Source organism: Erithacus rubecula (genome assembly GCF_903797595.1).
Source record: "Erithacus rubecula genome assembly, chromosome: 2".
Classification (NCBI taxonomy): Eukaryota; Metazoa; Chordata; class Aves; order Passeriformes; family Muscicapidae; genus Erithacus; species Erithacus rubecula.
The window spans coordinates 68,169,661-68,313,839 of record NC_136685.1 but is presented as its reverse complement, the minus strand read 5'-3'; the positions used below and the strand labels follow the sequence as shown (position 1 = coordinate 68,313,839).

Genomic DNA, 144,179 nt, shown 5'->3' with positions numbered 1-144,179 from the left:
AGCACATTCCAGATGCATCACATCTCCGTGTCTGATGGCTGCCAGATGGCTGCTCAGGACAGGGCAGAAAAAGGCACCATTTTAACATGTTTTTGTCTAACCTGACCCCTTGATCCTCAAGAGAAGGCAGACACAGGGTGTACAAGAGATGGTGTTCCTGGAGAGGCTAGATTAAATACAGAACCTCAGGAACACCTTGTTTGACTCATACCATCTTTCTTTCTATGTTCTGTCCTAAATAATGAGGGCTGGTTTCCTGCATACCCAAAGGCAGAAAAGCAGGAGGAAGAGGGAAGCCATGTTGTTCCCATCCTGACAGGAGCTGTCTTTGGACACACAGATCACAGCAAAACACTTCACAGAAATCACGGTGAGAATGGCTTCTGGGGCAGATGCATCCCTCAGGAGCTACATCTCTCCTTGGTAAAGGGATGTTCAGTGCTGGGACAAAGGTGCTGCCAGCTTGTCAGGGTCCTGCCATGCATCAGGGGCATGGCCCAGCTACAGCTTCAGACTCGCCTGAAGGGTCTTAGTCACTGCAGTTCAGGTTTTCTCATAGCATCCCTCTGTCTATAGGAAATATAATTCATATCAATTTCAGAGAGCAGGAAAATACTAGGAAAATGTCAGCTGATATGAGCAATTATCATATTTAACAATTGCTGTTCGATTTCACATGACACCTTCTGTTCTGAGAGACTGCCCCTCCTAAACTTACTAAAATCTACATTAAAAAAAATCTGGAAGAAAATTATTTGATTTCTATTCAGACTGAGATCTAGTGGTGATATTGTCAGCTAACAATGCCAATAACGAAAAGCAGTTTGTCTTTCTGCACAAACCTCACTAACAGCAACTTGGGTGAAGAGACCGAACCAATTTGTTCCAGTAGAGACACCATGAGTTAACAAGGTTAACATCCTGTGGCAAAACTTTCTGTGCTAAGCTTTCTTCTGTGCCAAGTACACACAGAAATATTTAGTGTTCAATGAACAGCCTGGTTTGATAGAATAACAAAGAGCTGAAAGGTGCCTGCTAATAGCAGAAAGCCCTACTCTATGGAGGCAAGCACATAGCTGTTCCCACCAAACCTTCCAGAAGGGTGGTCCACTCTAACCTATCTCTTTGTGCTGGGGGAGGAGAGGGCTCTCACCTCCTTTTTGCCTCCACACCCAGACTGCTGGAAAATATTCCAGGATAGCTCGCTGCAGGGTCAGAATTTGTTCCCTCTAACATGAACTCTCAGGACTAGAGCACCTTGAATTATTTACTGTTACTAATCTATACAGTGAATGCAACTTTTTGTTCCCATTCATGAAGTTTGCACAAAGAGGAAGTGACTTTTCAAGTGTGTGCCTTCTTACAAGAGCTTGCTTTAGTTCAGGGTTTGTTTTAGAGTTAATGGCTCTGAGCATTAGAAATTTTTGCTGTGAAAGTTGCCATCCAAGTTCTTTGACTGGGACAAACAAGGAATTGCAACTAGAACTTGCATTGCCTCCTACTTTGAATTGTTGAGTATATGTACCATGATTTTTAGAGGATTTTTTAAAAATAGACACAGGAGTGTTATGTGTTATGTGTTACAGCTTTTTTTGACTGCTGGTATTTATGATGCTTAGTTTCTACAGTAATTCTGCAAGTCAGAACCCATTCATGCCTGTAAAAGGTAATAAAAGGGACTAGAGGCACCAGCCATGTGAGTCAGCAGCTTTTATTTTTACAGGCATTTTTGAATACTCATTGGTTGTATTAACTGAAGGGTCTCTCTTGCCAACTAAACAAAATGTGGTATGTTGTGTATTAGAGGAAATACTGTCAAAGAGGCTCTGAGCAAAACCAGTCCAAGCAGAGGGCCAGGTTAGGTGTGTACTCAAAATCTTTTGTGGTAGCTTGAGATAGCATTGCAAAGTGAGTGTCCCTCCTTTTTCTATCTGCTACCTGAGGAATTAATGGGTCAGCAGAGGGGATCCAAATTTGCTGATGGCTGGCCACACTGCCCCACAGCTGCACACAGATGTGGAGGAGGCACTTGTACACTGCTTCACCAGTCCTTCTGGCAGAACTGACAGGATTCATACAATCCACACTTCCTACTTCTCCCAGCAGCACAAGTGATGTCAGTGACTCCTATAGTGTCCTGACTGGACACTGTAAAATCTCCAGTGAAGTCTCATTGAGTACTCTGGAAGCTGGATCAATTCAGACTTCTCCTTGCTATCAACAGCCTTTCACAGTTCTGAAATGCATCCCTGAAGGCTTGATTTCAGGTGCTGGTGTTCAAGCCAAAAACAAAGAAACTGCAGATTGAGTGCGTCTGCAGTAACACGTAAAATATTCAGCTCTTCCTTGCAGTAGGAGGCAGCTGATTCATGCTTCATTAACCTGAATAAAATTTGTAATCTCCCCTCTATCCCTAAGCAATAATTAACAGCTGAGTGCTGTAATGACTTCATGTTTTACTAAGACTTCATTTTTTACTAAATATAAACCAGCACATTTTCTGGCACATTGAAGAGTATTACCATTAATAATTAAAAACTGAACTACAACTGTCCAAATAAATGAAAAGAGTATGTTTTATAATGCATGATTTTTGCTCCTATATTGCATTTAGTCACTTCCTAATTTGCAGCATCTACTGGTTAACTGCAAATTAACGCTATTCTGATGCACATATGTTTTAGCAATGAATTTTTAACATCTGTACTTATAAATGATATTTTGCTTTGCAGGATTTCTGAAATCCTTCACCTTGTGGAAAATTACAGCAACTTCCTTAGGATGAGACCTGATTTTGTCCAATTATTTGGAGAGCAATACACAGATTAATATGTGGACTTGAGAGAAAAAAAAAGAGATAGGAAAGAAGATTGATAATCATAATTAAAGGTCTATGAGAGCTCATATTTGATGTTTTGTTACTGAGGTAGGTTGTATTGTCTCGGTGCCAGTGGAACTTAACAGCAAGTCATTAGGCATCAAATCACTAATACTGATTTTAAATCAAATAATGCTTCCTTGAGATTTATCTGTAAGAGCTTGGGTGTCTGAAAAATAATGTGGTACTTAATCATTTGACCAATTAAGAGCTGCAGGTTAAATATGCTAGGTAAAAGAGAGTCAGTGTTTTCTGCAAGACAAAAAACTCTCATTTCATTTGCCAAGAGAACCTCTGCTAAGTTAAATAATTTAAGTCAGGTCTATGAGATCAGAATTGGATTCAGCCTTTTTTATCTTTTTTTCACAAAGAGATTAATAACAAGACCTCATTACATGTGATGAACTTCTGAGTGTGAGAAAGAGAGAAAAACAAAGTGGATTGAATAAAAGCATGCATCTTTCTTTTTTTAGCTTCTAGTATAATTTGCACACACTCACCCTCCTGTTTACATTGTAAAAATAGCCAAAGCCAATGAAAATAAAATCCCTTCCTAGCTAGAACTTTAAAAGAAAGCTTGAGCCTGGAGGAAATTTCACAGCTGAGCTGCAGGCTCATGGGGAAAACAAGGCTTATAACACCACTGCTGCTGACACAACCTTCAGTGCAGAGATGCTGGCAGTTCTTACCATGTGTGCAAGGTCTTTTAGTTTAAGAAGTGATAAAAAATTGAGTGCAGCTTGATTTCAAAGGCATCACTTTAGGTCTTACTGTGGGTAGGTTGCAGTTAGAGGGAAACACCGTTGCAATTCATGATCTCTCTCTGACTATACCCTCTTTAAACACTTTTTTCCCAGACAGAATTTTTTTTGCAGGGAGTGAGAAATTCTGAACACAGTATTATAACATATAGGTGCAGCAAAGCCCACATTGCTCAATATAATGGGGAGGACCATAAAAGCTGCAAACACCTGTGTTAAGGAGAAGAGAGAAGTCACAGATAAAACTGCCCCTCTGCTTCCAGCATGTATGTTGTATGACAACAGGATGGTTTTTCTAGGAGACACTGGGGTTCTCTTTCTTTTGTCAGTGTGGAAAAAAAAAAAAAAAACAAACCGAAAAACTTAAGTATTTTATCCCAAAGGGCAATCCCAGGAAGAAAGGAGTGGATGAGGATGTGGATTCATAGATTTTCCTACTGTGACTGCCTGTACTTTCTTACAGGGCAGTTCAGGTGAGCACAAATAAGGCACCTTTTGGCACCTCCATAGAAATTGAAACAGCAATGATTGGCACTTCTCATGCTCCTTTCTTGGGGGTAGCTCTGAGCTGTTTAATGTCACCTCCCTGAAAATCCACAGCAGTTTCCTTTCTGGATGCATTTGGCTAACCTTTTACAGCCCTCCAGGCAGAAAGAGAGGCAGGAAATCGAGAGGGGTGGCAGGGGCACAGGAGCAACCTTACATGATTTTACAGTGAGATCTTTGGAGGATGCAATTGGGTCTCTATGACAAAGAGTTGCACTGCTATAATGTGTGCCAGAGTACCAGTAATGATGCTTCCCACACCACTGCCCTGCAGCTCCAATGACAAACTACAACACCAGCCACACAGGGATTCCTGTTGCCCCTGGGCTTATTGGTTTAGTACTTCAGCATGAATCATCATGATTATTTCTCACTGGCACCTGCTTGTTTGTAGCATGTCCTCATGAGAAGCGTAATGAAGGAAATGCACCCAACCCACAGCAGTGTGCAGCACATGGTATTAAACACATTCCCTTTAATGACACCCAAGGGACTGTCATCAGAATACCTTGCAATAATCAGCCAGGGACATTATCCCAGGCCTTATTCTTGTTGGAATTCTTTGAGTCTGAATAGAGAACTGAGATTTCTGAAATTATAAGTACCCACTTCCAAACCCACACTAATTTTCATGATCTGAGTTGTGGCCATATTTCTAGATTATATGTTTGCAATCTACAAAGTAGAAATCAAACATCCTCCTAAGCAGAAATCAAACATCCTCTTTACCTGTCATTTAGCCTCCAGTTTCTAAAACACTGCCTTTTGTTCTCTGCACTGTTAACTGCTTCCTTACAATTTATCTGTTGCAGGATTTTTGCTGTGGGAAAACATTCCTCTTTTTCAGCAGCATTTCACAGAAACCAAGGCTGAGCCTTGAAGGCATGTCTGGGACACAGGCAGTGTCTGCCGTGTCACTTGGTTTCACTTCTCTGGGAAGTCATGGAGCGGTGAAAGCCTGACATGGAAATGCCCTTTCCCTGCCTGGGGGTTGTGACCCTGTCTGCTGCCCAGGCCACTGACCTTCAGCTCCACACCACGAATCCCCAGCTCTGCTGGAGCTCCTGCCTCAAGGACCTGACTGCAGATGGTCTGTAGGAGCCATCCTGCTTCTTCCCCCTCTTGACTCCATCCCTTCAGGGAGGAAACGCAGACCTCGAGCTGCAAGAAGAGTCAAGGACATGGCTCATCCCTACCTTAACTGGAAAATGCTGCAGTGACACAGCCAGCCATCTGGCTTCTCCATCAGGTTGTTAGCACTGCTTCACAGAGGAGTCTCTAAAGTCAGGAAACAACCCTGGACCACTGTTGAGGAAAGGAAGGGGCTGCTGGCCAAGCATTTCTGATTGCAGCTCCTTGTGACCCCAAGAATACCATAGATCTTTGCCGAGGGTTAGAGATCAGCCTATCAGAGAGAAAACTTTTATTCAAAGTTACTTTAAATATCTGGATTTTGGAAAGCATTTCTGTCCATCCACAAGAAGACCAGGAGTTAGTAAATCTGTCAGAGCTGTTTTAATAACTCTCAGCTAAAGCCTAATTCACCAAATCTGCAAATACAGAAAAGCCTTATTGCTGTGGAAAAGTAGATCACTCAGTGCAAGCATGTATTTTACGAAATGTGGGAGGATTATGGACATGGATAAACTCCTACTTTTGCTGCTGGTTTATATTGTTTATTAACTGTCCTGATATTCCAGAAGTCTCACTTCCCATTTGCCAAGACTTTGTAGTGTATGTGTAATTACAGGGAGACACAGAGTTGCATATAAATGTGAACCTTCATGTACAGTTTCCTACTTTGCTGAAAGTGCTGCCCAGGCATCTCAATGAAAAACAAAAAAAAAAAATTATTACTTGCTGAAATCTTTCTCAACTGTTAAACTTTCTGGCTGAATTGTGGCAGATCTGAACAAGTTTTTATACCTCTCTTCTTAGTTCTGTGGCTGAAAATTGGGAAAACAGACCTACATATACAGCCCTTTAAGGTACCTCAGGTGCTGGAAGGAGGATGGAGACTCCCAGGATAAAAATAGAGGACATGTTCAAGGCCACACAGAAGTTCCTGCTGACTGATGCAGGCATTTAATCAGGCTCTGCAAGAGACACCAGGCTATGCATTTTCTGATGAGGCTAGAAACAAAACCAGAACAGGTACACTGTTCATTGCACAGCTGCTCAGTGTCTGCCCTTCCAAGGGAAGAGGTAAAGGTTCTGACAAAACAATTATGTGAGAGTGAAAATCTGTGTTTGTATTGGGTACCTGCACATGCACACACAGGGTCACTGGTGTAAAAACTCCAAGGGCAGCTTTGTCAGTCATTTCCCTGCAGCTGGCTTTGCAGCCTTGAAAACCTGAATGTTCTTCTAATATTGGACTTTTGGTCTGGTGTTTTATGACTTCATTTGTCATATAGTTTTTTTCTTAGGTACTGCCTTTATTTTTGCTTTAAACTGGAGGATATGTAGAGAAAGGTTGATAACTTGCCTATAATAGGGGGCAGGAAGAACAATTTCTCTGCTTATTTTTGCACAAAACAGAGGCAAAATATTCAGTGTAAGAGAGTTTTGATGATACCATATCTTTCAAGTCTTTCTCATATTTTCCAGTAATGGTGCTATTATGTATCTTTGATTCTTTTTATGATTACAGCCTGTGACATCCTAGTGCAGTGCAGGAATTTATCTGTTTGCAATGATATGGAAGCTTTCATTTCCACTTCACTGCTTCCCTTATCTACCAGCTGCCCATCACTCTCTGTCTCTTTGGCACCTTCTCTTTTTCCTCACTCCTTACCCTCCTTCCCCCAAAAAGAATAAATTAATTTTCAGTTGAAAAATAATCTTGGTGTGATAACTTTCTGACCCTGGGTGGAAATCCCTGTTATAAATGAGACCTGCTTGCCCCACATTCCTGAAAGGGGAGATGAGCCAGGCAGCACCTGAGATGAAGAGTGTGCAGAAGTCCAACAGATGTGCAGCAGGAGTACTCCATGCAGGAGTGGGAAGGCTGGGAAAAGTCTGTCCCTTTGCTCATGTGGTTTTTGCTTTAAATACACAGTAGGCCAAAACAGTGATGACTTCTTTAAAGCCTGGTAAGGGCGACAGGGGGCCTGGGAAAAAACTAATTTTTGGTGATCCACAGGAATAACAATGACTGATGGATCAGGTTCTCTCATGTTTACCTGCCTAAATCTAGATCCCAAACCCCCAAAGAGTGCTCGCATGCTGGGGAAGGGAAGGGAAAGGAAGGAAGGGGAAGGGAAAGGGAAGGGAAGGGAAGGGAAGGGAAGGGAAAGGGAAGGGAAGGGAAGGGAAGGGAAGGGAAGGGAAGGGAAAGGGAAGGGAAGGGAAGGGAAGGGAAGGGAAGGGAAGGGAAGGGAAGGGAAGGAAAGGGAAGGGAAGGGAAGGGAAAGGGAGGAGGGAAGGGAAGGGAAGGGAAGGGAAGGGAAGGGAATGGCAAGGGAAGGAAGGGAAGGGAAAGGACGGGAAGGGAATGGAGGGAAGGAAAGGGAAGGGAAGGGAAGGGAAGGGAAGGAAGGGAAGGGAAGGGAAGGGAAGGGAAGGGAAGGGAAGGGAAGGGAAGGGAAGGGAAGGGAAGGGAAGGGAAGGGAAGGGAAGGGAAGGGAAGGGAAGGGAAGGTGCCATCAATTTGGCCTGTGGACACAGTACAGAGCTGGGAGCTGACCTGCCTCAGGATACTCACACACTCTAGCTGCAGGGAGATAGTGAGAGGGATTTGGGTCTCTATTTTGAGGAAATCCTCTCACCTCTCTGACCATAGACAGAGCGTAGAGTTAGGTCTCTAGCCTTGGCAAATAAATTAAAACAGTGTGAGCATTTAGTCTTCCAAATCTCATTCTTCTTTCCCACAATCCTGAACTGCTTTTTAGAGAAATGGTTTATTTTCATGATATGGGATTTTTTGTTTGCTTGGAGGGGTTTTGTTTGTTTTGGTTTTTGTTTGAGGTTTTTATTGTTTTTAAAATAACACAGATAAAAAAGACTGAGGTGAGAGTTAGGCACTTCTGACTTTATGCAATTAAAGCCACTGAGAAATTTAACTCCCTGTAGGGATGTCTGCAGGCCTGAACCTCAGCCCTATAATCCGCCGGCCCTGAGCTGCAGAAAACTGCCAGTGGTGGCTGGGCTTGATGCCACTGCTCCCCATGGTCACCTTGGCCAAGTCCCTGGAATGCTCCCAGTGCCTCTCCTTACTGCTGTTTCACTGGACCACATCTGCTCCCAGGAAAAGGGAGGATGGTGCAAGCCACAGAGGACAGAGTGGCCATCACATTTCTCACCCAGGGAGGTGCCAAAGTAAAAGCAACCAAGATACCCTGGCAGTGGAGCTCCTCTGGTTCTCCTCTCTCAAAGCTTTATGATTCACTCAGCAGCCTCAGACCACAGCCTCTCCTGATGTAAAAGTCTGGCTTTATTGATTCCAGTGAGCACTTCAATCCTCTCCACAGATAATTTAACCACAGGTGTGTTTTATCTCCTTATGCCTTCCTGTGGTTACACATGGCCTTTCCAGAAGCAAATTTGGCTCATTGGGTTTTATCCTTTGATATATCCCCTTATGCAAAATGTAGCTTAGAAAATGTGTTGTCAATAAAAGTAAAGAGAAAAAGACACAGTTTCTTCAGGGAAAAAAAAAAAAAAAAGCTGCTCAGTCTTCAAAATTTCCTGGATGAAAATTAAATAATCAGCTTAAGTTCTATTTCCTATTCCCTTCCCCAGAATAATATTAGTTTCTGCTTTCACAAAGCACACAGATCATCCTCAGCAGGAATCCAAGTAGAGTACATTAAAGGAGAAATGATATAGTGGAATGGGGTTTATGAAGAGAAGAGCAGTGCCTGGTGGTCTAACCATGAAACACTGTCTGACTGAGGTAGGCTTAATCTTCTGCTACACAGACACCTTCTAAGCAACTTATCTTCTTATGGGATATTTTTAATAGCTTTTTGGAAGCAATGAATAAGGTCTTTCTCAGTGTCATGCAGTGATTCAGTATACTGCAAATCATTCTAGCTACTAAAGGTGCACAGACCTCAGGAATTGCACATTTAAAACAAATATTTGCTCAGTGAGTCTTGCTTAGAGCTAGACATGAAGGAAGGTACTACCCCAAACCAGAATTTTGTTACTGCAAGTCCAATTTATATACATCAAAAAAAAAAAAAAAAAAAAAAATATATATATATATAAAATTTAGATTCCTGTCCAGATCAAAAGCAGACTAAATTTAAGCATCATTTGATTTGAAGGCCTTTATAAAAACATACAGTAATAATATATTATAGCTCAAATACAATTTCAAATAGATGTTGGCCAACAAGAGATGCTTATGTCTAATTCAGGCACAGCATTGAGATTGGCCATGTTTTTGATGAAATGTGTATCTATGTTCTAGTAAAAACTGGGGTGGTGGGGAAGAAGAAAACAATAACTCGTATAGAACAAGCAAACTGAAGAGGTTGTCAATTAGGAAATGTGACCCTGGGCTCCAACACAGACCTGAGGACTTTACTCAAAGAAGAAACCTGGGATACCAACCCCTTTAATATCATGTCTCAGAAGATGATGAAGGTGGTGGGTGGGTCTTGTACTTCTACACCTTTGAAACAAACCATTGGTGACAGGCTACTGCTTTTATTGCCACCTTCAAAATGGGAAAATAGTGTTGCCTGTCTCCATCTCCCAAAGGATTTGCAAACTTAATTCATCCACTCCTCTGCTCACTCCTCTTGTAAATGGCTTTGAGATTCCTGAATAACAGGAAATTAGCAGCTATATGTAAGGTCATTTTTGCTCACCCACCCTTTGTTATGATGTGGCTTTGTGTGATCAAGTTTTAGAGGAAATATTATGCTCAAACCAGTGCTAAACTCAGCATGAGTGAAAATCTTGCACTGCCTAGAAAGTAATGTTTCTCTTTTGGCATACTCTAATGTACTCATTCCTCATAAGTGTCATGTTGTCACTTCTGCTTGCTTTGAGATCTCAGCCGTAAGTAAAATCATTGCTAGAAAAAAAACACCCAAGAGAGCTTTCTGGGCTGATCTGATCTATCATTTGCATTTTTAGTGTTGCAGTCTGCGTGTGTTGAGATGTAGAGGTTTTCCCTGGAAGCTGAATTGTTCTGAGGAGTGTCCTTTTCCCTGCTCTGTCTTCATCTTTAGGACTTGCTGTGCTCTCCCACTGCCCAGGGACTGCCCGAGTGCCGGCAGCACCTCAGCAATGTTTTTGTTCTGACAGCCTCTGAGGGCCTGGTGCTCTCAGCAGCTTGGACATCTCCAGCTATGCCCCAGAGAAAGTGTTATTGTCAGAGAGCATTTTCACAGGTTTCTCTTTTGGCTGTGGTAGGGACACTGGCACCCTGGCAGCTGGGGAAGCCAGGCAAAGCACCTGTTCAATCATTCCAGCTCATGTACGTTTCTCTGCCTTCCAGTCCAGGTGTTTTCCAACGTGGGAAATAGGGCTTGAGCAGCCACACAGGAAGATGTGGGGTGCCAGTGGTTGCCTGCATTCCAAGAGACCCTGCAGCTGCCAGCTGTGACCTGCCAAATCCAAACTCAAGCCTGAGTTGAGCATGAGAACAGCGTGTGCTTTATGCAAACTGTCCTGGTCCCCAGCTTCCCAAGGGAGGGTGACTGATGCTTTGCCCCAGCACAAACCCTTCACAGAGTTTCCTTGGGTCTTGGTGAATGCTGGAGTTTCTTCCTCCTTCCCAGCATTTAAAAAGAAGGAAAATAACAGCATCATGTTTTTAACTGAGGCAATTCTATTTTGGTTTCACTGTCATCCCTGTTGTTAGCCACTGAGCTGGATCCTTCACTGCAAACACACACCCAACACTGCCTTTGCTGGAGCTCTGGCTGGTGCCCTGGGTATGGGTGCTTCCAGAAACACAGCAAGGATGCAGCCACAAACTTTTACTCTTGTACCTCCAAGATAAGAAAAGTTTAAAGGAACTATCTGAAAACTAAATATAAACATCATTCTACTTCTGAGGGCTTTGCTAGTAATTTCTTCCAGCAGGTCCTACATAATGTAGTTAAACCAATATCAGGGAAACAAGGAAGCACATATAGGGTCACAAAAAATGGCCAGGCTCATACAGACTATGCTTCTCTTGGCTGCCCCTGTATGTGTGTGACAGTGCTGGTCTGAGAGCACTCACTTCTCTGTGAGAGCAGATATGTACTACTTGGGCACAACTTGCCTTTTGTAGGAGTGGGCTCTGGTCCTTGGCAAAGCTCCTAGAGTTTGGCTTGCTTCTGCACAGCAAGCTCGGGGAACACTGCTAGTGCACTGAGTACTTACCAGGGAAAAAAATCTTCTCATCTGAAATTACCACTAGGAAACTTCTGCTGCCAGCCTATATAGGTTTATATGTACACACATTTAAGGCGCCACGGAAAGCAAAACCACTGCCACGAGAAAAGTGTCCAAGTAAATTACAGTGCACAGCCACAACGATCCAATTCATTAATGGAAGTGGCAGGGGCAGGAAAGGTTTGATGCAGGACCATCTGCTGGAGCTGTGGCAGCTCTGCAGCGTGGGGCGAGCCGGAGCACGGGAGCCGTGAGTAACAAGGGCCCCCCGCCGCACTCTGACGCAGGTGGCTCTGGAGCTGGGAAGGAGGGCTTTGAAGGACATGGGAGTTTGCTAATTAAATAGATAAATCTCCTGAATTGCACTCCTATAATTGCATTGTCATTACAGCAAACGCAGTGAAATTAACTTAGAAGAGCGCGGCGTTTGCCTCGCCCCATTATGTTTATGTACAAATCCCTTCTTGTAGCAGCCCCTTGACTGCTTTGCTGGCTTGTTTAGTACCATATGTTTCATCCTGTACACTCCAATGGGCAAATACAGTCATCTTAATAATCCAAATAACTACATCACAAAATCCAGAGCTTTAGTTTTGGTCATATGGTGCTGAGCCTCCACAATGACAGGAGAGTCTGAATCACTGCCTGAGTTCAGATCACTTGTCAGAACTCATCTTTTCTCCTTAAATCATTGCATTTGGTATTCTTCTGCCACAGCAACACACTCAGACCTTTACTTCCTGCAGAGATCAGCCATGATTCCGCACAACTCACCATTGCGCCTTGGTTTGGCTGTGCAAGGTGACTGTGATTCAAGTGAGGCTGATTTGCACTGTGGGAGGCAATGCAAGTTTGTGTTGAAGCTGGGGAGGGAGGGAAATGTTCATACCAGGAGTGGAGAAAAGGAACAGTAATACTGAAGTCCCAGGCTTTTATATGAGAAACACAACAGTGGTTAATATTTTCCTCTTGTCCATTTGGGTGATGTTGTTGGGTCACTGCTGTCAGACTGTGAACTGGCAGGAGGGAATAAGGGATGTGCTGCAAGGAGCACCATGTGGAACAGAGAAAGGCAAGCCTTGTAAATGTGTTTAATATCTAATGCTAGGGAATAAATGCATCTGACATCCACTGAAAGATACACATGAGAGAAATAACAGTACATTTCTGGCCCTCCTCCCGCTAAAGAGAACTTTGAAAAGCTTGATGGACTTAAATAAATTGCTTAGCACCACAAAAAAAGGAACTAATATTGGCCCAGGATGGTCCTGTAAAGCAAGGTTCTATTGGAGGATGCCAAACCCATGTAACCTCTGTAAAAGCTGGGTCAGCTGTGGGCTGCCAGCTCATTTAGCAACCCACACAGGCTGAGTAGGGTAGCACTCCCTGCCCCAGTTCACCAGGGAGCCCACAATGGATGAAGCCTCTACTGATGCCCAGCATGGTCCAGCTGCACCCTCTGAGCCAAGAGCAGAGAGCTTCCAGCATTTGTGGAGTCCCTGTGAGGGCACAAACAAGCTCCCCAGAGGGTCTTTCACCACCAAGCACAGTTTCAAGGGCACTGATGGATGTGCTGGTCAGAGCTGGGCTGGGAGACTGGCAAGAGCAGAGCTGAGCACTACACCCCTGGCAGCCTGAGGGCATGGCCACAGCTCCCTGCCACTGCTCTTGGCAGCAAAGATGAGACCTGGGACTGAGTCCTGCCTCCCCATCTCCCAGCAGCAGCCTTCTGATGGACTGGAGAGGGCAGCCACTATTTAAAAGCTTCATTAAACTGTCCAGGATCACAGAATGTAACAACATGAGGGATTACGAGTCACATAAATTTCTATTCCCAAGGTTTTTAAAAACCTGGCACTAGGGATGAGGTCTTCATTTTGTGTCACTTCCTGGAATAAATGTCAGTGCAATAACAGCTCCAGGTTCTTTGTGTGCCTTTGGAAATCTTTCTTCTCTGGAATGAAGCAGAACAACAGGAGTATAACATTTATTGTTGGGCTGGCTCAACATCCACCTCCATGTCAGAAATATCAGCCAAGTCACACTCGTACAGGGGAGACACCCTCACTGCCTGTGCTCTTTTATAGGCACAGGAGCTTGGTTCTAAGAAGCAGGATTTTATGCCTTGCATAACATGTTGTTAATAATTAACAAGGTCAAATGTTCCACTAGGACAGGGCTGTGGATTAATCACAGCCTTTGGTAGCCAGGTTTCAAGAGGAGTGACACTGCCCTCCATCCCTTCTGCTGCCCTGCAGGAAGTGTGAGTAGATGGAGAGGGGAGACAGCAGGAAGGAGGACAAGGAAAGCACCAAGGGGTCATAGCTCATAAAGGATCTGAACCTGCCACACCTTTTCCAGCATCTGGCCTGCTCAGAAATGCAGTTTGATAGTGTCATTCAATAATGCAGGCTTCAGAGGATCTGAAGCTGAGAGCCAGCCTGGGAACTTCCTTTGGATGATTTTATTCCTCACTGCAAGATGAGAAACATAAGCTGAGTGGCTTCACCACTGGTGGCTACAATGACTATTTTTTTTGGGTGACTTTGTCTGGCCCACTGTCTTCGAGAGCTTCCCTTTGTGTTCAGTGTTCAACAGCAAATCATTTCTTCTTCCATGCAGTATTTCCCTACGGGACTCAGAGAACAGGATCATCATAAAGAAGAACAGGGAGGTCACCACCTTTCCTTTTAACTTGTGGAAAAGTCTAAACATTGCACACTTCATTGCCCTTCAGTGTCCATGATGAAAGTAAATATATGAAGCTTTGCAGCACTGGAGGTGCACAGGTACCATAAACTAGATACTCAAAAGCTCCTCTGTTTCCAGGAACTACACACAGAAATCAGACAAATGATAGCTGTGCCAGCACCTGGTTTCATATTTCTCCTCCATAAGTGCATCCAAACAGGTTAATAACACAGCCCAGCACAAGCTTTTCAGCACTACCTGTAAATAACCTGGAATCACCAAATTGTCCTGATGTACTCATTCTTCACTTGGCAAAGCAGAGACCTTTGCAGTTCCTCACGCTGCCACTATGATACATTATTGTATCTCTGCATTGCCCATCAGCTCTCCCCATGAATCCCACATTGCTAGCCCCATATGGACATAAAACAAAAAAATGATCTGGCATACAGATGGAAATAAAAGAGGCAATCCCAGGTGAAAAGTCTGCTGCATGGATAAAATAGAAATAGGATGCTGGGCTGAAAGCAGTCACTGATGGCACTGTTCTTGTCCATTCTTTCTTCCTGCTGTAAGGCACAGGCATCACTTCTGATTCCCCCTGGGGCAATAAGGTGCTACTCTGAATGAGTAAGTGCCTCAGGGCACAGTCTACTCCCCAGTTATCCCTAATCCCTGGAGGACCCACTCTGCAGCTGTCCTTGGCCAGGTGCTGAGGCTTTCTCCTCTGCTCAGCCCTGCTGCCAAGCTCAGCACTGCTGACTGCTGTAGGCACTGTCAACACATTACACAAGATTCCTCCACCCACTTCTCCCCTGGCCCACCTGTGTGGCAGGCTCAGGAGCCAGGAATCAGAAAGGCAGGCATGCTCAGCACAGTCACCCTCCAGAACATTTTCCTGCTGGTAAAGGCTCCTGCCCCTGTCCCATCACCATGTGATGGAGCTGCAGAAGTAATCCTGGTGCCTGCCAGTTCGTAAGGTGGCTGAAACCAGGTTCACACCCATTGTAGGTTAGGGCAAGGGACCCATTTCCTAAGGGAAGTGTCCATGTGCTGAGGTATGTGTATGCTTCTATAAATGCTCAGACAATGTAGTCATTGTCAGCCACAAACACTGAAAAGAAAAAGAAAAAAGAAACAAAGAAAAGGGTGGGGAGAAGAAAAGCCAAGCATTTCCATGCCCATCACCATCCAGTGAAACAAGTCATGCATTCAAATATGGCTGCAGGCCTGGGTATTCTCAAAACAGTTTTTCACTTTCAGCACTGCTCCATTCTTATTCTGTATTTTAGTGCAGTAACCCTGGCAATGGAAGGAGAGCCAAGTCCATGTTCCTATCATGCTACCTTGAGCTGCTTCAGAAACATCCCGGAGAAAACACTTTGCTGTAAACCTTTCCTCTTTAGCATATTTTACTTCTGGTTTCTTTTCTTTAACCCCCGAAATGTATTTATGGGTTACTCCTGAAGAGTGCATCTGCATTGCTGTCATGCAACAGATGTCCTTGTGGTCTGATCTGACCAGCATCGAGCACTGTGCTGCTGTATCTACACAATTACCACTGCTATAAGCTGCTTAAACCACTAGCTCAGGAATTGCACACTAAACTGTGCTGCCTGCCCCAGCCAGGAGTGCAGGAGTGCATTGGGAGCAGCATGCCCACATCAGACCCCTGATACCAAAGGTGAGAGCAGGGTTATCTCTAGTAGATGTGGCCATGGTGGCCACCTTTCCCCTCCCTGAGGGAAGGACCAGCTCAGTCAAGTGGAAGAGGCACCCCATAATGCAGATTTTCATCCCTCCATGCTCCAGCACATCCCTGAGCAGTCCCTTGTGTGGAGACCCAACAGCACTGCCAGAGCTCTTCAGCACACTCTGGGGACCCTTGAAAAGCCCCAGGAAAGGGTTTCAAGTATGCACACAGCCCTGCCAGGAGCATTGTCTGTAGTCACTGTTTGCCAAAGCACACAAAGGCTCTGCCTTTCCTCAGACCTATTCAGCTCCAGTTTTCAGCCCATATGGTCACAGCTCATGAGCATCTTGATAAACTGTGGTGTCCCTCCTCATTAAGGTTTTTTAAAGACAAAATGCAAAATATAGAATATGTACAGACCTGTGCACTTGGAAAGTAAAAGGTTAGTGACAGAACTGGTAAAGTTTCACTGTCTGGAGTTTTTAAAGGCAAAACCACACTGTCATGCCTTCATTTCTTAGTGAGCAGCAGCAGGCTGGAAAATTATTTTTAAATGTATTTGCAGCCAATGTGCAGAGCTCAATAATTAAGAACAACACCATACTCAAGACACATGCAGCAAACCTTCATTATTATAGATGTTTCTCCTCAATTTAAATTCAGTTGAATCTATATTTAACAGGTTTTGTGCTATTGCTATTGTCATACAAACGTTCTTGGCGGCTGTAGGGACCATGGAGAGCTGGCTGATTGAAAAGCAAGAGTTGAGCTTTTCTTACACATCCTCTCCTGCTAACTCTTGCCTCCTCTGCTGCCAGAAGCCCACACACTTCTCTGAGAGGTAAAGTACCTTAGTACTGTAGCAACTGAATCTAGCAGGGTATATGAGGCCTTAAAAATATATTTTAGATGTATTTTAAGCTGAAGGGCTAGAATTATTTATTGTTGAGACCACTTATGCTTCATGGTATAAACCCTTTCTGTCTGTTGCTTAAAAATTTGATAAATGCTTTAGGTCATGAATTTTTCCATGCTCTAGTGTCCTTGCCACAGTGAGGGAGAGATTCAGCAAAAAAGTCTTCTCTGTTTTTCAAAAAAACCTTCCAAAATCAAAAAGAGCATAGCCAAGCAAATACCTTCCTCTAAAAAATTACCTATTTGGGGTTTGGTTTAAAGAACCCACAGGATCCTAGTTCAAAGTCAAAGTCTGAAACCTGCAGCAGGAGTTGCCTTTTGAGAGGGACAATTTTCATTGTATCATTCCCATCCAAAGCTGCCTCAATTTGACCATAATGTCAGTTTGATGATGCTCATTAAAGACTGCTGGGTCTTGGTGAGCTGTGGGAGAGCCTGGCCCAGGGAGAGACATTCCCACAGTGGCTGCTCTGTGCTCCAGCAGCTGTGGCTGCAGCAGAGCCCTGCCCTCCCCAGAACATCTGGCTGCCTCAGGGCTGTGCCCCATGTGAGTCCCCTGCCCCTGGAACTTCAGTGGTGCCACTGCTGAGTGTTGGCAACGTGAGGGTGCTGCCCAGCTCCAGGAAAAATGGGCAAGGAGAGTTCCTTGGGAGAAGCAGAAAAGGCAGGAGAATGAGAAAGGTTGAACAATTCACCACAGATGTTCCTCACCATACACCCACATTCACCCCTCAGTGCAGAAAAGAGGATTCAGAACACAAATTCCAGGTACTCAGAGACTAGAAGATGCCTGTATGAACCCAGTTTTTTGGTTTTGTGTGCTCATTAATGGCATACAATCTTTAGAGCCATTGATTCAGCCCCTGTAGCACACAGTGGATGGACATCCTGTGGATGCCCTCACAGCCAGATAGAGAGGGAGTCTCCTGTGGTGAAGAAGTTGTGTGGTGAATGGGTGGGGGAAGGCACTGCAAGAGGAGAAGGAGCAATTTCATGGTGGTTAGCTGCTCTGAATGTTGCCTAGGAACAACAGATGTTAGCACTGCTTTTGCCACAAGGTTCCCACACAAAGCAAAGGTCATGGTACCTTCTCGTTTTCAACAAGCCTAACTTGAAATTTGGGCCCTGTTTGCAGCAGAGATGAGCCTTCAGAGCCACAAAGATTTCATTTTGTTTCCTGTTTCTCAGTCTCACAGAGCTGTTCTGGAAAGAATTTAATTGATGCCTGAAGTCCTCCCATGTCATAGTGATGAGTCCCATGGAAAAGGCTGGAGGAAGCAAATAGCTCCCATTTGACAACACTGCTTACACAGCAAACTGCAAATAAGCACTGGGCCATGTACTGCACAAAATAGCAGTCTTCCTTCTGAGACCACTCCTGTCTTTTCTGTGCACTCAAGCAGGCAGGGGTGTGTAAAAGCAATTTAAAATTTCTCTTCCTTGCAATGCCTGCAGGAAATTTGACAATGATAAGGAGACTGGTTCTTTAGGATCCTGCCTTGCTTGCCAAGCTTTCCTCTTCTTCCTCTCCCTCTCATATTCAGATCCATCATTTGCCTTGTCTACCACTTTGGGGCAGGGATGAGGCAGGGGATGCCTCTGAGCCTAATGGGGGCCCCAGCTAATAAAAGTTTCAAAGACTATTTCTGGCATGATCCATGGGTCTGTCCTGTGTAGGGCCAGAAATTAGACTTTAGTGGTCCTTGTGGGTTCCTTCCCACAAGATTCAGAATAGTCTATGATTCTATGACTCTATGATTCTATGCATATCTCAAATGACTGGGATAATTTAAGCATGTACACAAACCTTGTGCCACTCCTCTCCCTCCTTTTGTAGTTTCCTCTTTGCCTCCTGTTTTCTCCCTTTGTTTCAGTGAACCTATAGTCCTGCGATGTCATAACTTGGATCACCTTGTCTCTCTGGTTTGCAGCCAGGCAGGGAAAGAGTTGTGATGGGAGAGATGGCAGGGCAGGAGGCTGCAGCAGGGCAGGGTGGGCATGGGAATAGGGGCTGCTTACAAGCAGCATGCAGGAAACCCCTGGAGTGAGATTTGAGTCTGATATCTTGAGAAAGATTAAATGAGAGCCTCAGATCTTGGCCTGATAAAACTTAACATCACTTTTTATCTTTAAAACACTTCATAAGCATCAACCATTACACCATCATAATACTACCCTGAGCAGGGTGAGGAAGTTAAAGGCACAGTAAGGACAGAGATGAAGGAGCTGGGTGCTTGTAATTGATTGCTAGGGTTTCTAAATACTTTAGTTCCTCTGAAGTGCTTCTCCGAGAGTCAGATGTTGAGACTGGCATTGAATGCAGCTGCAGACCTGCAGCAGGGATTCAGCAGTGCCTCCTTCCCTCTGCTGGAAGACACTTCTGGGGGGATTATTTGTCTCCAGGTCAGATTTGCACAGGAGGCAGCACTGCCACCTCCCACAGGGACAGCTCATCCCTTCTCAGGGACAGCTCCTAATGCTTTTTTTTCCCCCTGCAGTCTTCCCTGGTTTTCAAACTGGGAACCCTCCTGGCTCCCCCCACACTGAGGGGCACTGACCCTTCTGCCAAGCACTGCCCTGTGCTCAGCTTTATTATGTGGGTGCTGACCGACCCCAGAAAGGCCTCACAGCATGAAAAACGTGCCCTCTGGCTCACCCTGCCCTTGACATGGAGGCATTTCCTCTCCACCACTCTCAAGCTGCTGCAGCAGCAAAGCAGAGCCTCATTGTCTGCCCTGGCTTCCTGCAGCCTGTCTGCCCTCTTTGCAGAGCTCAGGCAGCTCCCTCCCCTTGTTCAGCCCACAAAACTCCAAAAACAGGAGCAGAATTGTGCCTGAAAGATCCAAGCCAGCACAAGTGCTTTGCAACCCCTCTTCAACTTGTGGAGAGGGTGAGTCCAGGATTTTGGCACTGGGAAGGATAATATTAGCTAAATAATTTTCCATTTTGTGGAGTACACCTTGAGGGTGCAGCCCAGCTCAGGGCTCCTCATGTAACATCTGAGGCCATTATTTTCTTCCATTCTCATTCCAAGAGCCTCTCCAAAGTCCCAGAGAAACAGCTAGGGAGGCTTTCCATGAGCCTGAGCATGCATTAAAGTGGAAACCACATTTTATTTGCGGCTCCCAGAGGTTCAGTGTGTGAGAACTATCACACTGAAGAGAAGAGCAAGCTGGGACACACAAAGGGCTGCTGGCCCTTCCCACAAAAAATAGAAAGGAAATATACCACGAGGAGCTACACCTTAGCAGGACAACACCTTAGCAGGTGGAATGGGATTTGGGAATACTGCAACACAGGCAAGGGTACTTAAGCAGAAGGGGAGAGAGCCTGCCAAGCATCACATCTTCAGTAACAAGGATCCAGCAGTGAGAGAGACTCCCATATTTTTGGGTTGCATGCAGTGACATATTGCAAATCTGGGAGGAATGAAATTGTCAGGCAGAGAGACCAGGAGCACAGCAGTGGGAGGCAGGGCTCTCCCTCCCCTTGCAGGGATCTCAATGCTCTCAAGCAACCACCTACAGACAGCTGTGCTTGCTCTGCTAAGGCACCAGCTTAATTGGTGACATGGCTGTTTATCTTTAAAAATATACAGTGGCTCTTCCCATGCAGCCTGATGTCAAGGAACACAACAGCTCTGACCTGACCCAGAGATTATCCACAAAAAGCCCTTCCCTTGCAGTTCCTCACTCTCTGCCTGCCTTGGTGTGGTGTTTTGTCCTGGCAAGTCAAAGCACAGTCAGCTGTGCAGCTCCACAGGGGAAAAAATTTGCTGGCATTCATCCCAGTGCTGCACCCAGGCATCACCAAGAACTCTGTCAATGCCTTACATAAATGGTGCTGCTTTCACCTGGCTCATGGCTTAAGGATGGATTTTCAGAAATACTTAAATATTGCAATTTACAGATAAGGAGTACAGGTTTTCTTCAAAATCCACTAGGCACCTAACTGCTCTAAACCCTGAAGTTTCTAAATGCTTTTGGAAATATTGGCCCAGAGATATTTAAAAAACATCCTCAACACCCCCCTCCCCCCACTACCCTAACTAGCTTCCACACATTTCTCAAACTGACCTTGGCAGCTCCCAAATGGACTGAAATGCATTGCCTGGACTGAGATTTTTAAGGAAACAAAACAGCAGCTGAGAACAGCAGTCACAACAAAGTCTGTTTTGGCAACATAGGGAAACTCTGGGTTAGGTCATGTGCAAATGCCACATGTGTGATTGCTCTTTTAGCCACAGACTGAAATTTATGTGTTTCATACAAAAACGACATCACTTCCCCCTTTTGCCCAACTCAGCACTATACGAGTTTTTAAGTTAAAACAGCAGAAGGGGAGCTGATGTGAGGGGGTTTTCATCATATAATTAAGTGGTGGTCTTCTCATGTGTCACATGTCTCATATGAGAGGGTGGTGAGAAGGATTACATGGCAATAAAAGTCTCAAGAGGAGACCACATCCTCAAACACAGCCAGGCAAATGTGTATATTTGCCTGTGCATAAAACACTGGCAGGATCCAGCTGTGCTTGCTGATCCTCCAAGAGGCACTAGTAGAGCTAGGATTTTAACCACAAACTACATGCCTTTAAGCCAACAGAGGGTCAGACAGACATGGAAATTAGGCAGGGCAAGTGGGATCCTTTAACACCACAGTGAAGGGAGAAAAGGGTGTTTTGCTTTCCTCTGTCTTTGGAGGAAGATTGACCTTGCACAGTGCAATGTAATGAGATTCTGCACCTCTTCTCCTTTTCAGTTTTGCTAGAGAAATGGCAGGATCCAGACAGCACTGTGCTTACAGGAACAGCCATTACAGAGAACCTCAAGGAACCAGGATGTGCAGTGATACCTGTAAAACCATTGTAGCAAATATGAACCAAATACACACCATGAATCTGCATCACAAGGCTACTCCTAGCAAGTGTCTCTCTCATTAAAGGTTCCATCAGTGCTCCTGCAGTGTCTTGCTGCTACTCAGGAAGGGACCCTGTCTCATCCCAGATGCACAGCTTAGTACAGGATCATGGGAAGTGTTGAGAGGCAGGGAGGGAGCAGAGAAACAGGGTGTGTTCCCGATCCCCATGGCAGCCACTGCATGGAAAACACATCTCTTCCAGTCCTGGCATGTAAAGGACAAAGGAATTGAACTACTACATAGCAAAGTGTAAAAGAAAAAAAAATTACTAATAAAATCACTGCTGTCAGGACGCCTTCTTAGGATAAGATTTTGGTTTCATTTTCTTTATTTTTCACTAACCACGTTTTTTTTTTGTTGTTGTTGTTGTTGTTGGAGTTTTTTTGGGTTGTTTTTGGTTTTTTTTTTTTTTTTTTTTTTATTTTTTACACCTGCTATGTGGCTCCAGCAGTGCCTTCCTGTTGCAGTGATGAGACTTCCAACACCCACAATGAGCCTCTGTGGCCCCACACCTGCACAGGGCTCCTGGGACACACAGCTGGCCACTGAGCATCCCTTGGGACCACCAAGTTTCTTGCTGGGGGTGTGGGAACTGAGTCAAGCTGTGGCTCAGGACAAGCCCAAGGCCAAGGATTTAATAAGCAAAATAGTGGCTCAGCAAGTATCTGATGTGCATAATTCAATAAACAGGCTGTAAACCCACTGTTTGGATAATGATACTCTTCCTTGTGTCTCAGACAAAACACCACTGACATCTCACAGAATCAAATTACTGTCTAGTTTTTCTAGTGTCCAGCTACAAAAAAAATCCAAGATTGCTGGAAGGATTCAGTACTGCAGCCTATGGCTCCTTTAATTAGCAGTTATTTAGGACTTTTGCCATGTGATTCCTGACAGGAAAGCAGGTCTCTTGGGCTGAAAGGTGTCCAAGCATCCAGATTCTAAGCTACAGCTCCCCTGAGGTTACATATTCAGTAGTACAGCAAAGGAAGGAGTGGCAGGGTCACCAAATGGTGACAAAAGGGTTAGAGGGGGGGCAAACTTCAGAACCTCACCAGATCTGCCTGGTTCTGTATTTGCCCAAATGCCTTGGTGGTAGCACAGCCACCTCTCCTTGGGCCAGGAGTAACATTCTGGTTTCAGCACTTGAGGTTGGAATTTACTTCTATCCTTTTAGGGGTTTAAGGTTCAGTCTGCATGGGTGCCCTTCACAACTGTGGGAGAACAACAATGACCTGTAAAAGTCAATATATGTCACCTATTTTGGCAACCTATTTTATGAAGATGACCCTGGGTGGGCTGGTGAGAGAACAAGCTTCAGAAAATAGATCCAAGAAGCTAAAGGACCAAGAAGATCAAAAACAAGCTATGTCTTTCAGACCTTCAGTTTGTCACTGGTCACCGGCAGTATCATGGGAATGTGAATAAAATGAGCTCTCTGTAACTGACTGTCTTCTTCACCTCCTCTATACTTCCTCGGAAGAACAGCTAAATGACTGAAAAAATCAAATAAATATTAAGGAAAAGAGAAGAGGTTTCCATTTGCTCTTCTTTCTAGAAATCTCAGGGATGCCTATTGCATTAGTGACAGAGCAGAATGTTCTCTATTTGTCTTGGGAAAATGGCATCGCACAGCAGGCAAACTTATAAGAGCAACATGTGGGAACTTAGCATTGCCTCTGCAGTGACACTGGCATGCACAGGAGAAGAAATTCATCAGTAATTCTACTAAAGGGGAGAAAGGCAAAATCCAGGCCAATTCTCTTCTGAGGTAGCTCAGAAAACCTGGCATGTGCACAAGGAAAGCAAAGAAATCAAGAGAAACACCAGACTGTGAGGGATTAGCCATGAGAAACACAAGCCAGGTTCTCAATCCTTCTCTAAATAATAATTTTGGAACAGAGTTAATCTCTGTGATACTGATCTAGTGTAATACTCTTGCTGTTCCTGAGCCTGCAGCCAGAGATGGCTCTGCATGGAACTGGAAATGGCTGGAGTGAGCCCACAGCTGTGAGAAGGCAGAGCCTGGAGCACTCCTGGTCTGGAAACCACCAAGGTGCTCCTGAGAAGAGCTGGCTCCAGAATCTGAGATGAGAAAGTCAAGACTTTGAGTTCACTGATTAAGTGAATTCTTGTCACCTGGAAGGTGGCAAGGCAGAAAAAGATTCTCCCTAACATTCCTCTCTGACTTTGAACTCCTAATACTCTTTTTACAGCACAGTTCTGTTATACCAAGTTTTTCTCTCACTGGACCATCACTGAGTGTAAACATCTCCACAAAAAGGCCACTGCTTTTCCTGTGGTGACATGGCCTTCTGCTCTGCTCCCACTGGGAGTTTCCCTCTTCTGCACCCTCCTTAGGGTGAGTGGTGTAGGACATTTGGACTTTTTCTCCAAGGGAGGAGGGAGTGCTGTGCCTTGACATCCTTGGTGCAGCTGTGCCCAGGGCACTTCCCATGTCCTAGGCACTTCTCCTTGGAAGTGCAGCACAGTTACAGGGTGATTATCTGTCCTTTTGACTAGAATAGATAGGTTGAAAAAAGGAAAAACAAGGAAGGAACAGCTGATGGTGGTGAAAAACACTGAAATGAGATGAGCAAGGGACGTTTATGCCACAGACAGAAGCTGCCTGACTTGTGCACCCTTGATCCCCTGCTGCCAAGACAGAAGCAATACCCTGGCACAAGTTACAGCCACCTGAAGGCTGCTGTCACTTAGTGTGGGCTGCCACTGTCCCCATAAAGCACCTACAGCAGAAATTGCTGCAAAGAAAAGGAGACTCTGTGAGTGATGTCTTCACTGTCAAGCAGAAAGAGCAGGGAGAGACCTGTCCTTGCTCTGTGGCATTATGGAAGCCACCGTGACATTTCTCCATCTCTGCAATGCTAATCATAGAACAGTTAGCTTTGAAAGGGACATTTAGAGGTCATCTATTCCAGTCCCACTGCAAAGGGCAGGGACATCTTCAGCTAGATTATGTGACTCAGAGCCTCATCCAGCCTCGCCTTGAGTGTTTCCAGGGATGGGGCATCCACAACTTCTCTGAACAACCTATTCCAGTGTTTTACCACCCTCGTTATAAAAAACTTCATCTTTAAATCAAATTCAATCAACCTTCCTTCAGATTAAAACCCCTATCCCTTTCCTATCACAACAGACCCTGGAAAAGTTTGTCTCCATTTTTCTTTGTGAAAGGCTGCAGTAAGTTCTCCCCAGAGCCTTCCCTAATGATGAGCTGTTGTCTGCATCTCAGTCTTAAAGATACTGGATATCTTCAGCTCCTGGGCTGTTATATCAATTTTATGGGTCTCACACTTGTGGGATGCTGGCTGCAGCATCCAGCCAAATTCAGGTACCACACACCACTTACCTCTGCATGTCAGAACAGGTGCTGCAAGCAGATATGACTCAGGCTGAAATTGAGGTGTTTACCTTAGGGAAAACTGCAAGGAAAAAAAAACCCATCCAGATTTAGAAAGCTTTTAACACCATAAATGAAAGGTGAGCTCACCACAACAGAGCTTGGGTAAGTGCTGGCTGTGGGAATGTCCCTGGAGGGGAGGACAGCAGGGCAGGGAGAGAATTCCAGAGGACAGGTGCAGTGTTTGCCCACTCACCCCATGCAGGAAGGTGCAGGCAGGCTGCAGCTGTGAGCAAACAACCTCTGACTCCCAAAAGAACTTCCTTGGCCCTGGGATGAGTAGGAAAACTGAGTAAACAGCTTTTTGGGTGGAGCAGTCTGTTAAAGATTATTTCAAAGAAAGGAACTGGGGAAAGCTTTACCCTGTTTTGGCTGCTTCCAGGACACCCATGACCACAGAGCCAGAGCCTGGTGGTGTTAGCCCTGCCCAATGATAGTTAACTCTGCCTGTAGCTCCAGCTCTGGATGATGGCAGCTCCCTCAAATGTTTCAAGGGTTCCCTGAAGAGTCCTTGAAACTGCTCACCCACTCCTTGCCCCGGTGCAGGGTTAAAGCATAGAGCCTGCCCTGTCCCCAGACTGCTGAATTAGCACTCTGCCTCATCCCTTTCCCGAGGACAATCTTTGCTGCATTTAGAAATGCTGTTTCCCTATGAGCACAAACAGCTGCTGTTCTTTACAGGGGAGAGCAACAAGCTGTGCCTGAAAGCTCTCAGGGGACAAGAGTCTTGTTTCACAGGGGAGAGGCAGACAAGAAAGCAAAGCTGTGAGTGACAGCCCAGCCATCAGGCCTGAGGAGGGAGGTCCCTCTGGGTCTCTCTTCAAAGAAATAGCTGAGAAAAGACCAAGCAGAGAGCAGAAGCACTGACCCAGAAGGTGCCTGGCACCTCTGAGGGGGCTGGATTGGTGGGAAGGAGAAAGAAGAAGAGCTTGGGAAGAGCTTGGGGAAAGCAGACATTTTCTCACACTGTATTTAAATGGTGTTTGGCGCCCCTGTATCACTGCATTTGAAATATTGAGGTCTCTATTAATGTTAATATCTATGTCCTCTGTTAATGAGCTTCGTGCTCTTGGTTATTGCAGCCCTCCCCTAGAGCAGAACAAGCACCTTTACCACTGGCTGTGTGCACTCCTGAGGACACTGGGGAGTGAAGCTGGGTTGGCTTCTGGGGTGGGCTGGGCTGGAGGAAATGGCAGCACCCTGACCCTCCAACACTGATACCTCTCCTTTTTTCAGGAGAGACTCAAAGCTTGTTCTGTGGAGGCCTGGAATATACTTCATGCTGCTCTAAGTGTCACTGCTTTCTTCTCCCAGAACCCAGCAGTTTTGTGGCACAGCTGAGGGTCAAGGCTTGCCAGCAGCTGAAGTAGCCAGGAGATAATATTCCCCTCTTTGGGCATGCTTTTATATGTATATTTATGTGTATCTTCCTCCCATAGTGGATATCACTGAGATGCATTTGGCAACCAAGAGAGGGTGAGGGTTTATGCAGATGCTGGGAGAGAAGAAAGAACTGTTAGACTGAAGAAAGATAGGCAATAGCAATTTTGAAGAAAAACAATAACAATTTCAACAGTAGCTGACATTCTGTTTGGAAAGACAGCAGGAATATTTGTTATCTTTTCTGCCAGAGTGGCCCAGTCCTGATTCATTGATATTATCTTGAAGGTGACAGAAAACCATATTAATCTACTTGAAGTGAAAACCTGGGCTTTGAGAACAGCCCTTGACACTTTCTGAGGGGCAAAGTGATGGAAATCAATTCCATTTTATAACTCACAGAAGTTTCTGTGAGTAATTCAAAGATCCAGCTGCCCCACTAGTACCAGGTTTCCATCAATGGCTGCAATCCAGCTGTCAGAAACAGCTTCTCAATTCAAGTTATCCTTGCAGTAATAGTGGCAAATGGACAGAACCATATGACCTCTCCACACAAATGTCTGGCCAGATATGCAGCATTGTGAAGATGCAGATCTGATTGAAGGCCAAACAGAATCTTTCATCCCAAGGCCAAGGCATACAAGAAGGCAGTCCTGGCAAATAAGGGGCATGCCAGAGGAAGGAGAAAAGACAGAGTTATACAGGCTGCAAGTGGAATGGGAAGTGACAGTCCAAATAACGTAGTCATGGAGAAATTTTTTTGTGGAAGGAGCCTCTGGAGTTCACCCACCTCTCAAAAAGGCCCAGCTTCAAAGTAAGAGTAGGGTGCTTAGATCCTTGAGAAGCTGAGCTCTGAACATCCCAGTTCAACATGCAGCCAGCTCTGGGGTCTGCAGCACAAAAAAGAACATGGACCTGTGGGAGGGGGTTCAGAGGAGGGCCATAAAGATGATCACAAAGGTCTCTTCCAACACAAACCATTCTATCAATTCCTCCAGAGAAGGAGGTCCAGCCACCTCAAAAATACTGTCACTGCAATTTTTTTCATCACACTTAACCCAAACCTCCCTTGTTGCATCTTGTGATGGTTGGATCTTGTCCTTTCTGTACAAAAGTCTGGCTCTTCCTTCTCTATAACCCCCATGGGGCCCTGTAGTTATTTCTCCATCTTAACTGCTCTTATCAAGGCTGCACAAGCCCATCACCCATCTCTTTTAACCTTTCCTCACTTGTTATGTTCTCCAGCCCCTTAATTGTCTTCATAATCATCTTCTGGCCTTATCCCACTCTGTCCAAAGCTGTACACTGCTTTATGTCACCTGGAAAGTGCCAGACAGAAAGGCATAATGTTCGAGCTGTGCAATGCTCTTGCCCAGAGTGTGGTTGCCTCCCATCTCTGCTGGGATCTGCTGGCTGCTGGGCAGCCTGAGCTCAGGGGGTCCCCAGTCCTTTTTCACAGAGAAGACCCTGAGGCAGTGGGTTCCCAGCCTGTTGTATGAGCTTGCTGTATTCTGTTCTTCATTTCTGTGTTGGTCTTCATAAGCCTTTTTCAGTCCGTTTTCTTTGTTAGTTGAAGTCCCCCTGAATGACAGTCCTAAAGTCCAAGCAGATGATCTCTCCCCACCACCATAATTTGCTGTCATTCACATCCCTTCCAATTTCTATCTTCCTCCATGAGTAATCTTTTACTTGGTTAGTATTGCATGTGAAGCTGAACAAAATGACTGACAAAATGTGCAAAGGTATCCCAGCATCACACATTTTTCCTGCAAAATAGTATCTCCATTTGTATGTCTGGCAGCACTGCCTGTGCAATTCCCTTCTGATTTATTAACACTAACAGCAGGAGACATCAAAAATTCCTAAGAAACACAAAAACCAAGACAGTTGTCTCAGCAGGTACCAACCTCCCATGCAATGCACATACTCTCCTCTAATGCTAAAGCCAAAAAGTGGCTGATTATTAGTTCTTATCAACTTATTTGCATACAGATGCACAGACATCCCACTCTAGAGACTGAAAGAATAACATTTTTGTTTATCATGGGACAAGGGCAGCAGAAAACCACCTTCAGCATTGCCTCAGCTGCAAAACCCAGGGACTCTCTAAAGCATCCAGCTCCACATGACATAGGGTCCCACACTTCCACTGGGGCCATAAATCAGTGCTTCACTATCATGGTGGCAGTGAAAGATGAAAAGTGCCAATTAGTGCTGGGTGGGGTACAAGCTCCTGCCCACCACTACAGGGACTAGGGCTCCATTCCTGCTTGCCTGTTTAAAAATTTGACTCATTTTACCAGTTCACACAACACGTTTTGCAGGGTGCACTGATGGGGCTGACAGCAATTTGAGCTGTCAGATGTACAGCCACAGCCTGAGCTGATGGATCTGGTACTGAACCCCTGACCCCTTCTGTCAGCAAAAAGGGACAAGGACAGCATCATGGTAAATCCAGAAGGTTAACAGAGAGATAAAACACCATTTGTGTATGGCAGCTCTTTACTGTGTACACTTAGAATGTTTTTGCTTGTGAAGTGCAAAGCACACAGGTATCAAGCACAAACATCTTGTTATTTCCATAATCTTCTTCTTATAAGAAATACTCCTGATTTATATTGGTCTGAAATCAGAGACTTCAAGGAATTAAATTTAAGTCCACACTGGGCTCTGAATCAGTTTTGATTGAGCAGAGGCTCTTATGCCAGGCCCTTACCCTGGGTATGCAAGGAGGAATGCAGGAGTATGGGAATGAAAGCCTCCCCATGCCTGGGGTGGTGCACTTTCTGCAGCCAGTGGGGTCAAGCATAACCATCTCATCAATGGTGCCCCCTTGGTTGGCTTTGAGGCAGCACAATAGAATATCAAAGTGCTTGGATCAGGAGAGGGTACGTGCAGGGATGTGAGGAAAGTAATGAAAGTGTCAGCATGCTGCTGCAGCTGCCACAGTGCAAACCTCAGCCAGCTCAAATGGACATGTCAGCCTGCATACTTAGCCTGAGAGCTCTTCTGAGTGAGAGACATGTAATTAATTAATTAGTCAATAAAAATATTCACTTAGTTATTGTCTTTTGGTCACCAGTCATCCTGTGAAGATATATTTACCCAATACCACTAGAAGGATACACCCAAAAGCCTTGATCCCACCCTGCTGACTGCTGACCTCAGCAGAGATCACGTTTAGGGACTGCTGCATACCTGTGTGACCAGCTGCTCTGCCCTTTGGGAATGGTTGAACCCATCCAAACCTTTGCTTTGGTGATACTTGGTCTAGACATGGTCTGTTTTTCTTATGCAAGCTGGATACCATTTTCCCTCTGGAAAAGTTGGGCCCAGCCTTTTATTTCTCATTATGTTGGCAAAGGGATGCCAGAACTTCTTTGTTTTCCATCAGCAGAAGTTTGGCAAAGTGAAGTTGATCTGCCAAGTGCTCCCTTTCCCACCTGCACAGGAGTGTCAGCTCCACAGCTGATGACCCTAGGAACTTTCCAGAAGATAGAAAAAACTGGTTACTTTTGTGTCCTGGTGCCTCACAACCAAGGCTGCAGTAACTAAACATTTTAATACTTCCCATTATCTTTCCCTTGAAGAATGTTCTAATATTCCATAATCTGTTTTAATTTGGAAAGGAACAACATGCTCCTGGAATGCAATGCTTCTCAAGTGCAATATTCAGGGAACTGAGTAATAGCAGCAATGTGTAACCCTAATACAAACTACGTAGTGGAAGGGTAATCTAATTGTGTTTGTGAACACGTTCTTCACTAAATTCAGGTAGGACCAAAAAGAAACCCTTGCTTTGCTGCAAAATAGCCAGCCCAGAACATGTCCTTATGAGTTTTGAGTTCCTTTTATCAATACCCTGAGTGAACAGGAGTTTGTTGGTCTTTCCAGAGCAGCAATGGTTATCATCAGTGTTCTGTGTTTTCCAATGAATTTATTACACCCAAGGTAGCATTTCTAATATATGACTCAATAATTTTTCCATTAATTTGTTTCTGTCTCATCAAATGGACTTGATCATGTTATTTATGGCTCAAATCCAGACAGTTTTCAGTGTGCATTACACAGACTTGGTACACAAGTACCAAGTAATTAAGTAATTGCTGTGGATGGAGCATGCCTTCAAGTGTCATGATTGGAGCACTTCTGCCCACTTTGCAAGCTTCATCGTATATCAGCCTGCTTTGTCCTACCACAATCAGAAATTGAAGATGTGTGTACAAATTTTGAAAAGACATGGCCACATCATCTCAGCTTGTATGAACAGCAGAGGCTTAAACTGACCACAGCTCACTGGAACCAAGGCAGGAGAAAATCTTTGGCCTTGTTTGACACTAGAGGTCGAATGTGGCAGCTGTTGGGCTCCATTTGAGTCTCACCATGTATGAATCAGCTCTCTCCCTGAGGAGAACCAGGCCTGGTCAGCCTGCAAAGGAAGAGCAACACAAGTGACTCATAAGAGATGATTCACTGCTGCTGAGAATACAGATGTGCTGATGGAGATGCTGCAAGTGTTGTACTGTGGAAAGTCTTTAGTTCACCAGAGGTTGTTGTCTGGATGCTCCTAAAGAGAAAAGCCAGACCTTACAGTGCATCTGTATCTACAGTGTTTTCAGTCTCTGTAACCCAGGGTAGGATTGAATCAGAACCAAAGCACAGCTGGTCTTGTACCTGTTTATGTTGTATTCAACACTTCCCTCCTGAAAATAAAGCAAGGATCTCTTAGCCAGGCACACTTTTTCTCACATGCCAAATTTTGTATGTCCATTACCAGGTGGCAAAACAGCATGGCCACCAGCACCCTGAAAACATTCTCTTGTTTTTTATTTTGGGGTGTTTCAAGTTCCAAGATGGTGTTTTTAACTTAGTCTGAATCTTAATACTTTATAACACCCACTTGGACCTCTGTTTCAAACACCAGCCCAAATCCTACACTGTGCCCTTCCCTCTTTTACAAAGGGACAATTGAGAAGATCCTGTACAAGCTAAAATTTATTTAGTTTCCTGGTGAGGCATTCCTGGTACAGCAAAAGACCTAGCCCCTGGATTCTGGCCAATCTGAGAAGAAGCACAGGGTGAGAAGGTGAATAACTCCCCATAAACAAACAAACAAAAATGTTCTAAATCAGTAAAAGAATGAAAATAAGCCCTTTAAATTTATTAAGGTGCATGATAAATTGTACCTGTAAGGTATTCACATTGATTATTGTTATTATCTCACTGGTATCCCTTTAGGTATTGAATAGGAAGTTGCTTGAGACATGATTATTTCTAAAGTTATCCTGCTAATTTCATCCACTTTACCATACTCCATGCTGTCTAGTCACCTTGAAGACAGTTGTTTGTGTTTTACCACAAAGTAATTTGAAAATCAAACAAAAATACAGAGCCTGTCCTTAGCTACATAATTTCTGCACTTTTATCTGGCCAGCCTCTGTACTCCTGGTCCTGGGACAAAACCATGTGTGACTAGACTGCAATGTACCCCCATCTTCAACAGGGCAGAACCAACATTTTCCAGCAGAAGAGTGTTCAAACAATTTTTTCCACCAGACAGCAGTGAGCCCAAGTGCCTCTGTGGGGCTGGGCTCCAGTGATCAGGGGCAGTGGTGCTCTCCAGAGCAGCCCAGGGACAGCAGTGTCCCTCTGCAGCAAGGGCTGCTGCCTCTGGAAGGCAGCCCAGATGCCCAAACCACAGCCCAGCTGCCTGGAAGGTTTGAGAGGTGTGGGCAGGGTTTAGCTCTCTCCATCATTCACCACCCCAGCACCTGCAGGTGCTGAAACCTGCACCTAGCAATGGCCACATTCCCTTGTTATTTTGGGATGCTGCCAACTTTGGAGTAGGTTAATGAAGGAAAATAACATCTGTAGCAGTTTATGAGTGAGCTAATTCTGGAACAGACTGTTGTGGGTGAAGACAGGGTATATCTGTAGATCAACATCTCTCCAGATGCCAAATGCTAACCATCTGCTATGGGCAATTACAGAAAAAGAAATCCTTAAAATAATATAATCTCTTTCATAGGAAAACTGCAGCAGCCTAACTATATAGTTAGGTATCAGCAATCCCCAAGCTGTACTATTTATAGAAAATTTAGGGGAATCAAGAGGAAAGCACCACACAGAACTCTTGCTTTACTTGAGTTCCTGTGTTTGCAGTACCAGTAGAAAAATGATATGAAAACCTGTGAGTAAGAAGTTACTAGGACATTTACTTTTAAAGAAATGCAAGTCAAGCTGGTGAAGGTGTTGTCTTTGCTGGCATATAGACATTATTCCAGGACATTGCCATGTAGATTTGGATCTTTCTTACTGCAGCCCACTGGCTTTTCTCAATAAACCCTTTTTGAGTTACTTGTATGCCTGTGCATTAACTGCTGGGTAGCAATCCACACCAACCCTATACAGGCAGCACTCCTATGTAGGTGCTGGCAAAAACCTCAGCTGTTCTACAGGGCTTTCACTGCTGCAGAGATGTCTGAGGCCAGAAACCACAGTGCTGAACTAGAAAACTCAAGAAGAGCTCTTCAGGCTGGCAGTGAAGAAGGCCAAAAAACAGAGAAAAGAGAAGCAAAACAAAGCGAAAAAAAAGGAAAATATTATTGTGAACTCTACATCACTGAGCACTTAACAGTGTTTTGAGTAAGGGCTCCTATGACATTTGGGACAAATACATCTTTCTTCATTTTCCCCACAACACATACAAACACACACTTTAAGACACTGGGCAGTATTTTTCTTTTGTTAGATCGCACTGAAGATTAAAACAACCATCTTTACTAATATATTATTACTGCCATTATTCAAGCAATTCCCTCTTTAGAAGTTATGAAACATGGATAATAAATAGAATCTGAATAAGCACATATTTTCTTTGTTATGTTAATGGCCTGGCTGAGGTCCATCAGAACTGTCTTATGTGTGCAGCTGATTCTTTGTTCCAAACCTCTGGATACTTTATACAAAGGGGCTCAAAAAAGGGCACTTTGCTCAGACTTGTTCATTTGGTGCTACCTCAGCCAGGAGAAGAGTCCATTCTGAAAACTGCTTTTTAACCAAGACATTCTTACACTAATGAAAATAAATTCATAACTGGCACTTGTTAAAAAAAAATTCCTGGCAATAGGCAACAGGATAATTGTCTTTGGGCTTCTCTTATAAAATAGCATATTACTTATGTTTATCAAAGCCCAATCCATGGACAAGAGATGATCCATATGGATGAGCCAGTTACTCTAATAAGTCCTAGTTTCTGGGATATGAAAACTTGACCAGACAATGAAAACACAGTTAAAGCACAAGCTAAAGCAATGGATGTAATTCCTAGAGGTTACTAGGAATTTGGCCACTAAATTCCTTCAGGGTATGCCGACCACCTTGGTTTAGAAAAAGTGCTGTAACTAAAGTTTCCTCCAAAATTCAAAGCATTTTTTGGCTGATTAGAATAATACAACAGTAAGAATATTCTCAGTTTCTCTGCCTCCCATTTTTGTGCCCTTCAATTTTAGCCTCTCCCCTGATCAGCATTCAGATCTATGACCATGTTTTCTCAGACCTCAAGTTTTTAAAAACCTGGCAAAAGACCAAGAAGGAGCTGGACAGGCATAGAGCTGAGTCTTGTGTGATGTTCAAATACCTGGAACTAGAGGAGATGTAAATGGCCAAAAAATAAAACTGCTCTCCAGTCTTTGAAAATTTCCAGGAGGAAGTGAGATCATTTCCTGAAGTGTTTAAATGGCAAGGTCTTTTAATCCACAAAGTAATCCTGTGAACCCTGGCAATTTGCTTTGGAATTTGCTTTACTTTCATGAGCTGATAGCATCCATCAGGATTAGTAAGTGAAGCTACCCCAGATAATCTCTGCTGCCATATGTGATGTTCACCTCTCCACATGCACTTGCAATGAACTAGTATGAACATCTTATCAGAGGCTCCAGTTCCCACTGCTATGTGAATTCAGGCTGGTAAACTCACCAGCACCTTCACTTCTGTGTTGTTTTACTGACATGGACCCACAGCTTGTGAGAGCCTGCCCAGTGCCTGCCCTGGCACAGCAGCACTGCACACAGTCACACAGGACATGTGGAGCTACAGCAGAGTAGGAATTCCCTCACCCTGTGCAGTGATCACATTCCATGTCTGAGCTGGACAAGAACATTTGGGTTGTGTCCTGTCTGTAAGTCAGCTTTTAGCCTCTCTTTCAGGACTGACAGCATAAGTGCTCACTAGCATCACCTGTGAAATTGATATGTGGTAGAGGCATTTCTAAGTACCCAGCTGGAGCATGAAAACATATTGCCTCCCCATCCTAGGCCACCAAAACCTCTGCTGGTTTCTTTGCTCCCTGCAGCTCAGGGAGGAGTGCAGCAGTGGGGCAGGGAGGAGGAGGCAGGGCTGCTGCTCTAAGAACATAAGGCACAACCAAACTCCTTGAAATCCTCCTTTTTCCCTGTCCTTTACTTTATTCTCAAGCCAGGAGCAGTTACTGTCTTTCTGAGCACAATATTAAGTCATCAAAGGTGTTGTGCCTGCCAAACTGTTCACTGAATAGGGAGTTCCTTTGGGTGATGCTCCTCTGAAGCTCTTGTCTCCTCAAAGCACAATGCTGACACCACACCAAGTAACCAAATAAGAGAACTAGTTCCCAAGGATTTGCAAGTTGTGAAATCTGACTCTGCTTTTGCATCCCTGTGTAAATCAACAATAATGTTTGTGTGACCTTAGATCCCAGCTCCCAAGTGGAGACATTTCACCTTAGCTCCTAAGAAGAACAGGCACAAACCCTTAGGCTATAAAAGTGCAAACCATTTGATGAATTTCCCCATACAAGAGTTTCCGAAGACATAAATACAGACCTGTAGTTTCCCTTTGGGGCTGGACAGATCCCATGTGTCCAAGGGAGGCACCTGGAAGCAATAGGAGAGAAGGGTGAGCCATCTTAGACTTTTCACCCAAAGCAAATGCTGTCTGCTGTGCCAAAATTGCTGTTTCACCTGCCACATCCTGCCTGCCCTTTTCTTCTTTCAAGATCCCAGGTTGAAGCTGGCAGAGACAAGTGAAACTCTCTGTCTGAGCCATCCTTTGGGTAAGAAGCTTACTTCAAGGAAGTTACCCTGCTCAGGGAATCTGGCAGTCCATAAATCACAAGACTAATGTTCATTGTAAATTAATGCAGAATCAGCCAAGCAGAAAACTCCAGTGGCTAAAACATTTCATGCAATATAAATGGGAGTAGTTGCTTTGTACAACATGAAATAACCAAGAAACAATAGGACATCTCTTACTTTGTGGCTGCAAAGACTCCTCCATGCAACTGAAGAAAATAATAGCATCATTTATTTCATGATCAATGTTTAGACTCCAAAGGCAAAAATCAGCTTCTTCTTTTTCTTCTTCTTGGCTGTTCTCAGGTGAAATTGAGTTTGTTGGTCACCTCCTGCACTAGAGAGGGAAAAAAGCTTTATGCACTGTTCATCTTTTATCATCATGGAAAAAACAAAAAACCAAAAAAAGCAAACCAAACAGCTTTCCATTTAACTTTTCCCCGGCTCCAATTCATATCAAAATGCCACTGAACCTGTTAACACTGGCAGACCAATGGAGCCATCTAAATCTGACCCAGGGTTTCTCCAGGGTCAAGAGAGAGACCTAAAGCTCGGGCTTGGAGCAGGCTGTGAACAGAATATATGATGGGGATGGCAGTGGCTCTGGCCTGCACAATGGTCTCCCCACATCCTGCTCAGTTTAATGCAATTTCATCCCCCCAGGGCTCTGGCACAGGCAGAGAAAACACTGAGACAACACTCATTTAAAGACCTTCACTACCCCAGCTGTCTGCAGCTTCAAGCACCAGAAATCAGCTGCTGAGGAAACAGGTATGGCTCTGGGAACAAGCTGGATGTTTGGTATTAGTGAGTCATGTCACTGCTTTTTCATTCTTAAAACCAAAATTGGGATGCCTTTATGCACAGTGATGGGGCTTGTATCACATCTGTATAAGGCAATCTGCATTTTGGGTGCTCCTGGGAGGTGCCATAGCCTGCTCCACCTGGGAGGGAAAACCACACAGAACCCCTGACAGGGAGGTTGTTGTGTAAAAACACACCAGGCCAGAGCTCCAGGAGGAAAAACTGAGAAGACCCTGTCACTCTCATGCTTGGGAGTGTAGCTCTACCTGCATTCACCTAGCCTTTACCTTCTATTTTTAGAGAAGTTCTAGACATTCACAGTCAACTGCCTTTGAAGCTTCCCATGTGTGCACAACTCTTGCTAGTGCCTTAAACAATGAAGTCAACATCAGCTCAGTAAAAAAGCAGATTAACACCCCACAAAGAGGCGAAATGGAGGCAGAGTGGTTCCACTGCAGAACACCCAGAGAACAGATAACCTTGACTCTGTGCTGAGGAACCTGCTTTCAGTGCCCATCAGTGGCTCTGTGGGTTTTACATCAGCTGCCAGCTCCACCCCCTGTCCGAGAGCTGATGTTATTTATGCAGGACCTCAAAGTCACAGCAAAGAGGGAGGTACCATGTTTGAGCACAGAGCTGAAATGCTCTTGCTGTATTAGGTGTAATGAAGCTTCAAGCCCTCCTCTGGATCAGCACAGGGCTTCTCAGACCTGTTAGCTGACAAAAGTGAAGGAGTTACTTGTCTGGGGCCACTTGGACTGTGTGGCTTCAAATGTGTGCTGGGACTGCATGGGACCCTGCACCCTCCCACAGGATAGAAACTGAAGAGGTGGAGATGGCACCTCAGTAATTCTGATAATTTACAGATTCACAGAGCACAGTTAGGTTTTTTCCCTCTTACTTGCACTCTCCTTTATCTTTGAGTGTCATGTTTCCCTCAGCAGTGGTGCAGCTTACTCCTAGACTGTCAATGAGCTCTTCTTAAGGCCTCAGGAGATGAAGCCACTCTGTGAAATCATACACTCTCTAAATCTAAAGGACATTTGATATATTGCTAGGAATTATTATAAAATATGAATATCTAGCCTTGGAAAACTCTTGTATTCCTTCCCTAATAGACTGGAACCTGATATAGACTAGAGGTCAGGCACACTGTGGCTCCCCATTCTCAAAACAGGTCTCCTCTACCATGAGACTTGCAGTGTGTTTTTGTACTTAACAACAAATTGGGTGGGGGAGGACAGTGAATGTTTCTGCACTAGAAACACAAAATATCACATTCAGACTTCAGCTGGTTTGGTTTTCTCCATCAGCAGTGCCCAAAACAGCTTTCTGAGAATGGGAAATGGACGTTTTCTCATCATAATCAAAGAAACTCATGATTTCACAGAGACACTGTGACTGTGACTGTCATCTGTGTGCAATGAGGCAAGCAAGAGAAACAACACATCTTTTGCTACTTATGCCTTCAGTATGTCAACACATTCACCCATCTGTACCTTACATCATCCTGTGTATATTGGCTCAAACACAATTATTTAGAAAATCTCTGGAAAAACGGTGTGACCGAAGAGCTGAGATGTGGTATAATCCTAATAACTCTTGGGTAACAGCACAGAGCTCTTATCACAATCTCTCCATGCATTTGATTTTGTCACTAAATCCCTCATGCTCTCTCAGGCTAGTTATCCTTACAGACTGGAGGTCAGCTTGCATCCAGAATGGAAGATTCTTCTCTGATAGCATGTCCAATATGAGGGAGATTCCCTGCCTTCAGCAAGTCTTTTAAATGAGATTATTGATTTCATTTTGCAAGTAAATCAAAGTAGATCACCTGACCAAGAGTGCTGGGATTTCATTTGAGGGATAAGGACAAAAGGTGAAAGTTTTTCCATGAAGTGGTGAGCAAAATGAGCAAAGAAAGGTTCCTCCAGTTTTGGAACTCTCAGCTCTGCTCTGGACATTTTTGGAGAAAACCAAGTGCAACAGAATTCCTGGTTCTTTTAGCATCTCATTGAGTTGCAGTTATTAAAATGATGTAAGTTTTCCCTTAAGACATTCACCTAACACTAGATTACCTTCCCTACATTGGTTATCAGATCTAGGCACTGAGATATGTAAGTTCAAAAGGGCCTTCACCTCTGCAATGGTGGAGAACATCAGAGGAAGGTGAAACAATGTGAAATACAGGATAGTGCCAAAAGGAGATTCTCCTGTGAGGTTTGACACATAAATTGATGCAGCCCCTCATAAACCTGGCTCTGCTACTGGAGAAACACTCATAAAAGAAGAAATACTATATAGGCCAAAAGTAGTCTTGCAAAAAGATACTCATTTTGGAGAAACAAATATGGTCTCTTCACAGGGGATTTCATACACATAATTCCCATAATGGCTGTTGGATTATGGATCATTTATGCCTGGCACCAGTACATTCACCTGTGGGGCAATGGGCTCTATCAGCAAAAAAAGATGCTCTGCCCTCTGTTTTCTGGAGGGGGTGACAGAACTCAGGCTCCACAGAGCTGGGCAAGATTTCCTGCCACAGCACCAGTTTACATCAAAGGCATGGTGGTGTTTCCTGCCAGGTTGAAGGCAGTGCTTTTTGATGCCTGTTTCTATTTAGGGAATGCATGCAGTGCTCTGATGGAAGGAGACTAAACTGCAGCCTGGCCTGCCCCAAGCACAGCCCCATTTCAGTCAGTTACAACAATACAATCCCAGCCAAAAGCTTCCATTGGTAGAAATGGGAGGGAGGGAGGGTGAGCTTTAACCTCTGGACAAGTTGGTGGGTGAGTCACCCCAGCCTGCTGGGATTCCAACCCATGGCACATATCCCAGGCTGCAGCAAGGAAGACCAGGGCATGCAGAGGGGGAGGCAAGCAGACCTGTTGCTCTTTCAGCTGCTCTGGCTCTTGTGATCCTGGCTCTGTTCCCCAACAATTTCCATTGCCTTGAAGAATGATCCAAACAACTTCAGCAACATGATCAACCGAGTATGAAAGAGATGCAGAGGTGATGCAGGATGTTGGTGCTATGCAGGCACAAATGTAATCAAAAAGTATACAAAAAATCAAAATCAAAAAGGATGCAAAAATTATCTCAGTAGTGTCCCTTCTCTCCACAGAGGGACTCTGAGCAACAGCCTGCCTTGCAGTAACAAAGACAGCACAACTGCCCCTAACATGTTTTCTACAAGTGCTGTATTTGGCTGCTGATTGGCTCCCTTTGGAGAGGGCAAACCCAGAAATGCTCCATTGTTTCACATTGCTGTGCTTTAGAAATAACCAGAGGATTTAATTTCAACTCAATGCAGAGTTGTTGAGTTTTGTATACTTTTGCTCTTTGGAAAGTTTTATCTGTGGAGTGTAAAACAAAGACATAGGTTAGAAATCCCTGTTATTGCCTGTTTTTTGTTTCCTGGTGCTTTCTGCTTTGCACTTTGCTTTTGCACTGTTATTTATAAGCTGGTCACAACAATTAATTAATTTACTGTTTACTTGAATCATGTAGCATATTGAGTTTCATTACAAGTATCCAGAAAACATTTTTTCCTCAGATAATCCTTTATGCTTTTAATGTTTGAGGATCAGTTTGTCTCACAAGATGAAACTCAGGTCAGAAATTCAATGCAGTGTGGCAACACTCTGCTATTCCACTTATTATTATGGCAACATCCTCTGGTACCACAAGTGTTAAGACTTGCATAAACATTCCAATTTGAAATCTTATTTTGTGAGATCTGCAGCTCAGTCATAGAGATTTGCTGTAGGCAGAACTTGTCATACAAATATTCAGCCTAGAACTAATTTTCTTTAACATGTTTTAACATCTTCCAAAACAAACAAAGACCTCAGCACTTTTAAAAATACAGTTCTCTGTATCTTGATCAAAACACAGGACTTGATCAACAGTGAGTAGCTGTAGTTTGAAGCTAGTTTGAAGTTAATATGAAGTATAGTAAGGTTAAGTGAAGTGAGTTACTCTAGAGGTAAACTAGAATAACACACTAGTAGATCAGGCTCAAAGTCACTTTGTTTATTAGATACTCTGTTAGTGCCTCCACTAAATTTTACTTTAATATCAGCTTGAATCCAGCTGAACTCTGTTCCTCAGAACAACATGTCCAAAAAGGATAGAAAATGTGGCTTGTAAAAGTCTGTTTTCAGATGATCATATATCATTTACTGAGGTATCCAACAATGCTTCAAACTTGTTTCAGCTAAGATAAATTGGGTGAGTGCATCACACATCTCCTGTTTTCATTTATTCAAAGTGAAAAATCACCTTCAAGGGATAATACCTTGTGTCAAACACAAAACAGGACTGACTTAAATAATCCAAACACTGATCTAGCTTGTAGCTAAAGAAGGCCAGGGTGTTTTGCATTTTGCTCAAGATCTTCATAACATTCATTTAAACATCAAAGGCAACAAAAACAATGAGCAATTAAAAACTCCAGAAAACATACTACAGTGCTGAACTCCACACCTGTGCTCCTTTTCTGGTGCTCCTCTTGTCCTGAAGGGAGAGAAAGGAGCTGTCAGTGGGTGACTCCCTTCAGAGGAGCTCTGGGATATGGTCCAGCTGAAGCACCCTCTGCAAACCCTTGTTTTCCTTCTCCAGCTATTAAGAAAATGTGCAAGGTGAGTTCAGACATAGGAGACTTCATCCAGACAGATCTTCTTTGAGAATCTGTAGCAGAAACACAAGTGAGAGGATTGCTACCAAGCATCCCTCTTGGATTTGGAACAAATAGCAACAGCATGTTTGGAAACAACCTTGAACTACAGAAGTTTGTTTTCCTTTCAGTAACCACACTCCTCTGGGGAGTTCCAGCAAAGGTGCATCTCACAGAAGGTGTACATATGTGGTTTTTACTTCAACTTCTGCCCAACACCAACTGACTGTGCATCAGGAGTATGTGTGCCTCTGCAGAGGTGACCCTGTGGCCACTTCCCCAGATGACACCAATAGCAAAGCATCAAAGCACCTCCTTTCCCCAAACCATAGCCAGACAAAATCTCAGATGTAACAAAAGGAAAAAAAAACCAAACAACTCGCTTGTCCAGATAGAATTGAGGTTGGTGGAAAAGAGAAAGAACAGGACAGAAACTACAGCTGTGCTGCATGTCCCTGGAAAATTGGGGTAAATAATTGTCTGCTAAAGCTTCAACTGGAATATTGTGTTCAGTTTTGGACTCCCAGTATGAGATGGATGATAATAATCTGGAGAGAGAGTATCAGAGAACTGCTAAAATGGTCAGGAGCCTTAAGGCAAAAAGTGGCAGTTGAGAGAATTGAATTGTTTAATCTTGTTTAATCTGATAAAGAAGACTAAGGGATAATTTAATAATAGTCTACAACTATTTTTGGGATATCTACACAAATAAAACAAATCAAAATTTTAGTATTGCCAGTTGATACAAGGGGAAACATCCACAGGTTGTGGCTGGGATTAATGTTAGAAAAAACTTCCAGCTTTAGTGAGGGATGATACAAACTACTCAGGGAGGTTGTGGAACCTCTGTCCTTGGAGGTTTGTAAGACTTGCTACACAAAGCCTCACCTGGTAAAATGGCAGTGCTGCTTCAGGAAGTTGGACGTGATGACTTCCAGACATTCCTTCCAGCCAAAATTGCTGTCACAAATTGTGAGTCCTGTTAATTGACAGCAAGTGAAACAGCTTCAAAAGGAAATGTGGTTCCTCACAGGGGAGGAAAAAATATATACCTATATGAAAAAAGGACTCTCAACCTTCTGAATCCATACAGACCAAATGATGTAAGTGCACTTAGAGATGAAAGAGAGCATTTACTTTTCTGGAAATGTTGTCTTAATAAGTTTAAGTTCATCAGACTACTGTAAGAGAACAAAAAGGAGCTTCATTAAAAAACAGAATTCTCCATACTTCCTTCTCAGAGTTGGAACACAAAGACCCAATCATAAAAGTTTCATACTGAAGGGCATTTTCAGACAGTACAACACCTAATACATATTGGGAGTTAAATATACTTTCAAAGGGATAGCTGTTCAGCTGTACAGGCCACTGTTTTGGACATTAGAAAAGATACTTCATGCACTTTAAATATAGATATACCTCCTACGGTTATTTCCAAAATAACCTAGGAACCCTGAATTATTTGTCTGCCACTAGACAAAGTTCTACAATAAAGTTTGAATCATCTCATGGCTTCTGTGAAAGCTTGTTTAAAACTAAAATCATATATAAAAAGGAAAAAAAAATCATTCTTAGACAGCTAAGATCATGTAGCCAAGAAATAAGCCTTTCCTCAAAGCATGCAAAGTTTCTTGTGCCACTTTTCCCTTTAGTTGATTTTAATGAGACAAAGCCGTTTATATTTTTTCAAACCCACTTGATTTCCTGCATTTCCAGCTGTGATCCACAGTTTGTGCTCAGTACTGGTAAAACCAGATTGTCCAGAGTTACCACTTTATGACCACAAGCAAGTGTTTCTAAAACACTTAGATAAGTGGGAAGGACATAATCTCTTGTATTTCACAGAACACCAGGCTGGAAGTGACCTCAAGCACCATCTGGTCTAACCTTTCCTGGCAAAAGCAAGGTCTGGATGTGGCACCCAGTGTCTGAGTGGACAGTTTGAGCAAGTGAGCAGCTGCAGCACGTGGGGCAGATGCAGCCACTGGAGGAAGGGGAGCAGAAGAGAGCAGGGAGCCTGCAGGCCAGCTGGGCACTCTTAACAGGAATGGGAGACTTGTCTGTAGCAAAAGGACTCATAAAATAATCTGCAAGATGTTAGGGAAAATTACACTTTCCTCAGGTGCCAGAGGGGTCCACACAATTTAGGAAGCTGCTCAAAGCTCCACAACTGGAGCAAGAGGGAAAACCAGCCCTCACGGGTGGGGAGGAAAGACTTGGTTATGAACACTGGGTAAAAACAACCTGTCTCCATCAGAAAACCAGAGTATCTCTGTCAGCAATTACCTTGCTCTCATCTGTATTCTGATCAAATAAAGCATTAGACACTAGACAGCCTTTTGATATTTCTGGCATGTTCCCTCCAAGGAGAAAGTGCAGGTGTATCTGCAACTCTGATGCCTCTGAGCATCTGCATTTAGTGTCAGCACAGCTTAGAATGAGCTTAGAATACTCACTCTCATTCACAACACCAACTAATGGATTCACACCAACAACAGTAACTGAGTATTTCCATATCACTCTAAATGTAGCTTGGGTATTTCTGAGAACTTTCCTAGAGATGAGAAATAGCAATTTTTATGGAGGAAATTTGTACCATTTATTGTAAAATACGGACAAATCATTATTACCACATTGTATCCACCCACTGCAATGGGGTTTGCTGTAACACGTGGTGTGGCAGAGAAACTGTGGTGCATTCAGGAATTCCAAACTGGCCTGTTACATATGCAAGCCTAGTCATTTTTCTCTTCTTCACTCTAAGAGGATTATGAAAGCATCTCTATGGCATTATAAAAACATTTTAAAAGGATGTTCCTCTGTATTAGTCCGCAGATTGATTTCACTCTCTCTCCTTAGGTTTCTCTCAGACTCTCTTCTAGTTCATGTTTGATTTATTTAAAAAAAAAGAACAAACCAAACCGACTAAAAATAATCAGCAGCTGAGCAACACTGGGATGCTCAGCAATAACAAACTAGGACAGACTGTAAGGGAAGGTACGGACACGCAGTCATAGCAAAAATACACACTTAAAAAATCCAAGAGGATTTTATGCCTGAGCCTTAATAAGGCTATTTACAGATGATGAAACTCTCCTGTCAGCATCCCTTGAAAGTTTCACTGTATAAACACCAACAATCCTGCTGGACAATTGGCGAGACGTTAGGAGGCTTATGGCATGCTGTGCTGTAAAGCCATCTAGTTTTAAAGAGCAAATGACTCATTTAATAGATATGGTTCTGTTGAAAGAACATTCTTCAGAGCTTAGTAAGAAGTTGAAACCACATTAACATTAGAAATCAATAAGCTAAACCACCATGGACTACTGAGGTCACGGTTAATAAAGAACGACTTCAATTTTATTTTCATATCCTGTTTTTGGTCTAATAATTTGACCTCCTTTTAAAATATGGTCTGGATGTAATTCACCATTCCATACAAAGAGACTGATTCTTTTCCCAATTTTACTCTCTTCAGTAATTTCTATTATATTAAGTCTGATTTACATGAGAGGAACTGAATATATTTTCTGATATTTTTAAAGGAAATCAGCTATCCAGTTTACAAAGCACAGCTCAATTTAATGGGAAATTTGGTGACATGATGTACAGCTTCTGTTGGCTATGTGAAATAAAAATGTGTAGGAATGAGCCCATTGTTTGCTTTCCCTTTTGAGTGGTAGATAACTCATTCCTCATTGTCCAAGCTGTGTAGACAGCAGCTGATGGAATGGCATTTCCCCCACTGGAAGCAAGGTTGTATCTGGTCTGCATACAGGCTGAAATTGAACATATTTGTATATTAATTAGAGCTTATGTTGAAGATCCCCTACTCACACACAAATATTCAGTATTTCAAACAGGCTTTGAGTTGTTGAAGTATTGAGCCACCCTGAAGTTCCTTGCCAAGCTGATGGGAAAACACACCGAAAGAAACATCAAAGGATGTTTGCACCTTTACAAAACCCCATGTATTTCCTAAAAAAATGAAGAAATTGCAAGTCTGAGGGAGCTTTTTGTTTTGCACTGTTTTTTACCCCCTACTGAGAACTCAGTTCTCAGCAAACCTAAGGAGGACCAAGAATCCAGAAGCTGTGTGGCAGGAGAGTCATCATTGAGCACAAACAGCTCAAGGTTGCACTAGTGCTAGAATATACTTCCTGGAGCTCTGGTCTTACACACAGGAGAGACACTGCTCATTGGAAAGAGACACTGTGTCTTGGATTTGGGCAAGGAATATCCATCATCTTGAACAGAATGTCTATGCAGAGGCAGAAACACTGCACTGACAAGAATGCAGATACCTCAGGTTATCATAAAAACAAATCCTTCAGAAAAGATCATCTATCAAAGTTATGCCTGAGCTGAAAGTAAGACTGCAATTTAGTAGTAGCAACAATCTCAAATGACCAGACTACTACTATCTGCTACTTGACAGCCCTGGGGTCATTTATTTATTCTATTAACAGCTCTTGTCACTCAAATAATCATACATTTTCATACGTTTCAAAATAGGAATTAAAAAAAAAAAAAAAAAAAAAAGAATGTGTTTCTAACACTTTAAATCTGTGTTCAGTATAACCAAGCCCCACAGCTTAAATTCAGTCATAACTATCTGAGTTTGCAGACCTTCTCCCAGGTCAGGGCTAATACGTGGGTTTTGTCAAGGCAAGTTCATTACTGTTTTCTGGATTCCAAACAATGGATTTACTAAACATAAAACAGGTTGTGAAAATTTCCTGTTTTTTTAAAGTTCTAGTCTTTGAACATAGAGTCATCTGTCAACAGATTGCCCATGATTACCACTGCTGTACTTCATGTATCCCATTATTTGATACGGCATGGCTTTGTCTCCTTACTTTCCCATAATGACTCCTCAGAATTATTTTAAACACCTCCAGCTGATGTCTAGACACATGGGCACCTGAATTGGTATCAACAGCATATTCAGTAATGTTAAATTTTTAAAAAATTTTTAATGACTTTGGTCAGAAAATGCTCATCTGCTGTTTTTTGGCAGCAGCTCAAGCTGTGTCTGTGTTAGTGCACTGTGAATAAATGGCTTCAGTGAACGAGACATTGGGACTCTGCCATGGGAAAGGTGGGCTTGAACAGGTGAGGAAACCTGGTGTGTGAGGGGGATGTGTGGGAGCCAGGTGAGGCACCTGTCAGCATCCTGGAGCCACCCTTTTGATGGGGCTTCAGTCCCAGCAGTGAAAGTCTCTGGCCTTGGGGGTGTGACTGCCAGGGAATCTCATCAATGGGCAGACTGGGATGTTTCCTTAACAATGACCACAACTAGAGTAATTCTGTGATACTGTATAGCAAAGAAGCCTTCAAACAGCCATGATTAGAGGAGGACAATAAAATATGAAATGAAGGACATAATACAATCTCCCTTGAGAAGTCAATAAAAGAAATAGCATTCCAACATTAATAGATTTGAAGCCTTCCAATCATTTTTAAACTAGAAGGATATGAGCAATTTGGTCTCTTCCATTCCCTGGTCCTGCTATGACCTTTTAAGACAGTGCAACAGCCAGAGATGTTGATTGTCTGTCTGAAAGGAGAATCAAAATATAACCTAAAAAATATTCCTCTGTATTCCTCCCCCTGCCTTTTATTTTTAATTGCTTCCCTGGTGAATGTTTTGGAAATCTGCTAGATACAGTTATTATGGAAATACATGGATTGGTTGTTTTATCCATGAGTCAAAACTGTCTCCAGAAAGCCAGTACTGTGTAGTACAGCCATTGACTTTAGAGTCTGCAAAACAGCAAAGATTTACCTTGGCAAGACTGGATGAATTCGTACCAGCCTTGCTTTCTGTTCTGTAGTAGTGTTCTGTGGAAATAACACAGCAAAATGCTTTGGCCCTGCCACTCTGTGGCTGGCTAGACCAGACACCTACCACAGAACTTCTTCTGCCATTGGATTCTCCATGAGATAAAGGCAAAATGGTGAAAGAGAGAAGAAATAAAGGAAGTGCAAGGAATCAAAGGAAAGATAGCTGTGTGCATGGAGAAGAGAGCTGGGATCAAGATTTGCTTGTTTTTGAGTTGAAAGATGTTACACTCTGCTGTGGAAGAAAGAAGATGGGATGGAGAATAACTTGTTCTGGAAATAATTAATTGTTCTGATGGCTTCAAATAGTACAACACAAATTCCTAAGTTTTACTGACTTTCTTATATATTAGAACCAATCAGCACAGAGCTCAAGAAGTACTTCAATGACAATGCACATAGCAATTCCCTTTTTTTCCATACTGAAAATTATTCTCCTAAACAACTGCTCTACAATTAACTAGTTTACATTACAAATATTCTAAACATTTTCCCCACATAACTAGATTTTAGGCACAAAAAAAGATTAACTACTTTGAGAATTTATATTGAATAACACACAGAGGTCTTAAATAGCTTCTGTATAAAGCTATCACATGCCTAAACCCAATAGATTACCCTCTCAGAAACAGAAAATAAAATTGAAATTATCCCTTATGTTTGTAATAGTGGCCTCAGAAAAAAAACCTGTACATAATAAAATACAGTCCACATTGTGATAAATGTCTCAGCAAGGATCCCTTCAATAAAGATATGCATATAAATCTTGAAATGTCCCTTCTAGGGCAGATGAAGAACATTTTGTAATGTCTGATTGGTGTTTCTCCCTCTTACAGAAGTAAACATCTGCATCAGCTTGTATTTGATTTTGGCACCTCGGTACCACACAGCATGGCTTGCTGTGCTGGAAGGACTTTGTTGATGTTATAAACATTTCCATGTTACTCTTTTAATTCAGATCACAAACACATCTTTGAAGTCAATTTCCCAATCACCTCCACTTAGCTTCAGATGGAATGGTCTCAAGAGCACAGAGACCTCAGATAGATTTCAGTAACTAAAAGGCATCCAGTCATGGAACTGGACAAGAAAGAGCCTGAAAGATCTCCAAAACCTGGGATAGCAACACCCTGCATTTTCCTACTGCTCACAGTTGTTGCTCATATAAACATAGTTTTTGTCTTCATGTGTCTAAACCAGGCATTTTTTGTGAGCACAATGCTTCCAAGAGGATTATTCTTAAAAAACACAGTTAATTAAAATGTCCAATTAAACATCCTCTACCTATGCCAAAACCATATTATGGTCTCTGATAAATATTGTATTCCCATGTCATTAAAACACTAACAGCCAGACTAAAAACTTTTCCCCATGCTGAAGGTTAATTAAGGAAGAACCATGTGCCCCCAACACAACTGCTTTTGTAAGCAAAATAAATAGCAGATCTATAGACAAAGCTTTCTGCCACTTTTGGAAATCAAATGCTTTCAGCTGGATGGGAAAAATGGCAAAAAAAAACCCCAACAAAACTGAAAGTCCTCTTTGTGCACATAGTTATAACTGTTGGTTTTCACTGAGATAAAGAACTAAAATGAATATTGGATATAAACTACTATACAAACCAAATAGAGCCAGCTTACCCTCAAGTGCATTTCAGTTAACACAGCTTTTCAAAGGAAACAGACCAATCCTCACAGAAATGTGTTCACAGACAAATTGCCCAAGTTGTTCAGCACTGTTATTTGGCAAGGTCTCCAGCCAGATGGGTTTGCTAATGACTTCAGTAAGGTGCTTAAATCAGGAGCCACTGTAGCACATGACTGCCATGTTTAATTACCGTGTTAATACAGCTTAGTGGATATTGTTTGGTTTGTAAAAGTCAGTGTTTTTAATGAAAAACACAACACAAAAAGGACTTTTAAATTTCAATGTAAGGATGTCAAAGGCTTGACTATCTGCCCATATACAACCTTTCCTAAGAAGAGTCTCTCAGAATAATTGTTACAGCAGTGACAGACATTTGTTCAATTTATAAAACGTTTCTCAGCCAATGTGCACTAACAATGGACATGGAATTTTAGTTGCATGAGTTGAATGTACTTTTTAATTATTCAACAATTTTCCACAGGTTTGCCTGACTGCATTCAGTAGCCAAGAGGAAACTAGGATAAAACTGTGATCTTGAACTTCTTTTTCCCTTCCTCAGGCTAACTCAAATGTGCTTATTAGGTTCATCTCATTTTGCAAAGGTGTCCTTTTTTGGTGTGGACTTTAACCTCAGTACTGTACACAAAACATCTCACATAGGAATACCAACACTGTAATCAACTTCTCAATCACTGGCACACAAAGATGGCAAGTTGTTTCCTGCTACAACTAACACATAAGGCAATATGAAGAAACTAAATCTCTTTTCAACATTTTCTCAAGGATGTATTTGACAGTAAAGTAGGATTTTTTTTCTTCCTAGGCCACTAATCAATGCCTATGAACAACCCAAACAGCTTTTGTTTGGACTGGGGAAGCCACCTCTGGGGTTCCAGGACAGGATGCACCAAAGAAATTAACTGTAACAAGGGATCAACAAGGGATCCTGACAGCTCTCAGGGGTCCAACTGTCTCAGGATGGAGAGCCCAGGGACTGAGCTGAACAGAAACTTCAGTTACTGCTGGTAACAATGATTACAGATAATACAAGATAAAAAAAATCAGGTTTAGATTTTTAACATTTATTAAAAAAGCAGGATGTATGTTCATTTCAAATTAAACAGTTAAAAATGTTAAAGCATACAAACAAATCAATTGTGTACTAGCAGCATCCAATTGTTAGAATTTTCTAGAACTCCTCAGTACAGTCTTGGCAAGCTCAAAATATTACAACTTGCAACCAACTGACCTCACCATAGTGCAGATAAAACAAACTTTATAAAAACAACAATTTAAGGTTAAATAAGCTTAAATAAAGGTGTTAAATACAAGACACTTGATCAAAGCTTCTGTACAAAGATAAACAAATTTGGCATTGTACAACTGATTGGCTGGCTCACACCATACATGATTTCAATAGTTAAGCAGTGTAACTGTTTAGCTGAACATCAACTATACAAAAGTAACTGAAGTTGGGAGTGGGCTAACCCCAGTGAGCCATTTACAAGGCATGTGTATTTTAGAAAATCAGAACACTGTTTATATTCAGGCACCATTTGTTCCTGCAAATAAATAATCTCTAATGTATCTGCATCCAAACTAGTGTTAAACACGTCAGTGCTAACATTTTATAAACACAGCTCTGTGACTATTCACTATACCTCCATTCTTATTGCTATGACAATGTGGACTGTGGAAATAAAACTACTGTACATACAAAAAAATAGAGCACCTTTTAAACATTAAAGTATATGTCTGGTTATTCTTTTTATCTTACAATACTGAAGCCCAAGCTAATTTAAATTGCTTTAACATCTTCACCAGCACACCTGAAATGCAGGAACTAAAACCCCAAATATTCCTCTTCAGGCAAGCCCCAGCCAGAGCAACTTCTAAAAATGTCTAAAATGACACTAAGGATTTTTTACATTCATCTGCACACAAACAAGTATCTGCTATTCTCTGCTTTCTTTATATGAATTTAAAGACGGGTTGCCACAGTCCTCTCTCCTTTTCAGATGAATAAAGCTGGACAGAAAATGCAGCAGAAACACCTAAAATGGATTGTGAACACAGTGAAATTATTACCCTGCTAATTCAAAAGATACAGCTGTTATGTTGTTCAAATAAGTATTGTGCAGGGCCCCAGCCATTAGGATTTTTTGTCTATCGTATTAAAAAACCATTCTGTAAATTTCCTCAGTTGAGCAGCTGCTGTTTGAGACTCTTCCTGAAGTCTCATGTTATCTTGTCTCAGGTGCTGTACCTCTGCTTGGAGAACTGCCTTGTCCTGTTTTTCCTGGTTAACAAAGATACAAGTTGAGCAAAGTGATTAGTTGTGATGACAGTATTTATTTTTGTTGTTAATATTTCTGTGCAAGTCATAACAGCTTGATTTTGTTGAGCTTCCTGATTCATTCTGGCAACTGTTAACTTTATTTCCCCAAATACGCTTCAACTACCTCATTCATTTCAAGAAAATACTGCAAGCTAGAAAGAAAGCTAGATGTCAAAACTAGATGTTACTTTAATAGAAAAATTAAAGAAGTTTACAGCATTTAACAACAACAAAATCAAGCATTAAAAGCATAAGAAGCTTTTAGGTATAATAAATCATATGTAAGAGTCCAAGCAGTAATTGATTTCAAGCAGTTGTTTGAGGAAGAAAAACACCTAATTTCAAAATTTTTCCTTACATGATTATTTTCTTATCAAAAGCAGCCTCATTTTAATTATCCTAGCATTATCTCCAGTTCAGAATTTTGACAGCAAATGAGGCACAAATCAAGTCATTGCTACATGATCAAGGTAGCACAAGGCAACAAGGATGACAAAACCAGTGGTAACTACTTAGTAATGGTGCCCTGTCCATATCCCTATCCTTTGTTAAATCCAAAGTACCATAAATGAAGTGTTCCCTTTTTCCCAGGGTATGACTATTTGTAGGACAGTTGTTCTGGAGTAAACTACTCAGCCTTGGGCTAATTTCCTCTCATTACCCTTCCCACAGGACCTTCTGCATCTCAGTGTTCTGAGCAACCACTGAGCTCCACTGTCTCTAACTGATGTACTTCTTTCAAGCCCTTGGTGATGTCTGTAAAAATACAATTACTGAAGTGGAGCAGCTGTGGTGCTCATGGTCCCTTACCTTTCTCAGGTCAGTCTGTAGCTGCCGGAGGATGACTTCCAGCTGGTTTACTTTGCCAGTCAGAGTACTTGGAGCATGTTCCCTGAAAAGTAAACCACTACCTTCACTGTGAGTTAGTGAAAAACATTTTCTTTCCAGCTTTAGCAGAGTTACACTTCTAGGAACAGCAAAGGAAACCAAGCAGTTTAGGCATAGTTAGGAAAATAGAGACAAAACCAGCATAAAAGATTATTACTAGAATATAAATTTAGTTCTGCAATATCTGAAATATGACCCTGCTTCCCATGCAAATCAGGCAGAAGTAACAATGATTTTAAGAAGGAATGTTTTAGGAATGACTTGCAGATACCCTCACAGCACAAGTCACACTCACTGCTCCATGGTGTGCAGGCACATTGGTTAACAAGCTGCTTTCTGATAAGGACTGTACTAATCTCAAGCAAGAGGCAGCAGCAATTACTGCAAACCAAAAGAGCTGTAAAGAGTTATTTTGTCTGCTATGCAATAGTGTCATTTTCAGTACAGAATAAACCTATGGCTTAATGGAGACAAATATTTTGTTTAAAGGTCAAAACACACAAAATATTGCCACAGGTTAATCAAATGCATGACTGAAGGAAAATATTAGAATAGCTTCTGTTTTCTGAATGACAATGAGCACTGTGGGATATAGTTTCATGTACATTAGAGATGTAATTAGCCATCATGTGAGTAATTGTGTCTAAAAGAGAGCAGGTGAAGAGAGAGGCTTTACATACAGAGCTGAATCAGCCGCTTCATGCAATTGCACAAATCTGACAGGTTTGCCATGGCTAAAAGGGGAACATCTTTAACAGTCTTTTGCAATCCTTACTGATCATTAGCCTGAGGAAAGATATGGACTTAAAAGTCATTACAATAAATGTGCTTTACCATGTAAGCAAGCTAATTTGTGTAAAATTGCTTCAAATTAAAATGTGATACTCTAACAAGCAAGAAAACTTTTCCCTCTGTTTCCCACTCTTCCATTCATACAACTGAAGAGCAAAACTAATCAAAGATGTGTTTTTCTTTTAAAGTGTGGTGGTGGACAGATTATACTGCTGAATCTGTATAACAAGAATAACCTTTAAATTAACAAGTATACTCCTTGAAGCAGGATAGGTGGAGAGGTGAGGGGAAAACCAAGGAATCATTTCTCCCAGAGCACTGGGAAGAATTTGAAGAAATGGGTAATTTGGCACAAATTTTGCAGTCTTCTGTTACAGATTCTCTTGATTACTTTACCTCGGTATAAAAGAAAAATTACACATAATTGCAAAGACAGGATAGACCCAGTTCCAAGGTTTGAGAAATTTGCTACCAATCAGGTTACTGCATTCTACAGAGTTGAGCTCCTGTTATTAGTTCTACTAAAATTAAAACAGAAATAAATGTAACAAAAAATATTATTTTAAAGGAGGAATACAGTGAAAAATTTGATTATCTGAAGCTCTGCATCTAATCTTAATCTGTGTTACAGACCTATTGCAGTGAGAGAGAAGTTGATTTGAAGAAACAATATTTTTCAAAATTAAAGAAATTATAAGACAAGGCAACAAACAGCCATGGAACATGCATATAGGCAATTGGACATGCAATATTAAGAAAAAACTTCCCTTAAAATATTTTTGTAAGAAATATACTTTAATTCTGACATACCCAGCATCCTCAAGAAAATCTTTTCCATCTGGGGGACTCTCATCCAAAGGTAACTCTTGTGTTACTTCCAAGCCCTGAGCTTGCTGCATATCACTCAAGGTGCAAAAAGACGCTACCCTCTGATCTGTAAAAAATTAACATAAGGATATCTCTAAAACTGGACAAAAAAAAAAGTCTATATCACAGCCATTATCCTGGTTCAGTAGCAAAATGGATGCAGGCTTCTACATCTCAGCTTTGAAGATAATCAGCAGATGTATGTACCAACTAGTTGGCTTCCCCACACCTGCATCCAAAGGCAACCCCAAAGAAATTTTTTTTACAACTATCAGCAGTATGACAGTTTTTCTGGACTACTCAATGCTGATATGAACAGTAAATTCATCTTGATGAAATATGCAGAAAACCATTACAGAATTCAGGGCCACAATCATTGACAATAATAATTCAGCAAAAAGAGTTGCATATTTTCCGTGGACTTAAAGCCCTCAGATTCCTCAGAAATCTTCACTGTTCATTTTGTACTGCTTTACTGTCTCAAGCATTTGCAGAAGCTGATGGCAATCTGCATACTTGAAAACCAATAAATTCACACTATTTTTATCAATTGAGTTTTTATTGTAGGCATTACTAAGGCACTCTATTATCCACATTGAATTTCACTAGAACATAATCTAAGAGGCACAGATGCAATTACCTATGGATATACAGTGTGGTTGCCAAAGTACATCAGTCACCACATAATAGAAGTATGCCATGCAGATCATCATTGCACAGAACAGGAGTAAATGATGCATTCATTAGGATTTAATTTGTCTTCTTTAAAAAAAAAAAAAAAAAAAAAAAAAAAAAAAAGACTAAAATCCACATTCTGTGGAGATTGATTTAGCTTATTTAGCTTATTTCTGCCAAACAAAATCCATGTCTGTAGGCTTGCATGAATTCTGGTGACAACATGCCTGCCTTGCCTTTTCTCCCCTTGCTCTACCACCCCACCAGGCCCAAAGCTTGCATTATCATGCAAACGTGCAAACATAGGAGGTATCAAAAAAAGTTTACAAAGTCATCAATCCCAGACCATCACCTAGAAACGGCATCTGATGACAGAACGGCCCAAATTCTTCATCTGAGTCAAAACCTGGAATAAGATTTAGAATGTTCCTATAAACAAGACAGTCCATCTCCACTGGAGCAGCTGTGGCCCTTGCAGCAGCACACACAGTGGGATGTTCCCCCAAACCCTGCTGGCTGTCACTCCCAGCCCTGCCAGGCCATTTCTACAGCACCAACACTGCAGTGAGCACGAGCTGTCACACCCCACTGTCCAATGGCAGCAGCCAGCACTGAGACACAGCATGGAAACTCAGCAGGATACAGAGGAGACCAACCCTTCAGACTCTTAAGGGCACAAACAGTGAGTACAGGCCAGGTCTCTTCACATAGGAACGACAAGTTCTACCAAACCAAAATAAGAAATCACTAAAAAGCTCTTTGTCAGTTTAAAAAAAATCCCTTCGCCAATTCATTCTATAATACAATGAAACAAAAGTTGCATGTCTGATTTTGTCCAGTTTCAAAGAATGCAGCACACTTCCCACACTTTTAGCCTTATTTCTGACTACTGATGGACCTCAGCAAATATGAACATGACTATACCATATGTGCTTTCATAAGGTAAGAATGTAATTTTGAACACATAATCAATTACAGTTTTCAGATTTGAAACCTAAGATAAATAGATTTACTTTGTGAAGATAAATTAAAATTTGTTTTCCAGATCAAACACAATATGTAGACCAGAAACAAGACAGTGTAAACAAGCAGTTTGAAGTACATAGATAATTATTGATTTCACCTTCATACCATTAACATTTTCACTACAGCAACTAGTTTTTATAAAGAAAAACTAAGTATATTTCTGGGTATGATGATGTAGACCTACATCCTGCTTCCTCCAAATTACAGGGACCCCTCCCATTCATTGAAGCAAAATGTATATAGTAAACAGAAGAAAATACATGTAAATCTCAGAGCTCTTATTTTTAACCGAGATGTCCCTGCCAAACTCCAAAGAGAGTCCATCCACAGAAATACATTTGCAAAAAATATATTGGTTTTATATCAAAAGTTTAAACAACAAACTTCGTAAAACTAAAGATGAGACAAAAATTCATGCTTAAATTTACAGTAAAAGAGTCATACAGCTGTAACCACTAAGAGTTTGAATCTGAATTTTCATTGTTCCAGAATAGTAACAGAGGCCAGAAAAAACTCCGGGCAATTTTTATGTACTGGAAGCAGAAAAGGCTAAAATGAGTAGAGTGCATGAAGCCACTTTCTCATTGTTAAGGTAAAGTCTACCCACAAACATACACTGACATATGCATTGAAGCAAAAAGAGTTACACATGCATGCCCTAGAAATCACCAAATGTTAACTAAATATTGTCATTTTTTCTTTCTCTGGCAGTTTAACACACTACTTTGGTTAAAATAATTATCTGTCATGCTAAATTATTCACTTCTTTCTCATTATATTATGTGTGGCATTACATTTAGCTATGAAGATTTTAAATAAAAATATTAAAATAACATTAATTATAATAGCACAGATGTTTCTGCAAAGATAAATTTGCATTAAAGAACACTGCATTTTGATTTGCACCAGCAGACATTCATAAAAATCACCTGAAAAAAAATCAGGAGTTGAAAACACCAATTTTAATGAACAGGGACATCAGAAGGACTGTCTTAGGCTTTTAATGCTCATGACTTATCAAACACTAAACATCTTTTTTAAAGCATCATAAACTCGGTTTGAAGTAGAACAAATAGTACAAAGTTCTATTAATAACAATATTCAATGTTTTTATTTGTGTCAGTTGTATTTTATAATTACAGTAGCAGGTATGGAAATCAAAAAATGCTCATCTTTTTTGTCCCCAAAACATGGAAAAATATAAAAACATCTACAAAGTAATCAGCAACATAACACACATGTTGAAGGCCAGTCCTTCTTCCCTAACTCGAAGATCTATTGGAAGGATAATACAAAAAGAGAGCTAAAAAATTAATTCTCTTATTTTCCCTTAGTCTTTTCTGGGATTTCTCCTTTTTCAAATTTGGCTTTCCAATTTATTCTAGAAATCCCCATATCTTTATCTTTACCCAGTCGAGCATGCTTGTTTTCTTTTCAGTTCTTTAACTTCTTTTTCACCCCAGCTGCCCTCCCTCTCTGCTGTACAGTCACATACAGTCCTATCTATTTTTTATTGCTTGCTGCAGGTATGGATACAGAAACATCACAGCAGAGTATTCCCATCATGTGAACTGCTCCCTGGTTGTGTCTCTGCATTTCCCAACGAAATCAGAGAAGGGAACTGGAAGTAGCCTATCCATATATGACAGAAATGGAAGAATTCCCCTTGCTACTGGCTGGACTGACATTAGCATGCATGCAAAATATCATCTCTGGAGAAATATCAGAATCCAAACTATGTTCTGCAAAGGAAGGCAGTGCAGAGTGTTAAAATAAAGCTCCACTGTGCTCCAGCTCATGGGCACTGTCCTTCTGCAGAAGCAGCTCAAGCAAAATCCCTTCCCTGATGCAGCTTCTGGAGCTTGTGGAGTTAATGCATGCACAGCTCTCCATTACACCGTGAATTCCTGTCTTAGGAATAACAGAAGATTTTCAGAAAAAGTCTGAATTAAGTATTCAGCTTCCCACAAAGGTTCTTGTCAAGCAAATGCAGTGAAAACTAAATCCCGACAAAGTGAAAAGAATTATTGCCATACTGCCAATTAAAACCAAACCAAGAGTAATAGCTTCTTCCACCCTCATGGACCCCAGTTTAAAAACTGCTGTTCTACACAGGAGCAAGGCTTCAGCTGAATAAAAGCTAATACTAACAAACAACCTTGTCCACTCTTCATGAGAGGAGAGGAGAGGAAGAAAGTGAAAAATGAGACTACTGCTCTTGTTACACCCATAAGTAAATTCTGAGTATGGATGATGGTAGCAAAACTCTTGCTAACTAAATTTACTTCTTAATCCAGTTGATGGTAACAATATAAGCACCTAAAAAGTCAATATCTAAAGTTAATCAAGGTACAATTGCTTCTTAAGACAGAAATGAAAGATCATGAGGCCCATATTAGGGATGTTGAACTGATCAAATCATATAAATTGTGAACACATAATCAGAGAAAAACTCTGACCTTGGAATCAGATTGGTAATCCTGATAAACTGATAGTTTAGAAAAGTTTAGTTAGTTAAGAAAAGACATTGCAAAAAGAAAAAAATTAAAATTAAGTCCAGTATCTAGAAGAGAACACAGTTTCGAAATATCAGGCTGCCAAAGCCAAACTACAGAAAACCTCTAATTTTAAGTATTAAAAATTATTATCTTTTTAGTGATCCTTTCCATTGAAAGTGGGAAGGCAGGTGTTGGTTTATTTTTTGGGGATTTTTTAATATGGTTCTATATGAAATGTGATCCCATTTTCATTCAGTTTGAAAAAAAAAGACCAAAGCAGTTTAATATACAGAAGTGGACGAACTTTAGAATCATCCACTCTCTTTTTCACATTGATGGAATACAGAACAGTAGTTCCAAGCTATTTTTAAATACAAAGTTGAAGCAGCTTTTAGGTCAATAACATTAAAATACATATGGAAACTGCACTGTTAATTCATATGCAACACATTCCTTTCCAGTGATCTTTTATGACATGACTATCAGTTATTCTTATTTAAATGATTTTCAAATTGCAAGACATAGGATGAAGTTGAGCAAGGGTTTAAAAATTCCATTCCTTGCAAAAATTGCTAGTTGCACACTATGAATTTAGTCAAAACACGTAAATCATCTAGCATATACACAGATGTCTCTACTGTAGTCCTAAACAGAAAAAAATTATGTTCCTTCATGTAAAAAAATAGATTATTATTTATTATTCAAACCCTTATAATAATTCAAAAAACATCTAATAAATAGCTTCTATCTGACAACTCAGACCACCAGTTCTTCAGCACTATCTGCAGATATATCTAAGTTACTTGCAGCTAAAACCCATCAAGTGAATACTCTTCCTCCCTAAGAGAGAGCACTGTGGGTTAGCTGTATTGTTCTACCTCTCATTCTCAAATTCAAATGTGATTACACTTACATAACACTAACCAAAGTGAAATTATTTTAGTCATGATACTTGGTAGTAAAAAGAATAAAAATCTATTCATTTTCAAAGAAAGCTAAAAATACAGGAGCAGAGCTGGTACAGAGTGATCTTTCACTCAGCTGAACTCAACATTTTTATTAGCATTTAAAAATATTCTTCGAGTTCAAAGTTACAGAGCTAGTCAGTTCTGATGCAAACGTTTTTTCAGTAGTTTAAGATGTCAGTAACAAATAACAGGGTGTTCCCTGAGCAGCTGAAATCAAAAGCAGAAATACATGGGAAGAGCTGTCAAGATTCTCAGTGTCACAGTATTTCCTGGCAGCTACCACAGCCATGTTTGAGTAGTACTGAATGCACATCAGGTCAAAAAATAATACAGTTATTCAATTTCTTAATCATTGCTGCTGGTCTGGATTTTCACAATGCCATTTAAATTAGTGTAACAAGTAGTTCTGAAGAGCTTTTGGTCAAAGTGAATTTTAACCACTACATACTTTGGGAAGAAATCAGGAACCAGAAAACTGATTTCCATGGTTTAAAAAAAAGTTATAAAAGAACTGAATCACTAACATCACAGTTTTCAGGAAGTTGAGACCTGTATCTTACACAACAGTGACTATGGTAACATCCTCCTTATCCATAGATTATGCTCAGTAAGGCAAGCAACACCAGTTAATAACTGTCAGACCTCTAAGGACAACTTTTTAAAAACACCTCTCAAACAACAAAACACAAACCAACACAATATATATATATTCATATAAACACTCAAACCAACATCTGTTTTCTCTGTTTAGATATTATGTGTAGGTTTAGCTCCCAGAGGCAGATGAGGTTTTTTCTTGGTTAATCTGGTTCCACAGTTTAATACAGCAAACCTGGTCTGTGTCCTGCACCCCAAGTCCTGCTACTAGAAAATATACTGTACATTTCTCCTGGTCTTCAAGGGCTTATGAAAACAGAGGGACCACAACATCATTTGGACTACATATACCACTTTATAAACACAACACAACAAACTCAGGGAAGTGTTACTCCCAGTTTCATTTTAAACATCTAACTCAAATGTTTTGAATCTCTCCTTCAAAGACCTGATTTTTCAATTGATTACAGAAGAAATAAAGGCAATAAAGTGGAGGAATTGCATTTAAAATGGATATAGAGAATATCACGAAGACCCCAAATTGTCAATTACAGTCTTCCACTCTGAGAATTGATACTGCCAAAAGAACTAAAGGGCTACAGAGGCAAACACTGGATTTTTTTACTTCAAAATGTGGCTATGCAATATATATATATTAAAAAAAAAAAAAAAAAAAAAAAGTTTGTGTACTGAACATTGATCTTCATTCAAATTTTCCTGTTACCTTCAAACGCTCGTGCAGCATCTACCAGGTGAGACCAGTCTAGCCCTGTGGCAGTGTCTGGCAGGGGCATCAGGCCAGGATCATTGAATTTGGCTTTATCAGATAAGGACCCATCTGAGAACCAGAATTCATCTAAACAATAAACACAATAATTAGTCTTCCTATAGCAATTATGTACAATTAATTTTGAAGCTACTGTAATGATCTGTAAAAAATGTGTAAGCAAAAAGTGCTTATCTTCATTTCTCTTGTGTCTGTCTTTTCCTGTTCAATACTCAGCACGGGTGGGACAATTTCTAAATGTTGGCAAAGTAAGATGGGAATGTTTTAAAGGGTATTTTTTGGTGCCACTGCATGTGTCCCTCACATTTTCATATGAATACTGTGTGAGTAGGCAACATCCATTCCAAAGGATATTAAACCTGAGCACTGAGCAGAAAAGTTGCTAGATACACAAAGTTATATTTGTGAAGCAACATGAAAGATATTTACATGCAGAGTTTTACTCTGAGACTAAAAATATTCCTGCTCCAGAAGCAATTAAAAAAACCCACCTGCTTTTCTTTTAATGCATTTGTAAATTCTAGCCTGTATCCAAATCTCCCTTTCACATTGAAAATATTCCCCTATTAGTTTAGCATTTGTACCTGTATCTCTGAGAATGCAAGACTAGGGTCAATTTCAGAGTGAGCTGTAACACACTGTAAAAGGTACACAGATCATATATTAAATGAAATGTATACACTATAAACTGTTCAAACAAACTTTTCAGTCATGCATAATCTAGAATGTACCACAAACACACATTTTAGTAGAGGAGATGCTAATTTTCATAACTTTCTTGAATAGCTTTACATGTTCCTAATCTGTCCACAGCAATCTTCACTCTGATCAATGTGAACATGTTAAAAAGAATACTGAACAGAGACACAGAGTTTATTAAAACTGATCATAAACCAAAACTATTATTTGCAATCACTCTTCATCTTGACCATAAAACCAGCAATGGAATATAATCATTTTATCACATAGTATACTCAGGCAAAGAGAATTCTGGCTTCAAACATACCCACTCCAATTAAACAAAAAGGTCAAAATAGTAATTTTTCCTCAAATATTTCAGGAGGAAATTTCCATCTAGTTATTCCAGGGATTTAAACTATGAGTATTTTTTTCCAGGAAAAGACCAAACACAAAAAACAATGAAGGAAGAAATGCATTCATACAAGAGGAAGATACATTATCATTTAAGGAAATGGCATGCTGCATTGTTCTGATATTAATATCCATTTGACTTAAAGATTCTGACCTGAAAATCCAAAGAGAGTAGGCTGTTACAAAGCATTCTACTGCACAGAACAATGATTGAAGCATATGATATGCTCTATTCTTTGCAGAAACCTTGCTTAAAAAGAGTAGAAAATATGAAGAAAAAGAAAGTGATGGAGGCTTACAATTCTCTCTCAAAAATTAGGAGCCCCTGCAGAAGGGACAGAAATTCTCTTTACTGTGGAATTTATCTTGTTCTACACTTCTTTGAAAAATGCAGTATTGTTACATTACACTTGGAAGTGGTGTGACAAAATTCTATATGAATGTCCTTCTCAATAGCTACTCTCAGTATGTAATAGTGGATGTTATATAAAATAGAAAATATAATACAGACATATTCTACTCATATATCTGTACTAAGATTTTACTTTTTATTTTCAGTTCTGTATAAACACACATAAAGCCTAAGGCTAACTTTGTGCAAATATATTGAAAGCTGAAAGTCAGAGCAGTCTCTGAACTTCTGTAAATTATGTGGGAATGGTAAGAACTATATTTGTGCAAGTACAAATGATTCACACATCCCTGTTGTGGAAAATAGACAGAATACTTTATTTGAAAGGCTGGCAAGCCAGCTTTTGGTTCTAGACCAGCAGGCAGGCCCTAAGGGACAGCCCTTGCTTTTGTGTGATCAGCCTAGAGAGGCTGATTGTGAAACCTGTCAGGAAGAAAGCTGCTCCCAGCGCGATTCTGCCAGCTCTCCAAATTAAAGTGTAGGAGTGATATATTCACCAGTAGTCATCCTTCATTATGCATTGTCTCTGTGAGAACCTCAGTTCACCTTAGGGTGGATCCTATTCAGTCCTGCATAAGCCCTGACAGAGCCACTCAACTGCAGAATGCCTGCCAGAGTAGAGATTTGAATATTGATAGCTCTGAAAATGCAAGTGCTCATGCTGATGGCTGAAATTCTAAGTAGAATAACTGAACATGCATGAGTATACCACCACAGAATAATTCATTTTCAAGACAGAATTTGTGTTCTTCTGCAATGGGGGAAGAAGAAAAAGAATAAAAATACCAAACATGAGCTCTAATGACACAGGCCTTGATGCCTGTGAATTTCAGAGAATATTGTTTGTATTCCAGGAATGCTCTGGGTGAGATAAATTATTTCTAGCCTCCTGTATTTGCATTTCTTCCCTGCACCTCTTACCTTGCTGTTACCTCACTATCTGTGCAGGACTGCCAGATCAGCAGCTGCTGCCTGTTTCCCTTTTTGATTTGTGCAAAGGTGGCAAGTGATGCTTAAACATGCTCACCTCTGCATGTCCAGGAGGATATGCCTCATCTAGTAAGCCACTACAGATTGGCTACACAAGACTGACTTTTGGAACAGCACAATTTCCCTTTAGGAAACATTTTCAGTGTTATATTCAGTTTTAAAGATTACTTTATTTGCTGTACTTACATTGGCATAAAATTAGTGATCTTGTAGTTTCTGGTCTTTTCAGTTGTGTCACTTCCTACATTTAAGAATTTTTCTTATTTTTACTATTGTTGCATTAAAATATAAAGCATTATCAGGAGTCCCTGTTTCCACCAAAATTATGTGGTCAGCTCCTGAAATTGGTGGCTATTGGTCCCACATACATCCCTAGTCAAAGAGTAACTAGTTATGCAGAAAACAGAAGGATTCACCTGACTTAACCTATTTACTTCAAAACAATTATCCCACTTTAGTTGGAATGGCAACTCTTACACAGAGATTGTAGATCATGAAAAAACTATCTGCTAAGTCCTTGCTTCAAACTAGACATGTCATTTAACAAGTAGCTTCTCTTCAAAGCAGCTGCAGGTGAAGAAATTTATCAAATCTCAAGTAAACGTAAATCCCACTCTCTGTGGGATGTCTGTTTTTCCTTCCTGCAATCAGTAATTATATCTCTATAATTAAAAGACAACTTAAGCAACAACTTCTGCCTGCTGAACCCTTCCCTTCTTTAGTATTGCCTAGGGTTGCCCAAAATGTCCCTTCAAAGATGCCAGCTTGCTCTGTGCTTCTGATAACCATTTTTCTTTCCCTTCCCTTATTAAAGACAGTCTCATGTTAAAATGAGTTGAACCATTCACTGTGTGAGAACAGGTTATACCAAACACATTCTCCCTTGGCTGTGTGAATTTTTTATCTGCTTGCTGATAAACTGATTTCCAAGCTGCTACCACTGCACATCACCAATATACAGTGCTGCTCTCTCATTTTAATACTGCTGCTTATCAACAAGTTTAGTTTGGGATTGAAGCTAACATGGGTAGTAAGGCAGTCTGAAGATAAGACTTTCATCTATGAACATAGTTCCATAGACAGTTCCTGTACTTCTGGCAGCCTTTGCCATCTGGCATGTATAATCTGAGAACTTTCAGAATTTGTCAGTATATCCGTGTAAAATATTCCCTTCCTTATGACCCTCCTCACTGCAATTATCCTGCACCTTGCTCCTTTCCTCACAGCACAGGAACATCCTGCCAGTTTCTCACTTAGAGCATTTTCTTTCCCCTCTCTTTTTGTGCTCCCTGGGTTCCCAAGTTATGTTACTACACTAGTTCAGTATCAGTGGTTATCACTGTTTTAATTTTTTCTCTGCTCATTCACCTGCCATGAATTTTCAAGAAGGGCAGAGATTTGTACCTGCAATTGTTAGAATTGTTTGTACCTGCATGTTAGAATCACTCAGTATGAACAGCACTGTATCAGTCAGGGAGTCCTTAATGTCCCCAAGGTAAAATTCTGGAGTTCTTACCTACACATATTCTCCTTTCTGGTTTAAGTTAAAAATAAGATAAAATTAAGTGAATATTTCTGCATTTGTGTACTGGTTGCAATCAACAGCACTGGACTGTCAGACTTTGCAATTCAGGCTTTACTGAAAGCAACCTTTTTTTTCACGCCACTTTCCCAGTGATAAAACAATAATTTAAAAGTCCTATAGCTTCACTTTTCCCATCATCTTCATACAGTCAATATCAACACAGATGAAGTTTCTGTTTCTTTATTTGTGTGGTCATTCTGTTTTGATTCTGATTTCCCAATAAACTGGAAGATTTTAGGGTCATCTATTACCCTTTGTTTTTGGTGCTGCCTTGCTTATGTATTAATCACACTCTTTTCCTTACTAAAGCAAGTGAAAAATAATGAGATTTGGTGATGCCACAGTATTTCATGCTGGATAACAACACGCAAGAATATAACTCTCTAAAATTATTTCAGCCAAAACCACACTATTTCCACTGATATCTATAAACATTGAATATCAGTAAAATTAAAATGCTTTGAGATCACCTATAAAATTACTATGACAGAATATGAATCCTGATATCTGAAACTAAAATCTCATGTTAAAATTATAAATGAAAAGGAAACCTTTCACATCACTGCTGTAGAACGTAAATACCTACTAGGCACCCACAACAAAAAACCTTCCTAAAAAGAGCCAAAGTTAGTTTCTCATATGGCGATACTGACTAACCTTATTTTTGAAACATAGTTGGGAATGATGTGTTTTTTTCCAGAGTGTAATTACAGATAACCAATTAAATCTTCCTTGAAACAAACACCACAAAAGATTCTATAAAGCTGGCACGGATAAGCACTTTCAAAACACAGAACCAGAAGCAGAAAATAGGGGTTGCATTTGAAAACAGCATGAATTGCCTTGGATCAGTTTTTGACTGACAGGAAAAATCAGTAGATATTATGGGTTTTTTTTCCAGTTATATATATATATATGTGTATATATAACTTTTTGTAGCTAAGAAGCATCAAGAATGAAATATTAGCTATCTAAGACTGAACTAATACAGAACTCACTAAAATATCACTGCTGGAGGAGCAACATAAAGCTTGGAAAGACACAGATAAGTGTCTTGTGCCAATCTGCTGAAGAAAAGCATGCTGAAGGTTTGATCCCATTGCATATTTACATGCACAAGAAATGGCTCTATAAAACAAGCCTAACATAAAGGAAAACAAAAAAAGAAAATACAGTCAGGGTGTCTAACTGTATACCATACAGCTCCTTCATAGACTACAAAAATCTACTAAATTAATCTCCAGGGAAACAAAATGGATCTCGATTTGCTATCCATAAATGAACAGGATCCTCTCAGATTAATTTATAGTGAAGAGTTTCATTCTGATAGAATATTTTTAGAATGACAAAAGGTACACCAAGCAGTCCCATCTGAGGCAGGAATTTAGCACTCGTTTGAGATACCAATTTAAAATTAACCAGTGGTTAGTGGCCAAAACTCAGTCTCTTGGCTGAGACCTCTCTGACTAGAAAAGTGATTTCTGCATAAAGCTTATTTCTCAAAGTTAGGAGATAACTGCTGGTTCCTTCAGGAATGATGAATGACACAGCCCTTTTTGTTGCAACTTCTTTTAAATCATCTGGCTGCATTCTGCGCGGACATGGGCCTAAAATATCCCTAATGCTTTCAAGAAATCCACCCTTCTTAAATATGGACTTCAGAGCCCATTTCTTAAATTGCAGTCAGCTGTGATGCAATATTAGAGTAGCTAAAAAGAGAGGCTTTTTTTTTTGCTCTCCAGGTGTTCACTATATGTCAGTCTAAACTGAGAAGCATATATATCCAGCATTTTTGAAAAAAACTTCACTCTTATTGAGTAAACAAATACAGATATATAATCTAAATATACCTATCTTTCTGTGTGGAATTAGGATTTTGATTTGATTTTTTTTTTTTTTTTAGTTACTACAAATTTCATAGCTCATCCCGGAATTATTGCAAGCAAAGCAGATAATAAAGGTCTCACTTATGAAAACTAAACAAATAAAAAACTACATTCATAAAATAATTTTAACTTAGCATTTCAGACTATTCTTGTGCTGTCATTAAATACGAAATGTCACTTGTAGAGGTTTTACTAATATGTTAAATAAAGCATCAGCAAATTCAATTTGGAAATAGATGTCAAAGTCAACATTTATTGCACATTTCCTTTTAAGATGTTACTAAAAGGATCATCTAAACAAAAGCTGTTCCATTTAGCTATTATTTCAAGTATATTTGTGAATATTTCAATAATTCAAATGCACATAAAATAATAAAAAAAAAGCAAACAAGCCACTGGAAAAAAAAACCTCAAAAAACTAGAAATATCTTCAGACAAAGGTTTTTGCCTATCGGGGCAAATGACAGCGACAATGACTTACTTCTCAGATTTGCCATTCCAGGAGTCAGGCTCATTCTGGGAGGCAGTGTGCTGTGGTATGGGGGAGTAGTGCTGAACAAGATGTCATTTGGCAAGGCCTGGTCTATCACTGAGCTCCGAGAGCTGGCGTAGGAAGATCCCCTTCGATTGCTACATATGCTTTCGTCAGAGAGGGTGCGGTAGAGTGTCCTCCGTGGGGAAAGGTTTCCATAAAGTGAAAACTAAAGGTAAAAAAATAACACATGTTGCTGGTTGAAGTGATTCATACAATAGCATCTCATCATCAGTTCTTGGGAGTGCTCTTCTGGACAGGCACTCTGGGATTCTTGAACTAACAAGAGGATCAGAGATTTATTCCACCGTATCGGACCTACTGGGGCCTCAAAAGAGTTACTGAATTGGATATTCAGACTTCCTCTCAATATTTTGGAACATATCACCATGAATTTATCAGATACTATGCAGTTTTATTAATCATGAAATGTTAAATGAAAACTTCAGAGCCTTATGACAGCAATGTTTTACAGAAATGTATATAAGGTTACCAACTCCGGCAATGTGAATGCAAGACTATACATAGAACTCCCTGATTTTAATTTGAAATGACCATGCTTTAATGTTAAACATTCTGAACTGATATATGCTGCCACATAATTCACTGGATGATAAAAGTGACTTGAGAAACTGCATCTCTCTGGATATCACAAAGTAGGCTTAGAAAAGAAGGTAAGAGGGTTCAGTAAAACTGCTTAGTCATTTCAAAATGACCACAACCCATATATCTGCAGTAAAACAAGATGTTGCTGTATTGTAAAGCTGGACCATTCCACTTGGTAAGTAAATTTTCAGCACTGCAAACAGAGTTTTCTTTACATCTACAAAGCACAATTAGTGCCTTAATTATTTTATTGGTTTGTCCTGCATACAACAATTAGATGTTTCTTTTGTAATTAATTGTTTGTTCCTCATTCTCTACACAGAACCATTATGAGGAATAGAGCTTAAGAGGAATAGCCCTTGCAAAAAGTGAATATAGTGTAGAATTTCACATATTTAGGAAATTAATTTCTGAGTTCATTGTCAAAGGTGCCTGGCTCAGCAATATCAGGATTACTCCCCTCTATGAAGGCATACTTATAGACTGTACCCTGCCAACTCCTGTGGCTGGGGTTCCTTGAGAGTCAGGGCCCATGGTCTCACTCACTTATTTAACTTTTGTTCAGGTGCCCTGGAGAGGAAGCAATCATTTATCTCAGCCACACCTCCCCTCTCTTTGTTGGCTCTTATTTAGGCAGCCACAAACACTGGCAGTTCCTGGAATCTTCACAAAATCCCTCCAATTATTGTATCAATCACAAAAACCCCTAAGACATGATGTGCAAAAATTCAAGCATATATAATGCACACTTAACATATCACATATTATAAAATATATATGATCTGAATTTCAAATTCAACTCTGCACTTAGAAGATTCCCATGTGTTACTTTGTTCAGACATGATGATTATGCTATTTAGCATATTGTATAAACACAGTGTGTTAAGAGAGCATTGAGTTAACATGGAAGTGTGACAATTATCTCAAGTAATTCAATTGCTTTGTTCTGTATTCCACATTAAGCACAGAATTCAGAACCATTTACTTTGGGGAGCAGCAAATTTTAAGATTGCTATCCACTTATTGTGAACTATTAAGCATGACCAACTGTCTCCTTACTGCAAAGATTAGATCCAGTCTCTCCAGTAGCACTGACAATTATGGCTTCTGAGATCTGCCACTGATACCTACATAAAACTGATTCAGATTTTTAGCAGAATTATTACAGGGCAGAGGAAAGAGGGCTACTTTTATTCATGTGCTTTAGTATCATACAAGATGTACAAATTTAGGCCTCCTTCCTTCAAAATGTCACTTTTAACCTTTCAAATTATAATGAAGTTGCTCGACCTGCATCCACCTCTGGTCAAACTAAGCAAAGACATATTTCAACAAATACTGGATTTTATAAATAATCATCAAACAAACATTTCCCATCCTCATGGGAAATGATATTTTGGGAACTTATGGTCATCCCCATAGGATAAACTTAGCTTGTACAAAACAAAATTGCATTCTGTACAGCAATTTTGGGCATACTAGAAACCCACTTCCAAGGTTATTGAAGGACTGAAACACAGAGAGTCAAAGAAAGTAGCCAACCTTTCTTCTCCCTTCCTCCATAGAGAGGCTGTCTGGCAGCATCAGCTTCAGAAAATCTTCTTTGGACAAGACTTGCTGGCTTTCAACAATAGCATTCCTGACAGAAGTTTGGAGTGGACTTGATGCAGTCACAGCATCAATATCATCATACACTCTGTTGAGAAAATGGGTGTTTTTAGCAAGGAATTGGATTTGAAAGACTACAATCATTTTCTGTCAACGTGGAAATTGTTAGAATTATCTCCTGACACAGAATGCTGTTTAGATTTTTTTTTAACACTTCACCTTTATGAAACTGTTTGTGGGTACAAAATGAAATTCTTAAACCTCTGAGAAATAGAGTTTAGAAATTCTAAAGAACAATTTTAAAAAGCATAATCCTAATTTCTCCTAGCTTGCCTCTCTCTTTTTTTACACACCCCACTTCTCTATCAGTACAAGTTATATTTATTTCGACATTTCCAAATACTTCAACTTTTACTTCCATAGCAAATAAAAATAAAAAAAAACCCTCAGTATTTTATAATACAATACAGCCTCCAGCTTTACAATCTGGCAAAATTACTGTGGTCATCACAGCAATGTTTGAAATGTATTGGCAATCAATTGCCCAGTGTAAGTATATTTTATTATCAGCAATTTCATAAAGCTGCTTAGATAAATTAAACAGGTGTCTTCCTTTATTATCAGCACATAAAAATCTAGTTAGAGTCAGCAAAAGACTGTCAAACTGAATTATTAGCCTTCAGCTCCTTCCAGTGAGAAAGCAGAGACAGGACTTTAACAGGTTTACTCTGAGAATGTAATCGAAGGAGCTGGAGATTGCAACTCAGAGAGAACACACATGGGAAGGCATTGCTCACTGCCAAGTGCAGCCTCATCTGTGACTGTCTTCAGCAGAGAGAAAATAAGCTTTGCTATGGTAAAGTGCAATTCTCAGTGAATTATAGCCTATAGTGGCACAACATTCAGCAATTGACCCAATATTTATCATCACTGTTAATCAGAGATGCTATTTTATTTCAACATAATTATCCTCAAAGAGGTATTTCCAATCTGTGATACAGAGAGCTTTCCTAGGAAGAAAGAGGTGAGGCAATATATATATGTAATGGAAAAATCTGAAAATATGTTTTTTTAATAGGAAGTGTTGTCATATTCAATAATAGTTCTTGAACAGAACTATCTCTTGAAGATAATTTTCTAAATTGCTGTTGTTTCAGTCTAAATACCCCAATTCATTATCCAATTTTAAGGCCACCATTCAAAATAAGGAGACATCATTTCAGTAGCTTATTGATTTTGAAATCCAAAAATTGGTGGGAAACACTGAAGTTATCACATTATAAATACAATACTTGTATGATTGAACAATTTATGTAATTAAAACACTGGGGGAAAGAAATTAAATCACCTCCATGCTAACACAAAGGAACACAAATAACCAGAACAGGAGAGTAGTAATGTCCTCTACTTTAAAAAACTAGGAATTTAAGAGTTCAACTTCAGTTTCATATTTTATAGCATATATATTCTAGTATATATTTTTAAATAACACTCTTGCCATAAATGTGCACACATATGCAAAACTAAAAATTCGATGAAAATAACCCATTCCCATTAAACAAATCCCAATTAAACATCTGAAAATCCAGTACTGCATGTAATCTTGTCAATTTACTGAGATAGACAGTGGCTGATTATGGTTTATTGAGAAACAGCACCAAACAGCTTGTGCACAAAAGGAAAGCAGGGACATTATCCACAAAGATGATTTTGAAGCCTATATTTGATATATATATCTATATGTTTTCCTTTGAGTTCAAGCCTTTTTACTTCCAGCTAAGAACAACACATTTCTCATGGATTATTCCAGTGTTAAACTTCATTAGACACATAAAGGTACAGAAAAAAACCCTGAACATTAAAAGGCAAAACAGAACTTGTAGTTTTGTTCTATCCTATTTTAAAATTTATTTTCACCACCCTTCTTCCCCCAACAAAGTAAAACAGACTGCTTACTCATGACATTCAGAAACTTCAGATTCTTCAGGTGTAGGACTTCCTTCCGATTTTTTCCATCCAATGACATATTTACTCACTGCTCCTTGTCTGTGGTATGGTTTTGAAATCGACCCAGACATCTGTTGACTGCTATTCTGTGACACTATATAAACTTTGGAGGTATCTAGGGAGCCACTCTTTTTAGAGCAGTGTGTTGATGGGCTTCCTGAATGATGTGACCCACTGGAAAAGTGAACCAAACACACAAAAGGAAAATATAAATATGCTATGCAACAACAAATCAGAAATTCTCTGTCTGGTATGCAGCAATAATTCTCACTGTGAAGCTTTTCTCAAGGTTAAAATCAATGAAGCAAAATCAGCACAGTCATTTTCTAAACACCAACTGTGTACACATTAAAGCTCTTTGAGAACAGAATTGTGATGAGTTTCTAAAACAAACAATGCATGGAATTCAGCCTGCTGAAATGCCAGTGCAGACTGATGTGAATCAAAACTAAAAGCCTAAATTCAAGATATATATATATATATATATATATATACACATATATTCAATTTGTGTGTGCAATTTAAAGTAAATATGTACACACACATTTACATAAAGAACTACATAGGGAATTACTCAAATATCTCCCTAATCATAAAACCAATGTGCTTTTCCATTTCACAATAATTTTCCCAGTTGATACAATATTAGGCTGTCCCTTTCAATCAGACACACTATTATTAAATTATCAGCAAATTTAACAAAGTAAATTTCAGTTACACCAGACAGTTCTCTGGATAATTTTAACAGCCCCTTTTATTATGAATAATAGCACTAGTAGGCACTAAGACATACTTTTAGTGAAGACTCTAAAACCTATTTCAAATAAACTAAAGCAAATACTTCCTTGAATAATACATTTCTTCAGAATAACCATACAAGACAAATTCACTCATGTCAAGCAAACAAGCAAATCAGTATACAAGGTATTATTTGCTTATTTTCCTTTACTGATTGACACTGAAAACAAGAAAATCAGAGGGAATGAAGAACAAACAATTTCCTTCTATCCTTTACAGAGTAAAAACCGTAATACATAGACCAAAGCTTCAACTTCAAAGTCAACATAAAATGGGAACTGGAAGATAAAGGCAACCAGCTATAGAAGTGTACTTTCAACAAGCTTTATAACAGATGTACCATGCACACGTTTCATTGGTGACAAAAAGAAAAGCTGAAAATCAATAATAAATGCCTTTCAACAAGCAAAACTGTAAAGCACACATCAGAATAATGCAGATGAGGGGGGATGGTATGCAATGTAGTTTCTCTATATGTAAAAATTGCCCATTGTTCAATTTTTCTGATTTCTCTCAGCATTACCTCCAAGGTAATTTGTTGCCCTATACTAAAAAAAGTATGTGAAATAAGTTAAGGGGCAAACTTCTCTTTTACTCAGAGACGTTTCCCAATTTTAAAAACCTAAGCAAGGGTCACATATAAAGCCTCCATCAGATTTGGGAGGAGGTCTGGCTATGCTCTCCAGGCAGACTCATCAAAAATCACTTGAAAACTGCTCGTACAGGCATTTGAATGCAAAAACCCCATCAAAATCTTTTAAGCTGAGTTTCAAAGAAGGGCAAACAGAAGGAAGACAGCACGGAAGAGTTATCTGTGCGTTGCCCTAGTCCGTAGCCCCCGGCTGGCAGCAAGCGTACCTGGAATGAGAGGAGATCTCGCTGAGGTCGCCCATGCTGCCCTCGGCGGCGTGGCCGCTGGCCATGGCGGGGCCGTAGCCGTGCACCACGTACAGTTTGGCCGGCTCGTCGTCCGGCCCGGGCGCCTCGGGCGGCTCTGCCCAGGGCTCTGGGTGGCAGTGCACCCCAGCCCTGCTGCCAGCCAGGTGCAGAGGGGCCAGCAGCGGGGCTGGCATGCAGGGAGCCGTGTCGATCCCGCTGTCCGTAGAAGCCCCCTTGATATAGGTCAGCCCCAGCAGCTCGGGATCCATCAGGTCTCCAGAACCAAAGTGCTTTTCATCGCTGGTGCTGGACGTATTGCTGGATAAGGTGTTGCTGCTGGAGTGGCTTGAACAGCTTTTGTCCCCAATCTTAGCAACGAGAAAACAAACCAAAAAAGACCCCACTCAAATTAAGCAGTAAGAGATCTATTTTCATATAAATTACTGCATTTGTGCCATTCAAAAACCATTTAATTATTTTTTTTTACAGTATGCTATCATATAACTGCAAAGTATGAAAAGAGCCAATTATACCACCAGTTTCTGTGAAATGAATTGCACAGCTGGCTAGACACATTAAAGGTTGATGTCACTGCAAATAAAACGGCTCTAGTTCCATCTTCTATCACAAATCTTAAAATCAGAATTTAATTTTCTGATTATAGGACCTGCTTAACATCCATAAAATTGCATTTCTGAACAGTTAAAGTAAGCATTTTTTAAAGATAGAAGCATTGGTAATTATTTGTTCAAACAAGCCCTACTGCATATCTGAAAACCACCAAAGACTGAATTATTGTTGGCTTTTTCTCAGTGTGGCTGAAATATGCAGCTCATTGGATCAAATCCAATTTGAATGTGTGGCTAGTTAAATTGAAGCCAATTGTGATGTATGTGTACCAGATGAAAGTATCTTAAGTCATAAGGCCCTAAACTAAATATGGCTATTGAAGTGGAATAGTTAAGTCAGACTTTTACACCAATAAAGTCCAGAGGTTTTGTTATTTATCTTTTAAAATAAATTTTATAGAGAGCTGGATTAACTTATGTCTGTGACAGTAGCCAGACTAAAGGCAGATGGATTTGTACTATGGCAAATGGGCTTCTGTTAGGTAGGGTGACTAAAAAGGAAGTGTGACTAACTTTTTCATAAGCTCCCTCTCCTATGCTGTTGCTCACATATAAAATGTAAGTTTGCAAACATTGCATAGACTCTTACTACATATAGCAGGATTTTCCATGTAACAAACTTTATCATTATGTACTTTCCATCACTAGGCTGTTGAGGATTTTTCCATTACTGTAAACAAGGTAGACTAGAAAATCTGTTCAGCATTCCCAACATACAAGCTACATTTTTATAGTGCTTATTGATAATTACACTCCATGGGTATTTCACATAAGATGAAAAGTGCTATGGTAAATATAATTTTATTTTCTTTTAAAGGGCAATTAAATACTCCACAGATTAAACAAGCCAGTATAAATGAAGCTGCAAATTCACAGCTGAGTGGAATTTTAGTAATTTTATCTCCTCAATGCCCCAGACCCAAGCCCTCTTGGAATTCTGAGTTTGTAAACAAAGATTAAGCATACTTGATTCAACCCGCATCTGGATGAGCATAATCTTTGTCTCCCAAAACACACAGTGGTTTTCAGATATTACTAAAATGTATTTTTGGGATTTATTTCTCTAAGTCCAGAGTAGCTTTTCGTTGTTGCTGTTTTGGGGTTTGTTTGTTTTCAGAGTTCTGAATGACATCCAAGGAACAGACTTACATGTGAGAGCTTGTTTGGCGACTCCTTGCCACCTCCCTCTTTCTGTAAAGCTCGGTCTTTGTAGGAGCTCAGGACTTTGGTTGATGGTGCATGCCACTTGGCTTCTGCCAGAAACAATGGAGAAAGGCACATGACTCAGCAGCTGGTTCCAAACCTGCACACTCCTTGCAATCAGACACGGGTATCTTTGCAGAATGTCATAACAGCCCCTGCCTTCACTGTCCCATCACACGCTCTTTGTGAGTCAAACCTCCACGTGGGGAGGTGGCTGCACTTCACCAGGCACTGCATTGCAAACAACATGCACTTGAAAGATACAGTGGGGTTTATTACCAGAATGTCTAGTTCCTTCCAAAGTTTCCTCTCGTTCTCTGCCTCCTTCACACTCCAGTGAGCCTGAACCTTGGTGATGTTCATGGAGTAAAGGGGACTGGCATCTTTGAATGTAAGCAGAAAATTAAGCCATTAAGGTTTTTATTCTGTAAGATTAATTACACGATGAACTACATCACTTTTTACTCTTAAAGCATGTATTTTGTGACCTTTTAAAATAATCATAATCCCCAAACATTTCCAAACTCTGCATAGAAATATTTGCATGCAACTCTTTTCATCAACACACTGTTATATCTGAAGTGTGAACATGCCAACAAGACACTGAACTTTAAGAAGAAATTTATTCTTGGGGCTATATACCCAAAGGCTTTTGCAGTGAAGAACCATGGTAATATATGCTCAACCTCTTTGTGATCTAAGCCCACAGAAAGTAATTGCAGTTTTGCAGGGCTTCATGCTGAGAATATGCAAGTTAGTACCAGATCTACTGCTTTGTATTATACTGCAAAAGTTTAAACATTTCACGAAGCAACAAACTAAAACCTAGATTACTGTTAGAAATAAGTGTGCTGGAAAAAATGACACAAGATGCATTTTGATGAGTTGACTGTCAATCAAAAAAAAAAAGAAAGCTACAGTTTTATTTGAATTATTAGCATCTATTTAACTGCCAGAGATTTCACTGAGTTATGTGAAATTCCTTGAAGAGTCTACAAGATACTGCATATATATCTGCTACATGGAATATCTTATCCACACTCAATCATGCCAAAGCATTAATAAGCTTCAAGAAGTCAAGCGGATGCTTTCAGTATTCACATTTTTTTTCTGAAAAGTAGCTTCTGAAAGCCACTTGGGAAGTCTGGAATGCTTTTATATTGCTCTATTGTAGATACTGCCATAGCTGAACATTTTGTTTTCAGCAGCTGTATATATACAACAAAGTCATAAATTTAAAGAAGTTTAGAACAGATGTCTCATAATATTCTTATGACATGAGTTATATTGGGATGATCTTTTACATACAGATAGCTAACTTCTGAAATGTCTCTACCAAGGGATTAACAGGGATGCAAAAGGACCATCTATGCAAAGCCTTTTAGGGAGAAGAGACCTCTGAAATTCCTACTTTTTTGAGGACATATACTATGGAATGGCTGTCACAAAAACAAACATAGCAGGAAATAAAACCTTCAAAATCCATAAAGATTTTTTTAAATCAAATTCAAATCCTGAAGCTGGAGGAGGAAGTATTTTCATTTTATTCTGGTTCTGAGTTACTAGCTGATTTCTGGCCAATTCCTGGGAAAATAAGCCTAAGAACTATTTCTCAATTACCTGAATTTTAAAATATGGTCCTGAAGAGTTAAATTAGGATGACTTCTAAAATTGCAGTTACATCAAAGATCAGTAAACGTATACATCTTAACAGATACTAATAGTGCTTTAAAATAAAATCTAGAACAGCCATAAAAATTTTGCTTAAGAAAGAAGGTGCATGGGAGCTACTGCCAGATTTAAATACAAGTTTTTAAAAAGCACTAATACCCGTCATATCCCACTTGCTGTCTCCAGTGGCTGCTCCCGCTGGGTCCTGGGTCACTGGATGAGGACTGGTTGCTTGGAGAACTTCTGTAATGTTGATTTTAGAGCCATTAACAGTGCACTGAGGTATTTGTGGGGTTTCAGATTTGAACTGGGCTGTGCTTCTTTTATCAAATGCATTCATTTTAATAAATAATACAGATGCAGTATGAACACTTAGTTACATCCATCTGAGGAATTTAAAAGGTTTATCTCAGTTTCATAAAACTTTAACAAGAATTTATTCACAAATAAAATATTTCCAACTGTATATATAAAAAGGCAGAAAAAGAGAAAGACTGAGTGCCAAATCCTATTTTCCTTAGATCTGGCTTTAGTTCTGAGTAAGTGGGATTACTCAGGAGTCAAAGCAGCTGGATTAGGTCTCTCAATTCATGGGTGGGAAGTTCTCATAGTGGATCAGAAATGATTTTTAGTTCCTTGGCACTTATTCCAATTTTAAAGATTCTAAAATTGGAAGAGGCAATTCTAATACTTTTAAAAATTTTATTTCATTAATCTCTTGACATAGAAAAGCAACAAAAAGCCATTTTCATTAAGGGTATTATTTTGTACTTATTATTTAAACTTTTAAGCCTCATGTCTTAACAATGTCTCTAAGCAGTTTTCTTAGATTCCCAGACAGCTGAAATTTAATGCTTAAATTTGGGTTTGTTCACATCCTTTCCTTTACTTCTGTGCACATCATTCCATAATTACAATACAATTTCCTTCAATAATCTTGATATTATCTTGAATTCAATTCCCTGTGTTTATCTTTTTTTTTTTCTTTTCTCTCCCCCCTTTTTCATGTAGAAATAAATGTATGTACTCAGGGAGGAACTGAAGATGTGCTCTTTTTCTTTATGCAAAACACTTTCTCAAGAACATGACCTTTGAATATGCAACTTTGCTGTTCAGCTTGAAAATTTAAAGACAGTGGCTGTTTAAAGACAGTAGGTGTTATATTTTGCCTGATAGCCAACAAATAATAAATAGTGTAGTATCTTATTTTTCAGCATGTCTTGCTCTTACAACTATTGACAGGACTGAACCTCTCTCAGTTAAATGAATTAGTCAATAGGCTATAGCTTAATTCAAGTTCCATGAACTTGTTATTACCACCAAGAATTATGCATTTTTGCACAGATTAAGTGACCCAGCATTGAGGAATAGATAAATTATGATCCCATGTTTTTCCACCCTCCAGGCTGATGTTTAGGACATTGTCCTCAAAGCCAGGATATTGCTTTGTGCTGTTCCAAGGCTGAAATATGTTAACCTCTCATTTGCTGGACAAGTGACAAGCCTTTAGCCTAGGAAAAAATGAGTGGCTACAAAAGGAGAACCAGAGAAATCCCATCAATGGCTGCCTCACACAGTTCCTTCACACAAAAATTCCAACCATCTGCTCTCAGGAATGGATTCCAGACTCCAGGTGTTAGGATGCATTGCCTACAAGTGCGACTCAGGGACTGAAGTACACAGAGACTTGGTGCAAAAATCAGAAGAGTGAGTCTGCCTGAAGCTTCACTTAGGCACAGGCTATGAGTAGCTGTCACAGAATTAGCCACTTTGTGAAAACAGAAGTAGAGCTTAAGGATATCCTTGTATTCCTAAGTGACTAAGTAGAGGAAATTCCTTGAACAGCACTGAAAATACTCAGATTGCCTCCTCAAAGCACTTCATTCTCAGGAATTGCATTAGGAGCACAAGTGTCCAGCTCTCAGCTTCTAATTTCACTCCAGGGATTAGGCACCTAAGTATTATATGTCACAGTAGCTGAAATTTTGCTGCTTGAGTCTCTTACTATGTCTAATCCACATTTATTCTGTTTCTTCCTCTTTTTGCTTCTAAGCCAAATAATTTTACTGCTGACTTCAGCCTTAGCTCATTTTCAGATCAGCTATTAAATCTTCCCCGTTTTATCAACTTGCTTCTCCCTGCTTGCACTCTTAAACTGGGTCTCTGACCCTTTAAAATCTCTTCATCATTTTCCTAGCCTGAGTATACACTTTCACCCTTGCAAGACTACTTTTAAGTATTAATCCACCTGAATTCAAACTCTTCTGTTTTAAGCCCATCTCTCTGCCAAATCATCAACTATGCCTCTTCCCATGTGGAAAGACCTTGCCAATTAGGCACCTTTCTTTACATGTTTCAAGACCTACATGCCAGAATCCACAATTTTCCTCCCTTTTCATTATTTACACTCTGTATCATGACATCCCCAGTACAGCACTCCTGCACTGCACATGTTTTACTTAAGTGATACAGGAATTTCTTCATGATAAGAGTAGACTCAGTCTAAGCATTTTTAACATGCTTTGCTGAGTGTTACGAGAAGTGCAGCTTATGCTTGTGAAGCCTTTTTGGAATTGAGTAGCATGTCAGAAAGCTTCCCCTTCTTTTCTGTATTGGCATACAGCGTGCTTAATAAAGCTTCATAAATGATGAAGTATTTCTAGACATTTGATACATTGTCTCCTTATGTTAGATGTTATTGAGAATTTAATTAACAAGACATTAGGAAAATCTTAAGTTCTACAATAGTATTTAAATGCCTCAGAAATGCATCTCTCAATTTTTCAGAGGATGGAGAGGGAGGTAGGTGAGAAGAAGAACACAAATGATCAAATGGTCATAACTGGGGAGTCTTTCTTCCCCAGACAATGAAAGAGACATATATTAAAATCCCTACTACTATTACTTTGTAGAAAGTCATTAATTTTTTTCTACTAAATAAGCTAGTCAATGTAGCCATAGTGGCATTTAATGATTTAATCCAGAATTACTTTAAACCCATTTAAGACTAATATTTCAGATTTTTGTATCATTCAGATATTTTTAACATGTAAAAATATTTCCATGGAAAATAGAACTACATCACTCCATAGATAAGAGCATGAGCTGAAATAATTATAAACAATAAAGCATAGAGTTCTGCTCAAGACATATGGTTTTCCTAAAAAATTCAAAGGTCAAATGTATTTGCAAATTTTTATCTTTAAAAACAAAGTTTCATCTTATGAAGAATTATGATTAAATTAGAACAGAGCTAACATTTAAGGACACCATCCCATCATCTAAGAGGTGTTACATATTCAAATCACAAGCTCTGCTTTGTTTAATTAAAAGCAAAGCAAAGCATAAGGGCTGGTAATGAGTTACAGAACCCTTTGAAACTATGCCAATACCTTGGTAACGAGATTAAATAATTAATTTTTAAAGGAATGACTTCATTTTATTTACACTCAATATTTGTTTAAATAGTCTTCCAAACGGTGGGGAACAGGACATTGTTAAGATCCAGAAGTTATAAGGCAGTTTCCCACTTAGTTGATTTGGGACTAAAGGGAAAGGTCAGCCGTCCTCAGCAGCAGGATCCTTAGTACTGCCCGCTTCTACCACAAAAACCAAAAGTCACCTGTTTCAGGCAGACTGGTCCAGTGAATGCTATTTAATACAACCTCAGAATGAAAAACCCAATAAAATAAGGTCTAAAAACAAGACATTGAAGTTCTAGACCGCAGAGATTTCCAAAGTAATGCACATTAGGAAAACGACAGTCATGGAGCAGAGAGAGCATTACCTTGCACCATCTGGCAGCTTTCTATCAAAGGAAGTGCTACGAGGAATGGCTGTCTGAGCCTGCTGGAGAAGCTGCTGGCACTGCAGTCTGTCAGATGTTCCTAGGATTGGAGAGGCACGAGAGAGAGGCTGCCCAGCGGGAGTCGGCACCCGATGCCAAGTGGTATTCCTTCTGAAAGGGGTTTTATACTCACATGGGGTGCCTTCACTGTCAAGTTTGTATTCCACCATGGGTATACGACAAAGTTCTGAACAACCCCTGTGGGACAAAGAAAAATGCTCATCAGTCTCACAGGAGAGAACAGAGAGAGAAATCTTGCATTCACAGTCAGAAGTATATACATATTTTGATTTCAGGTGCCCTAAGGTGTTCATACAGCATTATACTAGGAACACTTCAAAACAGTCGCATCAAGCAGGTAGAAAACATTTCTAAATAAAAGGTTTGCTGTCATGTGCTCAAAGATCTTTGAACTGTCTCCTCGCCCTTCAAAATGGGGAACATATTAAACTTTTATAAATTAATCTGCAGCTTGAATTTTACATAATACAAATTTTCAGAGACAAGGCATTTAAAAGTCACAAAGTATCAAGTTTTTCTAAAAGAACATTGATTTGTTTAAATTTCAGAAACAGGTTGTTGCTTTGAAGCAAACTAAACGTTTCTTAGTGGAGTTGAGAACTCTCCTTTAGAATCCCACCTTATCCCCACCAAATGACTGAGAGCATAGCCTACAATGCAAATGATTAATTGGCACCTAAATACTTTTTCCTCTGTTTTCAAAGTGTACTTTCTAATTTCTCTTTTCCCAGGGATTTGTAAGCCTGGAAGAGAAACGGGGAAGTAGAAGGAAGAGTCTGGCTTACCACCTCTGCTTGAAGTTTACATTGGTTGTGGTTAAATACTAACAGTATTCACAGCCAGTGTAAAATCAGGTAAAAGTACTAGTAGTGTTCCACAAAATATCAGTGTGCCCGGGGGATATTTGCTGTAGACTCAGACTGCACTCAGTAATTTAGCATTACTGTTTCAGAAATCAATTAATAGAAGCTTCAACCACCCTTTAAGTCAACACTGATTATCACCGGAGATTTTTTTATACTCTCAACATTCCATTTCATTATTTTTCTGATAGGCAGTGTGTACTAAATCAATATCTACGAGGAGAACACTCTAAATACTTCCAAAGCAATACATTAAGTTTAAGTAAGAAATAGTAAGAAAATTTGCTCCTCTGTCTCAACTACAGTTCTGCCCCATTTCTCAGCTGAGTCTTGATCAAGCTTTGCTTTTTGTTGAAAAACCAACATTTACTATTTTCAACTAAATTAAAATCACCTAGAGAAAATGCAATAGAGTGTAAAGAGTTTACAGTCTTAATCCTGAAAATATCTTGGCATAAATGACTTAACACGAATGTGCAGTGCAAGTAAATTGCATAAATTCTCACACATTAAATCACTGGGCATTAAAGCTTCTGAATCAACCCTCCCAAAGAATATTTTCATTAGCTGTGTTCTGATAAACAGATTAAAAGAAAAAATGTCAGACAAAGAGCAAACTACCTTATTCAAAGTTTTTGAAAGGAAGACCCGTGAGCAACTGTAGCAATTACATTCTACAAACTCTGTATATGCATAGTCTGATCCAGCCAAATGTTTCACTCTGCTGAATTTTTTAGTAGCAAATAGACAAGTTTATCCTGTAGCACTAAATCTCTGTCCCTGGTGGCACTTAACTACATGAAAAAGTACTTAAAAATACAGATGACGAAAGCATTGAGAATGGAGATCAATAGCCAATACAGGGTGGAAGACACCTTGATGAAGATGAGCTGAAGAGCTAGAATGTTCCAAAGCAGAACTCTGAATTTCTGGTTTTTCAATGTTGCTCTTTTATCAGAAATATCACTGTAAGATGCACCAATATGATCTGACATGTCCAACCTCTGCTGACAAATCACAGTTGGACATGTGGGAGGCATCAAAGAATTTTGCAATCATGATTTTCTGGGTTGAGCTTCCCTAAGGAGGTAAAACAATCCTATTAATCTCTTCTCAGAGACACAGAATGGTGCTACAGAGAAATCACTGTTACAAAATTATCACATGGTTTCAGAGGGTCAATTTGGTATATCTCTAGCCTTCCCCTCACCCTGAAATGCCATAGTTATTCAGAACACTACTTCAAACCACCTCAGTCCATGTATCGATTTTTAAAACTTGTTCCACACTTCTGAGAATCACATGTTGCGCTCTTAGAATGAGGAATACCAAGAAAAAAGGTCAAGTGAATTGCACAGAATTTGCACTGTGCAAACTCTTCTGCTGAAGCATATATAGAATATATTTCTCCACTGTGATTTTCAATGGCTTATGTTCCAAAATCATTCTTGCCTTCATACAAGTTCCTGCCTCATTCACTGCCTGCAACAAAGAAGGTGTAGGAGACAATAGACTCCAGCAATGCAACTGTGATCCCTTTTTTCCTTTTTCTGTTTTTAAGTATAAACTTTTACATACAAAACAAACCAATCAAAAAATGCAGAAATAGCACAGCAAGGTTAATATTAGTTTGGTGCACTGCAAAACTTTTCATGTGACCATACATACCAAGTTTTCCACTATTTGATGAAGAAGTTAATTATGTAGGCTAAAACTTCTATCCGCCTTCTGCTATTTTCTTATTGTTTCACCCCCTTCTTCATTCCTATAGGCTTTAGACATTAGAAACAAACCATCCCCTCCCCAACTTCTGTTATTAAGATAACAATTTTACAGTTCATCTTGGTAATTGAGAAAGTTATAGCACATAATTGTGACTGCACCTCTCATTAGATACTCTCTGTAAAGTACTTTAAATGCTGCAAAAATAGCCGTGGGTTTCAAAAGCAAAAGGGACTATTTACTTTGACTTGGCTTGCTGACTAATTAACAAAAGCATAATATAATAATAGTACACAATAAGCTTTCCCAGAATGAGTAAGAACTGAAAATTTTGTAAAATTTTGTGTTTGCATCAGGAAAACATATTCTTCCTACAAATGAAGAAAAAATAAAACATTGAGGATACAGTTTGTGCAGAAAAAGGCTTACAAAACAACCTTGTTTCAAATCACTATAAAAATTCAGCAGTGTTGCTTATGAATACAAAACAGAGCCCTAGAATGCTTGTTTTAACTGGCTCAAAAAAGAATTTCCATGGTTTCAGATTGCTTCTTTTGTCACTTAGGCTTTTAAATCTTAATTTAAAAGTACCAAACCAATCACTTCAACATTTATATGAAAAAATATGCTTCATTGCTTCACGAGCACTGCCTAAAGAACAGATACTGCTGCATACTGAGATAGGTGAAGTTGCAATTGTAGCTCCCTCCTGTATCAGGAAGACAGAGATGGAATTACTTCATGTCTGCAATCCCCACCTCCACTCCCTGCCATGGATCAAACCCTAAGTTATCTTGCATGAAAAAAAACCCCACAAAATTAAATGCAATTCTCTCTTAAATATGTAATTTGATCTTTATCTTTTACTTATAATTTTGTTACTTATTCCACCAGTGCAAGAATATACATTGGTACTGGCACTGAATGATAGCTTTTAAATTTTAATTTTATATATTTCTTTGAAATTCACTTTAAAAGAAACATAAAGACAAATCTCTATTTTATGGTATTAAAAATATACTGAAATTTATGTTAAACAAGTACAGGTTACAAAATGCCTTTCACAAATAATATTCAATGTAACATTTGAAAAACAGACTCACAATATTTAACAAGCAAATGTAACCACATCTTATCCATATATCAGAAATTATAGCACTTCTCACCCTTCACCATAGTTTGGTGATAATTAAATCAATGCTTCAACATAAAGCACAGACTCCTACTAATACCTTTGGTTCAAGAGCTATACTATCCTATCAAAAATTTGGTTAATAAATCCACTCTGCAATTAAAGATAGCATGACTCTATGACACAGCCAGCAAGCCATGACAACTTAATAAAATTTAAGAGTCCACTATAAAAATCTGCAATTTTCAAATGTTCCAGCAAGGAGCATTATGTTCTGAAAGAATTATCAAGCAGTCCATTAGATTTTTAAAGTACATTAACCAAACCTTTCAATATTAGTTTCAGATTCCATATAAAGGCTCTGTAATAGGCTCTGTGAAGGGTCCACATTAGGCAGGGAGTCCAGTTAAACTCAGTAAATATCCATCTCTGTGGAACAGATGGATGCTTCCATGCACCATGATCAGCACCCTGTCAGCTTGATAGCTACACAAAATCTGCTAAATCCTGTGACTGGGTATAACTTCAGTATTTGGAGCCCAGCTACCTCCAGATTTCCAGCATGAACAATTTGTTAGGGTATCGACATAACTGAAATACCTGGTTACAATTTAACTCGAGTTTAACGTATTGCAAGGAAATGCAGGGATAGAGAAGGAATCATTGGTGTGCATCAGTTTATTACACTGGTAAGTTATCCCCTACTATCACCATTTCAATACCACATATCTAATTCTGCTCAAGAAAGAGCCTTTATGCAGCAGTACATCAACTGCATTCTGCTTACTCAAACTTTGTTTCTGCAAACAATCACTTCCATTAGAGTGCATGTTCGTTCTTACACTACAGCAGTGCCCAAAGTGACACAATGAGCCTGAGGACTCGTTGTGCAATCTATTAAATCCACATAATAAAACACAGATTAATTTCATATAATTATAGAGATTTAATTGAGAAGCAGAATTTAGTAGCTTGGTTTTGCTGAGACTTGGGATGTAGTTAGTTAAGAGAAGGTTTTTCCTTCCCTGACACTGTGAAGTACCTGCTGGAGGTAATATCTCAACTCCACTGACCCCCTGTATTAGTTACAGCATAATACACTGCATAATACTGAAATGATCTAAGAGAATTTTAGTCAAAAAGCCAAGACAAAAATTCCAAGTTCTGATATCTCAGAAACCTATTAACAGTACTCACACATAATACAAAAAAAATTGAAATTAAATCAATTTTACACTTTAGTAATTTCATACCACAACAGTTGTATGAGATTGCTTACAGCAACCTCAGACAGGGCTGCTGCCCACCCTACCACTTTGGTTTAAGGGAAATGATGACTCTCTGACAGTCCCTCCATGGAGCTAAAGAGATGAAGCTGCCAATCCCTCCTCCTTGAAGATAAACTCATTGTCCTTCTGAATTTTTACTACTTTATTACTACTCAGTTTTAAAAATGAACCTTTGTGTTGGTGAGCTGACAAGCAATTCAGAGGCTTCCTAAAGAGCCTCTATATCTGTACTGCTACATGAAAAGAGAAATACAGACAATATTAGAGAACTAGATGATCTTTGAGGCCCTTTCTAAGCCACAACATTCTATGACTCTAATATGATTCCATGATTTGAGAGAAGTAAGAAGAAAAGAAAACAGAAGTCTGGAACTCTTCTTCGCACCTCTCAATAGACAAAAACAGTGGTTTGCCAGGCATTTAGGGTTTTTTTCCTGCTCAACTGTAACAACTGTACACATAATTAACTTTAGCAATTATAATTAACCACTATTATAAGTTCATTCATAACTCAGTAAGAAAAAAATCAATACTTTATCTGTATAAGAAACAATTAAGCATTTTCTACCATTTAATTTTTTTTTGGGGGGGTAGAGAGGATTAATTTTTGCAAGTAGTACAGCTTCTACTTAGTATAATTACATTTTCTCAGTGATAGTTCTTTCAGTTACTTCTATAAAACATCAGAATCTAGACATTTCAGGTATTTTCAACCTTCTTAAAATAGTAGCAGGGATGGTAATTAAAAGGTTTGGTACATCCAAATTCTACTTTTACAACAAAACATTCAGTTTTAGGTTTTGCTGCTTAAACCTGCCCTTGTGATATTAGACTTGGCTTCTTTCCAGCTTAGGTGACTTAATTTATTAAATAAGTAAATAATCATTAAGAATCTCAAGGCCCTATCCCAGCAGCTTATGTCAAGTACCCCTGACACAATAACAACTCCTCCACACAGTAGCCTCTTCCCCTTCCTAAAAGCATTTTCCATTCTATACTCTGCTGGCTATCTGATACTTTCTAAAAGCTCCAGAAAGACAATTCTTCCAAAGAAATCATAACCATTCAAGTGGAACAAGCTTCAGGACTAGAAAATAAGTCATTACGTCTATTTTATTTGTAAGAAGGAGTTTGCAAGGTTCAAAAGAATAAAACAACCTCAGAAGGATTGCAGTAGTACTTAAAAATGGCCCACAGGCAGTTTCAGTCATAGTTAGTAAAGTATTTCCATTTTCTAAACTACCTACAACAGCAGAAAAAGAATCTCTTGCTTGTTCAGACAAACAGTGGAAACTACTGCTCCTCAGCTCTCCAGCTTCTGTTTATAGCTAGCCCTGGAAATTTTGCTTTCTAAAGTTCTAAAGTTCTGTTTGCTTTCTAAATTTCATCGAAATTGTTTCTGCATCAGTTCTCAAGCAATTGCTTTTTTATATAAAATGGTAGTTGAAGTAAGACAAACACATAGGTAAAATGTAGTAAAAAAGAATCCAGCAAAATCTACAGTTTAAAATAGATTTAGAAGTGCTTGAATTCCTTGATTGGATTTGGCTGATTAAGGATATAGTGTCCTTGAACACTGCTGTAACACCACCAGTGAAAGCAAATCAGAATGAGCACCATTATTCTGTTCAAATGCACACAATCCCAAATCAACAATTCTGAAGGGACAGACTTAGCACAGAAACAAATATGACACAAGAATACTTATTCAGATCTGAAAACAATGGCCAACATATTTGTTCTAATACCACTGTATCATCTAAAGAATTCATGTTTTAAATAGCAATTTCTTCTTTATATCTAAATATCAACCTGATGCCACACAATTAATTTTGATTTCTGCACCAATTTGTGCATGATTATTTAATTGCTGGAGCAAACTGAAAACAGCAGGACCTTTGTCTCAAGTTCATGAATTTTACAGGATAGTAAATGAAAGGCCTTATTCCATGATTACTTTTGCATATACTATTGCCAAGACTTCAGTAGAGGACCTACATTAAGTAATGGAAGACATTTACTTAGGAGAATTTTCCCCTGTAATTTCCTAATCAGATTGTAACATTCCTTTGTAAGCACCTTCAACATTCAAATAGTTTATTTTATGCTGAAATAAATGAATAGAAGACAGTTTGCAGGAAAAAAAATCCTTGTTAATAGGTTATTGCTAATAGTTTATTCTCAGTGGGTGTACACTTCATTTTGTTGCTTTTCTTTTAAAATGCTGGATTGAAAATTATTTGTGGGTAAGCTGACAGACAAAAAAATCAAGTCAAGAATTTGATTAAATATCTCCACTTTGGCTGATGATTTTTCAAGGGACGGCTTTAGAAACACCCCTGCACACTTGAAACTCATTTTCACTGGAAGGACATAATTCCCCAGACACTCCATGGCACTCATGTCCAATCTGTGTAAATTCACAAAGAATTTGATCCCAGCAAGGAACCAGTACTAGTAAGAAACAAAGATAAATTCCTCATTGTTTTGTATTCATAAAACTCAGAAGACAAAGCTAAGCAGAAACTAGTCTTTCAAGAAGTGGAAATCAGCTGATTATCCCAGAAAATAAAAGGCATTAATAAAGCTATACATTTGGATTTTTTCATGAAACTCAGCTTTTTAAATTTTTTTTTAATTATATTTATATGCTTGCAAATGTATGTACATTTTTAATGCAACTGATCCTTTTAGAAACAAAGATGAATGCATTTTTATATCTATGCACTGTGGACAAAAATCTTAGTGGCTGAATTTGAAACCCTACACTATGCCATTTAAGTAAAAAAAAAACAAACAAAAAACTAAAACCAAAAACTGGAACAAAAGAACAAACTACCAGTATGTACTCCAAGAAACCAGGTTAAAACACAGAGAAGAAAAGCCATCCCAACTGCCAGAAGATCATATAAACTGCAGGATGAGTCAAACTTTCAAGGGACTTATTTCAGCCTCCAAATGTACTTTCCTACCTATGTCAGATAGTCTGGTGCATCATTTCTTAGCAGAAAACCTCTAAAACCAGCTGTGAATAAAAGCAATAAGTACTGGAGCATAGATATAAGCTTACTCCTGCTTTTTAACCATCATTTTCCTAGACACTTGTAAAGTGTGGGTCAAGAATGGATGCACTCCCAAATATGACAAAAATATGTGTATGTCTGCTTTGAGTGTTATTTGATAATTATTACAGCTACTTGATACAAAAAAATTCCCTCCTGACAAGCTGTCACACCTGCCTTAAATGTTTATAGGAGGTATGTGCTTGGAATCACTCACAGAGGTTTGATTCTATCCTGTTCCACCATGCATGGACTCTCCAAGGACAGAACATTCCTTGTCAAGCAAAGGTGAAATGGATTTTAGTTCTTCAGATAGTCCTGTTTTACATCCAAAACTACTACCTGTAAATTTCTGAGTAAACCTGATACCAGACTACAAGAGAGACATGAACATATGGAGCAAGTCCAGCAAAGGATCAAAGATGATTTAAGGGATAAGAGCATCTGAAACACAAGGAGAGAATGAGAGTGCTGGTATCATTCAGCCAGGGAAAGAGAAGGCTCAGGAGGGATTTTACCAATGTGTTTAAAATATCTAATGGGGTGATTAAGGAAAAAAGATGACAGACTAAGAATTGTATCTAGTGGAAAAACAGGAGTCAAGGTGCAAAAGTGAAGTACAGGAAGTTCCATTTGAGTACACATAAAAACTTTTCTTGCTGAAAGAATTGCATACCAAAATTAAAATACTGAATTTTTGAATCTCCATCCTTGGAGATATACAAAGCCCAGTGAACATGTCCATGAGCAATCTGCTCTGGCTGACCTTGCTTTGAGCAACAGGGTTGGACCCAAACCTGCAGAGCTCCTTCCCAACCTCAGCTATTCTCAGTTTCTGTGACAAGAACCTGCAGAAGGCTAAGAGAAGAAACTGAGTAGGAGACAGGGAGATGGATTTCCATAAGTTTTAAATAGTAAGTAGCAGTGATAGGCTATCTTTTTTCCTGAAAAATATCCCAAAAAGGATAATTTATCCCTTTCTGCCCTCTCCTCTTTTCCCTCATTCATTAATATATTTTACAAACAAAGTCAAAGATCTTATTTGTCAACTGAAATTCTCAGACTTGTCATGCAATATCTATAACTGCTTTATCTCTGCTCTGTTTGGTTATAAACACTGCAAAAAGGCAAGCTCAAAACCCTCCAGAGACTGGACAGTTGAAATCACTAATCATTTTTTTGGGAATATCCAAGGGAAAATTAGCAGTTTTCTGTGGGAAATTGATATTTGAGAGAGAGACATGTCTTTTATATATATATATATACATATATTTATACTAGAAAGGTGAAGCTGAAAAGAACTTACACGTGTTTTTTCAAAATTTTAGAATAGACACATAGTTTTAAAAATTCATTTTTCTTAGTAATTCGTCACAATTTTAAAAATGCTTAAAATTATAAAGAGAAGCAGTTTTTGCAGATTTTTTTCAGTGTGGCAACACTCAGTTCAAACTCCTCCTACACACAGACTTCGGTGCTATGTATCACACTGATCTGGGATTTAAACACTTTAGAAGATTTATATCAAAGACAATATAAGCAGTTCATACAGTTTGTATTTTTCTATCAGGGCCTATAAAATACACATTTTTACCTTCAATATAAAAGGATCAGCTCATTAGGCTCATATTCTGTAAACAGCTTGGAAATGTATACCAAACAAGCCAGTGAAAATTCATACCCAGAAGCAGATGGTGAGAATAGCAAAGCTAAGCAAAGAGAGGCTTAATTGCAAATTTCTATCCAACTAAGCAAAATGTTGGTATTCTACATTCACAGGCATTTTGTTCAGAAAGGGAGGCATCACAGTGCAGGTTGGGGCAGGGGACAGCCCTTGTGTGTCATACATCAGGCCAATGACTACTTGGAGAATTGCCACCAATTAAACAGCATTCCCATACAGCTGGCATCGACTTCACAGCGCGGCACGCTACGTAAAATTTTATTGCTTGCTGTCTTGCCAAAAGCAACACATCTAATGTTTTTTTCTGTTGAATTAAAAATCAACAAGAGATTTAAATTTGGCCTGCTACAAGAAGAGAAGTAATTAAATTTACTCTGGTACAGTTCTCATTTAGAAGGAGCCAAATTAACACTGACTAGACAAGGTGTGTGAGAAATAAAGTCACACTACTACAAAGTTTCAATTTTTTCCTCCTGTGCCTCGTAATATTAAAAAAATACAAAAAAAAAAAATCTTTTGTCACCAAAAAAGGAACACTGATGAAAGAAAAATGCACTTCATCCCCGAAAACACTGGTACAGTCACTGTAATGATTGTTACTACAGTCCTGAGTATGAGCATCTATTTCATGTTGCAATAAGATTTCTCTGCTTTAAATGATAAATTCATTGATGTAATTCACTATTTAATGTGAATAAATTAGATATTTGTAGAAAGTGAGTAGAACTCTAGGACTTAGCAATTCACTATTTTAATTAAATTTCAACATAAGAAAAAAAATAAAACTTATGTTTTCCAATAGTCAGGATTTGGAGCAATCTCAAAGATGGACAAAGTGTAATTTCATGAAAAGGATTCCACATTTTTAAATTCAGCATTAAAACACAAAACTCTTTCGTGGAAGAAAAGAAGTAACATCAGCTTTCAGGACAGCTCAGTCAGGATATAATGAAGTTTACTTCCTACCCTTTAAAAGTAAATTTTCCATTAAATTTCTGGTAGGATCTTATTTTATCTTCTATAACAAGTCAATATGGGTTTTGAGGAAAAAACTACTTTAAGACTCAACGACATTATCACCCAACATGACGGACAACATCCATTTACTGAAGGCCTTCAGCAAGCCATGGTTTAAGCAGGAGGAGAGCCCAAAACCCCAAGGAGGTGCAGCTGTTTCACTGAGCACTGCTGCTCGTTACCTTCTGGGCGCTCCATCCTCGTGCGGTTGGATAATCACCACTTTCACTGTCACCGACGTGCGCAAGAGGTCGATCATCTGCTCGTGGGTCAGAGTTGCCACGGCCACTTTGCAGATCTCGACCAGGCGGCTCCCTTGCCGTAGCCCTGCTTTCCATGCAAATCCAAAGGGCTCCACGTCTGCCACTATCCCTTCAAAGTTCACGTGGAACCCGAGCTGGCCCAGCCCGTTTCTCCGCAGGGTCATTTCCGTGGTTTCACATCCTCTGGTCACTATCTGAGGAAGCACCAGATTGTCAGGCAATTGTCAGGGCACACAAACATTACAAAGTCATGCATGGCCTGATATTGAGTATCTTTAATATATTAACATTAAATTATCTGAACGTTTACGTTTGAATGAAGGTTTCAGCATAAAACAAAATGAATGAAACATTTCATGACGCTAAAAACCTGACATGACATCCCCAGGGCGGTCAGCTGACCCATCCCAAGTTCTTCCCCCTTGGCCAACATTAGCACAATGCCATTTATATCTTGCTGAAAACTTTACAGCTGGTTTAGTTTCAAAACACAAACCAAGAAAAATTATGCCCTGTGAATTACTTCATTCTTTTTTGGCTGACTGCTGGTGGGCAGGCGTTTTTTATTCAGCATTAAAGAGTATTAAACCTGAGAGATAACATGAGCCAAACTGAGTGAAGATCCTCAGTTCTAGCAGCTTGTTTTCCTCCAGAAAATAGCAAAGAAGAAAATACTAATTTATTTTGCTTCATAGGCAGATTCCTAACTACTATCATCTCCACATGAGGATATCACTAAAATGGGATGAGAGTTTCCAGGTCACTGGGAAACTTAGAAACAAAGAAATTACTTTTCTCATATTCAGTGAAGAGTAACTGTCATTATACAGAACAGTCAAAATACTTCAAATTCAGATTTTGCTAAACAGGTTCATTTCTATAAATATTGTGAAACAAGTTTTCAACAATGTTGCCAAGTAGATCATAATCCTACAACAGCCTGTAAGCAGGGATACTGCACCACACTCAGAAGAGAAAATTCTAGCCCACATTACAAGGAAGTTTAAGAGTTACCCCACCCTTCTCTTTTGTCAGTGTCACAAAACCAGTATGTATTTAGCTTCATTAATTCAATTAGAACAAAAACTCAACCACTATGAGACATTATCAAAAATCTCTGTGTATCAAAGATCTCCCATGAACACTCCACCAAGGCCAATACCTGCCTTTTAGAGATGTATATGGTACAATACAGATCAAAGGATCTTCCCAAGGTCATGGTACATTAAGAGCAGTTCCACAGCACACCCTACCTTGTTTCACAAAGGTGTTCATGCTGTTTATGGCTGAGTTTAGTGTGCATCACAAAAATAGACAGGAGGCCAGTGTTCTTTACTGCCAGCTGTGCAGGACAGATCTCTGCAAAGGCTGTTTCATGGTTTGAGTTTAATGCAGGAGGCTATTTTGGAAAAGTCACTCTTGCTCTCCATCACCTGCTTGAGCCAGAATCCAGGCAGGCTAGCTTACAAGTTTATTGTGTGCTTGCCACAGCAGAATAGCCCAACCTTATTCAGGGATACATGAGGAGGGAGTGGGACTGTACAGCTCATGAGATTTGGTACCTTAGTACATTTCAAAGCACTATTTTCTTTATAGAATATTTCTATATGGATATCTGTCACTCATCAGAAAAAATTAAAATTTGCACAAACGAGAACAAAGTACCACAAACCCATGAGTTATTTTAATTTAGCTGATCTGGTGTATGCTCATGCTTTTAACTTGTGAGGTAAAGAAACACAATTAGCCCTCATTCATTAAGGGATAATCCTCTGTGAATTGTGAAATATTGAAGATATTGCAAGGATCAGATATCCTGAGAATTATTGCCCAGAAATTTGAATTCATATCTTTCCAGTTACTTCTGGAGATGTAGGTTTCAAAGTTAAAATGTTAAAGCCATTATTGAATGTCTAAAATGTACTCTGGTGACTTTGTTTACAAAGTCAGTTCTGGGTTTTCATAACAAAAACAAAGCAGTTATTTCCTGTGTCACTTTTCAGCTCTGAGGTTTTAGTGCCGTTTAGAAACTTTCCTTTTAAAATAGAACTTTCTATTGTGCTTATAACTCTGCATATAGCATTATAACTATTTAGCATACTGGAAACTTTAACATACTGTTAACCTAGCTCTTTTGTGACTAAATTTCAGTAAGAAAAAAATCCTTTCATAATTTGTGAACTAGACAAGTGAAAAGGAAATTTTCAGCTCTTCATTACCTACACTTCCATCATAAGTTTTTAAAATATACATTTAGTCATGCAGCAAAAAGAAGAACATGCTATTGCAGTCAAGAGTCCAGCTAAAGGATGGAATTTTTTCCTTATGAAGCTACCTAATATTCTTTTTGGGGGGGCTGACACCTCTTTATCATTATGTCACAATTATAGATCACTGCAAAATGAATGCACCAGCCAAAAGTATATGGATTTCCCCAACTTAGAGCACTCAAAATTTCTTATTCAATTTAGTTTAATACTCAAAAGTAAAAAGAGAAGAAAGACAAAGATTCCTGCCAAAGACTCATCTATTCCCAATGGGAAGCACTCCAGGAGATGTAATCCTTCCCAAGTGCATATTCCCTAAAGATAACACTGCATATTACATAGTCATGTCACATTAAACAGTGCTGCTGTCTTGGTTGCAGCTTCACTTATCTCATGGCCACAAAGAGTTGGCTTCTTTCAATGCATTTAAAACAGATAAAAGTTTAAAGACAGAGATCCACTAAGGACCATGAAAAAGGTGAAGAGGAGGGTTTTGGGTTTTTTTTCTAATATACAGAATACTAAGGAAATTTTGTCAACTCAGATTCTTATCTGCAGATCCATCCAGTGTTTCCATTTAATCTTCTATGACCCTGCCATCTCCTATTATCCTAAATCTCAAAACCACTGCTTTTCCTGCCTTCCAACACAACCCTCCAAGTTAATCCATTGTTTGCTGCTCTTTCTACTGTGTATTACTAGACACTCTTCCCCACAAATAGAAATTTGTCTACACTGACAAGCTCTTTTTACAGTCCTGGACTAATTGTTTCAATTCAAACTAAAATCATAGTCTAAGCCAGATTTTTACACCTTTTCTGAATCTGGATATTCAGAAGGGTGTCCTTTTAACCTGCATGATTTAAATCCAAGCAATAAAGTCTAGTTATTTATTTGACAATCTCATTTAGTAATTACAATGTTCTAATCCCTGGTTTTAAGAAATGCTCTAACTTATGACTGAAAAGGGTTAATCATCTGGTCACTGCAGATTGATATTACATCACAGTTTGAGCTTTCATGTTTAGCATCTGCTGGCACATATGGCTGTTAACCTTAGCTGCATTCTGAATCACTTTAAAGGTTTTTAAGGCATGCACATAAAGTGTGGCATCAGAATTTTAAATACTTTTTAGTGGTTCTAATGGTTCTGGACCAAATAAGCATTTAGAAAGCATTCAATTTTATAAAACAACCAGTAAATAACACCTATATGCAGCTTTCAAAAGAGAGGAAGAAACAGGGGAAAATGAAAAAAAAAAGATGAGGCAAGAAACAGGGATGAAAAATGCTTAAAAACAAGTAATGATAGTTAACTTTTTTAATTAGTATGAATGTTGGATAGGTAGCAGGGAAAGAAAAGACAGTCCATCAAAATAGATACTTGAAGTTAATACTCAGGTAACCTTAATAATAACTGATGTTAAATTTGAGGCTTAACCAATTTGCCATTATTTAACCTCAAATTTGGCCATAATAAAGAGAAAATATCAAAGTAAACATAAACATTTCATTTTATGTTTTTAATTACCAAATCTTAAACATCTGTCTTCAGCAACATGGATTATTTCCAGGTTTTGCAAAAACTGAGTAAGTGAAAAATAGCAAAAAAAAAAAAAATTGTCACTGATGATAGCAGAAGTTTTCACTAGAACTTTAAATCTTGTTATTCACTTGTGTTAAGAAACATATATTGTTCAGTTAACAGGACCTAATGGGAGCAGTATTTTCTAGAAGGGATATACCTTTCTAAGGGAAGTGAAACTGAAGACCTCAATTGAAAAAGATAATATGAATAGCAAGAAGAGTTTAAAGACATTCAACTCTTGAAATAGTAACTGTACTTTGGAAGAAAGTTATTATTTAGAGCATAATATTGAGTGATGCTAATGAGACTGCAGTACTGGAGAGGCCCTACATTATCACCTGCAATCCAACTGCTCCAGTGTGAAAATGTAAGCAGGCTGATTTCAGTGCCAAGCTTTCAAATGGAAGAAAACCCTACAACTATCTAAATCACTTAAATTAAGATCAAAGAGTGGAGTGCAACCACTAGATGCATCAGCACTTTTACGTTGCAGTTATTTTAATTTCATTTGAACTGACTGAAATAGTTACAGGGCAGTAGTACTGACATGGTCATCAAATGTCTGAAAAACTTTATCCAGGCAGCTGTTACAACTGGCATTAGTTGGTGTAGTTTTCTTGATTTTCTGCACTTTCTCAGTACAGAGGAACAAATCAGCAGAACCACTTACATAAAATTTTCTGCTAATATTCTCACGGATTATTACAAAAAAGTATTACAAACTATTTTACTCATTAAGATTTTATATATTTTTAAATTAATGACAGTTCTACCTACAAGTGTGTGATTTGAGAACAGGCTACTACAAGAGGTGACAAAAGCTTTTCAGTGCTGATTTCAACACTGGAACCATCCATGGCTGTAGGCAAGTAATCAGATTAATGATATCTGAAACCTTAGCCCTGAAGAACAGGTTGATAACATTTATCTTACATGCTGTTGTGAAGATTACTACTTGTAATGCTCTCTGAAGACTATAAGCATTCCTGAACTACAAATATGGAACATATTTAATTATATCTTAATGTGGAGACATAGACAAATAACTGTTCATTAAAAAAATTGGAATTCCAGTTTAGAAACAGTACTTACTTCAAGTCTTTGAACAATTTCTCTGATGTCTTCAGTACAATTATCTGCTGCAGACAGAAGAATACATTCTCCTCTTTCATAAAATATTTTGATGCTCATTAATCCAGATGTCCATCCAATAACATCTCTGCAGGAGCAGTTAAACACAACATTTTTTGATTCCTTTTCAATCAACATGATAAACTCATTGGAGATTCCGAGGAGACATTCAATGTCAGCAGACTGGCCGAAATCTCTGGCAATCACATTCCACATAATTGCTCCAACACTGAATAGATGTGCATCTTTCCTTGGTTTCACTTTTTCCTTCTTTTTTGCCCCTAAAGTAATAAAGCTGAACTTGGCTGAAGTGTCCACTGTAGCTGTGGTAACAAAGTTTTCTGCCAGATCTTTCAAGTATTCTTGACGTGTCCTTGTGGCCATGGCTCGAAATTTTTCCGACTTATGTGCTGCATTTTCAGCATTAATAACTTTGGCTAAAAGGAAGTCCCTAAAGACTGCAGACTTGGGGAAAGTTACTCCTTTGGGAATGGGTGGACCAAATGAGGGAACATCTTTTGATCGTGAAACACCAACACTGGAAAGAGAAAAAAAAAACAAACCAACAAAACAATTAATTCCCTCAAAAAAAAAACCAAAACAGATGATGAGTAGAACTGTGACCTCTGCAATCCATTTACACAATGAAGTACAGCTTTGACATGCCAATTTGCAGACTTTTCAGACACATCAAAGAAAACTGATTGGGTTGTCTGTTTTAGAATGGCTTTCTTCTTTTAAATATATAAAGGACATTATGGAGGTATCTTACTAAAACAGAAAGTATAGAATATAGCTTCTTAGGGTGCCAATATCTCTTTTTCTTAATGGAATAAATATTAAAGTGAATTGCAAGAAATTAATTAGAGAAGTATTTTTAAAATTATTTTTATGTAAATATATCATTTTCAGCTGTCACTCACCTTAAAACTAAGAAATGAAAAAATAGAAACCATTTTTATCCTCAAATCTCCTACAACAACATGTGAATTCAACGAAAAAATATTGGTGTCAAACGTGACTATAATGGAGCATTCTCCACCTGTTTAAGCTGTCTAATCTATGCTCACAAAACTGGAAAACACAATTTTTGATTTAGACAGTTCACGGCAAAATATAAGAAAAATAGGAATATTTCCTAATTGATACAATTACACCTCTAATTGACATACACATAATATATTTCAACTGAAAAAGAATTTCAAAATACTGCACACAGTAGGGACAACTACTAATTGCTTGACAAAAATACAGTCAAATTAGGAATGACAGATAGAGTTCAATAGTAAGAAAAATATAACTTAGGAAATGTTATGCATTAATCAACACAAAACAGTTACTGAAGCAAAATCAAGTCCTGAAAGACAGTTTAAATTCTAGTAGACAGCTAAAAGACACTAATACCAATCAATTCACAAACGTGTTTCCACCATGGTGACATTGCTAAAGTTCACAATGCAGTGACTTAAGCATGAGATTTAAAATCATCTGAGCTTTATAATTTTTTTCCATTCTCCAAAAGTTCTCATTCATGTGCTTAAAGGCTATGACTCATCCTGCTGTCATATACAGGGATGCATACAGGTTAAAGAACCTTCTGAAATACTTTAAATAACTTTCTTTCAAAAAAAGGAAACATACAATACAAGTTCTAAATTAGTTTCTGTTGGTGTGTCTGCAAATCTTATTTTCACTAACTTGTTATATCCCTATTTTGTGGCCATAAATCCGTCACATGGAATTCTGCACATACCCCTTTGAGTCTACAAACTGTGCTCCATTACTCTAGATGTGTGCAAGGGAGACACTGGGGTTTCAGATTCAAAGGAAGTGCAGCAGAAATTTTAAAATTGAGCACATAATATCTATAAGAAATACAAAACATCTCGAAAACACAGTTGCATTGCAGTCTTAGTAACAAACTTAAATAGTTATAAGGCTCTACTCACCTATAACACACATTTTCAGTGCAAGGATTATGCACTTTGACAATGACAAATACATGTTGAAAGTGGGAACGAATATTTTTTGGAGTGAAAGGAAGTGCTCCTGGCTCTTGGAAGACAATGGTAACTATGTCATTTCCTATATGCCTTTTCCTTAGCAGCTAGACAAGAAACATGCATTGAAAAATTAGTTATTGTAAAAAAAAAATCCACAAAAATCGCGAATTCATCATCTTAGGGAAAAAAAGCAAACAAGCCACCAATAAAATAAAGCATAATTTTTCAGAAATAACTTTTATTGCATTATGGATAACAACACACAAAGGATATCAGAACTGCAAAAATATAAGAAAAAGAAATTAAGCTATGTTCACAAAAATAATACTGAATTTTCTCCCATCCCCACACTAGTTCTCCATGGTTTCTGCTCATGTACGTTTTATTCTAAGAGAAAAATGTATTTCTCTTATTCTTACTAATGCATCACTTCAGTAATAAAAAAGTGTTGCATCACTTGACACTTCTCACTGTCCAGAAAACTGTATATCCATTCCCTCTTTACACTGTAATATTTGTCTCTACATTAAAAATATAATATTGCTTCTATGTCTTAATAAAACTTTCTTTTCCATGTCACAATACTATAAAATATTGTCCTTAATATCATGATCTTAATTTAAAAAAAAAAAAAAGGTAGCATGGACATCTATCACAAATGTTAGCAACTGCATATTTGAGGAAGAGAACCAAGACTCATAGAGAAACAACAGCCATTAGGAAGTCTTTAATTAAAAAATTCTTCTTGTAATTGGTAGAATTTATCATCAAAATATATTTAAGGACTAATTTAAAGTACTAAATCATTGTTATAGGCTAAAATTTAGTAAAAATGACAAAACATATCCAGCAATAAGAGACTACTACTCTTTCTCCCCAAAAAATCCAACAAAATAACACAGTAAAATGATGCTCACTTTCCTCATGGAAGAATATTGTAACTTTCAAATTTTGTATATTAACAGACAAAAAAAGCATGTGTTACCGTTTAAAATATTTACCAAAGTAAACTAAAGATCTTGCATTGTCAGCTACTAGCATAAAGACACTTAAAACTGTACCTCAGCTCATGTGTAAACAAAAATATTTAAGAATAAATTTACTTGAAGACTTTATGAAAGAGCAAGTAAAAATTTCTCTATCAATGTGATTTCATGGAACAGAATCTTTCCAATAAGAGTATTTTGTTGCATTCTTCCAGTTCCACTAAAAGTTAGTATTTCAGCTACCAACAATAAGAAGCAAGTTGCACAAGCTAAAGCCTAAAGCCCATAAGTATGTTTTATTATAGTCTTTAAAATAACAAAGTATGATATTCTGAAGGTACTCATAAGGGCCAAAACCACAATTTTAAAGCACTAATTGTATCTATATTATTTTAAACAAAATCAAAATCCCAAATACAGATAAAGAAATAAGACTTCTTATGAAAATTGAAAACAGACATAGAAAAACAGTGTAAGTCGTGTGGCTCAGTCAAGCTTTCAGGTTTTTAAGACTAAAATAACAACTGGTTAATTGAGCCATTTAAGATCCACAGACTGTTGCATACAGAAGTACACTACAAGGAACTGATCACAGAACTAATTGTTTCAGGTATCCTTTAATTTGCCCATCTAGTGAGCCATACAATTAAATCATAGTAGGGCAGCACAAGTTAATGTTTAGAAGTTATTATTATCTCACCTGTCAGAATTTACAACTCAGTCAAATTTGTAAGCAACCTCCCAGTTATGAAGTAGAAGGTGGTTAATTTCTGCCCTTGTTATACTACTAAGTGCCCAATTACTTGCTCTTGCTACAGTGGTTCATATCTATGCATTTCCATAGAGTAAATTATAAAAATGAGAATGCAATCCTCCTTAAAGGTACATTTATGTTTCAAAACAATCACTGTTTTCAAGAATATTTTCTGCTTTTGTAGACCCCTTTAGGAGGTTCTGCTTGCCATCATATATAGCATAAGCAAGAACAGCATTCACTAAATTGAAGGTAAGTTCTAGAAGTGTTAGAGATTTTCCTATCAAAGGCTTTTTAGAAGTATGTCCGTTCCCATATTCTATCTTTAGGATATTTTACAAGAGTGGAAACCTCTATAAGGCACAGAAATAGAAATAGGAAGACAGGTCATTATTTTTAAGAACCTTACCAAGACTGTAGAGATCTCAGTGACTTCTTCAATTTAAAATAAAACCAGTGTAACACTTATAAACAGCTGTCATGCATAAGTGGTCAGTCAACTTCAACACAATGCAAAAGGCAAGGCACAGTTGTGGCTGTGCACAGAGGATCATAATGCAAAGAACTTCTAAAGGGGGAGAATTAAACTGGGGTGACCTGGAACATGGAAAGAAGTGCTCTGAATAGGATAAAGGAACAGGAAAAGAATAAAGTATTGAATGGAGAAGAAGGAGGGAACACACACCTCTCTGGGAAACGTGAGACAAGAATAGCATACTGAAAATGAAAAAGGAATTGAAGGAAACCAGAACTCAGCAATATGATCTATAAGAAGCCCTTTTCTCATTTCCATTCTATAGCCTAAATTTCTCTCCCAACTTTTACCTCCTATTTTGTTTGGGTGTTCTTTTCAGGTTCTCAGTTTCCCCTTCCTCTCCCATTTTGAGGTCTGCTCAGGTTTGCAGGTTTCTGGATGTTGTACAAGTTTTTTTTTTTAAATCTGCCTTTCTAACATACTCTAAAGAATCTCATGCCAATGTTGAGGACAATAGGAACTCTCAACTGGGTGCAGAGACTACAGAATTACTTGCAGTAAGGAGGCATCATTGTCATGTTAGAATTTGAAAATAAACCTAATCAAGTATGATAGGCAGCCAAAGGGAAATCAGTGAAGTGTTATGTTAGAATACAAGACACACAAAGGGGAGTCCAGTCAGGAAAATATGTTAGAAAAGCAGAATTCATTAGATTAAAATTATTTGTACTAAATGATAGTTATTATAATAATTCTCAGATTTTAGTGACTCGATTCTGGATTGTCAGATATGCATCTCTAAAGGAAAGAACTGTCTTAAAACTTAGCATATTAACAGCTTGTGCTCAGCCTTAAAAATCTACCCACTTCTGTAGGATTAATTGCTTTGTCAAACTGCAAAACAAGGAATTCTTGTTGCAATCACAGTGAAATATACTCTTCATTCAATTAAATGATGAAGTGTTAAGAGTCAAATAAGTAAAACTCAAAACTTATTTTAGTACATTTCTAAAATAAGTGGTTTCAAAAGTTTTGTTTTCAATTTGTGTTCTTAGCCAGTACCAAAACCAGAAATTAATGGCAAAAGCTCTTTCAACAGATATGATCAACTGAGTTTGGTATAATCACATTTCTTGTTACTCAACTATTTTAATAGCAGTTTAATGCAACAAGCTTATTTCATTATTGCATATCTGTGTCATTTTTAAGTTTTCATAAAACCAGGTGAAAACTGATTATTTTAACAGATTTTGGATTAATCAGGTCTGACCACGTGCACACAAGCAGACTGCAAATGTGTGAATGGGAAACTTGCAAGGGAATGATTTGGAAAGGGACATTGCAAAGGTAAAGTTTAAAGGGGAAAGCCTTGAACTGCTTTGAAGAAAAGGCCAGTAAAGGAAAAGGAACTGGCTATACCAGGGCTGGTTGTCTTCTCCATCCTAGGGAAGGAGCAGCTGACTTGGAGGTTCCCAGCCTATGTTGTAGCCAGAATAAAAATTACCTTGCTCTTTGGATCTCCTGCTGGTTCTAAAACTAGAGGGATGTCCTGATCAGGGACCAAGCAGGGCGTAGTTATGTCCTGGAAGAAGCAACAAACAGTTCTGGTGCAGCCTATTTTTGGCTCACAGGTACTTGGAACACAAGCAATGCTCAGTGCTTGCTCACTAAAGGTCACTGTTGGAGATGATGAGGAGTGACTGAATCCTTTGCTCAGTCGTTACCAAACAAGGGACATAGGGAAAGGATGCAACAACCTCAGCCAGTACATACTTAATATGCTAGCAGAAAATAACCACTGACTGGGGAGCTGCATCCCTAACATAACCTAACAGGAAATTTACTGTGGTCTCTAACTTCCCCTGACTGGGGTATGCAGTGAGCCAAACCCTGAAGAGACTTCATTATGTATTTTAGAACTAAACAGTAAGAGGGGAGAAAAAAAGTTAGCAGTTATTATAGATCTGTTCTGCACATTAAGGCTGGCTAAATTCTAGTAATTTGGGTGCACTTGTCACATTTCATTAAGACAGTGTACATGCTGTGCAAACACTGAGAGGTCTCATCACCTGAAAAATAATGTGGTGGGTCTTCAGATAGGCATACTGCTTGAACTTGGAAAACTGCCACATTATTTTGATCCCAAGAAAGCCACGAATAACAACATAGTGCTTCTGCTAAATACTGAACCTTTTAAAGGAACAATGATGAGAGCTTACTACAACACTGGGGAAAGGAGTGCTTGTTGCTAGGAAAAACCATGAAGTTAAAACTGAAAGATTTTGCTCTACAGAAGAATCAGCACCTGACTGTAAGAAAGACACATAAGGAAATGATAAGAATGAAAGGAAGGCACAGGAAGAAGTGAAAGGACAGTCATAGTGGATGGCTGAGCAACACAGCAGTGAAGCTGACAGACAAACAGCAAAAAATTGTGAAAATAAGTGGATCATGGGAAGAGGATACCCTGTTCTCACAAACAAGGAAAATTCACGAAAGACAACAAAAGTAATAAACTCCAAGTAAGGCCATATTTACTGTCAGTGCCTGTGATTTGCTATGAAAACATTAATTTTATTTTTTTAAGGCAAGCTCATTCAGTGTACTATATCGTCTTCATAGGGTACATTTTTCCCTATTTACATGTATTTCCAAAGATTGTTAGACTGATTACAGACAGAACAACTCCTAGTGTGCTTACTAAATTAATCCTGGTTTGTAATAAGATGCAACTGAAAGGTTAGAGAAGCAGAACCATCTGAAATTAGTGATGAAGATCCAATCCCTTGATTACCAGCTATGTCACAGTTGAGAGCCTGATGTAGCTGAACATTCTGTCTCCTGCAAGCCCCACATTTTAGGAAATGAATCATCTAAACTTTGTATTATTCATATGGTGAAAAGTTTGTCGTTTGATTCCTAATTTAGTTTCTTTAAACCACATCTAAATACTAAGTGTAATGTTCTTAACTGTTCATTCGAAACAGCTTTTCAAACAGTTCAGAGCTCTATTCACTGAATATTAAAAACACATAACATGATATACTTTCTTCCATTGTTATTTTTATTTATCTCTTTTGAAGAATATCCATACTGTTATCTTTTTCTTGCTGTCTTGACACATCTCTTTCTGCTCACACAAGATCTATTGATAGGATAGACATGAAGGATATAACTCCCATATGGTTCAGTAATCAATCAGTAAGCAACTTTGTGTGCTGTTCTAAGCCAAAATGAGACAGCATCCTTATTTCATGACAACCTTCCACAATTGCTGAAATTATTGTAACTTGCATGGCAAGGTGAGAATTTTCCAAAATAACTAAATAAATCAACACTTACTTCTGCATACCTGGAAGAACATGGGAGTAGGAGCACAGAAAGTTACAAACTACCATCAGTCTGATCTAGGAGCAACTCTAGTGCTTTTCTTTTTAGCATTAATACTGATATATTATACCAAATGTGCTTGTACATTTTCATTAAGTCACAGAAATATCTTAGACAGGCAAGACAGAGCAACCTTACTGGTGCACCGCACACTTTGGATGCTGTGCTGGTTTTTAGCCATCCTTAATGCTTTGATGACATTCTGAATTATTATATAAGCAAAGGGAATTCTCTAGAAATAAGAAAAATACACTGCAATTTTCTGTTTTCACAGACATCTTGAAGGATACAGTTTAAAACTATCACTAAGCTCATACATTAACAAACATTTCAAGATCTGTAATACAAGGATTAAGTGGAACAGTTTTAAAAATCTTATTACATGCATATTTTAACCATAAGATTATTTTCAAGATTCATTCCATTCAATGTTTAAAACATACATAAGATGTGAATTCAGTCCAAACTGAAAATAACTCATTCACCGGAGGCACTATTGCCTTTTAATGAAATAGGGTACATGGGATAAGTTCCCAAATTATATAGAATAAAAATCCTACAAGATTTCAAATGTCTTACAATATTTCAAGAAAATAAATATAATTGAGTCACACTTCTTTTAAAACAAATCTATTTTCAAGCACTCAAAAACCTACAATTAAAAATTACAATGAAAAGCTAAAAAAACATACCTGTTGCCTGTTACTGGGCATGTATGGAAGCATTGTTGATACATGAAACATTAATTCATAATCTTTATAGGTAGTATAGAGGGAATGAGTTCCTGTTGAATCAGCTGAAAATTAATTTAATCACAAGAAGGTCAGTAAATCAGAATGTTCATACTGTTTTTAGGACACTACCCTGCATGCTGTGATTTAAATCTATTTAAGCAACTTATAAATTTTTTACAATTGAACAAAAACATCAGCTAAAAATCTATTCTTTATTTTTGTATTATGTCATAGAGGGGTCCTGAAAAAAAAAAACAAACAAAGAGTTTGCTGTCTCTGAGACCTAAACAAACTAATTTTAAATATATTGTCATATTACCAAAAAAAACAAAACACTTAGCTACTTGAGTATAGGTTTATATAACATGTACTTTCATTATTTAAACATTTATAAGGATGATTGGCTAAACCCATACTTTACAAAAAGTTAACTGACTATTTAAAATCTAACATTAAAACACATGTTGCAGATCAGACATTTTTAAAACATAAAACATATGAATAATACATATATTTGAAAATTATTAAAAGAAATTTCATATATTATACAAATTACCCTTTTTCTTTAGAAAGTTTATTAATAGTATTTTGTGATGTTTACAGCAAATGAATTTTACACTGTATTCATAAATTGATCCTTTCTATTCCTTTTCTTCAATTTGTACAGACTATTTAAGTTAGTACAATGAACTTTTAAAAAGTTTGAGACTTAACTCTACTAAACACCCTATTAAGTCAAGACAACTACCAGTTTTTCTTCTATTTTTCCATGTTCACTTATTTTTAATGTAAATTTATGTCATCTACAGCAATAAATATTTTTCCAGTACAGTCTTTAAAATACTATTTAAGTTTTTGAAATTTGATTTGTTTTGAATAGTAGCTATATTTGAAAAAGAAATGAATTAGCCATGTTGGTTCTCCAGTTAAAAGTACATAAAAGTATATAAACATGCACTTGTTTATCTGCAGCCCTCAATCTAAAAATATTTGTGTGCATACAATTAGAAGCATATTCATATAATAACAGGGTGCATCAGTTGTCTGTATGATAACTAACTTCACTTATTAAGCACAGATTACAGTGGCATAAGAAAGAAAAAGCTTAATTTCAACTGAAGTTTGTCATTTTAATGTTGCTAAAATAGGGAAACCTTATTGCACTCTTCTATTTCAAAATCTTAGCTGAAAATCTAATTCCATTACAACCTTTCACTGGCATTTTAGAAAGACAGTTTTGAAGATAAAGACAAAATATGTTCCAACAATAAAACTTTTTTCTCATTTCTAGTAGACTGATATGCTTTAAAACATGTACAAAACAAAGTATATAGTATTGAACTGGTAAAGTTTAATTTAATTTTCTTATTTCTTTATCTTGGGGTTTGGAACTGCATGCCACTAAAACTGCACTAAAGAAGGGCAGAATAGACTTTATAGCTGATATATTCCATATGTTCTTGACATTTGCTCTGAGTCTGTCTTGGATGCAGCTAGAATTCCTCAGAGCAGCCCATATGGTGCTGAGTTCTCTGTGTGGTCACAGCAGTGTTGGTAACACACTTTGCTTTAGCTGGGGTGCCCAGGGGTTGGGAGGACAGGACAGCCAAGCACATTGACCAGAAGCATATCCCATACCCCTGAAGTTATGTTCTGCAGGAAAACTGGAGCAGGGAGAGTATTCTCATGGCAGCTGTGCTCGGAGAATGGCTGGGCATCAGTCAGCTCATGGCAGGTGGAGAGTGATTGATTGCCTCTGCATCACTTGTATTGTTGCCTGATTGATGGAGAGGGGGGTGTGGTTTTCCTGTTGTTTGAGGGGCTTTTTTGTTGTTCGTTTTGGAGCTTTTGTTTGTTTGGGAGTGGGGTTTTTGTGGTGTTTATTTTTTCCTTTTTTCTCTTCATTAACTGAACCCTCAATCTAGATTCACAAACTGGAGGGTGGGTGAGCACACTAGAGGTAGGGGCTTATTTGTCAGACAGGGCAACCCACTGCAACATTCTACTTTCCAAATATTATATATAATATATTATCCAAATATTAAATAAACAATTTCTTAAAATAAAATAAAAAATTATTAAGAGAATGTTTTAGAGGAAAACTTCACAGCTACTTGAGCATTTGAGAATATAAAAACTTAATAAATTTGACTCCTACAAGAACTAAACAAAATTTATTGCTGAAACATTGTGTCTACCTCAAATACAGCTCCCATAGACTAGAGTATTAACACTCCTCAGAACCTGCAGGCAATCAGAACAATGTATTACCCAAATCTATATAGGACACACAGCAATACTTCTTGCATCATTGTATTTAAAAACAAGTATAACAAAAAATGTTATATTTAAGCCAGTCCTTTACATTTAACATAACACTAAATACTGTATCTTTTTAAATTCTTAATTTCATCCTGCCTGTTGCAAACTATGAGAACACATTAGGACAGGACAATATAGTTAATGGCACACAGACTCTGTAAAACATTAAAATCATGTTAGTGACTGACATACACAATGCTGATCAGCAATTTAAGTTCACACTGAAGCACAGCAAATACAGAAAGCGAATTTGCTGGCAAACCAGCATTTATTTTCATATTTACAACTTACTAGGTGACATTCAGTCGTGCTCTGATTGGGGGAAAAAACCAAAAACCCAAACACCCCTTATTCCTTTCAATTTTTCATCTCTATTTATCAATTCATCCCAGAAGTCTTACATCCAAAGCATGTTAATATGTAATTCTACAAATTAATTTGAAAAATGATTTGTTATTATTCTGTATTGAAATAGGAGTCTCTAAAAAGCTTGAATTATTTAAGAGAAACAAGCATGGATTTAAGCATGAAGGCAATAATATTACTGGAAATAAATGTGGTGCTTATATTAGGTTGACACTGTTAAAATGAAGTAGATAAATAACTAGATATCCTTAGATCACAGCTCATATGATCAGCTGTCAAAATCCTGCTTGAACATCATTAAAATAAGAATTAATTCGAGTTAAATTTAAGGGTAGTGAAAATAGTACTAATAAAGAAGTGTCTTAACAGATCATTGACTTTTTTAAACAGCTATACTTTGGTTACTATTTTGCTACGAAATCCAACCAATTTGTTCAATTAAATTTTTATACTACTGCACTTAGGGAAACTGAAAGACTTGGGGAAATGGCAGTACTAACACAGTGCTGAGGTAGATTGATAATTTTCAGCTGATAAATGATGACATGCTTACTGTGAATGTGTGAGAAACCAGAAACTTGACTGCTTGTGTGTGTTGGGTAAAAACAAGCATGTTTAGCTGAAATAAGGGAATTTACTCCGTATTTCAAAATACATATATTTTATTGCCTTTGAAAGAATAAGATGTTAAAGTGTACCTGGGGAAATATGACTTTTTTAATATTTACTCATGATTTTAACTAAATGGAAACAAATGAAATAAATTGCTTTGATTTTCAGTTCTACTAATGCCACAGAAAAAGTAAATGACCTTTCAAAAAAGGTTTGATACATTCTCTAATCATACGCTTCATCTTCATCATTTACCATATAATCTTATTATTCAAAACCCAAAGTTAGGAGCATGAAAAGACAACACAATTTACAGCAGATCAGCTGGATAATTCCCCTTTCTCCCATAGCTTGAAACATAACTTACTTTTATTATCTAGCTGAGCCCTGTATTTGCTGAATCCTTTTAGCCGTACTCTCTGGCCCAGCAGATCAAGGAACTCCTCAAAAGCTGGTCCTGCCATCTCATTGTTATACATTTCTTCTTCTGTGCTTTGGCCTGCTTTGCAGTAAAGGATACCAATCTTATGTTGAAAACTCAGCTGAAATTAAAAATCAAATAAAACAAAAAAGGAAAATTTAATGAAACAAAGGAAAGTCAATACTAGAATAAATATTAACAATTAAAATATAATATTGTTATAACTTCTGACACAAGGCATCTGAAAGTGAAAAAATAAATGTTCTGATTTGGGAAATTAAGTCACCACAGAACAAAAACAAAGAAAAAAAAAAAAACCCACAAAAGATACCCTCCATCTCTTGAAAGAGAATTGGATTGGCACTATTCAAACACAGATAAAAGTGGTACAAAGACTTTTCACTTTGTTATCTATAAAAGCACACTCTACTGCATGCTACAGTATGAAAAATTTAATTGCCAATATTTGTATATTAGTCTTTATTCTCAGATTTAAAAGAAGGTGAGTTTATCATTCCCCATTTTTACTCTTTAAAGTTCACTGTAGTTCAGTTAAAAGAGCCCCTTAGAATAGTAATTTCTATTATATGTAGTGTTTTGCCTTCCTCATAAAATCATGCACTGGTAAAAACTATTTGCCATTTTTAATAGTACACTTAAAACAAGAAATTAGATGCAGTCAAATAGTTTTGTTAAACAGAATCTCGGTTACGGAAGGAACATTAAACGGACAAATCACATCTATTAAAAAATAAAGTACTAAAACTATAAAAAATTTTTAGGTATAAAGAGAGATTATTACTTCTTGAGCAGATCATTTTCTTCTTATCTTTTATGCACACTTGAGCTGACAAAGAGGAAACCTCCATATGGATGGATTAGTCCTATTATTCTCAACCGAGACTTCACAGACTGACAGAGACCATCAGTCACACCCAATTCCTTTCAGACAATTATCTATATTCATGACTCAAATCAACTCTCCAGCTGTAACCTCCCTTAATCAAACTTCAGGATTAGTGTCCACAATACATGTTGTGCAAAGGCTGGATGTGTTTCTGTTAGAGCAAAGGTGACAATAACAGCCTGCTTGTCTTTAGTCATAAGGAGATAAAGGCTTTGTGTAGGGGTGAGCCCTTGTGGAACCTGCTCTGGCAGAATGCAATTGCCCAGAGAGCAGTCAGGAGTGAAGGACAGGCTTAGGAAGGTCTGGAATAAGGAACAGAACAGCTTAGAACACAGAAGTGCCAGAAGCTCTAAGCTTGATGTGGAATGGGACAGATGACCATCTTTGCTAAAAGGAGATTCTGGGTTATGGATCACTGTAGGAGCTGCCCAAGTCAGACCAATGAAATCTGGAGCAGAGCAGGGTGAAGAGACTGGCTTGCTCCTGTCCTTTCCTTTTGTCTGGCATTAGGTGCTATCCTTATCCAGAGTGCTTCCTTGACCCCCATTTTAAAGAGGGTTAGGTACTTAACAAAAGGCTCCAGATTGCACACTGGTGACTATTTTATTCAGCAGAAAGCTTGTATGGACAATTCATGGAGGAAACTGCAAGATAACTGGTCATAGAAACTGTAGATTAAAGGAAGCAGTGCTGCTACTTGATGTATCCCAGCAGAGACTTTAAATATGGTGAACACACTGTCACCTCTATACCAGCCCTGTGTCAAACAGTTAACTTAAACCACATGGGATTTAATTTCCTTGACTTCACACTAGAACTGACAAGTAGAGAAATTAAATGCTAAATTGAGCATCAAAACCAGGGACAAGAGCTAAGAGCAAAGAGGCACCTGGGCAAAATATTAGGTCTAGTCAGACTTTTTCATTCTGCATATGCCAGTCATTCCTGCATTTGTTCATGAATATCAATAATATTCCAAACAGGAGTGAAATATATACCTATCTTAAAGAACAATCTAACATCTCACCATTTAAACATTGAGCCAAGAGACATTGAAAATAAGGATCTGAGACTCACCAGCCCAAGACATGAACTAATCCTGGGATTTGACTTCATGGACAGACAAGCACTGTGAACACTATACAATTTTGAACGAAGTCAATACTATTTAAAAAACCACCATTGCTAAACAAGCTGCAAGCTTATTTGCAGTAATCTGAAACTCTTACCCCTGTGCTAGAACCATTCACTACTATGAAATTAGAAGACCTGAGTAAAAGAACTCTCAGCCAAGATCATGGTGGCTGTGCAGAAGCAGAGATCAAGGAACATTTAGAATGTCAGTGCCTAAAAGAGAAATAACGAGCTTCAACAGGATTTTCTTATGTCATGTATTTATCTGGCATGAAGAACTATCAGAATATTTAAAACTGATAAAGTTTGCCAATTTTGAAATGGTACCACATGCTTATTCAAGTCTTTTTAAGCAAGTAATTGCAGACGTGGTTCCGATTTCAATTACTTGCAATTCAGAAATTTTACATTTAGTTATATTTTACACTGAGAACAATTTAATAACATGACACCACAGAAAAGCTTCTAAACCCATTTAGCTACTTGGGTATGAGATATGTATTGAAGGTGCATAGCAGTCCTTCCTGACTCAAAATGATTGTGCTCTTGTCAGAATCACTCACTACTGAATCTTGGCATCTTGTTAAATTTTTGCACAGATTATTTATCATGTAACAACTTGATGGCTTTCACCACGTGAAGATTTTAGATTCTTTTCTGTCAAGGAGCATCAAGAGATAAGACACACAATAGTCACTGAATATCACTGCAACCAAGCTTAATTTCTTTGGTCTTTTTTTAAACTCCATCCTATACCTTAGAGAGAAATGAGCATCCCTAGAGCAGTGTGAGTGGAACTAAAAAGCATATACAATAAACAACCAACAGCAGAAATTAGAGAGGGAAACTATGGGAAGTTGGAGAAAGCTTAAAAAAACAACAGTAGCAGATAAAATGCTGACTTTTCTTGCGAATTTAATGATAAGCATCATATGGCAGAATAAATTGGGAAAAGGCAATTTCTTTATGTATTCAAATTAGGTCAACCAACTAATTTGCATCTAGTTTCTACTGTCATTTTTAGAGACAAAATTTAACCACATATTTCCTCCATAACCATACTAGATTTCACAGAAAAATTATCAAACAGGTAGAGAATTAAATCAAAACGTGTAATCTTCAGTTGGTTACAGAACTATGCAAACATTTAATATTCTGTTAGACAAAATTCATATCATTCTGGTGACAGTACTAATCTTCTAGATCATAATTCATATTTTTAAATTCATGGTGTTTCCACAAGTCATCACCTTGAGTTGCCAAGCATAACTTTCTTTCTATTTACCTGATTAATAAACTGAAAGCATTAAGTACCTAAGAGGATTAAAACCAAAAATGGATCTCATGCCAGTTCTTTGCACAGCTTTCTGTCTATGTTCAAGTAATTACCTTGTAATAAACTGTACATAAGATATATGAATATTACATTTTGTCAGGTGACAGCCCATTTCATAATAGGACTGAATTTCAGAACTGATCACACACAATAAAAGAAGTGCTATATGCTGCTGTTTCTCAAAATGAAGAGATGGTGACTAAAGAATCACTCTGGTCAGTTCAATGGACAATCTCCATTTCATATTTTTGGGAAATACTGTTTGTGAGTTTGGTAAATATTCAGTTCAGATCAAACACAGTCATATTCAATACTGCCTTGAACATACTGCCCCTCTGAGAATGAACATTATTTACTTGATTAACCTGAACTCACTCAAGCTCAAACAGCAGAGAGCAAGAGCACTCAGGAATTCTTGGATTCAGAATTCAGTGCCTCTGATTTCCCTGTGCTGTTTTACCAGAAAAACTGACAAACACAGAAGAAAACAACAACCTTCAGCAAAATTAACACCATCCTCAAACACCAATGTGAACAGAAGTACTAAAATTAACACATAAAAGACAACTTAACAATCCATCCAAAAAAAGCCAATTCAGTTCCTCTGGCTACATGTGCTTTGTTTTGAGCAATTGTTACAGGCACATGGAAAGACAGAGGAATTCTGGTGGATGCCACTGACATTATATGCAATCACTACATTTGAAACTGAGTTAGCAATAAAAAATTAACTACAGCATCATCATAATCAACTAGTTCAATCATTGGATTTGACTTCAACAGCTAGATACTGACTTTCACCTAGAAAGCAAAATCTTCAATTTAATGGACATTTTTTGAAACCATGATTTAAAAACCATCAAAAGAGTGTCCTTCATAAAATATTCAGAAACTATAAATTGAACTACTAACTTTGAATGAAGCAGATTCACTTTTATTGAACCTAATATACCTCACCATTTTCTCTCAAAATTTAAGCCATATGAATATTTTCTTGCCATGTACTTAATTCATTAGTCTCAATCACAATTCCAACTCTAAGAATAGAGAAGTATTCTATTCTAGTGAGAATACAGTAAGTATATCATAAAATGGTATTGTAAAAAGTAACCATAAATGTTAGATGTAGAGACTTAAGACACAACATGCTTTTGCCTCCTTACCCACACACAATACTAATAAAGTGTTAGATGTATTTGCATTTGCATTCAACATTTGTACACATTAAAGTGCAAATACAGACTCTGAAAATCCCTTCTTACTGATGTTAAAACTTAATAATCTTTATCTCGCTCAGCCATTGAAAGACAATCTCCATAGAACAATATTTATCCTTCAGGTAAAATGTATTTTAAAAAGAATTTGCTTAGAAAGGCAAATCTCATTTTGTCAAGGAAAACAGACAAGTTTCTCTACCACCAAGAAACAGAATGGTTTGCATTACAGATCCATGTTAATTAGCACTGTCTGCAAAATTCCTAATAATTTTTTTCTACTATTTATATAAGGAATAGTCTTTACAAAGAAGGTTATGTGCTACATACCCCTTGTTCATCCAGTTTAAGCAGCTGCTCGGGTACTTTGGGAGAGTTGGAAGCCTGTCTCAAGCACTGGATGCTCAGCTCTGGTATTACATACTCCAGCACCTCTTTGAGAGGCAGACCTCTTGCTGTGCCATGACGAGCAGTGGATGGAATAGCATCTTCTAAAATTGCTCCTCTAAGTGTAGTAAGCTGTAGTACAGATAAAATAAAACATTTTTAGCTCTAATGCTCTAAACCCTAGAGATAACAATTTCAGGTTTTAGCAAAACCATAGAAAAAAGAAATGGAAAGGAAAACATCCTCATTTTAATTTATTTTTTTAACCAGTAAAAAAATTACTAAATAACTTTCAAAGAGCAGTCAAGCTTTCACTGTTTAAGTGACAAATACATTATTTGCTTACAGGAATTCATGAAGCATGTTAACAATTCATTACAATTACTAAGAATATTCCTTTTCTGAGGGAGGGGAAAGTATTAAAGACCAGTAAACTAAAAATAAGTTTATTTTGACATGCTACCCTAGCAAACACAGTAGTCAAACATGAGGCTGGACATGTGAGATGAGCTATAGCCAATCACAACTTTACTTAACCCATTCACCTATTATTTAATCCATGCTGCTTTATCTTCATTGGATTTGATAGAGTCATTTTTTAGGACTGGGTCACCTGGATCACGTCTCCACACATACACACATGAACACCCCATTTTTGGCTATTAAAAAACTTAGACTGAAAACAAAAATTCTATCTATACCTATATCTATTTTTACATCTGTTTGCAAAAGCAAAAGAGCCCAGTGATATCAAGAGGTCTAGCTAACGCTTCTCTATATCTTAGTCAAAACAAAAAATAATATTCCTAAGATATCTGAAAATTTACAGTTGTTTGCTGCAATAATAACATTGTGTGTTTTCACACAAATCTAAGGTAGTCACTGTGATAAAGAAATTATTTAGCAAGAGATATTGAATTGCTTGAAATAGAAGTTATGAGACTTCACACAACAACCACAGGCAAATTCTTCTTTCAAATAAGACCGTTATTTTATGAATATATTAATACTCCTTCTGCAAATCATCCATGTAGAAGTACATAGAAACATGTCACAAAAAAGCTTCCAAGAAAGTATTTTGAAATAAAATGAAAAAATAAAAATAAGTCATCATACTAGACATTTTCATATTTTACAGCTCCCTTTATCCCTACATTTCCTAATCTTTCATTTCTATCATTAGAAACATAACATGATCCACACTTTAATATGTGTCTTAACATCTGTTCCCTTGCTTGCATTTTGCTGTTCTCTTCAACCAACTTACCTCCATTTGGGTGCTCACTCAACAAGACAAAAATTTTATGTGGCATAGAAAAGAAAAACTTTGTTCAGGAGAAACTCCCTTTGTTAATGGCACAAGAAACATCCTTTCCCATTAAGAGATTTACTTTCAAAGTTAGCAACGTACCCCCGGACAAACAACTAGTATCCTAAGCTCAAAGCCAACTTTTCCATTGCTTTGCAGAGTTATGGAATGAACATTACCTCACTTGTCCTGAAAACTATACGATAGTTGAACTGAGATCCTTCTTTCTCCTTAGCATCTTCAACCTTTTCCCTCCGGATGCTGACTGCTACAGGTCCAAGATTTTCATCTATTCCAAAGTAGTTCTGATGCTCTTTTGCACAGGAATGAATGAAGAGATAAGGGTCAAGTATGAATCTCCTAGAAAATTTTCATCAAATCTTAAAAAAAAATAAAATTCTGCAGCAAGAAAACCAGATTATTTTTATCTGAACTATGAGGCCTGTGAATACACCAGTTGGTAATCATCTGAACTGTACTGTAAGTACATAAATCACAAACACTAATTTTGATGAGCAAAATAGTCACTCATATCACAAAAATTACTGCAACTGCTGCTACTATGACCCGCCCCACACCTTTTTACTACAAAATTAATCTTTTTGCTTCATGCTGTAGGAAACTAGTTTGGAGAAACTTATATACATATAATCTTGAATAAAAGCTAAGAGTCTTCAAACAAATAAGATTTATTCTTATTCTAATTTACAATTTCCCATTCAAAGCAGCAGCCCAGCCTCAACCAGATGAAACTGGGTCTAGCAACTCTTCAGTGTTTGATGAATAGCTGTTTTCACCCTTGAGGCAACTGGACCAATCTGGGAAAGTAAAGCACTATCAGCTGAAGAGAAAGATCACATTGGAGACCATTTAAGGAGACCAGACACACTCAAATCCATGTGACCAAAGAGGAGGAGAAGGCTCCTCCTTACTACCTTTGAAAAGTCATAGTGAGTAGTTACAGTCACCTTTAATAAAGGACAAGAGGGTCTGGGAAGCCATAGAACAATCACAATAAATCTTAGTTCCCAGAGAGATTAAGGAACAGATTCTCATGGAAGACATTTCCAGGCACATGAAGGACAAAAAGCCTGCACAGATTTAAAAAATGCAAATTGTGCATGACCGACCCAGTAGTTTCCTGCTGGATTTTCTGTAGAGATGTGACTGGCTTTATGGATGAGGAAGGAGCAATGAATGTCACCCATTTGTACTTTAGCAATGCTTTTCACACAGCCTTCCATAGTATATTTGTGTAGCTAAACTGAAAAGACATGGTTTGGACATGCAAATTACAAGGTGAATGAAAACCAGCTGGAGAGCTGACCTTAAAGGACTGTGATCAGTAATAATAATTACAATTAGTGGCCAGTTACTAAAATGCTTATCAGAATTTATAACCTCAGTGGAGATGTTATTGTTTAATAGAGTTTAATAGAGTTTTACATTATCTAAATGATGGAATGGAGTGCAACCTCAACAAGTTGTTGTCCATGACCAAGCTCTAAAAAAAATAGTTCATGTACTGGAGGTTAGGACTACAGATGCATGCAACAGATGACAGCAGGCTTTTAACAAATGAGGAAAATGTGCACAGGGCAGGTACTGAAATGCATAACCTTTGCATTCTTTTACAAAAACAGCCAAAGGCAGAGCCACACAGGCAGAGTCCTACAGCTGTAGGGTATCTGGGCTTCACTTCCCACTCTCCCCTTTCCCTGGAGGCAGCTACTGCTGAGCTGTGACAGCTGAGCTGATTGTGAAGCAACTCCCAAACCACTTCAACTTTTCAACCTGACGCTTTAAAACAAACTCTCATTTTGACAATCCAAGAAAACAGACTGAAAAAGCCTTATGAAGACCAACACAGAAATGCAGGTAGAACAGAAGAAGCTCATACAACAGGCTGGGAACCCACTGCCTCAGGAGCCTCTCTGTGCAAAAGGACTGGGGACCCCTTGAGCTCAGGCTGCCCAGCAGCCAGCAGATCCCAGCAGAGATGGGAGACAACCACACTCTGGGCAAGAGCATTGCACAGCTCTGGAGAACATTATGCCTTTTTGTCTGGCACTTTCCAGGCCACATAAAGCAGTATCCAGTTTTGGACAGTGGGACAAGGCCAGCACACAACTAAAGATAAGTAGAGGGCTGGAGAATGTAACAGATGAGGAAAGGCTAAAAGAAATGGGCTTGTGCAGATGGAGAAGAGCAGGTTAACAGGGAAAATAACTGCTGGATACCACAAGCTCATGGGAGGGGGTAGAGAAAGGAGAAACAGATTCTTCGCAAAGGTACAAAGTGAAAGAACAGGATGCAACCACCACAAGATGCAGCCTCTGACTGGGGGGAATCCAATACAAGCAGGTTTCCAAGAGAGATTGTGAAATCTCCATCCTTAGATACTATAAAAATGCTAAAGGGACAGTTAAAGGGAAACAGGCTTTGAGCAACCTATTCAGAAACTACATTTAAAAGGAACTTTAAAGAGGGAATTAGACTGGATGGTCTGCAGAAATCTTCCAATCCAATTTATGCCATGATCCCATATTTAAAATAACAATCAATTGACTAATTTCTCCTTAAAGATTGTTCAGGCTAAAAAAAAAGTAAAAAAAATCTAGCATTTTTGAGCTAGTTTGATACTTTTAAAAATGTAACGTATTTATAGAAACAGATAAAGAAGATTTTTGCGAAATGTGTTGAACCAAGAAATTATCCATACTCTCAGAATTAATACAAAAGAATGAAATCATCTCTATGTAAAAGACAGTCCTATTTCTCAAATCAAGTTTAAATTAGGTTTCCAGTAGTCTTTAAAACATCTATCTATGAAGTATGTAGATGGTTCCAATCCATCTCCTTGTGGAAGAAAAATGAGAATCAGCACATTACGACTTTTTCTGGAGGGAACACCTGGAATCAAAGAGGCACAGGCAATAAAATATCTGCTAATGCTCTTCGACTACATTCCTTTCCCAGTCTGAGAATCCTACCTGCATGGATAAATAATGTACCTTATGGATTTCCCAGTGTAAAATTAAAACTTTGACTCTAAACAGGCAATTTTATGAAATGGAACAGGACTTCGCAGAGAAGACACAGAGAGAGAAGCTCAGAGGTCAAACACATCCAATAACATAAAACCTCCCCACAGCTGCATAATTCAGGCTTTACCATAAGGCAAACTCCTCAGTTAGAAGTCTAGAACTTTGCATTCTGATGCAAATCCAGAAAAGGGTATTAAAGAGTTACTAGATTTCTTGGCTGCAGTATTACTGAGCAGAAAAATGCAAGTAGTGCAAATACCTACCAATTTCTTGTACAACATGAAAGACACAATTATTTATATACATTACAAATAAAATAGATAAACCAGTTTCAGAAAAGAAAAGTAAGGAAGCTGAAGTAAATTGCATAACACAGCTACTAATATTCTGGGATTTGGGGAAAACATTTTTAATTCAAGGCATTTTTTTTTTTTTTTTTTATTTCAAAAAGTACAAACTCATAAAGCTCATTTAAATGTGTTTTTGTTGGTTTAAAAGAACCAGCTGGGGAGAAAAGAAGAAAGTAAGTGCTATTTCCTAGCTGAGATCTAGAAAGATGCTAAAATATTTGTCATTTTTTACTTTTCATTTAAAGGAATATTTCTTCTAACACAAAAGCCTTAACTGTACAAAATTGAGTTAATACCAATAGCTTGCTATGCCTGTACATTTCTTTTAGGACATTTTTTCAATCCCACATCAGCAGATAGACACAGTAGCATTAAATGGTTGCAAGCATCCCACACATAAAAAGCATGGTAATAATAAATGAGGAATTACAAGTATAGTTGCACAAGGGGAAATAGAAAAATCAATGATAATCAAAACAATGAGATAAAATAATATGTTATAGCTTTTAAAATTCTTAACTGGAAACTGAGAAGATATATTCAATAAACATAACATATTTTATATCAGTTGCATTGGATTTGATTTCAACAATAGTTACAAAGCTTATAAATATGCAGTATAAAACTACAACTCATTTCAGAAAACACTGAATCCCAAATCTCATATTTCTTGAAAGGGAATGGAATAATTAGTGCTACACATGCCAGGGTGTTTCTTCCATGCATCTTAAAACAGAAATAAAACTGGTATGTTGACAAGTGCCAATTATAAAACTGTGAACAAAATCAAATGTTCAGAAAGCTATTTCCTTTTAATATATATTTTCTTCTAAAGGCAATAGAAATCAGTGATTGTATGTACAAGTAACTATTGTTCACTAAATTTTTATTTCATCCTTCCACAATTATTTTGGTAAAATTAAGCTGCACAACTAAATCTAAAAATCAGCTAGGATAGCTCACTGTCATGGAACAGCATAGACCCAGTATGAACATAAAAGTCAAATTTTTCTTTACAATATGGAAGTTCAGGCCAGCAGCAAGACATCTTGGTACCCAACACAAAATGTCCAGATTATTTCCTCTATGCACAGTAAGTTTTGCTTAGATGAGAACTGTATTCAATTGGAATTAATGGAGCAATTCCTTATGTGCTTGATCCCTTAAGATAGTAGATACCAAGAATTATGATTTTAGTTTTAGCAGCCTGTTTATCCTGACTTGCTGCATCATAAAAGCCATTTAATGTAGATTTCTCTCATGTAGTTTCTGTTACAGCTCTATAAAAAGATAATGTCCAACAGGCCATGGCTTATATCATTATAAAGGTGATGAGGTAATAATTCATTGCTGGATACTAAATGAATCACACCATATTTACTTTTGAAGAACTCTACCTAGAGAACAATTAGTAACAAATCACGTTTCCTAGTGTTACACTAACTGGGATAAAACACTGAGAAACAATAATACTATTTCAGAACATAAGTTAATAAAAACTAATTACATTCACACCAATTTTCCAGGAAGGTTATTAGGTTTGTTTATAACACAGTATTTAAAGTGGCTTTGAGTATGCATCTGCATTTTCTTTTGCAATTTCTCTGACAAGATTTTTCTTCATAGAAGTGTTCTGCACTTCAGCACTTGTAACTCATCCAAGACAGAAGCACTTCACAAACAAGTCCTCTTTCATCTGGCTCAATTCTTGTCTCCCCCTTTCCCCGGCTCATCTTGCCACCACCTTTGCCTACCGATAGTCTTCCTTTCACTTTTGTGAATGCAAATCTTTTCTTCTCTCTGCCTCTCAAAAAAACTTTTTTTAAAAGTTTCCCTTCATTCTTCTGGACTCTCACTCTCTCAATACTTTTTATATAATTTACAACCTGTCTAGCTTGAAATCCATTTTGAACCTGTGAATTTACTGCCCATTTCTTGCTTAGCTGTGGGTCTTTTTCTTCCTCTTCTATCACAGATTCAGATTCTTTTCTTCCTTGCCTTTTAAATAGTCTTTTTACAGCTAATGTGTTCTCAGTCTATTGTATTGTGGCTAGCACAGTACTGGATCCTCTTCTGAGTCCTTTTTAAAGGGTTACAGGAGGAAGGAGTAAGAGCCCTGTGCTTACTTCCTGATGTTCAAAAAGCAGAGGAAGTATGATTTCAAGAAGAACAAGAAGAATCGGGCTGTAACAGATTTTTAATAACAGAAGCACACTCTTTTTTTTTTTTTTTTTTTTTTCCTTAATAAAAGCAAGAGGTTTAGCTGTAATTCATAATACAGAAAGGACAGAGACAGGTTTTTGGGGTTCTCCCACAAAACCATGGATTTTATCCACATTGCACAAGCCAGTACTGAATGCAGACTATCAAAATAGATCACAGAATAGAAACAGTTTATCTGAATAATGATTAAAGCCAAGATAATTACTCTGGTGGCAAGAGTATACTAGCACATTTGCATACTGAACACATCCTAAAAGAAAGGGATATAAGGCTAGGAGAAAGGCATAAGGGATCCTTCTTTAAGCTGAAAAACTAAATGACATCAGAAGCTCTATATTTAAGGAGCCTGTACATGTGCATACAATGTGAAAGGCCTCAAGACACACTTGAAGACAGTTGAATCTTTAAAAGATTCAGAAGCCTTAACAATAAAACCTTCTCTTTGGAGTCACCTTTCAGGAAATAATTATTTCCAAAGCATTTATTGGATATAAATGACATCTCTTCCTCCTGCTGATCAAGAAAGTTTGGGTTGGAGAAGTTAGCTTACATGCTATGTTATATGACCTTTCATTAAACCACTTAATGAACTCACACAGATACTGCATAACCACACACAACCCACTGCTTTGCCCTGAGAGAGTGAAAATAGCAGGCTTAATTTCATTAAAGACTTTCAGGACTCTCTGGAATACCTAGGTATTTCTATAGAGAAGAAGGAGAACAAAAAATAATCTTTACTAAACAACTTAAATCTAATGTACAGATACATCAGAACAGTTGCCTTAGAAAAATTTACCTTTTCCATAGAAGAACTTGCGGTAATAATATGCTCCAAGATCAATGTGTTCTATGATGTAACGCTTCACCTTCTCTCTGTGAATGGACTGATTTTCTCTTGGTACTTCCAGTACTGAAACACCAGCATTTGTGCAATGGGAACTCAGAGAGGACTCAAAAGAACAACTTTCACCTGAAGAAAAAGATGCTGAATTTGCCCTAGAAAGTGCAATCCGTCTATCTCCTTCCCCACCAGTTTCATTCCTGAAGTAAGGGCAACTCAGTACTAAGTCATTGCTTTTCCCATCGCCCTCATCAGCATCTAAATTCTCTTTTGAATTGAGGTCCTCTTTGCTTCCCAAAGGAGATTCACAGTTTCCAGTCTGGCCTGCTGGCATCTGAGTTTGTGACGCAGCTGAAGCCCCAGTGGTGATATTTTTTCTTTTTCCTACATTTACTCTGGTAGCCATTGCTTCATTTATGTTAAACAAAACACTCTGAACATCATAATGTGCAAAACATTTCTGACAGTTCCAAGAACGAACATTTCTGTCAAGTCTATCATCCAGGTCTGATGAAAACTTAAAAGCTTCATGCTCACTTTTAACTGTTCGCAATTTTCTAAACAGAGATGTTTCTACTGCTTCTGATTTAAGTCTCCTCTTGAAAGATTTCTCCCTTTCTCGACCAATAAGTAGGGCACTGTCCATATAATCCAACCCAGAAAGCCTGACAAATTCTCCCCTGGAAATCTGTGCAGCAGCATGTAGACTCGGAGAAACCGCAGGATCACAGTGGAAAAACTCAGGAAATCCAAAAGGAGCAAGGGTTTTATGTTCAAAATTTTCCACTCTGTATCCTCTCAGCATTGCAAAAAAATTTTCTCCAGACAAGCCTTGTCTATCAATTGAAGAAGTACTGCCATATTCTCTGTGAAGAGCTGCTCCAGTATTTGGGTTAACAGCATTTTGGTCTAACACATCTTCAGCATCAATATCACTTATTGTCACATCACTGTTGCTTCTTTGCCTTATGGGATGAAGCCCCCTTTGAGGCGAATGAACAAAAAGATCTCCAATTGAGTATTTTCCCTCTGTAAATTCCAGTTCTAGCTCTTCTTGCTGTTCATCACTTTGGTCATTTTGTCCATTTGGAAGTACTGAGCCAACACCTTCATAACCGGCGGGAGGTCTGTTTTCCCAAGCAGCTTTACTCAGTTCCTTGGAGCAATCCTTTTTAGGAGGCCATTCCGATACCCTTGCTCGAACACCCATTTTAGGCACGGCTGGTGTACCATTTGTTTGATTATTTTCAGCTTTGCTAGAGGCATTTGAAGACACAGGAGGACCCATGCTACCATTCAAGGCTTTAAGTTTTCTAGCGAAATAATCGTCAGATTGCATGCTTCTTGAAGACTCCCTGAACTTGGAGGAAGCTCTGCTAACCTTGTGCTTATCTTCTTGCAAAGACCTTTGATCACTCATGTCCAGTCAGTGGGAGGAGAACCACTACTATTGCATAAATTCACTGTTACATTTGTTATTACATCCTCTTTTATGGGCCAATAAACTGCAATATAAAAATATTGTCTTCCCACAGGTGCAGGCAGGGACCTCAGTGAACCATTTTTGTACAATTTCTGTCAGGAGAGTAATCTCAAAACATTTCCTTCAGTTCAGATGCATTCAGTTCAGTAACAATCCAGACAAATTTCTTAAATCTGTTCATAAGGAAAAAAAAAATAAAAAGTGTTAAAATGTTTACACTCAAGAACAGTATATTTCAACTGTTACTTGTATGTACGTAACACCCCATGAAACTGGATGGATCTAAAGTGAGTTGCTTTGTATCATTTTCTATCTTTGGACTCCTTAAAACCCAGCAAAGGTAATAATTCCAGATTTTCATGTAATTCCACAGGATGTGAGCAGCTTGAACCTGCATCTTTTATGAGCTGCCCAGTACATGCACAAGCAGAATAGCCACAGACAATTCCCTGAAATGCTGAGAGCAATTAATATGCCTACTCTCTGTCTAATCACTTTGGTTCGTTTGCATAACATCTAAGACACTTTTTTCCAAGCTTTCTTGAAAATGGTTAATGAACACAGGCATGTTGGAGCAGAACTGCTAGAAAACATAAGTAAAATCTATGAAGCAGATAGGACCTTATATGGAGAAATGTATTTTAAAAGAACATTTCAAAGATAAGTAATTGTTGCACTATGATTAATTCAGTGAATTAATGTATTTTGTTTCTTGCCCCCTTCTCTCTTCCCAAAGGGAGGTTTACTTTCCTTTCTTTGGAGTGCAAACTATTATTTAGCTTTGTAAAAGAGTCACAGTTGTTTCTATTATATTATATTCCTCTGGTTGGAAAGTCAGACTGTTAACTCAGTTATTGTGATAAAGAACATGTCTGTTTTCTTCTGTAAATAAGAACAGATAGTAGCTCTGTTGATAAGCCTCAATTTGATTACAAGATTGGAACTGTTAGAATATAAAAATACTCTTCAATAGTCTTAAGAATGACCATGACTCATGCTGTGAAGATTCATCTGCAGACAGAGTCCATCCATTAATCCATTGCATACATGCATATTAAAACAGGACACAAGACAGAATGCTGTGTACTTCTTCAGATTTTATTCCTTGAACAAAAATGCCCACATAATGATCTTTTAAGATGCTGCAAATAAGGACAATACGCATTTGCCAGAGACTAAAAAGAAGTCAGGTTAAATTAGCTTGGAATATGAATTTTCCCTTGATTTCAATGAAAACATGAGGTAATAAAAGGAGTTTAGAAGATGAGTGTTTTTTCTCCTATATTTAATGTGATAAAAATTCCTTGGAGGACAGGGAGGAAAGATGAGATGAGGGCCAAGGGAATAATCTAAATTAAAATGTGACACCTTATTTTATCCTGCTTGTCAGAAATCAACAGAAATTGTGTTTGATATGGCAAACTTTAAAAGACTTCTGGTAACAAACACAAGTAAGACTTCAGCACTCCCATAATGGATATGGTTTCTATGCAACGGGTAGTGAAAATTGCTGACAATTTCAATAACAATGTATCACTGCAGCTTACTTTCACTCCTCACTCCCTACAAATTCCTTCATGGCCAACGAAGACAATTAAAAAAATTCCTTACAGAAGTCCAAAAGATCATTTAAACAACTAAAATACGCAGAGAAGTAGCACTTGAAAACTGGCAAGTAGGATTTTTAAGCACTGACTTATGAAAATACTACACAAAAAGAAAAATGCTGGTCAAAGAATCATAGAATGGTTTGGGTTGCAAGGAAATTTAAGTATAATCTAGTTCCAACTCCCCTAGCATGGGCAAGGGCAGTTCCACTAGACCAGGTTGCTCAGAGCCTGATCCAAGCTGGCCTTGAACACTTCCAGTGATGGGGTATCCACAGCTTTCCTGGGCAAGCTGCTCCAGCGCCTCACCAACCTCGCAATGAAGAATTTCTTCCCAATATCTAATCTCTTTCAGTTTAAGACAGCTAATCCTCACCCAGTCACTACATGCCCTGTAGAAAGTCACTTTCCAGCTCTCTCGTACCTTTTAGGTACTGGAAGGCCAGAATTAGGTTTCCTTGGAGCCATCTCTTCCCCAGGCTGAAAAACCCCAATTCTCTCAGCCTTCCCTCACAGAAGATGTTCCACTCCCCTGATCATCTTCATGCACTCACTCCAGCAGGTCCAGTCCTTCCTGTGCTGGCAGCCCAGAGCTGGATGCAGTGTTCCTGGAGGGGTCTCACCAGAGCAGAACCCCCTCCCTCCCCTGCTGCCCACGCTGCTTTGGATGCAGCCCAGGACACGTTTGGCTCCCTGAGCTGCAAGAACACATTGCTGGGACATGTCCAACTTTTCCTTCACCAATAACCAAAAGACTTCTTTGCAGGACTGCTCTCAGATATGTCAGTATGCTCAAGATTCTTGGAGCACAAGTAATACTGCAAAATTGAAATAGAAGCTCCTTGCGATTTAACATGAACAGCTGACAGCTTTTTAATAATCTCTTAGACTGCTCTTTATACAATCACAGAAGTGGAAGAAACCTTAGCTAAATAAAAACTCTGAAGGAAAACTAAAATATTCCATAATCATCTTTTCTATTTCTGCCAGAACACAGAAGAGTGAGAACATAGTAAGTTTAATTTATCCTGGGAAAGATATTTAACTTCTTATTAAAGGTTAATTGAATTTTTTTTAAAATTATGGTGAATTACATCTTCTAGCCTTTCTGCCCCTTCCTATATAAAAACCATTCACAGAAGTCATTAGTTTACACATTTTAAAATAAAAATTAATTTCTTAAAAATTAGGAAAAAATATAAGGTAAGAAAAGGCTATCTTGCAAAAATTCCATTATTTTCTTCTCTTATGTTCACCCTTTTTTTTTTTTTATCATAAGCATTTCTGCAAAAGTAGTGAACTGGACAAGAAGCATATTGAAGGCTGAAATAAAACTGGAGACAAGGTGGTGGGAGGCAGAAGGAAAGAGCAATAGATGGACACTACCACCTCACTTCCAATCCAAATCCACAAAGTGATTTACTGTTTGACCTCACAAACACCTGCATTTGTGAAAGGAAGCAGAGAGCCTAAAGGCCACAGGAAAGCAAGACTTCGTCTTTTTTCTGGCGGTGGCAGCTTAAATACTTGATGAAGTACTGCCTGAGTATTTTAACAGAGGTACATTGCAAAAGACAGTAGTTTATTTTATTTTCTTTACAGTGCAAAGTTGGTATGACAGAAGACTAAAGAAATGCCTGTTTGGAAATGCAGATTGGTATTTTATTTGAAATAGCAATATTTGAAGAAGTGACGCATTATATTTAAGATATATTGTTAATTTTTTTTCCTAATATGAAATTGGCCTAATTGCAAAAAATCTGCCTGTTTTTAACATGACTGACCCTTTCTGTAAATTTCTATAACTCAGTACAACAGCATGTTCTGGCTGACAGTTGACTTATGCTGATGGACAGCACTATAGTCTCATGTTATCTGTTGTTAAGGATTTTCTCTCTCCACAGTAAGAATTTACCAACTCACAAATATTGCATTGATGTTGATATTCTTTATTGTAAACTGACTTTTTTGTTGTTGTTGAATTTAGTAAACTATTACTTCCACAAAGAACAATGTCAATATGATCATGAGTACTCCTCTCTCCAGACCTGTACAGCTCTTTTGGTCAAGTTCTTCACTTACCTCTCTTTTCATCTCACCCTAGCATTGAAGAAGAGAATCAGTGACAGAGAAGGTCAAAAAAGAAAAGCTGGATGCCTACCCTGCTGTTGTGCTCCTGCCAACCCTTCCCACTAAGACTGCTGGATGTTATGCAAATAACTTAAGTTCCTTCCACACAGCTACAAAGACTTCCTTCTGAGCTCAATACAGCAGCTGGTTTGTTAGCTACAGTTACAGTTCTTTAACATGGAACAATTCCAAGTTTCCTGGGGACCTGGATACGTGCCCACAAATGTTCCTGTGCCAGTAGCGGAGCAATGAATAAGAACTGTGCTATTGGACTATCCTGTTAAAAGGAGGTTGTTTGGTAACGCTGCCTCATGTCAGCCTTGATAGATGGAAATGAATTATTTAAGAAGTCTTTCTGTGATCATTTTGTTGATCAAGACTTTGGAAATCTGCCCCTATTATTATGTAATGCTATCATCCTAAAAAGAATGCATAATTTGGATGAAAGCATTAATCTCTCCTATTTATCAAGATGACAATTCTATACACCATGACTTTCAAGCTCTACTAATCTTAAAAAAATGAAGTGCAATTTGATAAAACAGGGGTATAGGCAGTAATAATAGAAGCTGAAGATCCAACATTTAATTTGCATACAATTGGTTCTACACAGCATTTTCTGTGCCTCCCTCCAGTTAGTTTCCAGTCCCCAAAGGAACACATAGTGGGGTAGTAGTGCTATGTATTTGGCCAGCACAGCAGAGCAGCAGCTACACAATGGCCACTTCACAGGAGTCTAAAGTTTGCAAGAAAATTTTGCACATGCTTACAAGTGCAATGAAAAAGAGGAGTGCAAGGGAGAAGTGAACATGGTTTCTAAGCTGCCTGTATCTTTCAAGTTCAAGAAGAGATAACTCACTGAACAATCTGCCACAAGATCTGTCACAAAACTAAGATTGCCACTAGGAAAAAAAAAAAAGTAATTTTTGAAAACTGACAAAATAGTAGAATTTATTTTTTTTTTAAATTCAAGTTCAAACTTGTTTTTTTAAAAAAACCAGACCACATTAGCAAGTGTTCTTAAATTTATATATTTTAACATATCTGTTAACAGCATCTATTTCTTAATGATTTCTTAATATTCTTAATAGTTCGTAAAAGAACTATCCAATTTTCAGAAGCAAAGTGACAGCTATGTCTGGTTTTCAAGCAATGCTTTTTGTGTGCTCAAGTCAGAGAATTCTTATCACACTAGACTGTGATATCATATCACATGACAGTTGATTATGATGTCACACAGGAAAATTATTACTGCAGATAGTAATATGAAAAAAAATTAGTTCTTCATGGTTTTTGCCTTTTTTTCATGCAAATGTCTTTAGAAAATGATGATATTTAAGCATAATTGTCTTTAAATAGAATATTTCTTTCAAAGTTTTCCATAGGGCTCAGTGAATATTAAAGAATAACACTAAACTATAATTGAGCCACTTATTCAGATTGCAGCTGTGGAAAACGGATTGGAAATAATACAACGAACAAATTATGAGTAGAGCTCATGGAAAAAAAAGGTTCAAATTATTGTACATCAAATTTACTACTAAAGCTATAACACTACAGTATAAATGATTACTTCAGATATGCATCTTTCAGATACTTGATTAATATGCAGACATAGAAAAGAGGCAAAAGAATGATGGGAAGACACTCACTTGACAAATTAAATACCCATGAGCTGCTCTGTAGTGAATATTTGTTGCACACTTCTTTAGCTATGCTGTATTTCTTTACATTTATAGCCTCTGTGAGTGAAATTTCAGAGTAGAAACTGAAAAAACCCTTTGTTGAAATAACATAGCTACAGTAATGTATCCACAAACAATCATGAGGAGTGGGAGGGAGGGAAGGAGCTATAGCCAAGAGTGACAACAACCTGCATGATTCTCAGTGCTGGTAAAACACCATGACTTTTCTTAGCAAAACTGTGTAATTGCACTAGTTTTGCAATGGTACAAGATTTTGGGTAAAAAAAGAAATAAAAATAGAAAATTATGTTCTATTCTTCACACATGGTTCCTTTCTCCAACAAAGAAAATGGCTGACAAACATAAATATTGAGAAAGAGAGGCAACAGAACTTTGAATTGCACATCTGTTTGGTGCTGTTCAATGAAAGGTGTTTTACTTTTGAGGGAGAGGCCTCTCTAACCATTGCTGTTTCCTTCACCAACAGGCTGAGAAAAATCTCATTACCATCCACAGAAATAATTGTGTAAGATATAATAACAAATAGACCCTTTAAAATGTTAGATTTGTTTATCCTCTGGTCAAGTCCCACCTCTGCGCCCCTGTCATCTTGGCATTTCCAGAGAAAGTATTTTAATAAATCTCACCTTCCAAGTGTTAAATACAAAACTCAGCTCCATGCATCAGTTTGGTATATACTTCACCCATTCAGTGACAAAAAAAAAAACCCACAAAAAACAAACAAACAAAAAAAACCACAACAAACAAACAAAAAAAAAAAAAAAACCAAAAAACCAAAAAAGGCCATCACAAAAGATAGCACTTTCTTCAGTGTAACTCATTATAGCAAAGAATATCTATCATGAAGTTTCAGCAGCTTCCCTTTAGCTTATCTTCTATTACTTTTCCTGAATATGTGTTCCTACACATTTAATCTCAATTCATGCTTTGTTTAGTTAAAAAAAAAATCAAAAAACTGTTTAAGTTTCTCATCACGCAACCTAGGTTATCTTTCAGTGAACATCAATGTTTTATACAGAGCTATTACTGACCATAACCTTACTGTCATTAATTTTAAACTTTCTGTTACTGAAAAGCATGTTTAGATAAATTTGTGACTGTTTCAGCACTGCATTTTCTTAGAATATTAATACTAATATTTTATTGCTCCATTAATGCAAGATTTGACAGAGATACATTAAGGCTAATTCGATTTCCAGAACCAACTGGATATCCTCCTATTCTTACAGCTCTTATTCAGAGCTCTACTACAAAACTGGAACTGAAGCTGTATCTTATTCAGGTTGAACCACACAAAGTAGCAGAGTTTAAACAATAGCAAAATTGCCACTGATAAACACACTGAGGATCTTCCATTTGTGTTTCTCCATTCAGTTATTTTTAATTGAAATTGTGAAACTTAAAATACAATACAGCCTATAACATAAAATAATAAATGAAGTGAAAAGGAAACATTTGAAGAGGAAGTCTTAGAAAGAATTGTTCCAGGAAACAGTTGAAAATTTATACATATATCATTTATATACATAATGGATCACCTATTATCCCAGGGGGATGGGAAATTCATCAGCCTTCTCATAGATTATTATTTTTAACTGTAAATAATAATATTCATTATTATTCATTCTTAAATACTAGTAAAGCAGAATTTTAGTTAGTTTCACCTTTGAAAATGAAGAGTCTTCAATGCTTAATGATACAGGTATGTCATAAACAAGATTCCTACACAAAATAGCAATCAGCAGACAAATAAAAATAAATTTAGCATAATCCTTTATATATTCAAGATCTTAGAAAGAAGGGAGCAAAAAAATCTGTGTTGACGACATGTACTTTTCCTCAGCCAGTAGAACTAATTCAGTAAAGGAGTTCACATTAGACAAAGCATGAATTATGCTGAAAGGGTAAAAATGACTCATTTTCAGTTCTAATACAGAAACACTGCATTGAAGCAAGTTCCACTCGAAAAAGCGACACAAAAAAGTGGTCTTCTCAAGCAAGCTGGACAACATCTGAAACCTCCATAGAAACAGAACTGTCCATAGGCTCAGAAATTGTCAAAAGTCAAATTGTCAGAAGATTGTTGAATTGCCCCCTCCTGCATGAATGTATATATTCTCATTTAACTTGCATAATCCATTAGCCAGGATTATTCCTTTGTCCACAGTATGGGATGCCAAACATCATGATAACCCACTTGATCAACAATAAGTGGACCAAGTCACTGTCAGAGACAAAGCTTAGAAAGATAAAAACACGACTCATGCAGCCTGTTTGCATTATTTGAAGACAAATACAAGGACAACCAATTGGACATGCATCTGGGTAACACCACCACAAGAGAAACACAGCACCTGTAAACTAACTAGCAGCAGAGTATACACAAAGGAGAACGTTCATATTGTATGTTGAGAATGCAACATACATGTGCTCCATTTCAAAACAGACTTTTTATCTTCAAATTGTTAATAAACATTTACAAGTACTACAAATGCTGTCTTTCATACAGCTTGTATAAAATACTGGCAGAAACAAAAAGCAACTCAGTGATTTAAAAGAATACTGCATTATTTTAAAACAAAGAAAGGAACATATTCTACCTTTTCCCATAATTAGTCACATCAGAAATTATTTCTTCTAATTCTAGCTCAGAGCACAGAACTGAAATTCCAGTTGAAAAGCACTTTGCCCAAGAGCAGGCATAGAGAAAAAGAGATTAAAAAACTCACAAGAAGCAACCCACTTAATATTAAGGAATATCCATTTCATTTAAAAAGTCACTGTATGAATTTTTGCCCTTACAATACATAACAAATTGCTACAGATGGAATGATGGGATTGAAAAATCAGAATTCGTTGGATTACACCATTATCTTAATTATCAATCTTAAAAATTTAAAACTTCATGAATGGAGATGGATTTCTAACTGAAAAATATGCTCAGATAAATTTCTGACAATGCATTAGCACTGTACTTTCTACAGAAAACAGATGATTTTGGAATACGTATGTAAGGCTGTTCCCACATAGTGCATACAATTGCCTTTGATTATTCTGAAAAGATGGGAATACTGGAGCTGGTACCTCTAGCTACTTGAGGAAATGGGTTTTAATTAAAAGCTGATAGGAAAGGAGATGTGCAAACATTTTGACTGGTATTTCACATTCCGAGGTAGAAATTTGGAAGCAGGTTCAGAGGCTGCACTGAAGTTGAATAAGGAATCCAGTACTGCAAAAGGAGATATTGTACAGAAAGAGAGAACAAGATTGCAAGCTTTGACTTTTCAGAGTCAGTATGCCACACAAAAATCCGTGAGGCAATTCCACTTTTCATAAGTCTAGTACAGTGAGGCCCAAAATAAAGCTTTTTCATCCAGTCAAAGACAAAACAATGCATCTATTACACAGCTGAGGCCGCCTATTCCATGAAGGAGGTTTCAGATGCTGACACGACTCAAGAAAGCTTTTGAAATGCACAAAGCGGTTTTTAGCCAGAACAAGAAGGTTCTTTTACATATTTCCATTACAACTGTGTTTCCCAGTAAAAATGCTGTTCAGGCAGGAGCACTGATTAGCCTGCCACGCTCACATCAGTGATGTCAGACCCAAGCACTCACTCACTTGGACTCCATGGCATGACCTTACAAACCCAAACACTGGGCTCACCTCCAGAGACCACCAAACTCCTCCAAACAGCAAAGCACTTACAACATTAGAAGCACATTCTAAAGAAAAAAGAGAAACAAAGCTAGTAGTTCTCTTTCTTACGTTTTCAAAAAAGTAAAGCAGGAAATAGGTTTTTGTCATGTTATTTGGCAGTAGAGTGGCTCTGATATCACAGTTCTGAATTATTTTTAGTATTAATGAAGGAAGTGGTTGATTAAAGTAAAATAAGTTTTAAAGAAAAAGGAAACGTGAGCATGAGTCATTATTGTTTTTTATGGAAACTGGTTTAGTTTGACCTTGATTCTTTATCAACTGGCAGGAACTGTGAGGTAGTATAAATTGATAACATTACTGGCCAGTTTTTGCAACATTAGTTTCAAGCTGACTGAGGATCTACAGTTTCAGATGTCAGCAAGTAATTTCTCAGGTACTTCTGCATCACTGTACAGCTATAAAATGTCACTTCCCATCACTGTGCATCAAGAACTTTTTTAAAACTTCTATTTTGAGAACAGAGGTTTCACTTTTTTCTATCCTTCCTCTCTGAAACAAAAGATCAGCAGTTCCATATAGAAAGAAAGTACACTAAAATCTATGGTGGCCATAATGCACTCGATTCATAGAGTCCTACTACATACAAACAATTCTGTTCTTAATTGTACACTGCAAATTTGAAAAATAGGCTTAATAATATTAGCAATATACATTCAATATTTTGGCAGTTACTAAATAGCTTGGTAACTTGTGTCCACGTGGCATTTCCAAGCAACATGCAATTGGTCCTGGGCCACCTGGCACTAAACAACTCAGCCTGGGCAAACAAGTGCCTCTCTGAGAGAGCCACCCTCCAGGCTGGTTGTGCCACAGATTTGTACAGTAACAGTTCTTTTTCTGATGAATAGAATCTTTTTATATAATTCCAGATATAAACAGAAGAACAGTAGCTGGAGTGAGAGAGTTGTTAGCAGAATACTGTTCTTCATTTTTCATCAGTCCACTCAAATTTGGCACAAGGTGATAGCAATAAAATGTCACTGCCATCTGTTCAGTGATCATTTTATATCCATCTAGAAACAAATTGCTGCTAAGCTAAAAAGCCTGTCCTCAATGAGACTTAAGAGGGCTACAATTGAAATTAATTTTGTTAAAGCTTTATGTCAACTTATGGAACACCTCCTTCTGCTTCCCCCTCAAATTAAAAAAAAAACAACAAAAAAACCACGAAAACAACCAAACCCACCCCAAATAATAAGATTGCATTTTCAGTGCTCTACAGTTTTGCTTTAGTTTACTAAGTTAAAGCACATGTCTGAGAACTTTCTGGAGTTGACCAGCTGAGAAAATATGCTATATACTTTTATTTTAAACAGGAAAAAAAACAAATCTGTCTTCAAAAATACAGTGTGGAAACAAAAAATACAGTGTGGAAACTCAGTATATTTTTCAAATATACTGAGTCAGAGAGGCAAGATCCCATTTTTCTAGATTGAAAAGAAGACACCTTGTTGTATATATATATTTTCCAGACAAAGTCATCATCATGATTAGACTTAAGGAATGCAGACTAAGAGTTGTATTCCTTTATGTTAGAGATACATTAGAGAAAATGTCTATGATCTTTTCTTGATTCTTAGCTGCAAGCCACCATAAGCATGTCAACATTTTCCAAATATTACTGCTTTATGATTAAAATGTAAAAAACAAACATTTCTGAAAGTGACTTTAAGGTGACTTACTGAAATGTTCAATAATCAGTAATTTGCCTTTAAATAGATCTCTGAGCACACTAAGAAATAGCACTACTAGGAACTATGAAAAACAAACCTGTGGTCCACTTTTGGGAAGCATGGAGAATGCAAATTTTAAATTCATATTCATCTGGAATAGTTTGCTTTTATAGGGCCAATTTTGTTTTAACTTTAGCTTTTAAAATTCCGATTACATAACACCCCATCCAATAAATCAGACACTGAATTTTATATTTGATTTATCAAGTTCTGCTCCTTATGTAAATGAAAACGTTCAAATAGGAGGGTATAATTAACTGATCCAAAGTGTTCACACACAGGCATAGTAATGCAGTGTAGGCATTGTAAAAAATCTGCCTCTGAATTTCATTATTGGCTTTGATTTAGCACAAAGTTTTGGGTCAGCCAACAAACTGTATATCATTTATACAGACCACACATTTCTGGAACTGTGTTTTTACTTGCTGTCAGTGCATATCTCCCTCTTTTTTGAAGCATATTTGCATTATAGAAACTACAGATCTATTTTAAAATCCAGATTTAGAAAGGAGCAATCACATTTGCTATCTTTCTGACTCTTTGAAAGCTCATATTAGATTACAAAAGAAACTACACATTTGACATACAAACTACCTGAATTGTATTACCTTTCCTACCCCATACACACTCAACTACTTGTAGTAAAATCCATTGATTATTTCCGCCCCAAAATACACATCATTATCAAATAAATATTATTTTCTTTATAATCTAAACAACTGACTGCATATTTTTCAACAAATTATGAATTACTTACAAAGGGTCTCAGCTATTCATGTCAACACTATGTACAACCCTTTAAAAAAAAATATCCTTACCTAGGGCAATTCATGATATGAGTGATTTAAAATAATATTCTACAGAATATGCCCAGCTAGCTTTTCTAAAGTCAATAAATGTATACGATAACAAAAAAAGGCAAAGGCTCAAGTCTCATGAATTGCTATTTCTGCACATAGCACCATTAACCAGGCTGTCCATATTTCACTGGGAAGATTTTTTCATGAATATTTATCTATCAAAACCAAATAGCATGGAATAGTTTTCTCTCCATTCAAAGATAATGTACAGCATGCTGTATTTGGTGCATAAGACCAGGAATTCTTTGCCTCTCATGATGTGGTTCCTGTCCATATTTATCCCAAGTGCTTCTTCACTTCCTCTTTTCTCTATTTCCATATACTTGGCAACACGTATTCACCAAATCCTACCCAATTTATGCAATATCTTCCATCTCAATCTATATCAGCATCATCCTCCATTCAAGGAGCACAAACCAGACAAGTGAGTTTTTGTTAGGCACATGACACCCTTCGGTCTGCAATGAGAGTGATCACAGGTAACCCTTATTCAGGCATAGTTTGGCACAATGGAAACAGGCCAATAAGGTAAACTATGATGCTAGGAAAAGTTAGGATGGTAATGGCACTTACAGAGATGGCAAAAGCCAGCAGCCTTGCTAATCACTGGTCAAAGCTCCAACTGCATCTTTTTTCTGTTTCCCACCAAAAGCAATTGGTTTCTGCTCACTGACTGCTAGAAACACCTGGAATCCAAACCCTTGTTCAAAATAGTCTGCTATCAATGAGTGATCTGTTTGATCCTGGCAAATTCAGCCTCGTAAACCATCATGAACAGAAAAACATCCTACATCATTGTCTTCATCCAACCCCATTTCTTCCTCTTTCATAAATATCCTTTTCCTTGTCCTTTCCAAGGTCTACAAGTCTGACAAAAGCCCAGCTTTCCAAAACAGTATTTAAGTTCATCTGATTTTAAAAGCATGTCTTTGCTGTACCTTATCTAGAAATACTGTCTTTGAGTTCTATTTAATTCTGCCATTTTACTTTTCATTTTCCTCTCTGAATTATTTGTCCTCTTTGATACCACTGTTACTGCTCTACAGACATTTCCTTTATCTCAGTATCTTTCCTCTTCCTTAGTATCTTCCTAAAGCATCAACAATCCTCTCTCTTCTCCCAGGACACATCCTTTTGGAAGTAAGTCAGTTGAGACACTGTACAACAGGACTTGCATCAGTTACCTCAGTTTCCTTTATCCCTCTCAGGAGACTAGAAAAGCTATGGGATTTCTTTTTAAATGTTCACTACTCTGATTATTTAAATGCTCCTTTTCCTCTGAATAAGAAGGGTCTGTACCTACAGTCAACAGTTAATACCATGTGTTACTCTTAGGTGATAATCCATTCCTCCACCTCCTGTCCAAACCAAGGCAAAACAAATATGTACTTCAATATGTTCTTAAAGTCAGCAAATTATCTAGTTCAAACAATAGCCTAGAGAAGATTCCAATGAACAAAACCCTTCAGAGAATACTCTGTCATCAATGCTGTCAAATACAAAAATAAGTAAACAAATAAGACCCTAAAGATTACAAATCATGTATTTTTGGTATAGATAAACTAAGACAAGACCATAAAAAGGAAAACAGAATATATAGTAGCCTTTGCGGTCCTATATCATATGTTAAAAAATGATAATTAGTTTTTAATAGTAATTTTCATTTTTAGCAACTATTTTTAGAGAAAATATAACAGAAATATATAGTCTTTGCTTCAAAAAAACTTAATTATTAAATACCCTCATAAAGTCATTAAAGCTACTTGAAAGTATTAAATCAATATTTGACTTTAAACACAGGTTGCTTCTTAAAAACTTCAAAGATATAAATCAAAGACATGAAATAACTCAAATAAAAGGAACCTGTAAAAGGAAAAAAATCCCAAAGCCACTTGTATCAAGAATAACAAGTTCCTGTTCTTGATCAAAGTATTTAATTTATTCCAGAACTCATCTTGAAGCTAAAATGAAAATGCCAGATTATTTTGCCACATCCTCCTGCAAAACTGCATCACCATTTTCCCTTGGATTACAGAGGTTTCATTCTGTTCCCCATCTACATCTTTAAGATTCACCTTGTTCTTCAGGGTATCCAAAGAACAACAAGTCTTGCTATTAAAGATTGAGGCAAATAAGGCATTGAGTACCTCAGCTTTTTCCTCATGCTTTGTCACTATGCTTCCCCTTACTCCCAATAAAGCCAGGAAGAAGAATCTTAACATAAGAGTTCTTTTTACATTTGGTTCTCAAACAAAAAAGTCTAAGGAGTATTTGCCAAACCTCTTAACTTTAAATATATTTTAATAAATCTAGTTTTTCAAGCAGATATCAGCAACATTCACAACTAAGTTAGAAAAAAGCATGCTATTAAACAAACACACGAAAATTGAATTCAATTTGCTGATATACAATTAATTGTTCCTACACACACAATGGCTCTACTTTCCAATGAGACAGGATTCAATGCATGATGCAAACTCCCTTGCACATAAAAAAGTTGGGTGAAACTACCATAGTAGCTTAAGCTAAACAAGACAGGCATTATTTCCATTGAACTCTACAGAACCCCAGTGACAGTGTGAAGTAACTGGGGAAAGAGCACACATTAACATAAAAATCCTGAGTCCACTGAAGAAAAGCAGCTTTGTGGAAACTGTAGAAGCAAACTACAAATACAGGAAAAAATATCTAATAGTGCTACACAGTACAACACAGCAAACATCTTCTTACCCTGAAATACTCAGAGGAGGATATAAATTTGAGTTTGTTTTGTTTTGGTGCTGGTAGGGTTGGGTTTTGTGTTGTATCTTTTTGTTTGTGGGTTGATTGGTTTGCTTTTCTGGGGAGAGGGCTGTTTGATTTTTGGTTTTAGAACAAAGGTTATTTTATTAATTAAAAAATTAGTACAGTCTGTTCAGTATACAGCTTGTCTGCTAAGTAGTATTTTAAGCTATACATTTCTGTTTTGTTGCAATTTCATTTAGATTTCAGCAAGGAAAAACTCTCACGTCTCTAATACTGGAAAGTAAACTATATCTTAGTGGTTTTAATCTTAGTAGATTCACAAAATGGAAACTCAGCAATCAATGTGCCAGTGAAATACTGAAACTACCAAGTAACTGACTAGTATGAAGTGGGAAGGCATCTAGAGGTAAGTTTGCTTTTTGCACCACTAATGAACACAGAAACACTTAGAAACTAAATTATTCATATTTTCATAACAGGAAAACAAAACAAAAAAAATCTTCACAGCTCTAGCTACAATCAGTATATCTAATAATTATAGATAAGAGAAGCAGATCCTAAGTCTGGGCAATGGACATGTAAGAGGCACTTTACTGGAAATGTTTGCTTCCAGAGAAGGAATGAATACCACTTGACAGACCACATATGTGGTCAACTAAAAGATTTTTTTAAACATGAATCAGTATCAAAACCAGATGTCTTCTGATTCAATTAATAAGCAGATTTCATAACCGTTGAATAAAGAAGATACCATGTCACAGAATAAAGCAAGTATGAATGATATACCACAAAGATTCATCCAGAGAACACATGCAGACTTCTCTGTCGGGCTTTTAGCTGACATTTTTTATAAGGTGACACAAACTAAAAGTGGTTAAAAAAACCTCAACCACTCATCCCCAAACCACCACACAGAGGGTATGGGATTACACTAAGGCCTTTTCCCAGAGCCTGTGTCTTTCCAGTGCTATGAAACAAGGTAATTTGACAACAGTCTGTAATTTAAACATAAATAGAGAAACATCTATTTTATCTAAATAATTAGCATCTGTTTACACTGTGCTCAGTTCTGCTACCTAGAGAAGATGAGTACAAAAGGATTTTAGTAAAACCTTCACTGAGCAGTATCCCCAACAAAGCTGGGCAGTTCCTGGGCTGAACATTTCAAGAAAATACATCATGTCAAAAGGACAGAGCATCAAGGTGGTAACAACTGAAACTAAGAAATGTGGGCTGCGGTCTGCATGCAAATCAGAATGGCTATCAAGGGTTGAGAAGAGACAGCGAGTATATTCTAGTCCAAGCTGAACCTTAGAAGTCAGTAAGAATAATTTAAGAAACTAAATCTATTAGTTAGAAAACCTAATCTGTATGTTAACATCTGAGGCACAGAGCTGGAAGAAGGTGGGGAAAACCTTTTGTCCACTTCATCACCTATTCACAAATGGCCAGCACTGAGGGGTTAGTATGAGAAACTGATTTTTCTTGCAAAATAAAGCTAAATAAATAAATAAATAAATAACCCAATCTAGTTTGGATTTTTTTTTTTTTTTTTCACTCAACACCACAGAAAAAAAATCAACCGGAGGAGCGAAGCATTAACAATGCTACATTATCCACTTCACCTTGATATTCACAAAGAAAAGAGATGAGAGACCAGGAAACCCAAAGTTTCCAGCAATGAAATAATTGCTTTAGTACACAGTTCTAGAGGCTATGCACACAGCTTGATAGTACACGCACAACTAAAACAATGGAGAACTCTATTTTAGTTTCCTTTGTGAACTTCATAACAAAAAAATACAAGAGCAACAAAAATATAAACATGGACTTTCAAGGCAAAAATAATCCTAATTAAACACACTTGTCAACTGCAACAAGTTTGTCAATTTTTATATTTTCACAATTACTTCTTTAAAGAGACACTGTGCTAAGACAAAAAAAAAAAAAAAAAAAAACAGTTAAAAATATTCTTCATTTTAACTCTTTAGCTACACAAAATGTCAATCCCAACAATTCCTTCTAGTGGTAATAATCCTCTGATAGAGTAAATTTCCTTCCTACTTCATCCAGTAATACCATATTACATTAACTTGAAATCTACCATGGTTGCAAACACTAACCCATTCAGAAAAGGCATTTCAATTGCTTATTTCTAGTTTAGGAGCAGTGTTTCTAAGTCAAACAACATCAAATGCAAAGTAGGAGAGAACCTAAGTTTACCTTACTAAGTCTAAAGGTATTGAAAATTCTGGCTGCCCTGGAGACAAAGTTAGCTAAAATGCATTCAGCTGCCATATAATCCACACTCTTCCTCCTGCTCAGACAAAGCTACCAATTGCCAAATGTTATATAATAATTAGCATATGTAAAGTAAAAGGGCTGGATTATACCCTCAGCTTATCTGTCCTTAGAAAATAGTTTTGAATTAAACCTGCAGTCGCCTCCAACCTTCATAATTCTAAAAAGAATATTTGCCAAAGAGAACAAAATGGGCAAAAAAAACCCCCAAGAAATCTATTTATAGGTGTATTCTAAATTCCAAAAATGCACAATATGAAATTTCTAAACATTCTCTTAAAAAAAAAAAAAAAATGTACTTTAGGGAAAGATGAAAATGGAGCCAAAAATCACATTCTTTGTATCTGGTTTCTAAACATGATACAGCAATAACATCAATCCCTAAGTAAGAGAAATTAAGTAAATATCTGTGAATGATGATTTGGAGGCAATTGAAAAACAAAGAGAGACAAAGTTGAAATAATCTGTCTAATCTGTCAGTCACCCAAACACAATTAACAATAATAAAGATAACTTTTCTATAGTCTCCAAGAGCCAAATGACAAAAGTAAGAATGTCACATACAGAAATGTCTCAACTTCTCTTTTCTTCTAAGGAGTTAGCATATGTGCTTAACAAACAGTACATGGAATGGAAATATGTGTTCCCATCCCCCTTAGAAATAACCACTTCAAAAAATGTTTACAAATTTAGTTCATATTTTTGAGAAAATTTTGCTGCTTCAGTAGACTTTGATCTTCAGCATTTGACAGCATGTAGCCCTGCCCTTCCTGAAGCTGTCCAAAGCAGTTAATGACACATATTTAATGTCTTAAATATGACCAAAAAACCTTAAGAAATTTTAAGAATAATTTTTTTCTTTTTTATTTATTTTTCAAGTATGGTTTCTTTCCATCCGTTTCACTTTCTCCAATTTGCAGTAAGATAAAACAGAAAAAGCAGACACTAGATGAAGTGAAGGACCTGGGAAAAGTTTGTATTCTCCTTCCCTCTCCTCAGGCTGCCATGCAAGACAAAGTACACACTCTATCCACAGGGAAGAATTTGACAAGACAGCAAATCTGGTTACTAGGTTAAATGACAGAAGTGAGATGGCAAAACAAAATTTAAAAAAAAAAATAATAATAATAAAAAAGCCGAACAGCTAAGAACTACGAAGTATTTGAATGATATTCACAGCACATGAGGACCATAAAAGATAATTAGAGTACTTGTGGTGTTTCTATTTTTGAAACTAGATGCTTCCTCGCCTCTTGCCCTCTCCTCCCCCCTCAACTTTGCCAACAGACAGGGCTCAGAGTGTGCTGGTTAATAACCAGACCAGGTCAGTCTGCAAGAGATTATTTTAAGCTGTCTGCAATTTTTTAGATAGGAGTGGATGTGACAGGCTACCCAAGAGAAGATCAAATATAACAAGAGGTCATCTGTATCATACTATCAATATTGTAAGACTAAAGTCTATGGAAAACGAAAACTTACACCTTGCATAGGCAGAGTAAAAAAAAATATATACAGCACAGCTAGTTTCACAAAATTCAAAGCTCTCATGGATTTCTTAGACAACCAAATTTGACCCTGAAAAATGCTTCTAAAACCTCATTAAATCTTTTCCCCTTCTAATTATCTGAGCCTGAAAAATATTCTGATGTCTATTTCCCTGCTACCTAAGCTCACTAACCAAGAAATGGACGACCTGAGCATTTTCCCTACAACCTGATTATGAGCTCCAGGTGACCTTGACTTAATCTTTTAATTAATGGGAATTTATCAGTATGTTCTAGCTTTTTTCCTGCTTGCAAGACATACATCAGTTTCTTTCCTTTTCCTGTGTTCTCAGAATCTCACAGAGTCTTTGAGATTAGAAGGAACCACTGGAGATTTCCTACACCAACCTCCTGCTCAAACTGGGTCAGATAGATTAGCTGCTCATGGCCATGTCCAGTCAGGTTTTAAATATCCTCAAGGATGGCGAATCCTCAACCTCTTCTGTAAAACAGTTCCAGAGCCCAACCACCCCCATAGTAAAAGCCTTTTTATATATTTCAAATGTTAAGTATTTCAAATCATGCTCAAGGCCTCTTGTCCTGTCACTGGGCACCACTGAAAAAAGCCTAGCTCCATCCTCTTTTCTGCCCTCCAAGAATTTATACATACACTGATGAGATCCTCCTGAGCCTTCTCTTGGCCAAGCAGTTCCAGCCCACTGAGCATCTCATTGTATGAAAAATTTTCCAGCCCCTTAACTTTTGTGGCCTGCACTGGATGCTCTCCAAAGTGTCCTTATCTCTCTCGTACCAGGAAAGGCAGAACTGCACACAGTATTCCAGGTGTGGCCTCGCCAGTGCTGCCACAAGGACACTGCTGGCTCGTGTTCTGCTTGCTGTCCTTCCAGACCTCCAAGTCCTCTCCTGCAGAGCTGTTTACATCTGGCTGACCTCCAATATGTGCTGGTTCTTGGAGTTCAGCTGCAGAAATTGGCATTGTCCTTTTTGGAATTAGGAATGTTCTTTTCTAACCCCTCTTCGTCTTGTTGAGATCCCTCTGAATGGCAGCCCAACAATCTGGGATATTAAACACACCTCCTACTTTTCTATCACCTGGAAACTTGCTGAGGGTGTGCTCAGTCTCTGCAACAGGCTCACTGAACAAGGACATTACACAGTGTTGAACCCAGTACCAGCCCCTAGGGTACACCACTGGCCTCCCACTGGAGCTAGTGCTGCTGATCACAGCCCCCTAAGCCTGGCAGTGCAGCCAGCCTTCAGTCTATTTCACTGTCCATCTCCCCTCATGCACCAAGCCAGCCCATTCATCACAGAAGGGTACCAGATGGTAAAGCAGGATTTTCCATGCCTCAGTACATGCTCAGTACTCCCACTCATATTCTTGTCCTTCATGTGTCTGGAAATACCTTCCAGAATCACTTGCTCTACCTCTACAGGGACAAGCAAGACTTATTTCTCTTTATTTCCCCAGACTCTCCTTGGACACAGACTTTTCTTCAGTTCTCAGGAATCTCTCCAAATTGTACAACCTTTTGAAGAAAATTAAGAGCACCCTCACACTGACATCAGGCAGCTCCATCAGTATTCACAGATGCATTCTATCAAGTCTCATGGACTTCTTCATGCTCAGTTTGTTTAAATATCCCTGAATTTAATCATTCTCCACTGAGGGTAAGTCTTCCTTGCTCCACACTGTCTGGGATTCCAGAAGGCTGATCTTGGCATTGAAGACTGAAGTGAAAAATGTGTTCAACTGCGTTCAACCTTTTCTGTGTCTGTTGTCATCAATTCCTCCACCCCACTGTAACTGGGATCACATTTTCCCTCCTATTCCTTCTACTCCTTATGTATTTGCAACAGGTTTTTTGTTGCCCTTCACATCACCCACCAGAATTAATTCCAGAATGGTTTCAGCTCTCCCTGAACCGTTTTCAAATTCTTGAATTTTTTTCATTTCTGATTTTCCCATGTAGTTCCATGTTCTGTTTCTTCAGTTTTCTCTGAGAAATCTCTTCTTCATAAATGTGAAACTCTTTTTTCCAACTTTCTCACTCCTCCTGCACAGTTCCAGTAGTAAACAGAAACAAACTCATAGGATATGTTTTTAACCCATTTTGCAGTTTATCTTCAAAAGTATTTGCATTACTTCTTAATTAAATTATTCTTATAGAATTTTTTCTGCATGAGCCAGAAACAAAGGATTTCAATTACGATAATTTACTGTAATCTTTCACTTTGTGCAAAATTTCACTGTGTAAAACAATAATACACAAATCATTTTACTGAAATAAATTAGATCACATTAATTAAGGAATCAGCATTGTGTGCATCCTTTCCCTCCTCTCTCCCAACAACTTCCTTTCAATTCCTTTTATTTGTTTATTACAGCATTTGCTGTTTTTTCTTACATCTGCTTAGTTAGCACCATCAGCCTCTTCCTCCAAGAGAAAACAAATATTATTTTGCTACGGGCTAGTGAAAGAAAGTTTAACATTAGCTTCTCCCAATTTTTTTTTAAATTAGACGTTTCTTCCCTTGTAAGACTCATCACTCTCCAATTCTTATCCTAGCTATCCTACCCAACCTGCCAATGCTCCCTCTTTTTTCCCCCATTCTCTTCCAAAAATAGCTAACCCAAAACACACGTTAGTAAGTTCTTCCATTTTCTTCACATACATGTTATTTTACCTTGACTTCTATTTTGGAGGACCTCACTAATGGTTTCACAAGTCAACTTGTACTTCTTACTTATCTCTTTATTATTTAGAGTGCTATACCATTTGAAGAGGTGACAGAGTCCTACTTCTTTCCAAGCTCCAGGGTGTCCCAGTCTGGGGTTCCTCCTCTGCCCCGAGATCACCCCAGAGGGACACAAAGGTGGTTCAAAACCTGGTTTTCCCCGAAGCTGCCGAAGAGAGACTGCCAGAGACAGTTTTCTCTTTTTCCAAGGACAGTTTATTGTTTGTTATCTCTGGGACACTTTGCCTGGCCAGCAGCGGTCTGCTCAGCCTGGCATCCATGGTGGAATCCGCCTGGTCAAGGCAGGGCTTATCTTATATAGTTAGTACTACGTATTACATGTTTACAAAATTTTACCAATACAATACAATTTTATTAAATGGTCCAGCCCTGACCCCAACCAATCCAAGAGTGCCAACGTGTCACTCAACATGGATGACATGGAGAAGAAGGAGGAAAAGGTGTCCACCCCCCAAATTCTCCATCTTGGCCACGTGTCCCTTATCATAAACATTCAAGGAAACCTATTTATCTACGTTCTAACATTTTAATTTGCACTCTACTCATCATTATTTTCTGTGTCTCTTCTCTCAATGTGGGCAGGTTCTCCCAAGGAGCCAAATCCAGCCCCTGCAGCTCCTGGGCAGCACTCAGGGGTCTCTGAGGGGTCTGCCAGGGAGGTTTTTGCACCCCCAAAGGAGCCAGGGAAAAACCCTGGACTCCCACACCAGGAAACTAAATGGAAAGATCCAAACAAACTAATAAATCTTTGCAGAACCACAGACTTTGTGTAGCACAGGGCAGGGAGACATAACATGACATAGGTATTTTTTTAGTTCACTGCCTTTAGGAACAAAACAGCCCTCTCCCTGAACTGATCAGTCCTGCCAGATTTATGGCAGCCAGAAGGGAACCAGACTGGGAAGACCAGCTCTGCAGATTGGTATGATTTTATGAACACAAACAACCCATACCATTACTAGTA

The 144,179-nt window shown here is 38.4% G+C and overlaps 1 protein-coding gene across 2 annotated transcripts; it reads right to left on the bottom strand.

Annotated features, from left to right (window-relative positions):
- Positions 1-49,692: 49,692 nt before the first annotated feature.
- Positions 49,693-122,220, bottom strand: SIPA1L2 (signal induced proliferation associated 1 like 2). 2 transcript variants are annotated; one of them, XM_079297962.1, is made up of 20 exons: positions 120,621-122,220; positions 114,381-114,514; positions 112,836-113,024; positions 107,861-108,035; positions 104,152-104,255; positions 97,801-97,958; positions 95,813-96,389; positions 90,785-91,059; positions 79,753-80,010; positions 76,125-76,208; positions 74,574-74,677; positions 74,241-74,344; positions 72,442-72,830; positions 70,735-70,959; positions 68,713-68,866; positions 66,514-66,733; positions 60,005-60,136; positions 53,460-53,583; positions 51,780-51,861; positions 49,693-50,930 (listed from the first exon to the last, which is right to left on the bottom strand). In XM_079297962.1, exons 1-20 carry the CDS (start codon positions 122,083-122,085, stop codon positions 50,784-50,786), a joined length of 5,100 nt encoding a protein of 1,699 aa, XP_079154088.1. In that variant the 5' UTR covers positions 122,086-122,220; the 3' UTR covers positions 49,693-50,783. The 2 variants fall into 2 exon arrangements, with proteins under 2 accessions (XP_079154088.1, XP_079154089.1); XM_079297963.1 differs by lacking the exon at positions 60,005-60,136.
- Between the last annotated feature and the right edge of the window lie 21,959 nt (positions 122,221-144,179).

Coding starts and splice junctions, on each gene's coding strand:
- SIPA1L2 (XM_079297962.1), bottom strand. CDS start 122,085: ATGAGTGATCAAAGGTCTTTGCAAGAAGATAAGCACAAGGTTAGCAGA. Junction 113,025..114,380: donor TAGTTTTCAGGACAAGTGAG/GTAATGTTCATT, acceptor TCTGTACTACAG/CTTACTACACTTAGAGGAGC. Junction 68,867..70,734: donor GAAGTTTCTGAATGTCATGA/GTAAGCAGTCTG, acceptor TTTTCTCAACAG/AGTGTATGATGATATTGATG.